This window comes from Pogona vitticeps, chromosome 2, assembly GCF_051106095.1.
Source record: "Pogona vitticeps strain Pit_001003342236 chromosome 2, PviZW2.1, whole genome shotgun sequence".
Lineage (NCBI taxonomy): Eukaryota > Metazoa > Chordata > Lepidosauria > Squamata > Agamidae > Pogona > Pogona vitticeps.
In genome coordinates this window covers 213117696-213261874 of record NC_135784.1, presented here as the reverse complement: position 1 = coordinate 213261874, position 144179 = coordinate 213117696, and the positions used below count along the sequence as shown (strand labels likewise).

At 42.0% G+C, this 144179-nt stretch overlaps 1 long non-coding RNA gene across 1 annotated transcript; it reads left to right on the top strand.

Moving 5' to 3' along the window:
- Window positions 1-33721: 33721 nt before the first annotated feature.
- LOC144586544 (uncharacterized) lies at window positions 33722-100885 on the top strand. Its single transcript, XR_013541420.1, has 2 exons — window positions 33722-33839; window positions 100407-100885. It is a non-coding gene; the product is annotated as an uncharacterized LOC144586544 (long non-coding RNA).
- Window positions 100886-144179: the final 43294 nt, after the last annotated feature.

Below are 144179 nucleotides of genomic sequence, written 5' to 3'. Positions count from 1 at the left end.
AGAACATGTACGTAAAAGCTCAGCTACTTGGGGACATTACATAATGGAACATAGATCCCTTCTACATATTGCTTAATTTTAATTTTGACTTACTTGTTAAATTGTCATTCTGTATATGCCTAATAAAGGTTTCTGAATACTGAATACTGTTATAAGATTATTATATCTATAGTCCTAACATAATTGCTATATAGGATTGTTCTGACTCCCCTTCATGGATTGCTGCCTTGTTGTGGTGAAGGGGCTTGAATAATTCAGAGAAGTTATGGGCTATGCCATGCAGGGACACCCAAGACAGACAGGTCATAGTGGAGAGTTCTGACTAAATGTGATCCACCTGGAGCAGGAACTGGCAAGCCACTCCAGTATCTGTACCAAGAAAACTCCATGGACAGAAACAAAAGGCTGAAAGATATGATGCTGGAAGATGAGCCCCTCAGGTCGGAAGGCATCCATCATGCTACTGAGGAAGAGCAGAGGACAAGTATAAGTAGCTCCAGAGATAATGAAGTGGTTGGGCCAAAGCCGAAAGGATGCTCACCTGTGGATGTGCCTGGAAATGAAATGAAAATTTGATGTTGCAAAAAAAAAAAAAAAAATACTGCATAGGAACCTGGAATGTAAGACCTATGAACCTTGGTAAGCTGGATGTGGTCAAACAGGAGATGGCAAGAATAAACATCAACATCCTGGTCGTCAGTGAACTAAAATGGAAGGGAATGGGCGTCTTCAATTCAGACGATTATCATATCTACTATTGTGGGCAAGAATCCTGTAAAAGAAATGGAGTAGCCCTCATAGCCAACAAAAGAGTGGGAAAAGCTGTAATGGGATATAATCTCAAAAATGATAGAATGATTTCAATACAAATCCAAGACAGACCTTTCAACATCACAGTAAGCCAAGTTTATGCATCAACCACCAATGCTGAAGAGGCTGAAATCCACCAGTTCTATGAAGACTTACAACACCTTCTCGAATTGACATCAAAGAAAGATGTTCTTCTCATTCTAGGGGATTGGAATGCTAAAGTAGGAAGTCAAGAGATAAAAGGAACAACTGGTAAGCTTTGCCTTGGGGTTCAAAATGAAGCAGGGCGAAGGCTAATAGAGTTTTGTCAAGAGAACAAGCTGGTCATCACAAACACTCTTTTCCAACAACACAAGAGGCAACTTTACACATGGAAATCACCAGATGGGCAATACCGTAATCAGATTGACTATATTCTCTGCAGCCAAAGATGGAGAAGCTCTATACAGTCAGCAAAAACAAGACCTGGAGCTGATTGTGGCTCTGATACTCAGCTTCTCGTAGCAAAACTCGAGCTTAAACTGAAGAGAGTAGGAAAAACCACTGGGCTGGTCAGGTGTAGTAATCTAAACCAAATCCCTCATGAATACACAGTGGAAGTGAAGAACAGATTTAAGGAACTAGATTTGGTGGACAGAGTGCCTGAAGAACTTTGGATAGAGGCTCGTAACATTGTACAAGAGGCAGCAACAAAAACCATCCCAAAGAAAGGCAAATGCAAGAAAGCAAAGTGGCTGTCCAACAAAGCCTTACAAATAACAGAGAAGAGAAATTCAAGGGAGATAGTGAAAGCTACAGAAAATTAAATGCAGGCTTCCAAAGAATAGCAAGGAGAGACAAGAGGGCCTTCTTAAATGAAGAGTGCAAAGAAATAGAGGAAAATAATAGAAAAGGAAAAACCAGAGATCTGTTCAAGAAAACTGGAGATAAGAAGGGAACCTTTTGTGCAAAGATGGACATGAAAAAAAAATGCGTGGGACCTAACAGAAGCAGAAGACATCAAGAAGAGGTGGAAATAATACACAAATTATACCAGAGAGATCTGGATGTCCCGGACAACCCAGATAGTGTGGTTGCTGACCTCGAGCCAGACATCCTGGAGAGTGGGCCTTAGAAAGCATGGCTAACAAGGCCAATGGAGGTGATGACATTCCAGTTGAGCTATTTAAAATCTTAAAAGATGATGCTGTTAAGGTGCTACATTCAATATGCCAGCAAGTTTGGAAAACTCAGCAGTGGCCTGAGGATTGGAAAAGATCAGTCTACATTCCAATCCCAAAGAAGGGCAGCACCAGAGAATGCACCACCTACTGTACAATTGCACTCATTTCACATGCTAGCAAGGTTATGCTCAAAATCCTAAAAGGCAGGCTTCAGCAGTATATGGACCAAGAACTCCCATAAGTACATGCTGGATTTCGAAGAGGCAGAGGAACTAGAGAGCAAATTGCTCACATGCACTGGATTATGGAGAAAGCCAGAGAGTTCTAGAAAAACATCTACTTCTGCTTCATTGACTATGCAAAAGCCTTTGACTGTGTGGACCACAATAAACTATAGCAAGTTCTTAAAGAAATGTGAGTGCCTGACCACCTTATCTATCTCCTGAGAAACCCATACGTGGGACAGGAAGCAACAGTTAGAACTGGATATGGAACAACTGATTGGTTCAAAATTGGGAAAGGAGTACGACAAGGCTGTATATTGTCCCCCTGCTTATTTAACTTATATGCAGAATACATCATGCAAAAGGCCAGACTGGAGGAATCCCAAACTGAAATTAAGATTTCCAGAAGAAATATCAACCTCTGATATGCAGATGATACCACTCTGATGGCAGAAAGTGATGAGGAATTAAAGAACCTCTTAATGAGGGTGAAAGAGAGTGCAAAAAATGATCTGAAGCTCAACATCCAAAAAAACTAAGATTATGGCCACTGGTCCCATCACCTCCTGGCAAATAGAAGGGGAAGATATGGAGGCAGTGACAGATTTTACTTTCTTGGGCTCCATGATCACTGCAGAGGGGACAGCAGCCATGAAATTAAAAGACACCTGCTTCTTGGGAGGAAAGCAATGAGAAACCTAGACAGCATCTTAAAAAGCAGAGACCTCACCTTGCCGACAAAGGTCTGCACAGTCAAAGCTATGGTTTTTCCAATAGCGATGTATGGAAGTGAGAGCTGGACCATAAAGAAAGCTGACCACCAAATAATTGATGCTTTTGAATTGTGGTGCTGGAGGAGGCTCTTGAGAGTCCCCTGGACTGCAAAGAGAACAAACCTATCAATTTTGAAGAAAATCAACCCTGAGTGCTCACTGGAAGGACAGATCCTGAAGCTAAGGCTGCAATACTTTGGCCATCTCATGAGAAAAGAAGACTCCCTGGAAAAGACCCTGATTTTGGGAAAGTGTGAAGGCAAGAGGAGAAGGAGACAACAGAGGACAAGATGGCTGGACAGTGTCACTGAAGCTACCAACATGAATTTGACCCAACTCTGGGAGGCAGTGGAAGACAGGAGGGCTGGCGTGTTCTGGTCCATGGGGTCACGAAGAGTCAGACACAACTTAACGACTAAACAGCAACAACATTGTTCTGCCTAACCTAATAGGAGTCATTCCTACACAACCCTTTCCTTATATTTCCTCCTTAATGAAGGACATATAAGTTCTGACTCCCCTATGTTACTCTTGAACCTGGATTATAGTTTTATTTTGCTATCTGTAACATTTTACACATTCATTCTATGAGCACTTCAAGACAAGGGTAAAAATAGTCACCCTCTGTTGAGGACACAGCATGACATGAATATCAAGGCTTATGAGCATTCTCTTAGTGTGCTCTATAGAGATCTAATCAGCACATAGTTGGTATGGTAACAATGATTAGTTTATTGACTTCGCAGGCGAGTTCTGACTTGCTTAATATGTATAAGCAAATCATGATATTTCTTTTCAAATGGAAAAGACAAAATAGAGGGGAAAATGTTTCTGAAAGCCTAAAGTGGATGTTCCATTGTAATATGTTCCACTCATGCCACATATATTTACTGGAGATAGCAATTTATTACACTGGATGAAGTAAATAATTTTTAAACAATGGTTGTTCAAGCGATTTTTCTTTTTGAAGGCAAATTATGTACAGCAAATGCTGTTTGTGTTTAAGTAGTAGGGAGTTGAAAGAATATCTGAATATCATGCTTAAATAAGACTGAAACTATTTTTAATTTAGGTGGTTCACCAGGGCTGGATGAATGCCAAGTTTAATTGGCCTGATTCAGATTAATCCTGTGGCAAAGTGAAGGAGATTTACAAATCATTGTGTGCCCAGCTCACAAATCAAACTGGGCACAAATCATTTTAGCATTTTTTTTAAAGTGCAAAATGGAAAGGTTCTTAGTTGGCAAACCACTGACACTAATTGAATGTAGATTTGCCAGATTTTACCCTCCACTTTAGGATCTATTATGCATCACTGCAAAACCAATGTCATTATAGTTGTTCAGATTTTTCAGTGCAAGTCAATGGCTGAAATCCTGTCACTTGGCATAGTAAATTGCACTATAGTAAGTCAATTGAATCAGTGGAGGTTTGATGAGTCATCTCCTTCATAAGTTCCATTGATTCTATTGGGCATATTCTAGTTGCACCTTACTGCACTCAAGTAAGTAACAACTAGAGTAGGCCCATTTAAATCAATGGGACTTATGTTATCTTTTAATGATGTAAGCTGCATTTTTAAGGAGAAAGGTGGGGTAAAAATATTTTAAATAAATAAATAATACTAAACAAACCCATTCTGAGTTTTAGTCTGAACTTTATAGAAGCTGTCAAAAATGCTGAACCCATTCTCCAATCAATTCAGTACCTTTGAGATCTTCTATACAGTTTAGACTGAAACCCAGAACAAATTCAAAGTCCAGGGAGCACATTGACTTGGTCTGTCTGCAAGGTAAGTTGGATACCCTGTCATTCTGTTTTACAATCCTTTCTAGGGAAGAGTTGGAGTATGAAAAAAAGGCAGAGGTTCCATCCAAGGTAGCATTGAGGAAGACTTCTGCATGACTGAAACAACACATGCTTTGACCTATAGTTTCCATCAGCCTCAACATTACTTCAGATGTATTGGGCTACAACTCCTACCTCCCTGGCTGGAGATGATGGGAATTCTAATCCAACAGATCTGGAGGGACATCAAGTTAGTTAAGGGAGACTGTTGTTGACATCACTCAGCTAGGCCTCCAGATATCTCTAAAGAATTCTCCTTCAAAGAACCCAGGTCCACATATGGTGTCCTGACGTGGAAAGTGTGGCAAGGAAGAGGTGTACAGATAGCAGTGAAACTTCCTGGAAATATTTCAGTGTAGGGATGAACTTCTAAAGCTGGCCTGCTTGGGCAGGGCAGGGAATAGACAGATATCCCACCTCCTGTTTTAATATTTAGTGCTCACACCTATTTTTTTTTCCCCAGAGAGACGGGAACATTGGTGCTGAGGGATTCATAAAAGAAATATTTCCAGTGGCTGTTGTGAGTAAAAGAGAAAGAAACTCATTGCATCTTGCTATAACCATATTTATAGCAAATATTTGCCATGATTTATATGTCATATTCTGTCTCCTTTTTTTACAAGCAGAGCAATTAAGCAGGCGTAATTCCTAATTTTTTACAATAAATTTAACAGAGCATGTCCAACTCTTTTATGACTGATGGGCAAATGATAACTGCCAACAGATAACAATTTTCAAATGAGGTAAGTGTTGCATTGTAACTACAGAAATGAAATGAATGTAAAACTGATTCCCAATGAAACTGAAGCTACTAACCTTTTATATATGTTTTATATAGAGAGAGTCATATTTTCATAAGTAGAAATCCAGAACAGAATGTTCAGCTTTTGACGCAAAGATGCTATGATGTGCTTCCATGATTATGGGCCCATTTCAAGACATCTGGGGATTTAGCAAGAAACAAACAAGGTATGAGAGCATGCTCAGAAATGGATCTAAAAGCACAGAAGAAAAGGTCAAATCATTCCATGTCAGACAAAAACTGCTTGCGATTAGTGAAGGAAACTATGAAATATTTAGTGTTTTTTGAAAGAAAAAGAAAAGAATTAATTTTATTCCATAATCACTGAAATGTGTATACATTGCGAAAGAGGTTTTGACATTAGGTGATTCACACAGTTTTGCAATTGTTCTAAGGGGATTTGGACTCTACTTGGATTTATGAGTTGAGCTGGAGGTGTTTCATGCAAATGCAATACAGGGGATGCAGGGTGGAATTACAGCAGGGCTACAAATATTCGCAGAATTATATAGTCAAGAGGTGGGCAGATTTCATGCAAGAATAAAGTGCATTAAATGATAAATTGCAAAGTGATCCAATATCTTCTCCACTCCGACTAACTTAAGGAATCCAAATGCCTGCTTACCAAAAAGATGTACATATATCTACCACAATTAAGATTAGGGTGTGGCGAAATGCCAACAGATGATGTCATTCCTGCCTGTCCATCACAGAAACTCAAAAGGAAGGAGCCAAGGAAAGGGCAGGAGGGGCAGAGTCAGAGAGACAGTTGGGGATGTGAAATAGTAGTTAGGGTTTAGGAGAGAGAAGAAGAGGGTTAGTGAATTGAACTGAAGAGAGTTAAGAGAGTGAATTGAGAAAGTTAAAATATATTGAACAAGCAGGAATGAAATTATAAGTACTATAAGACAGATATTGATTAAAAGTATATAGTAATTCGGAATAAATGTACTTGCAACCCCATGCATAATCAAATCCTTGGTAATACCTGATACAGTTCATACGTGATTTACCTTTGTGATTTAGTTGACAATAAATGAATATTTGCTACTCAAACCTCTGATTCCTAAGTTCAATAAACCTTAGCTTTGGCAGCACACATGTATCACCTACATAATCGGTATTAGGAGGATAATACCTGGTGGCAGCTAGAAGAGAAAAGGGCTTGAGCCTTTGTGAGGGCCAAAATAAACAGGGGCAACAACGTCAAATGCCACATAGGGTTAGAATTAGAGTTAGAGTTAGGGTGGGAGATAGAGTTGGGTTGAGCCAGAGATGTTCAAGGTTAGGGTTGCTGGCTTCTGGATGGAAATGATTGTAAACAAAAACAAGAGGACTTGTTTTTGCTAATGACACCCATCAATCACAGTAACAAATAATCTCCCCCTCCTTATCACAACAAAAAACATGTTGATCACCCTATCTCCTGAAAAAAGACAAAGCTGTTCCCACAGCTATAAATACTCAGCTATCTAACAAACAGCAACAGAGCATGGACAGAGTTCCTACTCCAGTCCTCTGAAGATGCTGGTCACAGAGATTGGCGAAACATCAGGAAGAACAACCTTCAGAACATGGCCAAAGAACCCGAAAAACCCACAACAACCAAATGCAAGGTAGAGTTTACTTGAATCTACACTGTCCAGTTCACTTGAATTCTAGTCATGCTGCCTGGTGATTGCGCACACTCTATTAGATGACAGTGATTCCCAGATTTCATCTCTTTTTTTTTTTTGAAGAGCATTTAAGCTTTGTAGAATCTCAAATATGAGCAAAAGCATGTGGCCACTGTTCTTTCCAATTGTTTTTCAAGAAGCGGACCTCATACAGCCTTTCAGTGTGTTTAGCCAGTCTGCTCCTTGTCTTTTCTTCCTTGGAAGGGTAGCAGCTTTTGTGTTTTGTAGCTGCCTTCTGCATCCTACCTGGACTGGGAAGAGGGAACCTAAAGTGAGTATAGGATGCTGGGAAGCCAGAATGGAGGAAGAAGGGTCACTTTGAGCTTCCATGTTGTTAAAGGAGAAAAAATAACATAATAACTGTAGCATTTTAAATACCAACAATTTTACTGTGAGCTTTTGTGGATCAGAATCTACTTCTTCAAATATATGGTGCAGAAATACAAGTCCTCTGTATTTATACATAGGCCCATGACCAGGTAAGAATACACATAACGGACAAAATGGCAATGGTTTCCTAAAACAGGAATAAGATTTGTTTATCATAACACAGGAATGACACACAACAGGCAACAGAGTATGGAAATCGGAACAAACCTAGAGGACAGTTGTGCCCCTAAATATACAACCTCAAAGGCTCATTTGCTTGTTCATTCCTTATGTCATCTTCTGCCAGCATTGCTTTCTGCATGGCAATCTCTGTGTAAAAGAATAAATGGACACATCTAACATTAGGAACAGCAACACAGAGAATTCAGTTGCAGAATACTTTGACCTCCCAGGATACAGTGGTGTCTCGCATTACAATGTTAATTCGTTCCAGCGAAATTGCTGTAGAACGAAAACATCGTAAAACGAAATTAAAAACCCCATAGAAATGCATTAAAACCCGATTAATGCATTCCTATGGCCTTGAAACTCACCATCCAGCGAAGATCCTCCATAGCGCAGCCATTTTCACTGCCCATGCAGTGAGGAATCTGTCCCAGAAAAGAGCGGGGAGCCATTTTTTATTTACCCAGTGGCCATTTTGAAACTGCTGATCAGCTGTAGGAAAATCGTCATTTTGTAAGAATTGGTTCCTGAAGCAGGGAACCGATCATTGAAAGCGAAATTCCCCCATAGGAAACATCGTTTTGCAATCGCTTTTGCAATTGCAAAAACTTTGTCGTAATGCAATTTCGTCATAAAACAGAGCTCTCGTCTTGCGAGGCACCACTGTACTTTGTTATAGATCTCCAAGTCACTGTTGTAGAAAAGAGGAATTACCAAAGGAATTTTGAGAGGAAGACAACAGAGACTGGCTACATAAACAAGTTCTAGAGCATCTCTGAAGGCCTAAATAGAGATCAAGGGTTCTTAGTGCACTATATGTGTTAGTAATCCAGCTTTCTGTAATACCTTATGCATATAAAATACTTGTCTTCCTTGACAAATTCTATCACTTGTCCCAGAAACAACTCTTGTGGCACCCAAGTCTATTTGTTGTACAGCTCATCACCCAGACACCTGCTTCTGAGTAGATATTTGTAGTACTGCACTGTTAACTGACTTTTTTAAAAGAAAGTAACTTATGCCAAGGGAAGGGGAGCCTTCTGCACATATTCTAAGATGATTGATTTTTAGGTCCATTCTGAAAATGGAAGCCAATTTTGAAAATGAAGCCACTTCTCAGAAAATAAATACTCTAGAGAAACATTATTTAATTTTGGCATTGGTATTATTATACAGGAGTGTCATTTATTGAAGTTACTGATTTAATGAAATAAGACTAGGTGGGAAATAATGACATTCACGTAGTATAAGAAATCTGATTCTATGAGGGATCATTTTGTCTATTAGCAGACTTATATACTCTGTGTGTATATGTTCGTCTAATGAATCACATAGCACTTCCATTAATGTGAAGTTCAAGTTGAACTAACATGTATCTTATTTTGTATAGAATCTTCTTTAGATTTCATTAAAAAAATAAAGTCATATGATCTGCATACAATACGATAATGAGAACTATGGAAATAAATAATGACTCTAAGGTAGTAAGAAAAGTACACAGCTAGAATGTATCAGAATGAGACTTGCATCTTAACATTAACATGAGCACATTGAGCTTGTTAAAATGAGTACTTTGGGTGTTTTAAATGGCTGATTACCAATTGGATGGAAGCAGACCAATTATTCACTTTGCTTAATACAGGCATTCCCTTTATTAACTCATCCATCAAAATGAAGGATCAGATTTATGACATCCACTCATGCAAATAATAATTAATGGAAGGTGAAAAGGAGACCGTGCAGATCATACTGAGTTCTGAATCCCATACACCTGATGGTTTTCAACAAATATTTTTTCCCAACATGTGAATGACTGAGGAAGAGGTTGATGCAACCCACTACAACTAGCCACACTCTCTTCTTTTTGATAATATTAGTGGAAATAGGGTTTATATAATTGGGCTAAACTCAAAGTTAGCCTCTGCTAAAGTTGACACATTGACATGAATGGGACTTCTAAGTCACAATTTAATGCATGTGGCATTTATTTCAGTGTGTTTGCGCTAGCTGGGACTAACCCTGGATTTTGCCAACTATTCTTTTGTACAATCCAGTCTCCTCCCAGTATGCTATTTTAATCTCCTTATATGGCCCAATATAGAAACTGTATAAAGAAATATACTGGAAAACAAAAAAAGAGAATCTCTGCACCAATGGGATAGAAAAGCAAAGCAGTGAAATAGCTTTTCAGCATCATGAAGAATGTTATGAAACTTAAAAGACTGTGTATATCTCAGTCAACAAAAAGCCAATGAATTGATTCAAATTCGATGAAAGGTGATTCTTTACTAAACATTAGGAAGATGTTCTCAATTAGCTTGGGATAGAGTTTCCTTATTACTGGCTTTAAACAAAGATGGGATGGCCATCTTTCAAGGATGCTTTCACTGAGAATTTCCTGCATTGGAAGGGATTGGAGTAGATGACTGTTGGGGTCCCTTTAAGCTCTATAATCCTATGATTCTGTATCTGAAATCCTGTTGCTCAATTTTATGCTACATAGGGATGACAACATCATCTTAATAGGCATCCGTCAGTCTCGAGGGACTATGGTAATGTGCTATGAATAAAGGTCCTGGAACAGCATCTAGTGTGGCTGAGAAGGCCAATTCGAGAGTGACAATCCCTCCCTGTCCAGCTCCCTGATTTTGCTGGTTTCGGGACTGCCTCTTTGCCTCGTTCTGATGAACAAGTGTCTCTTCAGATTGGGAAAGGCCATGCTGCACCGTGTGCCTTCAGGCTGAACGCTCAGATGTCAAGGTTTCACATCTGTTGAGGTCCATTCCTAAGACCTTCAGATCCCACTTGCAGATATCCTTGTATTGCAGCTGTGGTCCCCTTCTGGGGCGCTTTCCCTGCACTAGTTCTCCATACAGGAGATCTTTTGGAATCTAAACTGACAGCTATTCTCAGGACATGCCCAAGCCAATGTAGATGTCGCTGTTTCAGTAATGTATACATGCTAAAAATTCCAGCTTGTTCTAGGACTACTCTGTTTGGAACTTTATCCTGCCAGGTGATACTAAAAATGCGTTGGAGACAATGCATATGGAAGGTGTTCAGCTTCCTGTCCTGCTGTGCCCAAAGGGTCCAGGACTTACTGCAGTACAGGAGTGTGCTCAGGACACAGGCTCACAGATGCTTTGCCAATGCTTTTATCCAGCTTGACATATATAGAGAGAGTGTCAGAGATGGTTGAGCCAAGGTACACACAACAACCTTGTGTGGAGATGGTAATAGAGGGAGGTGAGTCCACACCCTGGCCCATGACTTGTGTTTTCTTCAGGCTGATTGCTAATCCAAAGTCTTGGCAGGCCTTACTAAAATGATTCATAAATTGTTGGAGGTCTTCAGCAGAATGGGCAACAACAGCTGCATCATTGGCAAACAGGAAGTCCCGCATGCATTTCAGCTGGACTTTGTTTTTTGCTCTCAATCTAGAGAGATTAAGGAGCTTTCCATCTGAATAGACAACTTCAATTGCAGTTCCAAAGGTGTGCTTCAGCATGACAGCAAAACAGATCCCAAACAGGGTCGGAGTGAGGACACAGCCCTGTTTCAATCCACTTCAGATGTCAAAGGGATCTGATGTTGAGCCATCAAAAACTACAGTGTCCTTCATTTCCTCATGAAAGGACCTGGTGATGTTAAGGAGTTGAGGTAGACATCTAATCTTGGGAAGTATTTTAAAAAAGCCATCCCTGCTAGCCAAAGCAAAGGCCTTTGTGAGATCTATGAAGGCCACAAAGAGTTGCTGTTGTTGTTCCCCACATTTCTCCTGCAACTGTCTGAGGTAAATTACCATGTCAGTTGTGGATCTATTAGCTCGAAATCCACACTGTGATTCTGGATAGACTCTGTCTGCAAGCACCTGGAGTCTCTTCAGCACAACACGGGCAAGCAACTTCCCTACAATGCTGAGAAGAGAGGTGCCATGCTAGTTATAGCAGTTGCCTCTGTCTCCTTTGTTCTTATACAATGTGACAAATTTTGCATACTTCATATCCTGTGGTACCCCACTTTCTCTCCAGCAAAGACAAAACATTTCATACAGCTCAGTGGTGATAATCTCTTTACAACACTTCAGCACTTCAACAGGAATGCTATCCTTCCCCGGTGCCTTGCTGGAGGAGAGGGAATCCAAGGCCGCTTTTATTTCTGCTAAGGTTGGTTCACTGTCCAACTCTTCCAAGACAGGCAGGCACTCAATGTTATTTAATGCCTTCAGTTACTACATTCTCTAGAATATAGCTCAGAGTAGTGCTGCACCCAGTGTTCCATCTGCTGTGCTTGGTCCTGGATGATCACGCCTGTAGCAGTCTTCAAGGGAGCAGATTTCTTCTGTATTGGACCTAAAGCCTGCTTGATACCATCATACAGCCCCTTGATATTACCTGGGTCCGCTGCTATCTGTACCTGAGTGCAGAGCTGAAGCCAATAATCCTTAGAACATCTCCTAGCAGCCTGTTGGACTTTGCTATGAGAAACTCAAAGAGCCTGCAAGTTGTACTCACTAGGACAGGCTTGATATGCTGATAGACCTCTCCTCTTTTCCTCGATGGCTGGCATCAACTCCTCTGAATGGGCTTCGAACCAGTCTGCCATCTTTTTGGTCTTCTTGCCAAATGTGGCCAAGCTGATGTTATAAACAATGTTCCTGAAATGTTGAAGGATGAGTGCAGAAGCAGAGGAATTAGGATGCCTGAAGACCAGTTTAATACTACTTAAACTGTGAAGTGCAGAAGTGTGGTCATCTCCTGATCCAGCTTCTGCTTGCACCTTGTCACATCTGGAAGGAGACTGAACAATAGAATACAGACTCCTTGTGTGTGTGTTTAGTCGTTTAGTCGTGTCCGACTCTTCGTGACCCCATGGACCAGAGCACGCCAGGCCCTCCTGTCTTCTACTGCCTTCCGGAGTTGTGTCAGGTTCATGTTGGTTGCTTCACAGACACTGTCCAGCCATCTCATCCTCGGTCGTCCCCTTCTCCTCTTGCCATCACACTTTCCCAACATCAGGGTCTTTTCCAGGGAGTCTTTTCTTCTCATTAGATGGCCAAAGTACTGGAGCCTCAGCTTCAGGATCTGTCCCTCCAGTGAGCACTCAGGGCTGATTTCCTTTAGAACTGATAGGTTTGTTCTCCTTGCAGTCCAGGGGATTCTCAAGAGCCTCCTCCAGCACCACAATTCAAAGGCATCAATTCTTCGGCGGTCTGCTTTCTTTATGGTCCAGCTCTCACTTCCATACATCACGACAGGAAAAACCATAGCTTTGACTATTCGGACTTTTGTTGGCAAGGTGATGTCTCTGCTTTTCAAGATGCTGTGCAGATTTGTCATCGCTTTCCTCCCAAGAAGAAGGCGCCTTTTAATTTCAGGGCTGCTGTCTCCATCTGCAGTGATCATGGAGCCCAGGAAGATAAAATTTGACACTGCCTCCATATCTTCCCCTTCTATTTCCCAGGAGGTGATGGGACCAGTGGCCATGATCTTAGTTTTTTTGATGTTGAGTTTCAGACCGTTTTTTGCACTCTCCTCTTTCACTCTCATTACAAGGTTCTTTAATTCCTCCTCACTTTCTGCCATCAGAGTGGTATCATCTGCATATCGGAGGTTGTTGATATTTCTTCCGGCAATCTTAATTCTGGCTTGGGTTTCTTCCAGTCCAGCCTTCCGCATGATGTATTCTGCATATAAGTTAAATAAGCTGGGGGACAATATACAGCCTTGCCGTACTCCTTTCCCAATTTTGAACCACTCAGTTGTTCCATGACCAGTTCTAACTGTTGCTTCCTGTCCCACATATAGGTTTCTCAGGAGACAGATAAAGTGGTCAGGCACTCCCATTTCTTTAAGAACTTGCCATAGTTTGCTGTGGTCCACACAGTCAAAGGCTTTCGCATAGTCAATGAAGCAGAAGTAGATATTTTTCTGGAACTCTCTGGCTTTCTCCATAATCCAGCGCAGGTTAGCAATTTGGTCTCGAGTTCCTCTGCCTCTTCGGAATCCAGCTTGTACTTCTGGGAGTTCTCGGTCCACATACTGCTGAAGCCTACCTTGGAGGATTTTGAGCATAACCTTGCTAGCGTGCGAAATGAGTGCAATTGTACGGTAGTTGGAGCATTCTTTGGCACTGCCTTTCTTTGGGATTGGGATGTAGACTGATCTTTTCCAATCCTCTGGCCACTGTTGAGTTTTCCAAAGTTGCTGGCATATTGAATGTAGCACCTTAACAGCATCATCTTTCAAGATTTTAAATAGTTCAACTGGAATGCCATCACCTCCACTGGCCTTGTTGTTAGCCAGGCTTTCTAAGGCCCACTTGACTTCGCTCTCCAGGATGTCTGGCTCAAGGTCAGCAACTACATTGTCTGGGTTGTCCGGGATATCCAAATCTTTCTGATATAATTCCTCTGTGTATTCTTGCCACCTCTTCTTGACGTCTTCTGCTTCTGTTAGGTCCCTCCCATTTTTGTCTTTTATCATGTTCATCTTTGCGCAAAATGTTCCTCTAATATCTCCAATTTTCCTGAACAGATCTCTGGTCTTTCCTTTTCTGTTATCTTCCTCTATTTCTTTGCATTGTTCATTTAAGAAGGCCCTCTTGTCTCTCCTTGCTATTCTTTGGAAGTCTGAATTCAAGTTTCTGTAACTTTCCCTATCTCCCTTGCATTTTGCTTCCCTTCTCCTCTCTGCTATTTCTAAGGCCTCGTTGGACAGCCACTTTGCTTTCTTGCATTTCCTTTTCTTTGGGATGGTTTTCGTTGCTGCCTCCTGGACAATGTTACGAGCCTCTATCCAAAGTTCTTCAGGCACTCTGTCCACCAAATCTAGTTCCTTAAATCTGTTCTTTACTTCCACTGTGTATTCATAAGGGATTTGGTTTAGATTATACCTGAGTGGCCCAGTGGTTTTTCCTAATCTCTTCAGTCTAAGCTTGAATTTTGCTATGAGAAGCTGATGATCAGAACCGCAGTCAGCTCCAGGTCTTGTTTTTGCTGACTGTATAGAGCTTCTCCATCTTTGGCTGCAGAGAATATAATCAATCTGATTTCGATATTGCCCATCTGGTGATTTCCATGTATAGAGTCGCCTCTTGTGTTGTTGGAAAAGAGTGTTTGTGATGACCAGCTTATTCTCTTGACAAAACTCTATTAGCCTTTGTCCTGCTTCGTTCTGAACTCCAAGGCCAAACTTCCCTGTTGTTCCTTTTATCTCTTGGCTCCCTACTTTAGCATTCCAGTCCCCTAGAATGAGAAGAACATCTTTCTTTGGTGTCAGTTCTAGAAGGTGTTGTAAATCTTCATAGAATTGTTCAATTTCAGTCTCCTCAGCAATGCTGGTTGGTGCATAAACTTGGATTATTGTGATGTTGAATGGTCTGCCTTGGATTCGTATTGACATCATTCTATCATTTTTGAGATTGTATCCCATTACAGCTTTTCCCACTCTTTTGTTGACTATGAGGGCTACTCCATTCCTTCTACGGGATTCTTGTCCACAATAGTAGATATGATAATCATCTGAGCTGAATTCGCCCATTCCTGTCCATTTTAGTTCACTGATACTCAGGATGTCGATGTTTATTCTTGCCATCTCCTGTTTGACCACCTCCAGCTTCCCAATGTTCAGAGATCTTACATTCCAGGTTCCTATGCAGTATTTTTCTTTGCAGCATTGGATTTTCCTTTCACTTCCAGGCACGTCCACAGCTGAGCGTCCTTTCGGCTTTGGCCCAACCACTTCATTAGCTCTGGAGCTACTTGTACTTGTCCTCCGCTCTTCCTCAGTAGCATGTTGGACGCCTTCCGACCTGAGGGGCCCATCTTCCAGCGTCATATCTTTTAGCCTTTTGTTTCTGATCATGGGGCGTTCTTGGCAAAGATACTGGAGTGGCTTGCCTTTTCCTACTCCAGGTGGATTGCGTTTAGTCGGAACTCTCCACTATGTCCTGTCCGTCTTGGGTGTCCCTGCACAGCATAGCCCATAGTTTCTCTGAGTTACTCAAGCCCCTTCGCCACGACAAGGCAGCAATCCATGAAGAAGACTCCTTAGTCCCCTGCATTTTCTTCAAACTTCTCTTTCTCCCTTCCCAACAAAGAGGAAAGGGAAATGTATTAACAGGCTTGCTGTTGAGATTTAGGTCACATGAAATTTAACAATCATTTTGTTCCAAAGAGTTGAGTTTGAAATTGGGGAAACTCCAGATAGAAGTGTTCTTGAAGGAAAGTCTAGCAGCTTAGCTGCAACCATGTACTCTGGGATAAGCAATACCATCCTTCCTCCTATGGCTCTAAAGGTCTGATTAGAAACATTCATTATTTCCCCAGAAGGGACATTAGAAAAAGGATGAAAGTGTTTGCAGATGCTATCAGCATGAAGTCCAATATATGGACCATAAATTAATGCCCCATTCTGACATCACCCTTGGAGTACAGTGAGAGTGTGTCTCCTCATAAGCACATTCATATTCTCTCTCAATTTCTTACACTCTCCTATCTTATTTTTCCTAGCACATACCTGGAGGTTGGATTTAATTAAAAAGGTTAATTAGGCTGACTTTTGGCAAGGGTTTTCTTCGTATTGTTTTCGGAAGTCAATTTGGTTGATTGATGAAATATGCAGGTATACTTCTTTATGTGTAAAAAAGGAGTCAAATTGAGAATGAAAGCATGAGGTGGGACCCTTTTTTCCCCTTCATGCCAGAGACTTCTGATGTTGTTATGAAGCTAATCTTCATATATTACAGGCTTCATCAGGAAAATGGAAAGCCTCACCAACTTTAATGTCATGAAGGAGTGGCTTGCAAAAAAGAAAAAGAAAAAACCAAGACAATATTGGATACCCCTCATGGTTCCAACCAGTCATGCCATTTTCCAAGATAAACCATTCTACCACCCTGTCTTCTGATTATCTCCCACAGTTTTCCACCATTCCATGTTCAAGGAGCTTCCACTGTCTATGCTGAGATTGTGCCTCCCTTAGGGCTTTATTCTCTTCACCCTCTACCTGCAACTGGTTGCACATCTTGAATTTCTCACAAACGTGTAGTTACTTTCATGTAATAGTGCTGTTTGGGGTATACAAGGAATGACACTCAGAGAATGGGTTTGCTGTTAGCAAGAAATGCTGTAAGCCGCCCAGAGACCTTTGGGTAGTGTGGGCGGCATATAAATTAAATAAATAAATAAATAAATAAGAATGTGCTCCAGCTTTAGGAAAAAAGTATCAAAATGAGGCAAAGCAGGGATATTTGTACAATATGGGGTGGACCAAGAGGTCTCCAGTAGCACTCAGGTTGCTTAGAATGTCCCTACAGATCACTAAGATTTGCTCTGGAGTTTTGAAGGCTAAAAAAAGGAGAGATTTGAACAAAACTACTTGGCACCAGTTGCAGCAGCAAAAAGGAGGATATGCCAAAGCAGAAAGAGATTGATAACAGAAGTTCTGATGAAAGATAAAACCTCTCCTGGAAACACCTGTCACTGAGCCCTGGGAAGGGCTTAGATTGACATAATTGAGCTTTATTTATATTTCAGGCACCTGACTCTGAAAATATTACACATGCAGGCATGGCAATGAGACAATAGGGCTTTTCTTCTTGGACTGCCCACATTCTAGAATGTCTTTGCTTTTTCTTTTAGGCTGTTGCAAGGCTGCTCCATGAGGTGCGGAGCTCCCAAAGCGGGGACTCTTTGCCTGCCCACTTGGAAATGATGAGCACAGGCTGATGACATCAGTGCCGAGGGAGTGGGCGAGCAAGCCAGCCTTTATAAGGCTGAGCCTCCCTGCCTCAGCCTCTTGTTTGCCATCCACCGCATGGGGAGAGGCTATATGATCCAAGATAGTGGTTTGGGATGTGGCCACATGGAAGGCTGAAGTGGGATGGTGCAGTGGCTCACCCCTGTGGTTTGGAGAAGCAATTGGGGGGTTCACAATCGAGGGACTAGAGTAGTTTAAAAAAAGAAAAATATTTTTAAAAAGGAGGAAAGGCAAGAAAGGGAGGTTTGCAGTAGTAGAAGGAAAATAGATATCTGGTGAAGGGGCTGCTCCATAGGGTGGGTTGGGGCCCCAACCACTCACACTCAGAGTTTTAAAGAAGAAGAAGAAGAAGAAGAAGAAGAAGAAGAAGAAGAAGAAGAAGAAGAAGAAGAAGAAGAAGAAGAAGAAGAAGAAGAAGAAGAAGAAATTACAGTTCCAAAAAAAGAGGGAATTAACAAAAAAGAAGAGAAGGGGAGGGGGAGAGACAATGTGTGGCTGGCTCTATAAAAATGTAATTAAGTCAAGGGCGGACTGCAAGTATAAAGTATAAAGTATAGGGGGAGTCATGGGGCCTAAAAAGGGTCAGGGCAATTAAAAAAGGCAAGCAGCCTGTGAAATGGAAGGCCCCAGCCAGATTGCCTTCAGCAGTCTCTTCCTAGGAGGATGAGCAATGGCCTGATTATGGGGCTATTCTTGTGAAGCTGAGTGGGAATGGTCACTTGCTAAGGAGACCGATGGAATGACCACACCTAGAAGGTCTCAGAGGGACCCCAAAGCACATAAGATGGCTGAATTGAAGCAGCTAGCAGACATAATGCTGGCCCGCATTGCCATTTTAGAGAGTGAGCATCTGGGCCCCTCCGGAGCATCCTCAGCAGTTGCCTTGCCCTGTTCTCAAAGAGATATATGTTTCCAGGTTATCAATGAATGACCACCAGGGCATGTGGCAGTGGAGACACAGATGGAGGAAGGTGGCAGTGGGGACAGCTGTCCCAGCAGCAGCGGTGCAGGATCGGTGTGCAGGAATGTTGTGGCAGACAGCAGGCATGCAATGGTGGTTGTAGCACCTAATCCAAGTAAGTCAGCACTCACACAGCACACTGCCACCATGCATAATTAGGCTGCAGCAGTCTCCTCATATGGGGGGTATAACACATGTGGTGGAAACTGGACCAGCTTTGAAGCCTTGGATGGCACGTTATCTGCAATGGCTCCTTCCAAGTCAGAATCCAGGCTTTTTGGAAGGGTCAAGGGCTACAGCTTTTCCTTCCATTCCAAATACAGAGTACAACTTTGTACCTATCAATGTTCTCCCTTACGGGGATCAGTCCCTTCCACTGGGTGACAACCAGTGTTGGCTATAGTAGAGAAGATATGTGGGTAGAATATGTGGATGTCTTTCAGCTCCTGAACAGAGAGCTTGAAGAAAAGAAGGGAGACAAAGAAGAAGATAGGTGAAAGGAGAGGTTTAAGAGGAAGAAGCCAGAATGGTGTTGGGCCAATTGGCTCCCAGGGTTTTTTAATTTATGCAGGACCATGGTGAAGGCACAGCATTATTGAGCATTGTCACTGATACAGTACATGGACTTGATTTACCAGGCATATGTAGATTTCCTGGGACATGCCTAGCTTCTTATGAATGAAGGGATGAGTGTGACAATTCACTCCAACATGCTCTGGGATGTGCATCATCATGGCCTACGGCTGCAATTGATTATGCCTTCATGTTCCAACCTTGGAGACCGATTTGATAGTGGCCATCTGATCCAGCAGCAGACTACAGCTAACTTTCCCCATGCATTAGCATGCCAGGTGGTTCAACCCCGCTTGGTCTGCTGGGAGTTTAATGCTAAGGGGTTGTGTAGCAGGAAACTGTGCAAATTTAGGCATCAGTGTTCCATTTGTGGGGTACCACATGAATCAGCCAACTGCTCTAGGGGACGGCCAAGTGCCATTGGAGGTAAGAATATCGGAGGGGAAGGGAAGCTGCCCCAGGACTGGCAATCACTACAAAAGAGCCCCAGTCCAATTAGAACTGGAGGTACTGAGTAAATGGTTTGAGTCATATCTTGACAAGGTAACCGCTAGTTATTTGAGTGAGGGTTTCCATTTTGGCTTTAGATCACAGTGCAGGGAAAAAGGCAACCAACCATGACAGGAAAATTGGAATCTGTGTAGGGAATGGAAGTTGTAGTGTGTGAAAAAATTAGGAAGGAGGTGGTAGCAGGGCAATTAGTGGGTCTGTTCCGTGACCTGCCAGTGCAAAAGTTGAGGGTTTCACCATTGGGAATAGTGCCCAAAAAGGCACCAGGTGAATTTAGATTGAGTCACCACCTATCCTACCCAGCAGGTGAATCAGTCAATGATAGGATTCCATAAGAGCTTTGTACTGTGCAGTACACGTCATTTCACATAGGGGCAGTGTCTACAGTGGTGGCATAGGGATATGGTGAGGAGCCAATTGAGAAGGTGATCTTCCCAAAGGTTGCGGACTTATGTTCATTCTCTTCTGCAGTAGGGGCTGTCGTTTGTCTCTTATCTTGCAGGTTCTGAGTTCCTGTTGACCTGGATGCAAATTCTACTGGTTGGACATAGTTTAATATTGTGGGCAGCCAGGTTTGCCTCCAGGACTGGCTGGGGTTGCAACTTGGGCCTGGGTGCTCATGCTATGCTAAAGTGGAGGGGATGGAGAGGTATGCTCTGGCATGGGTTCAATGAACTGGCACCCCAGGGTACTCTGGATGTGCCCCTTGACATTTTGGTTGTTCACCTGAGAGGAAATGACTTGACCCTAAGGTTAGGAAATTCACTGATTATACAGGTGATTAACAAGTTGAGAGCCATTGCAGTGATGGTTCCAACGACATAGATTGTTTAGTCAAACATAATACCCAGAAGGGTATGGCGGGCTGAGTGTGATCCCAGATTTATTAACCATGAGAGGCACGGAGTGGAATGGGAAGTGGGCAGAGCCATAAAGGCTGGCCTGGAGTCAGTGGTCAAACATCCTGATATACAAGTGAGCCAACCTGAGTTATTCAGACCAGTTGGAGTACATTTTTTCAAATGGGGGGTTGACATATTTTTGCAGGACTTACAAGGAGGCCTTAGGGCCAAAGTTTTCTGTTGTGGTGGTGGGCATGGGGCATACGAGTAGCCCTATGCCAAGACGGGTAGTGTGAAGGTAAGAGAGGGGAGCAAGTTACAGGGACGGTGCCAGACAGACCACCTCCCTAAATTTAGAGCCACAAGTTCATGTAAAGGGAGGTGGGATTTAAAATATTCTCCCAGGGAACAATGCACCTAGGGTCAGGAGGCTTGGTTGGGCTTCAGCTTCGGGAGTATTCCTACAGTTGGGTAGCCAAAGACGTGCTGTTCAGAGGGCAGCACGCTTCAGGGCCAGAAAACTCGCCCCTGGGTGGTCTGGTCTGGATAAAAGGTACACTGGATTCAATTTTGCACTATGGTAGGCCCCTTTGTGAAAGGGGAATTGAAAGTTAAATAATTAATAAAGTTGTGGCCCTAGTTTAACCCAGCCTCTGTTCTCACCTCTTGATTCCAAGCTGGGTGGACAATGAGTCTTCTTTATTCTTAGAATAAGTGTAAATGTGGGGTGGATGACTGGCTGTCCTGCATCAGCTTTGATTGAGTAGGTCAAAATAGAGTTAGGGACTATTTTTCCTCCCTCCCCTGGGTTTTCTGCTTTCTCTTATCTTTTGTTTTAAACACCTGCTGCTGCACTTTATTTCCTGAATCCTTCCCTCCTTCCGCTTATGGGTGCCACTCTAAGATCTAGACCAGCCATTCTCAACCTTTTTTTGGCCATGGCCATAAAAAACAATACGAAAGAAACGTAACAATACGAAAGAAACATAGGCCAAATCAGGTTTGCATAGGTTGCATAATGAATCTTTTAAGGTGGTATGTGAAGAAATATTTTCAGTCTGTGATACCCTTCAAATGTACCAGGAACCCCCAGGGGCCTATATGACCCCCTCCCTTAAGAATGGCTGATCTAGAGTTGGTGAATACCAAAGCATCTTCCATATCCCCAGTACCTTTTTTCCCCCAGAACACAGGTCTTGTGAGAACAGAAGAAAGGCAGCTGGTTGGAACTTTGCCTATACACTGAAGGTCAGCCACATTCCCAAAGTGAATGATGTCATGTAGCACTCCACAGCCCAGACCATGGCCCTTTTCCCCCACGTTTTCAGTTTTTTCCCCCTTCTTGATCTGGAAATATCCAAATACCAACAAGTATGCTGAGAAACTCAAACCATCTAAAGATGGATTAGTCCCCATTTCTGTGGTAAATATGTGGATATAAATTAGAATCGTCATTATTTGCACACCCAACTCTTATAGAATACGCCAAACTAACATCATGGCATGGGCATAACAGCTTCTGCTAACATGTTAATAGAAAGTTGATTTTAGCAGTGGTAGATCTAGCCAGAATCTGTCATCTATGTAGTTTTGGCATCTACAGATGATTCACCCCACACAAACACAATTTTTACAAGGTATATTATATATGTATTCTCAAAGGCTTTACATTACATATGTAATATATATGTATTATATATGTATTCTCGAAGGCTACTTTATATATATTTGATGAGGGCCTGGGCAACTCCTAGAGAGGAAAATTAAAATTAAAAGTCAATGGTTCTCAATGAGCTGGCCATTCAGATGCTTTCTGCAATGCCTAGAAGTTGGACAGAAATGGGGTCTGTATTCACCAGGCTGGTTGGATACCCCTTTGGAGACCTCACCTTCAGAGGAGATGTGAAAGCTGGATTCATTACAACCATACACATACATTTGCTAAAGAACAGTGCTTGCAAATGTTACTGTTTATGCTAATGTGTTAATTATAAACTGTTGAAGTGAATTAACTTGCCAACAATAAAATGTTAAAAAGTTAATAACATTAGTTGATTTGTTAATTCATTAAGTTTAAAAGAAAAAAAAACTAATATAAGCAGGAATGAGTTAAAGTAATCAGTAGTCATTACTCAAAATATCATTGTTGGCATTAACAATTTACAGAACAGATTATGAAATGCTTGAGAATGTTCATGGGTTAGTAGTAATGACTACATCTTTATCAAGTTCCTTTTAAGCTTTGCCAATATGCAGATGATACCACGCTGATGGCAGAAAGTGAGGAGAAATTAAGGAACCTTGTAATGAGGGTGAAAAAGGAGAGTGCAAAAAACGGTCTGAAGCTCAACATCAAAAAAACTAAGATTATGGCCACTGGTCCCATCACCTCCTGGGAAATAGAAGGGGAAGATATGGAGGCAGTGACAGATTTCACTTTCTTGAGCTCCATGACCACTGCAGATGGGGACAGCAGCCATAAAATTAAAAGACACCTGCTTCTTGGGAGGAATACAATGAAAAACCTCAACAGCATCTTAAAAAGCAGAGACATCACCTTGCCAACAAAAGTCCGAATAGTCAAAGCTATGGTTTTTCTTGTAGTGATGTACGGAAGTAAGAGCCGGACCGTAAAGAAAGCTGACTGCCGAAGAACTGATGGTTTTGAATTGTGGTGCTGGAGGAGGAGAGTCCCCTGGACTGCAAAGAGAACAAACCTATCCATTCTAAAGGAAATCAACTCTGAGTGCTCAATGGAAAGAAAGATCCTGAAGCTGAGGCTCCAATACTTTGGCCATTTCATGAGAAGAGAAGACTCCCTGGAAAAGACCCTGATGTTGTAGAAGTGTGAAGGCAGGAGGAGAAGGGGGTGACAGAGGATGAGATAGTTGGACAGTTTCACTGAAGCGACCAACATGAATTTGACCCAACTCCAGTAGGCAGTGGAAGACAGGAGGGCCTGGCGTGCTCTGGTCCATGGGGTCATGAAGAATCGGACACGACTAAATGACTAAACAACAACAACAAAAGAGCAGGATTTGGATACAATTCTCTGTGGAGTGAATCCAGACTTTTAGCTATGTAATGTATGGAATATGCCTAAATATTTGCATATATATGAATACTGATAGGCATGTGCAGAGGCAACAGGCCAGGCTCTTGGAAGGGAAGCCAAGCTACTGTCTCTGAAGTTTTTGGTGGTGGAGAAGGAAGAGGAGGAGGAGAAGGAGACAGGGCCAGTGGTAAAGGGGCGGGGCACCGATTTTGCCAAAGCAAAATGTAGCACCAGGTGGAAAAGAGTGGTCCGGTGGGCCAGATAGGCGGGGTATAAATTAAATAAATAAATAAATAAATAAAAGAGTTTAGTACTTCATTCATTTTGGCAAAATGGAATGAACAAATGGAACCATGATCAAACCCTGTTGGTGGCTTTTTTCTATTCATAGTTCAGTTTGTGCCCATCTCGAACAGCTATGTGGTTTGCAAATTATCTAATTTCTAGAAATCTTGTGCTGTGCAGTGCCAGTCCATAGAGGCAGCAAATGGTTGTTCAAATGCATCTAATGTCTTGGCATCACTCTGGACTATTTGGCATTGAACACCTGAAGGCAGACTACTAATACCTATCTCAGGTTTCTTTTATGCTACCCTTCCCAAAACAAAACAAAACAAAACAAAAAAACCCCACAACTTATTTTCAGTGATTCTCCACTCAGGAAATGCGTGTCTCAGGTTTTACATCAAATTTTCAATCCATGTCTAATATTAACATATTATTATACTCATTTCCTCCTCTAGTCATAAGCTAATAGATACTAGATATGTTTACAGACAAATCTGACAAAGTTGTTCTTCATTGTTGACATGTGCAGCAATGCCAAGCTGGATATTGATTCCTCTGCAGCCATTGATTAAAACAATATTAATTATGTCTTAATGCATTCCTCATTGTTTATTAAAGCAATGTTAACAGAAGTTTGCTCAGTAGGATATGAGAGAAAGTAATAGAGCCTTCAGTGAGTCTTGATAAGGAATGGCACATAGTATAATAATGTAAGGATTGCACCTGAAGAAGCAATGGGTATTCTAGGGTTCTATGTCAAGATCATAAGTAATTGTCACGTTCCCGCCTGCCCCTTGGTTGTTTCACCAAGCAAAGACACAAGCTATGTGTTGTTCAGCTGCCACTGGTTGATTACATCAACTTTATTCACTATTAATGACAGGGATCCAGGCAATGTGTCACTTAAGACGTAGGTAGAAATTGTTTATTATTACAAATGATAAAAGTTCAGTCAATGTCGTTAACTTTGAACTAAACAATCTTCTTTCTCCACTCTCAACCGCTTCTTCTAACCGTCTCTCTTCCTCCTTTCCTTCATCCCACTTAACTCCGCCCCTCATCAACTCCTATTGGTGCATGCAAATCTCAACATAAATATTAAGGAGCAGGGTGAATGCTACAGAAATGTACAAAGAGGTAGCTGCAAATGAAGTCCAAAAATCAATACTTTTATTAGGTCAACCAATCAAGCAAAAAGCAAAAGCAAAGTGTGCTGCTTATATACCGCCCCATAGTGCTTCAAGCACTCTCTGGGCGGTTTACAAGTTAATTATTGCCTCCCCAGCAAACTGGGTACTCATTTTGCTGACCTCGGAAGGATAGAAGGCTGAGTTAACCTTGAGCCGGCTACCTGGGATTGAACCCCAGGTCATGAGCACAGTTTTGGCTGCAGTACAGCAGTTTAACCACTGCACCACGAGGCTCAATAATAATGCAAGGCACAAATTAAGGTCAAGGAAGCACTTGAACCCAGCTTCCACTGGCAAAGATATGCCATTAGATGCTGCCCTAAATGTTTAGTTTAATGAAACTAAACATTAAATGCCATAGCAAATAATTAATATTTAGTATATAAAAACACTAAAGCATGTCAGTGTGCAGGGAGCATCAAATGACTATTTAAAATCAAAATTTGTTTTCAAGAATTTTGTACAGGGTATTCGTTACACCTCATTTTGACCAAAGTCCAGAAGTTTGAAGGGTACATCACCGCTGGGTTCATGTTGGTATGTTCTTAAGAGGCTTGAGAACTAAATTTCAGAGTGATGGGGAAAACATCTGAGATCAAAACTACTGTGAGTTTTCTAATAGCTTTTGAAGAGGAAAGTAATTTTTACTGTCACCAAAAGCAAATTAGTTTGTGAGAGCTTTACCTCACAAGCATCTCTTTCTCCTTCCTTTGAATGTAAGTTTTTTTTTTCACTTGCCGCTCTCAAAACAACAAAATAATGGAGTAAGTGAGGTGGAAAAAAGAATATGTGTGGAGATTTAAAAAACTAGGTTCTTGGCAGAAAATTATAGTAGAGGTGTTTTTCATAGGAAACCTGCCTCCTCCATAAGCTGAAAAATACATACCAACAGAATGCCATTTCTGGAGCCACTCTCTCTGACCCCCTTCTCTCACTGTGGCATGTTTCTGATATAATGGTACTTGGTTTTGACAGGGAATTTGAGCAGATAATATTCACCAGTATATGCATTTGTTTAATCCTGTGTTTGTTCTACTGTTCCATCTTTGCTGTATACTGCATGGAATGTTTCCATCTTTTATTGTATGTTTGATTAAATTTGACTGGAGGGGAAAGCCTTAACCTCCTGGAGTTTTTTCTCCCCCCACCCTTAGGGGAAAAAGATAAGCCAGACACCTTGCATGAGCAAAACCTCTGTTGTATGTTTCTGTTTGGCATCTGAACTGTTTAAGAACATTTCTTCTCTCTGAGTGGTTTTGGAAGTGGCCTGAACTGATTTCTAGTTGCGTTCATGCAGGTATCAGTACATTTCAAGATCAGCATTGAAAAAGAAATTAAACTGCAAAGGGAGACAACAGAAGCAGTCACCTAGGATAGAGAGCACTGTGCAGTGCCATAAATTTTGGGAATACGATGGACCTTAAATAGCAAGTTTGGCGTGCTTATTCTTCAGAGGGTTACATTTTTAAATAAGGGGGAAGAATCACCTCTACAGTGCTGCCTCGCATAGCAATCGCTCTGTTTGGCAATGAAATCACTTTTCGACACATTTTTTTGCGATCGCAAAAGCGATCACTTTGCGATGTTCCCTATGGGGGAATTTCCCTTTGCGATGCTCAGTTCCCTGCTTTGGGAACCAAGCATTGCAAAGCGACGATTTTAAAACAGCTGATCGGCGATTTCAAAATGGCCGCCAGGTAAACTGGGCGCCCGCTGTGTTTAGGGACAGATTCCTTGCTTAAGAGGCAGTGAAAATGGAGGATCTTCACTGAATGGTGAATTTTAAGCCCATAGGAACGCATTGAAGGGGTTTCAATGTGTTTCTATGGGCTTTTTAATATCGCATAGCGACGTTTTCGTTCTGCAGCGATTTTTGCGGAACGAATTAATGTTGCAATGCGAGGCACCACTGTAATGTTTTATAGCAGGGAAGGAATATCATGTCAGACCACTCTAAATAGCAATTTGGCAAAAATGCTTGGCAGAAAATCCAGAGAAGTACATGCTGTATGGGCATTTTTTCCAATCCATAACCTACTTCCAGAAATATGCCTAGGCAAGGCACCAAAGGATTTTGTTCTTGGTAAAGACACAAAGCACCAAAGATCTAATATGAACAGAAATCCGGATCTGTTTTTTTTTAAAGAGGGTTCTTCTTATTTATGCCAAGAGGGTACACAAACAATAGGTACTGGCATTTCTCTGAGGTATGCCAACAAGGAGGAAAAGAAGAAGAAAAAGTAGAAAAGGAAGGGGAGAGATAGACCCTTAACACAGCTGTGGTCTATCAAATCAGAGCCCACACGAGAAAGAACATGCTGATCCCTCCATATCCCCACCCCAGGTCCTGAAAGTGTAATACAAATTGTCTTCAGGAAGCAATAGCTAGCCTAGATGTGACTATGTACCCTCCCTCCACCCTGTATACATGTGAAATAGCTGCCCAAGGCGCTTCAGGGGAATATATATAATGCATATACTCAGGTAATCTCACTCAAAACTGGCCTGAGGGTCTCTCCTGGTAGTTCACTGATGGTGGACTTGTCAGTCTATGTCTCCCATGACACGTCCTTGTGCTTCTGTTTTAACCCCAATCCTGCCAGAATTTGTACACAGACTTGCTCACTCTGCCCTTGGGCCTAAAGTTTTTCCCCTGATTATGTGTGCATCTCACCTTCCCTCCAAAGGCAGTCACATCTCTATTTGTTGTCATCACTACAGTATGCATAAAACAGTTGCCCACTACAATTAGAACAACAGGAGTATCTTCCATGGGGAGAAGTATGCAGAGCCTAGTGAACTAAACAATACAGGACATGGACATGAACTTGTCATGTTAATACCCTTAAATTACCCGGGAGCTCCATTTTCAAGGGTTTCAGCTTACTCCAGTCTCATCACATTGACACACAGAGTTAGGATAGTGGTGTTAATGGAACAGAACTTGAGCTACATGAAGACCCTGTCACCAGGGTAACTGGTCATGTCAGTAAGTTATTTAGAGCACATTCACTCGCTCATCCTTTGCATGAATATCTTATAATTTCATTAAAATCAAGTCAAGTTAGAAGCTGTGCATGAACATGGAAGCCAAAAGAACAGCTAAGGTTTGTTGGCACAGTAGTTCTTGGTAAATGTTATGCTTAATAAGGTTGTATTTGAAAGGTTAACGGCTGTGTCATTCTTCACTCTATTGCAAGCTGAGAGTCTGATTTTCATGTTTGTAATGCATTTATTCCAGGATCTGAAATGCTCTTCCCTTTAAATCTTGATCTTGGCTTTGTTCCACAGCACCAGAGGGCTAAAAATCATGTATGAGAGGCAATTTCTGTGGTGAGTGTCTGCACATAAATGGACCCCCTGTAGGGAAGTCCTGTTTGATCCCTTCCAGAATATGCAAGAGATGAAATGTAGAGGAGCGTTGCCAGCTGAAATAAGTGATTAGAAGCCTCCTATAATGAATATACTTCTCTGTGAATGCCTGTAACTGGTTTCATTCAAGGTTCTCCTTTGGAAAGAAGGATGGTCAAAAGAATTAGAAACTGCCTAACCAATTATTCCAGAAATTTATACGTTTGCAGTCCTGAGATGATTCAGCCCTTATTATTCCTGCCACAGAACTAAAAATTTAAGACATACTCCACTCCTTCCATTCAATAGGACACCTGAAAAATAAGTATGGTTTGCAGCCAATCATCATCATCTTAGAACTGCAGACTTGGAAGGCATCCTTTGAACCATGAAGTTCAGCCTCTGTCAGGGAGGAACTGTGGGGAATCAAACTCCCCACCTCTAGCTCCACTGTCAGAAACCTAAACCACTGAGCTATGTTGTCACCTGGATCAAAAGTAAGCATAAACAGTCAGTGGGCTTGATCAATCTTGATACTGAAATTTGGCTGGCACCCTCGCTGGGTGCTTTCAAAAGCCAGTTAAAAACTTGGTTATTTAAACAGGCCTTCCTTCCAGTCAATTAAGTGATTTCCCCCCCCCCCTCTTCTTGAGTCTTGCCATCTTGGAAATGTGTTGTTTAGAATTAATTGTAAGAATTGCATTTTTATGTATGTTATTTTGATGTGTTTTAACCTATGTAAGCTGCCCCAAGTAGACACTGTCTAGAGGGGCTCGGTAAAAATCGAATAAATAAATAAATAAATGAAATATATGCAATATTTTAAGTTTAACAGAACTCTTCATGAAGCTGGAAAGGTATCCTATGACTTTTCTTTTACACCATTTCCTGAGCACACCCTTACTTTTCCTTCTTTTCCAAATATATTAATTTACTGGCAGATGTATCTGGCTTTACCCTATTTTAAAATGCGTGATTCCTTCCGCCTCCTGGGCCATGTCTTTTCTCCTGCCCACCCCATTTTTTTATTTTTTTATAATGCTCCCTCCCTGGCCCAGTGAAAATGCAGCTGAAGGTGAGATGAACAAAGTACATCAAGTAGATTAACCATCCCAGTTACTTTTGCATCCGTGGTGAGAGTAATAGAATACAGAAGATGAAGTATTCCATATTACTAGGAAATTAAGTTCTAAAATTAGTAGCATCAGTCTCCAGCTCACTGTTTGGTTAACAGTTTTCCTTGCTTGGTGAGTTGGCTGCAACTCCACAACTGGCTGCAACTCCATTATCTGTTTGAAAATATGTGTTTTAAGTTCTTAACATTCTAGAGAGCTATCAGGATAAGATACAGGACTGCATCTCCCAGAATCCTCCAACACACATGGCCATTTGATATATAGGCTGCTCAGTAATTTCAACAAAAGAGTGACAGAAAACTCTTGTGTCACAAGATCCTTCACGCTGTACGTGAAGCTGGAGTGTCCTCTCCAGGGCACGAAGCCTGCAGTTACAGCATCATCTTCCTTATGAAAGCAAAATCAATCCTTGCAACTAACCAAAGGAGTGTCTTGGTTGTTTTGAGTACCTCAGAAAGGATTTGAAAATCGAGGTTGCATGTCAGCAAATGCTAAGCATATCTGAAGCAAGTGTGGAGGAGTACAAGGCCAGAGCGATGTGAGTACAGAATAATCATGGTAACACCAGTATGATGGACATACTTGTACATTATTACTAGCTTGGAACTGAGACTTGTGGGAAAGTGTTTTTATTTTGTATAGATTTTTTGGGACCTTTTAATAATAGCTGAATTTTTAAATTTTTTTTTAAAAGACTGGCTTCTTCTCTGTCATTCATAACAACAGGCCACAGTTTGTTCCCAATCAACTTGATAGTTCTTCTCACATGTGAAGAGGGGCAAGGAGTGTGGCAATCCAAGATTCCTGATAGCATAGGTGGGTGACAAAAAATCAGGTTAGCTGTTATGTTTGAACCAAGAAAGCAACCAGAAGTAGTGTTAATCCCAACAAAGTTGTGCACTGAAGGCAGGTTCAAAGTTAAAAATAATGTAACATTAATGGTTATTTTTTTAAAAAAAATCATTATCTTAAATGCAGGCTTACTGAACTTCTGCCAATGGTAAATCAACACTTAAAATGAGTCTACAACTTCCAAGTCCTAAACACATCAGTAAATAAATGGTGATTTGTAATCAGCATCATCTGGAAGTTAATGAACACGAACACAATTACCACAACAAATGAGGGATTGGCAAAGGCATTAAAATAACAGGTAGGTTTCACCTATTGATTGCCTAGTCATTAATCATTCATCATGGCTAAGAACTTCGAAATTAATCATATTAACTAATTGTTATGAAGCAGAACCGGGCCTCTGTGCATCCAGAGTTATTATTACAAAGAGCGAACAAGAAAAAAAAAAGACTATTCTAGAGACTTTGTTAACAGAAATCGACTGGCCAAACTAGATTGTGGAAGGAATAGGCAGAGAAGCACTGGAATTCCAGTCTGACAACAACTGGAGGACAATTTGCTGCTCATCACTGTTTGAGGGTAAAATATTAGATTTCTTTTTTTAAAAAATGAATATAAATGAGGAGGGGGTCAATTTAGTACAATCCAGAGTAAATTAAATATCTGCTTGTTTACCTTCTGAACAGAGAAACAGGGAAGAACTGGCAATTCAGTCAGTGGTTTCATGCTTTCCAATGAGGTGGACTTTCTGATCAATTGAAGAGAGGGCATCTATACAAAACATGTTGTCTCGTAATGGTCGACACTCGCTAGCAATGGCCTCTTAGAGTACAGCAAGACCACCACTAGTATAAAACATGTTTTGTATTATATGGTCTACCATACAATCTGTGTCATTTCACTGAGTTATTCAGTGATCTGTCAATCTTCCCAGATACCTTGTAATGTTCCTCAGAAGGTAATGTGCTTCAGTCTCCTACACATGCACTGATGGGGCTTGAGAATCTCCTCCATGATGGTGTATGCATTATTCAGGACACTGGAAAATCAAAATTTCCACTCATGCAGAGATCTGTGACTCCTATGCTTAGGAGAAAAGTGAAACCAAAAAGAGAGGGGGAAGGACTGTACTACTTCCCTCTGCCCTGTAGTAAGCATACAGGACTTCTTCTCTGCCCATGTAAGTGTACAATGACTGAAGAGTTATGTGTAAGACGAACTAAATTAAGCATTAGGAAGAACTCCAGATCACAAAACAGTAGAATGGACAACCTTAGTAGCTGATAGACTCTCTGTCTTTGGTGGTTTTCACACAAAGTTTAGATGGCCTTCTGTCAGGGACATTTTAGCTGTGGACTTCCTGCATTTGCAGGAAGTTGGCAGAAAAAGTTAGACTAGATTTTTTTGGGGGGGGATTTATGTGATCCAGTTTGTTCTCATCACTGTAAAGAGAGGAAAGGGAAGCAGCAACAGCCATAGCTTGCTATGTTCATTCTCATTGCTGGTAATGTGTATCTGCACCCTAATAGAGCAAGAGACAATGGTAAGAGCAGCAACAACATGATCGGGATGCTTAGGTGATGTGCAGTGGTGGTGGTGGTGGTTGTGGTGCTGAATCACTGGCTCAGCAGGAGACTGATGACATGAACCTTTGTTACTAGCCCTGAGTGGAAAGCTCCCCTCAGAATATTGATCCCACTCTTCTGTGTTCAAATAAGGGTCTTCCATATGGAGCATGTGTGCTGGCTTGTTCCAGCTACTTTTGTCCTCCTTAGAGCAAAACATCATGGGATTTGCAGAAATCATGTTCTTGGAGTCTGTTGTCAGATGAAAATGCAAAAGAAAATGTCCCAGTCCTTGTGAGATGCAAGCCATCTCTTCCTAGCTGTCCATTTTCCAGGAAGCCTAGCCCGTGGTCCCAAAAACCAAATCCCTTACATCGACACTACCTTTGTAGCCAGTCATTCACCTGGAGTATGTTCCTTTCCTTTTCTAGTCCTCTTCCAAGTACTGGTGGGATGGATGAGAAAACTATCTGGGCTCCAAAGTCCTTAAGCTTCTTTCCCATAGCTTCAAAGTCCAGTGTTTAAACCAGGTAGTGCATTTACATGCACTGAATAGAAAGAAATTTGTTTATTTCTGGTGATTTAAACTGTTTTTGATGCCTACACTGCTGAAATCAACTCATTTCGTTTTTGTTTTAGGAGGACACTGTTTGTAAAAGCTTTGATTTTTTTTCCAGAAAAAAAGTAAGTGATACATTGATAAATCAAGTGTCTAGGAAATGTCATCTAGTGTCATAATAGTCACTAGAAACCACATGGGAAACATTGGAGATGTGATCTCAGCTGATTAATGATGAAAAAAATGAGAATGAGGGGGAAGGCTTCCAGTTCCCTTACAGAGCAATGTCATTGGCACGTGGACTGTCCTCCATGTCCAGCCATACCTATTCTGTGCTGGCTCTGCATCCATTGGTCTTCTGCTGCTCCACCAGCTCCTTTATGGGCCAAATGAGAGAATGGGATAGGGGATTGTAATGTCAAATGTAGATAAAGTGGTGCAGTGATAAACATTTTAAGAAAGAATTTTGCAAAATTTAGAAGTCAAACAACGGTGCCTCTGCCACCTAAAATCCATATAGGAATAAACAGCAGAGTTCACATCCACAAAACCACATTGAATTGGATTGATTTTAAAAGCAAGGAAATTTAAAAAGCCCCTGCCAGAAGTTGGGGGGAAAAAAACTGTCTTTGCAGCCCATATAAATCAGCTTCATCCTTGCATCACGTGAATGATAAAATCCAAATCAATTTAGGTAAAGGTAAAGGTTCCCCTTGACAATTTTTGTCCAGTCGTGTTCGACTCTAGGGGGCGGTGCTCATCCCCGTTTCCAAGCCATAGAGCCAGCGGGTTTTTTTGTCCAAAGACAATCTTTCCGTGGTCACATGGCCAGTGCGACTTAGACATGGAACACTGCTACCTTCCCACCGAGGTGGTCCCTATTGACCTACTTGCATTTTACATGCTTTCGAACTGCTAGGTTGGCGGGAGCTGGGACAAGTGACGGGCACTCACTCCGTTGCGTGGATTCGATCTTACGACTGCTTGGTCTTCTGACCCTGCAGCACAGGCTTCTGCGGTTTAGCCCGCAGGGCCACCACGTCCCCTAAATCAATTTAAATTACTCTTAAATGCAGTTCTTTTTGCCAATGTGACCACAGCCAATGCCAACTATATGTCAGTCACCTCCTTGGGGAAGTTTCATTGCTTTCTTTTTCCCCACCACATCTATTTAATCACAAGGTAATGTGTAGTGTCACAATGCTTTCTGTTCAACAGGGGAAATGGCCCAAGAACCGGCCCCGAGAAGTTCACTACATTTCAGCTGTATCAGAGGCCTGGTGCCAAGGCTATCTACGATAAGCTCTTTTCATCCAGGGAGGAGTCAGATTTAAGCAAGGGGGTGAGTAAAAATAAATATGATAAAGGTGCAAAGCAGTACATTGGGGGTATAAAGTTGTATTTATTGTAAGGCTTGTAATATTACAGTCTCATTTAGAAAGGATATATTTATTCAACTTTCCTGACTGGTACATTAGTCTGTTTACTAGCTGTCATGTTTCTGGGGAAAATGTAGAACCATAAAAGAGGGAAGAACTACAAGCCAAGCCTCCAAATTTTGCAACATCTCACAAAAACAAACATAAACACAAACCTTAATAATCTTTCAGAATGCCCTTTTATTGGAGAGGCTGTGTACATGTCTTTTAAAGAAACATTTTGCAAAGCAATCTTACAAGTGGCTGTGTCTGCGGAGAGGTCAAGACAGGTCAGTATTGACAACCCCATCAAGCTGCAGCCGCAAGTAAAACCGAGCAAATAAGTTGCCTTATTGTCATGCAGAGTTTAATTAAAAGATTATAGACTTAGCGAAAGGCATCCAAAGGTGCAGGCATTAAAAGGGCAGCCCGGTGTGAAATTGCCTTTCTGAGCACTGAAGACTCACAAAGCATGGAACCTGTGGAGGTCTGAATGTCAGCAGACAGCTGTGGTGGGATCTTTCCAGCAGTGGAACCAAAGAAGAGTTCTTTGCCAGAAGTTTATTTGTAAGGTAATATTACAGTCTCATTTAGAAAGGATATATTTATTCAATTCTTCAAAAAAAAATATCCCTGGTTTATGAATGTGGCATATTGCTTCGGTACCCATGATTCAAAAAGTCAGGAACTGGTTCGATATTTCTGCACAATATTGTGCCCATGAAAAAAAGGATGCCAAGCTTTACACAGCAAAGGGCAGCCTGAATGTTGACAACACCAACGGCAACAGTCAAGATGGTCTACAAGAAACCCTGTTCTGCTCACTACCATTCACACTCATTGAAAACCAGTCCTGACAATTGCTTTGTGTTTGGGTGAGAATTGGTGAACTGATGAAATAAGGCAGCAGCTTCTGGGACTTTCCCTTCATGTGGTGTCACTTTGTGAATGATAGTGGTGCTGGGGGACTCGTGTTCAACACCTTGACCATTAGCCTATGGAGTGTCCAAGGTTCTATGATTCCCCATACTATTCCATATATACATAAAAAACCTGAAAGAGGCTCTCCAAAATTTTGTGGTCTGGTACCACCAGCGTGCTGATGACACCCAACTTTATCTGCTTTTTAAGATCTTCCAGGTGACCCTTCTCTCAGTCTCTCAGGTTCCACTATGTGATTTATTTGAAATAGGAAGTAAACAAAGTGGTTGCTAGCTGCCCATGTGAAACCCTAACAGAGCTCTGGGCAAGTGTGTGTGTGTGTGTGTGTGTGTGTGTGTGTGTGTGTGTGTGTGTGTGTGTGTGTGCGCGCGCGTGTGCGTGTGTGTGCGCGTGTGCGTGTGTGTGTGTGTGTGTGCGTGTGTGTGTGTGTGTGCGTGTGTGTGTGTGTGTGCAGCTTAGAGGGAACATTGACCACTAGCATTCCCAAAGTTACACCACACAAGGGAAAATCCCAGAAGCTGACTCCTTTTTTCATCAGTTCACCACTTCTCACCCAAACACAAAGCAATCATCAGGGCTGTTTTTCAACAAGTTTGAATGGTAGTGAGCAGAACAGGGTATCTTGTAGACCATCTTGACTGTAGACCTTAGTGTTGTCAACATTCAGGCAGCTCTTTGATATCTAAAGCTTGGCATCCTTTTGCCTGATGGCAATATGGGCACAATATTGTGCAGCAATATTGGACCATTTTCTGACTTTTTGAATCATGGGTACAGAAGCACATATACGACATTCATAAACTGGAGGTCTTTTGAAGAACTGAATTTCCTGGCTTTTTAAAATGGGAGTTTAAATATACATATGCTAGGCACAAATTCAATCAGAAATTTCCCTCATATAGAATCATCCAGTGGTAGAGGATTCCCGAAGATGAGCATATAATCTGTACTATGGTTATTGAGAGAAGACAAAAGTGAGAATTGCTTGTATGTGGCTATATTCCCTCTGTGCCAAAATATTTTGAAGGGCTGTTTTGGACCTAAGAAAATAGTGAAGCAAAGATGTGAGTAGGTATAACACATACAGTGGAGAAACTCACACACCCTTAACCTCTCGGTTAAAGTAATATTGCCACACCCACTCCATCACATGCATACTGGAAAGCTATGTTCTAATTTGAGATCCCTGTATTTGAATTAGGCAAGGTGAGGAAGAAAAGTTGCGTTGGACCAAAAACTCTACAGACATGTTGTGTGCATGTTTTCCAAAATATGTCCTTTTGCTTTTTGAAATTTAAAAAAGGGAAGAGGTTGGGGTTATCAAAGAATGCCACTGGAAACCAAGGTCAAAATCATGCATACTAGATGAAAGGAAAATAGTGAAGAAAGACAGGGGCAAAAAATCAAGTCATTTGAAATATTGTGAGCCGCCCTGAGTAGACATAGTCTAGAAGGGCGGGATAAAAATCTAATAAATAAATAAATAAATAAATAATAAAAATTGTGTTGGTACAGATACAAAAGATAGCCACAAGCAGGCAAAGACATTCCTCTTCAGACATGCTTTCTCTTTGTGATTAACTGTCTGGGAGGATTTTTTAAATGGAGTGTTGTGCCTTGTTGCTTTGAATGTGTTTTTTGTGTTGATTTTATTTAGCATTTGTGGGGCAGTATTTATTTGATTCTTTTAAATCATTGGAAACTTACTATTTTTAGTTTTTAAATATTGTCTTTTAATAATGTAAGCCAGCTTGGGTCCTTTTAAGGAAGAAAGGTGAAGTAAAAATATGTTAAATTAATTAATTAAAGAGTGGTTTTACCAATTCCACCCCTCAGTGAGTTTCCATAACTGAGCGGGCAATCAAACCCAGGTCTCCTGTATCTTAGTCCATTATTCTGTCCACTACAATACATTGGGTTCCTAACAATTCCGTACCATTAGGGTTGATGAGCTCTGCAAGCCAAAACATCCAGAGGATTCTATGTTCAGCCTTTCTGGTTTAAATAGCAGTCACTTCACAACCTGTCAAGATTCACTGGAATCATATTCCTGAATGCAATATACTTCAGTACGGTTAAGGGGAAAGAAAACATGGACAAACATGGGCCATGTTTTTTTTAAATAGCTCGCATGGAATTCTAGGAAAGAAAATCAATAGGCTACAATCAATGCAGGACACCATGAAATCCAGCCACAGTGCTGTTTCTGTGTACAGATCCTTTGGTTATTTAAGGAAACAGCAACTGTTCATTCCAAGTAAATGAAACAGTTAAACACTAGCATTGCAAAAAGGGCAACATTCAGCTTTCAACGATGAGTTGCTTGGCCCCCATATTCAGAAAATCTCTACCGGATTAGTGCCACAGTTCATTCCAACTGTTGTTCCTACTTCCTACTTCCTACTTCCAATAATGTTTATGTTCACAGAGGATTTGTTCATAATGGGGGGAAAAACTTAACCTTTGTCGCTCTGTGATTGCTTTATCCTTATAAAGCATGAAGGATTTTTGTTTTGGCTAGCCACGTGGCTTTTGATGTTCTCATCCATATAAATGTTGCATTTTTCTTCTTTTTATATAATCCTATTAAGCCCTTGGCTACAGTAATCTCATGTGGTAGTGAATTAGTTCCACAGGTTAATTATACATTATGCAAAAGACAGTATTTCATCCTTTTTAGTCGCAATGTGCTTACTGTTGTCAATTTTGAAACATGAACCTGTTGTAAACTTTCCATTTGGGGAAAATTGGGATAGAGAGACACACCTGTTTTGCCTGTGTTTACCTGACAAACCTTTCCCCTTGCCCCTCTCTCACACATGTTTATTTTCTCTTACAAATACAAATACTGCACATGTTCTTGGTAGCACAATTTTTCTCTACTTTCCTGGTACAGATAAACAAATGTGTTTCTTTTTCCTTCCACACTCATATTTGGTAAACTTGGCAAAAATCAATCAATCAATCAATCAATCAATCAATCAATCAATCAATCAATCAATCAATCAATCAATCAATCAATCAATCTATCTATCTATCTATCTATCTATCTATCTATCTATCTATCTATCTATCTATCTAAATTGTTGTGAGTTGCCTGAAGTCTTTCTTAGAAAAAGGAAATCTAGGAATTTTAATAAAACAGAATCCTCAATCTGTTCTATGTATATTAAATCTCAGTTCAGGTTAAACCCTGAAGGAATACATGATTGAAAGTCTTTCTCTGATTTTTGGGTCTGTGAGAGTCTCTCTCCTCCACACATGATTGCTAAGAAGAGTTCGCAAGGCAGGAAAGTGGTTGAAGTATTGTTGGCAAACAAACAAACAAACAAACAAACAAACAAACAAACAAACAAACCAACAAACCAATCAATCAATCAATCAATCAATCAATCAATCTTATTCAGCTCAGACAGAAATACAGTTACCTTTTAAATTGACTTAGGATGGGGGGTGAGAAACTTTGGGTGGGTGTAATCAATAATAATCATGTGCTGTAGAGTCAGTTCTAACATACTGTATTGCAACCCTTTTCATGGTTTTCCAGGTAGATGATATTCAGAAGTGGTTTATCATTCCCTTCTTCTGGGGCTGTGCAGCTTTCCCAAAGCCACACAGAGTGGCTGTACTCACAGGAGGTAGAGTGGGGAATCAAACTCCAACCTCTGACTCTGCAACTAGATACCTGAGCTATCAATAGTAGGAACCAAATTTTCACCTCTAGCACTTGTTGCAGACCTCATGGGGCCTGGAAATGTCCCTCCTCTCTCTTAAAACAAACAAACAAACAAAAAAAACAAACTATTAAAAATCTCATGAAAAAAACCTGAAAGTGTTCAGACACTCTCTTCTGGTTTTGATTTTTGGAACCTGGAAAACACTAATCTCAGAGACATTAATTTATATATATATATATACTGTATATATATATATACTAATCTGAGATTAGTGTTTTCCAGGTTCCAAAAATCAAAACCAGTTCTGGTTTTGATTTTTTTTATATCAGTTCTGTGGAAACATTGGTAGAGGTTTCTCCATGGACCTGGAGACTGACGAAAGAGTCTTGAGGGACTGCATGTTGTGCACAAGCTAATTTTGCACCTCTCAAATTTAGAGGCAGTTTTATCCCCCATCAGAAGCCTGTGAGTTAGGAGACTTTGTTTTAAGTTTTTGCTTAGCTTCAAAACTCAGTGGATGACTGTGATCTATTGATTCTCATGCAGCTGGTCGACCTCACAGGATGATTGTGAGATTAAATGAGGTGGTCTTGGGCTCACAGGAGGAAAGGCAGGCTTCAAGTGCAGCCAATAAATTATTAAATAAATGCCACTGAGTCAATTCACTATGTTTCCTTATATAAATGGGGATGGACTTGCCATTATCTGCTTTACTGTTGGGGGAGGGGGGAAGAAAAGAATTGGCTTCAGGACAGCCATGGCTTTTCAGTTTCAAAAATGCTCTTCAGAGATCTCTGGCCTAATTTCCACAAGTATGAAGTCAATAGGAGCTCCTAGGTGTTCAACACTTTTGAAAGTTACTTCTGGGAATGAGGTTTGTCTCCACTGCTGTTGACTCTAAGAATTCTATTGATTTCTCTAGCACTGCATTGGCTTTATTGGACCTCCAAATGTGTTTTGAAAACTGCCATGTCTATATATGTGTATATACAAAGAAAAAGAATGCTAAGGGATGGATGGGTTGGGTCTTTTGACAAGGTAGAAAGGCTTTTTTTAAAGGGAGCTGCTGGACAGCAGAAATACAGGTGAAATTCAAGACAATTAAATGCCTGGATAAACAGCAACATTACCTTCCATGCACCCAGGCCTTGTTGAGGCAGAGGGGCTTGCATACTTCAGTGAGGTTGAGAGCTATGGTGGCGGTAGTGTAGCTACCATAAGGGTCTCCCAAGCCAAAGAAGTCTCAGCTGAGAAGCCAGATCAGCTGTGTCCTCCAACTACCCATTATGATGAGAGGAAATAAACACAAATCCATATCAGCTCGGTTGTCACCCAGGTCAACAAGGAACATGCCAGATGCTATTGCCCCTGGACATCTAGTGACAAATGGGCTGAAGGGCTCAGCAGACCCTGTTGAAGAACCAGGACAGGCTGTTGCAAAGCTACCAGAACAATGTAGGTGCAAAACTTGGACACATGTTGAAAATCGAGAAATCATGAAATGCTGTTAACAAGGAAAACCCAACCCAAGTTTCCAAAAAAGAAAGATGGAAATTTGGAAAAGAAAACACCCAAATAGTGACATAACCCAAATAGTGACATAACAACAATTACAGTGGTGCCCCGCTTGACGACGACCCCATTAGACAATGAAATCGCTTTACGATGACTTTTTTTGCGATCGCAAAATGACATTTCTATGTGTTTTTTTTCACTTTACGTTGTTTCATAAACCATTTTTTCGAGGAATGATGATTAAAAGTAGCTGATTGGCGGTTCACAAAATGGCTCCCCGCTGTTTTCCAGACCTATTTTCGCAACACAGGGATCATAAAATGGCCATCCTATGGAGGATCTTCGCTGGATGATCAGGTATTTCCCCCATTGGAACACATTAACTGGATTTCAATGCATGCCAATTTTTTTTTGCTTGATGACGATTTCGCTTAACAGCGACTTTCCTGGAACAGATTATCATCATCAAGTGTGGCACCACTGTAATGGACCAGATAAGGTTTAACTGGGGAAGTAAGCATCAAAGAGGAATATTTCAAGGGGATTCTTTGTCACCACTGTTGTTTAACATCTCACTAATCCCTATGTCAGTAATTTTAACTGGATTGGGCTACTATATTTCAGAACAAGCAGAAAAAATAATCATCTGTTATAAATGGATGACTTAAGCTATATGCAAAAGATCCCACAGAGACAGAACCACTGCTAAACACAGTGAGGATATTTAGTGAAGATATTCAAATGAAATTTGGAATTGACAAATGTGCAGTTCTGTCTACACACTGTCCAAAACCTAGATGGAATAGAGTTTTAAAAAATGGCTATAATATAAAAATCACTATCAAGTGGTGAAAATTATAAATGCCTTGGAATACTAGCATCCTGCACACAAAAGTTAAAGAATTTACAGAAAGGGGATACATCAAAGGACTGCGGAAAATTTAAAAATCAAAATTAAATGCTGGAAATACAATTAAAGCCATAAATACATGGGCAGTTCCAGTAATTAGATACCCAGCTGGAATAATAGACTGGACCCAGAATGAATTAGAAGAACTGGATCAAAAAAACACAGAAACTAATGAATATGCATCATGTACTATATATCAAGTGATGTGGACAGATTATATTTACCATGAAAAATTAGAGGTTGTGGATTACTGCAAATACAGCACATAGCAGAGGAGGAAACAAGAAGCCTAAATTATTATATCAGAACAAGTAGAGAAAAATTACTTAAGGCAGTAAAAATGGAGAATATTTTGAAAACAACAGAATCAACAGCTCAGTATAAGAAACAACAATTTGAAAATAAATTAAACAGCTGGAAAAATAAGGCAGTACTTGGAAAATATCTGAGAAATATTGATGGAATGGGACCATTAAGAATGAAACCAAAGGCTTGATTTCTACTGTACAAGAACAAGAACTCCAAAGCAATTTGATGAAAGCTAAGTGTCAAGGAATTAGTGCTAACAGTAAATGTCAACTCTGTCAAGAAAAAGATGAAACTGTGTCACACCTCATCTGTGAATCTACAAATATTGCACAAATAGATTACAAAATTAGCTATGATCAAGTGACAAAATTAGTACACCGTTCATTATGCAAAAAATATAACTTGCCAATCTGCAAAAACCCATGGGAACATCAGATACAGAAGGGGTCAGAAAATGACAAAGTAAAGATATTGTGGGATTTCTGGATCTAAAGAGATAGACACCTTGAACATAGCACACCAGACATAGTAGCAATAGAATAAAGAACTGTCTGGATATGCCAGAGCTGAAAATAAAGAATCAGAAAAACTAACAAAGTGCAGAGATCTGGCAATTTAAACATCTTGTTTGTAGATGAAACACACTCAAGTGGTCCCCATAGTCATTGGGGCTTTGGGAACAATATCAAGAAATTTCACACAGTATTAGAAGCAGTTGCAGATCTCAGAAACAACAGCATTAGAGCTACAAAAATGGCAATATTAGCAACAGCATACATATTGCACTGATATTTAACAGATGCTTAGGTTTTAGGTTAAAACTTGTATCTGTTATATAATACCAGTCAATGTTTTAATGATTTTGACCAACGTGCCTGGTATTTTTAAATCATCATCATCATCTTAGAACTGTAGAGCTGGGAGGGATTCTATGGGTCAAGTCCTGCCCCTGTCAAGGAGAATCAAACTCCCCATCTCTGGCTCCAAAACCAGATGCCTAGATAGCTGAGTAATTCATAATTCACATGTTTAAGGAAGGACACAAAGCCTTCCTGCTCTTAATATATTCCAGATATTTTACTGTTATTAATTATAGTGGGGTCTCGACTTACGAACTTAATCCGTATTGGAAGGCAGTTCTCAGGTCGAAAAGTTCTTAAGTCGAATCTGCATTTCCCATAGGAATGCATTGAAAACCATTTAATCCGTATCTGCTCTTTTCGTCCATAGAAACTAATGGGAAGCTGCTATTCCGCCTTCTGCCACTAGAGGGGGATATTTTTCTTTTTTCCTTTTAACCTAAGATGACTTAGCTTTTAAGACATAAGACATAAGACATAAGAAATTTATTTGTCATTGCGCTCACAAGTGGGTGCAACGAAATGAGGTGCTCTTCCCCAAGGTAAAACTGGACAACACTACAAAAAAAAGTTAAAATATACACAACACTCACCATACAAATATAGATACCCCCGAGTCCATATATTCCTATGAGAGCGGTTCGTAAGTCGAAACGTTCGTATGTCGAGCCGTTCGTAAGTCGAGACCCCACTGTATTTCTTAGGTGATTCTACAGCTCTAAGTACCTTAAAAATAAAATGTACTAGTTGTCAGGGTTTGGTAGAAGAGGCACTAGGACCCAGTCCAGAGCAAGACCACAGGAACAAGGTAGAAACAACCCCACAGTCCAATCAGAGATCAATCAGCTGGGGTTTTGAGTCCAAACATCAGTCGGGTGGAAGGATGATACAAATTGTGGTCAGACAGTCCAGGGGTCAAAGCCATATCAAGGCAGCAAGGTCTAGGGATGCAGGAGAGGCAAGGCAGAAACAACCAGGCAGGGCATGAATCACCAAGCAGTTCTCCCCAGAGAGCTGGGGCTGATCCTGCCTGCACTAAGGTTGCTGGGTTCCGGCAAGGCACCAGTCCTGACACTAGTTAAGCAGAACATATATATTTTCTATACTAGAAGTTTTTATTAATTTTCCATAGGAATAAGGGTTGAGGTACAGATAGGGGGACTGGGAAAAAAAGGGGGTGAGTATGGGAAAGGGTAAAATTCCAGAGAGTGAAGGAGTATTCTTACATCTGCTTATACAGTTATGTTAAAAAGGGAAATCATACCAAGAGAAAACAATATAGCAATTTTCCAGAATATCTATAGTTACTAATATTTCACTTTCTTGGACCTTCTCTTTCTTTCTTTTTTTTCCCTTAAAGCTTACTAATTTTGTAAGTTTAATATTATTCTGCCAAGTTTGTGTCCATTGCTCTGAATCAATATTATAACCAATATTTTGTGCCCATTTTATCAGGTAATCTTTTATAACGTCATCTTCCATTTTATCAACCATTTATATATAATTAAATCTGCCCCTCCAAACTTCATCAACTCCACATATTATCTCCTCCTCTGTCCCACCTGCCACAGCATATGTCCAATCATCTCCATTCCCCTCCCTTCCATAGTAAAGTCTTCATCCTATGTGGTCCTATCAATTCCTCTTGCCGTATCCACAGTTGGATTCACTTCCCCTGATGTCTCCATAAGTAGGCTTAACAAATTAGCTATCAGTTGCACTGTATCTTCAACTTTTTCTTCTAAAAACTTCTGGGTTCTAGAAGCAAAATTGTTTCCCTCTATTTGTAAGTTGATTCCATCTTGTTTTTTTCTTGTTGTAATTCTTCCATTCTGTCTTGGTGCCCTCTGTTTTTTTCTCCCTCTTCGTTGCAGATTTCATTTGCGTCCCTAAATCTTTAAATTGTTCAGACAGCTGCTCCATCCCTCCTTGTATCTGTTGTAGTCTAATAAATAACATGTATTGAATATTCTTTTGCCAGTCCTTGAGGGTCTCTTATCCCAGTATTCAGTCAGGATTTTGCCCCTGTACTGGATCCCATGATTCAAATCCAAGTTCTGATCAGAAATATTTTCCAAAATCTTTCTGTACTTTTCCACTCTCTGTGTGAGGGGCATTCCCAGCTTGTTGCCTACTTAGATGAGACTTGAAAGAGAAGAAAAACAGGCTTTCACCAGCTCTTCTCCCCTCTCAGTCAATTCTGCTACTTCAGATTTTCACTCCTCCTAGTGAAAGTCCTTGTCCTCCCAGGTTTTTCGGGGGGGGGACAGTACCGAGTGGTCTTGGTCAGTTTCAGGAGCCCTCCTGAAACCCGACTAGTCTCACCGTGATGAAGCCCCACCTCCCAATGTATCTATTTTATTATGTATAATGCTTGAGTTGTGAAGTAACAATATTAAGATCATTGGCCTTTGCCCACCTTTGATATAAAAAGCAACATCTCCCCTCAAAAGCAAGATATAGGGGGAATCAGTCAGCCTATAGTGATGTTTTGAAATTGGCCAACCATGTTTTATCAAATGCTTGGGGGTATGGACTCGATGATCCATAGGGTCCCTTCCAACTCTGCAGTTATAAGAATGATAAAGATGATTTAGTTGAGGGTAACTATCTCAAGGTTACTCTTGAAGCATCATTGGTCAGTGGCGGTTTAAACCTAGACCTTCCCAATCCATGCATAACACTCTAACCACTAAACACCACTGCCAGCTGACAGCAAAGGGTTTCAGGTTTCACTGTGCTCTTTGCCTTTTGGCTAAGATCAAGTGTACTATTAGTATTGCTTGGTTTCTACAATTTGAAATGTTGGAAAAAGCTGTTCAGGAGTGTAAAGCTTTGAAGAAATGCTTCAAGCCTGTTGTTCAAAACTCCTCCATTTGATAATGATAATTCACTTCCTAAAAGCCAACAGGGCATTCTTCTTAAATGTCTGGCTTGCCCGCCTTTAAAGGGCTAATAGCCTGAAATACTCATTCAGGGGAAGCGTCTTCATGATAAACATTGTCAAGAGAGAGAGAGAGAGAAACATGAATGTAGAAACACACAGCATAAAACTGTCTTAACCTTCCTTCAGAATTTTTTCCAGATTGAAGATGCAAGTTTTCCCCTTTGGGTGAAAAAGTAGAATAAGGAATGAAGAATTGGTTGGCACTCATTTTATACTGTGGAGTATAATGCGTCTGTAGAGTAAGCATGATAAATTTTGCATCATAATGGCAGGTATACATGAAAAATGCAAGAGAAAAGTTAGTCTTGGCACTTTGTCCATCAAGCATTGATTGATCATCATCATCAGAGCCATTCCTTCTGGGCTGGGTACAATTTAAACACTGTGTGACACATTGCCAGCTCTTTGACTACTTTCTGCCCCTGTGCCTTAACAATAGCTGGAACTGCAGACACAAAGAATTAGCAGCACTTAGGTCCCTGAGCACAAAAGTTTCAACTTGCTCCAATCCCTTCCAACCTGCAGTGGAAGGGACTGGAGCAAGGGAAGCCTTTGTTCTGGATGTTTGGCAATTTACTGCTTAACTATACATTTTCTGAAGCTCTTTCATCCTGGGGAAATGTGAATGAACTCACTTGCCATTTTGAGGAAGATATACCTCGACTGTATTTATCTGAATCATCTCCAGCCCTTCTTAAAATAATCCTAATATTCAAGGGAAATGAATAGCATAATCTTCATTTTACAGATGAGCAGTATTTCTTGGTAAAGATTTCATTCTGTTTTCTATAAAAGCTTTAGTGGGTAAGAGGCAATGATGACTTTGGGCTTCATAGCTAGCCTCTTTTGAAGCACAGGTTTTAAATGTATAAACTCTACAACGTTTCCTGGAATTTGAAGATGCATTCCCTGAAACATCTCCATACTTCCTGAATGTTTTGCTATTTTTATCATTCATATTGCTTTATTGTTATAGTACTATGGCTGAGGAACTGTATTCACGTTATTCTCAAGTTTTACTTTCTGAAACTCCTTGGGTTGGCTTTGTGTTAAAAGGCAGTACTAAACAAACAAAAATAAATAAATAAATAAATAAAGTCTTTTAAAGATCTGATCCCTGAAGGAAACGTGGAAATTAGTGGAAGAAATATCAATAAGAAGATATGCAGGTAACATATCTTATTGGCACAAGGCAGCAATGACTTGAAATGATTTCTGATGAAGTAGGTGCAAAAGCAGGACTGTAGTTGACCATTAAGAAGACAAAAATCATGACTAACAAAGAACTAGACAATTTTAGTATTTACAGTGAAGAAACTGAAATTGGTAAAGATTCCTTGGTTCAATCATCAGTCCAAATGGGGACTGTAGCCAGAAATTATTTAGTCAGATGAAGACTGGAAAGGGCAGCTATAAAGGAAATAGGAAAGATTTAAAAAACTGTAAGAAGGTATTCCTGGAGACCAAGACCTTCCACATTATTGTATTCCTGATGTGAATGCTGGACAGTGAAGAAAGCTGACAGGAAAAACTTGATTCATTTGAAATATGGTGCTGGAGGAGAGTTTTGCGGATACCCTGGACCACTAGAAAGATGAATGAAGGGGTTCTAGATCAATTCAAGCCTGAACTTTCTGTGGAAGCAAAAATGATGAAATTGAGTCTGTCATACTTTAGGCAAACCATGAGAAAATACATTGAAACTAGGAAGAAGGCAGCAGGAAAAAAGGAAGACCCAATACAGTGGTGCCTCGCTGGACAGTTACCCCGCATGACAGTTTTTTCACTAGACATCGACTTTTTTGCAATAACTATAGTGATTCGCAAAACAGTGATTCCTATGGGGGAATTTCGTTGGACAATGTTTGGTCCCTGCTTCGCAAACTGATTTTTGCTAGACAACGATTTTGATAGCTCCCTCTGCGCTCACAAAACGGGTGTTTTCGGGACCTAAGCTTCGCAAGACAGCTATTTAAACAGCTGATTGGTGGTTTGCAAAGCGGCTTTCCTATGGCCGATCTTCACTAGACAACAACAATTCTTCCCCATTGGAATGCATTAAACAGGTTTCAATGCATTCCAATAGGGAAATGCTTTTCGCTAGACAATTATTTCGCTAAACAGCGATTTCAGTGGAAGGATTATCATCATCTAGTGTATGAGATGGATTGACTTCATAAAGAAAGTTGCAGACCTGAGTTTACAAGAGCTTGGCAGGGCTCTGCTGAGGACAGCACATCTTGGAGGTCAGCAATTCTTAAAGTTGCCTTAAGTCAAAGGCAGCTTGATGAAACAACGAAGGAGCAGAAGCTATGCATAGTTGAAATAACTTTATTTATTTATTTAAAATATTTTCACCTTGCCTTTCTCCTTAAAAGGACCCTAGTTGGCTTTTTTAAAATGATCTATATATAGTGTGTTATGGCTGAGTTTCTTCATATTGCCTTATGGCATGCTCTATGAAAGTACCATTCCATCTGGTCCTACAGAGCAGCATTTCATAGCAGAGATATGGCTTCCATAGCATCCATTACCACCACCATCCCACTCCTTTTCAGTTAAAGTGATCTGGGTTGCTTCACTGACCAGAGAACAGATGTATTCCAGCTAAAAATTAAAACACTCTCTCAAACACACAAGCAGCGATGTATCAGTGTATTAGTCTAGAGGCTAACTCGAGATACTCGTGTGCAACCAAGCCCAACAACAACCTAATGCAGAAACATCAGGTTTTATGAAGCAAGGGGGGGGGGGAGGAGGTTCATGGGAGGTAGGTAGATTACACTGTCACTGGTAATGGATTAACTTGCTGTTATAGTGACCCAAATCATATTACCTTTGCGAAAATCAATGCATTGACCCTCATCGTCCAAATCCTAGCATCTCCAGCACAAACCCATTTTCTCTTATTGAAAATTTACCACAGAAGATTTAGTCTTTATATACAAGATACAGGTCTAATAGAAGCAGCAGAGCTCACGGCTTATTTTCTCTATTTACACACAATGCATTCTGAAGGGAAATAGAGATAAGTTTAGATAGTGTTGGGCATGGCTGACGTACAAGGAACAAATCTGGATTAGGTTGGGGTTTTTGTTTTTAAAGCCCTTCTCTATCAGCCGCCAACTCTCTTCAGTGTATCTGTCTTGCAGTTTCATTACACTGCAAACAGCAAATGTCCACCAGGAAAAGTTGAACCACGAAAATGAGATTCTTGTACAACTTGTTATAAATCTCTTTTCCCACTATAACACTGCTATATTTAAACATATGAATTCTGCTGTTTCATCTGAGTTAATACATTTCATATGATGTATAAGGAAATTAGGATGATTAACTAAGCTGAGTTTCCACAGGTAAGAGTCTGTCTCTGGGTCCTAAAAAGAAGTGATTCCATCCAATGAAGTGCCCTGTATATGAAACAGGGGCTGTGACACATGAGGGTTGATAAGGAAAAAAAGATCCATCTCAAAGAAGCAATGCAAATAGACTTCACTATATGTAGCAATTACGTGCTGCCAACTTGATTCTGACTCAGGCTGACCTTTTCCAAGATTTTCTAGAGTGCTCAGAAGCGGTTTTACCATTTCCTTCTCCTGCGGGTGCCTTGAGACCATACAGCTTGTTCAAGGCAATACAGGCTGGGTCTTCTCCTAGGAGGCACAGTGGGGAAATCAAACTACTGACCCCAGGTACCCAACTCGCTGAGCTATCCAGCCAGTGACTTTATTAGAGGATCCCTATGTTATGTCATGTCATGTTACATGATAGGGAAACGTTGGAAGAGGTTGGAGAAGTGACAGCAGTGTAAGCATCCATAACAGTATCAGCCTACATAAAACATGGGAAGAAAACAGATTGACAAGAGAGGCAGCATGCTAACCTGGATACAGCACAGCAGCAAAAGAGAGTATCTAAAGGCGTGTGACTTAATCAGCTGGTAGTGTGGCTGCACCACCACAAGATTTCAAGTTCCAAGGTGAGGAAGGGTGTACCGACTGTGAGTGGGCCTTGGCAAGCTTACTGGAGATTATGGTAATCTTTTATTTATTTGTGGTTTATTTAGGCCAGGGATCTGGTAAATCTTTTTCTTTGGGGGTAGAGTTTCCAACCCTCACAAAAGTCTGAGATTTATTGTTATGTTCAGGAGTAGTTTATTGTGATTGCTTTTAGCCTGGCCTGGCTTAAGAGAGAATCTGGGGCTGCAAGACCAGGCAATGACTGGCATGGTTACAGTGCCATCTGAATTTGGAAGCTAGGCAGGTTCAGGCCTGGTTGCGCCAAGTGGTAAATCTCTCTCACTATTATAGGCTACACTGAAGGTTAGGCTAGTAGTTGCAGGGCTTGAGGTTGGAATGAAACCCCTGGCTGGAACTATTGTCTCTCTTTGGGCACCTTCAGCTCCAAGTGGGGTGCTATTGCCGATTTTAGGGTGACATAGCACCTAAGGCCAACACAAGCAAGAAACAAATGGGAATGTCACAATCCCAAAGCACAACAATAACAAAGATTGTTGAACAGCATGTCCAAGGACTAGAAGGAGTCTGGTCATCACTGATTCCCTCCTCCCTCCATGAGAGTTTTCCACAGAAAAAACATTACGGTAGCAGCAGACTGTCTGCCATTTCAAAATCTGAAGCCTAAACCAAGCTTCAACTGGGTCAGTTCCTCTAACTTCCTTTGGGATTTTGTTTCACCTTGGAAAATGCTGAAAGTGGCCTGAAGTGGCCTACCTCTGCTCCAATGTTGGCCAAATCTGATGCATATCACTGATGTTCCTTAGACATCCTATTGTATTAAATTTGAACAAAGTCATGGCCCAAGTTAACCTAATGGCATACATCTTGTCTTGCTGTTCTGGTTGTGGTCATAAACTGTAGCACTATGCCTTTCAAATAGCACTTCTTCTAAGCAGGTGAATGATTGATTCATTTGGGTATTAATATGTGTTAAATGATTCTCCATTTCTGAGGACTTCAGCAGCAAACCCCACCAGGGTACCATATTTGCCGGCATACAAGATGACTTTTTTGCCCTGAAAAACATGCCTCCAAGTGTGTGGGGGGGTTCGTCTTGTACGCCGGGTGCATGTCCAGCAAACCCTCCCTCTCTCCCAGCGAAGTCACTTACCTGGTAGTAAGACCGAGTAGAGCCCCGCTCCTAGCCTAGGAACAGCCTGGCTCTAGCACCGAACAGCTGACTGTCGGAATAGTAGAGAAGTGGCAGCCATTTTGAGATGTGACCATATGGCTGCTGCCTCTCAAAATGGCTGCGGCCTCTCCAAAATGGCTGCCGCCTCTCTGCTGTTCCTTCTTCCAGCAAACCCTGGCTCTCTCCAAAAAGGAACCAAAAGGAGCAAAAGGAACTCTCCCCATGATGCAGCCAAAGCAGAATCACGCATGCGGAAGAGGGGGTATCTTATACAGCAAGTATATAACAAACTCTACATTCTGAGTGGGAATGTTGGGGGGTGGTCTTATACGCCCAGTCCCCTTATACACCGGCAAATACGGTAAGCTGACTGGTTCAGATAGGGTGATTTTCTTAAGATCTCTTTTCATGGAACTTAAAACGAGTCTGAATGTTTCTCCTTTGCATGTTTTCTGGTCACATAACAGAAGCAACAACTTTCAAAGTGACAACACAAACTGCAATTATGATAGTGTTTTCCCCCTATCTTTTAAATGTAACATTATTTATTTATTTTTTATTTAATTTCGATACCACCCATCTGGCAACCCAGGCCATTCTGGGCAGTTTAGATAGTACCATAAAACAAAGACTAAAGACAAATAATACAAAAGCGGACAATAAAATAAAATAACCAATACAATATCAACACATGAAAACAATATCAATAGAACATTACAATAAAATAAAGAAAAAGCATAATGATTGAGTTTCACATTTTAATAAAACCAAGAGCAAATAATTGCTTTCAAAACAAGGCAGACCCCATTTAAAATCCAGCTATCCACTCTAGTGTCTTAATTGGGTGTGCCATACCTCTAGATACAGGTTTAAAGCTTATATCTGGTATCTGCTGGCATGATGGAATTTCTTTTTTTCTTTCCTCTGCAATTTTCCAGAAACCTACTCAAGAAAGTTGTAAAGAGATCATCACCACTGAGCTGTATGAACTCTTTTCTCTTTGCTGGAGAGAAGGTGGAGTACCACAGGACATGAAGGACGCAAACATCGTCACATTGTATAAGAACAAAGGTGACAGGGGCGACTGCAATAACTACCGTGGTATCTCTCTTCTCAGCGTTGTAGGGAAGCTGCTGGCCCGTGTTGTGCTGAAGAGACTTCAGGTGCTTGCAGACAGTGTATCCAGAATCACAGTGTGGTTTTCGAGCTAACAGATCCACCACTGACATGGTATTCTCCCTCCGACAGCTGCAGGAGAAATGCAGGGAACAACAACAGCCACTCTTTGTGGCCTTCATAGATCTCACAAAGGCCTTTGACTTGGTTAGCAGGGACGGACTTTTTAAAATACTTCCCAAGATTGGATGTCCACCTCAACTCCTTAATATCATCAGGTCCTTTCATGAGGAAATGAAGGGCACTGTAGTTTTTGATGGCTCAACATCAGATCCCTTTGACATCCGAAGCGGAGTAAAACAAGGCTGTGTCCTTGCGCCAACCCTGTTTGGGATCTTCTTTGCTGTCATGCTGAAGCAGGCCTTTGGAACTACAACAGAAGGTGTCTATCTCCGGACTAGATCAGATGGAAAGCTCTTTAATCTCACTAGATTGAGAGCGAAGACCAAAGTCCAAATGAAATGCATGCGGGACTTCCTCTTTGCTGATGATGCAGCCATTGTTGCCCACTCTGCTGAAGACCTCCAACAACTCATAAATCATTTTAGCAAGGCCTGCCAAGACTTTGGACTAACTATCAGCCTGAAGAAAACACAAGTCATGTGCCAGGGCGTGGACTCACCTCCCTCTATTACTATCTCCATGCAAGAACTGGAGGTTGTTCATGAATTTGTGTACCTTGGCTCAACAATCTCTGACAATCTCTCCCTAGATGTCGAGCTGGATAAACGCATTGGGAAAGCAGCTACCATGTTCTCTAGACTCACAAAGAGAGTATGGCTTAATAAGAAGTTGACGGCATACACCAAAATCCAGGTCTATAGAGCCTGTGTCCTGAGCACACTCCTATACTGCAGCGAGTCCTGGACCCTTTGTGCACGGCAGGAGAGGAAGCTGAACACCTTCCATATGCGTTGTCTCCGACGCATTTTTGGTATCACCTGGCAGGACAAAGTTCCAAATAGAGTAGTCCTAGAACGAGCTGGAATTTTCAGCATGTACACAATATTGAAACAGCGCCGTCTACGTTGGCTTGGGCACGTCGTGAGAATGGCTGATGGTCGGATTCCAAAAGATCTCCTGTATGGAGAATTAGTGCAGGGAAGCCGCCCCCGAGGGAGACCACAGCTGCGTTACAAGGACATCTGCAAGCGGGATCTGAAGGCCTTAGGAATGGACCTCAACAGATGGGAAACCTTGACGTCTGAGCGTTCAGCCTGGAGGCAGGCGGTGCATCATGGCCTCTCCCAATTTGAAGAGACACTTGTACAGCAGACCGAGGCAAAGAGGCAGTCCCGAAACAAGCAAAACCAGGGAGCTGGACAGGGGACAGATTGGATTTGTCTCCAGTGTGGAAGGGATTGTCACTCTCGAATTGGCCTTCTCAGCCACACAAGACACTGTTCCAAGACCTCCATACAGAGCACAATACCATAGTCTCTTGAGACTGAAGGATGCCTACTACTCAAGAAAGTTGCACAGCACCTTAAAGCTGGTTCTGGGATTCAAAGATAGCTGCTCTCCTCTTTAGAAACCCTATTCCAGTGGAAAGCCTGCGTCTCTACAAGGGGAAACCACATATGGCAATACAAAGTCTGTCCCAATTCTATGTATTGTCAAATGTGGAAAGAGGCAAATATCTCTTGGGGGATGGAAAAGGGAGGCCTCGCGTCTGGCTGCAGAGCAAGCAGAGTGTAACGTCTGCTCTGTGAGAATTTCAGGGACACATATGGAATTGCAAAGCCAACAGCTGGAGAGCTGTCAGGCTCATCCATTCTCCTCCTAGGTGGTAGTGAGATGGATAAAGCCCAGACATGCCGCCAGCATTTCATAGCCAAAACTGCCCAGACAAAAGAGAACAAGTCACAGAAGGAGAGCGAGTGTTTGTTTGTTTTCTCTCGTATCAAAAATGACAGTCCTGGATCGCTGCTTTCAGGGCTAGCCCGACTGTGGAAGCAAATGTTCAGAGTATCAAAATCCCAGAGTTGCCTGATTTAGCTCTGCAAATATCTGTCAGGGAAAATGGCACAGCCAACACTTTGAAAGGATATATGCAGAAGCAGCCTGCCAGCGTCAAATCTGGCAAACACACTCCATGTTCCAGTCAAGGCAGAGATTTCTCTTCTTTTCAAGAGGCCGATGAATAGTACTAAATGGGAGAAAAGGAAGTTAAATCAAGTTAAAACTATTAAAGGTGAATAGAAATGGCAATAAAATATTATATTATATCCTCCCCTCTAACAGGCGTTCCATTCAATGTCTCTGCTAACCAGTGTCTAGGATTTTATAGCCCAATTCAGACATCCAAAAGGATGTACATGTTTCCAGGACGTTTGGGAGAAAAGAAGTGTACACAAAACAATGCTTGTATTTTAAAATCTGATGTACTAAACAACACACAATTAAATTATACATTATATATGCAAACATAAGGCTATAGAATACTAGAAGCTGGCTAGCTGAGACTATGCATACATATACAACTGAACCCACTTTGATCATTCGGTAAAATGCATAAATAAATGTGAGTATCAGGAAGAATGTACAAAAATATGCATGAATTTCTATGTGATCCTCCCTCAGCTCTCACAATCGAATGTAGATTTAATCTATCTTGACTTCAGCAAAGTCTTTTACAAAGAGCCCCATGATATTCTGAGTGGCAAGCTAACTAGGTGTCAATTGAATATGACAACTCTCAGGTGGATATACAGCTGGTTACAAAATTGTACTCAGAGAGTGTTTATCAATTGCTCTTTCTCAAACTGGGAGAAGGTAACAAGTGGGGTACCACAAAGCTCAGTCCTGGGCCTAGTGCTCTTCAATGTAATGACTTGGATGAAGGAATGCATGGAATACTAATCAAATTTGTGGATGACACACAAGTGGGTGGATTAGCCAACAACTTAGAAGACAGAAACAAAACTGGAAAAGATTCTGATGGATTTGAGCATTGGGCTGAAAACAATAGAATGAAATTTAACAGGGATTAAGTGCAAGGTTCTGCACCTGGGGGAAGAAAAATCAAGTGCACAGTTGTAAGATGGGGATACCTGGCTCAGTAATATTAGGAGTGAGAAGGGTCTTGGAAATGTAAATCAAAAGCTGAATATGAGCCAAGAATGCAATGTGGCTGCAAAGAAAAAAAAAAGCAAATGTGATTTTAGGATGCATTAACAGAAGCATAGTCTCTAAATCCAATTAAGTACTGGTCCCCCTGTATTCAGGACTGGTTAGGCCTCATTTAGAGTACGGGGTCCAGTTCTGAATGCCACACTTTAAGAAGTGTGCCCACAAACTGGTGCAAATTCAGAGAAGGACAATAAGACGGATCTGGAAACTAAGTTTTATGAGGGAAGACTGAAAGAACCAGACATTAGCCTTGAGAAAAGAAGACTGGGGGGAGGCATGGCAGCACTATTTAAATACAGTGGTGCCTCGCTTAACGATGTTAATTGGTTCCATTAAAAAAATCGTTATGTGAAAACATTTTTAAGTGAAACACCATTTCCCATAGGAATGCATTCCCAATTGGAACAGATTAATGCTTGCAATCATTAGCCCACCTCCTGAAACCTATGCAAACTTAATTTGGTGTTGTTCTGAGTCGTCGTTAATTTTTGGTGATTTTTTTTCTCTCTCATTGAAAAGCATTGGACCATCCGTCCAATGCTTTTCAATGAGAGAAAAAATCACCAAAAATTAACGAAGACTCAGAACAACACCAAATTAAGTTTGCATAGGTTTCAGGAGGTGGGATAACGATTGCAAGCATTTAAAACAGGCTTCAAACAGTTTAAGACACTTTTACAGGAGCGAAAAGGGAGATCGGAAAGAGCTTTAAAAGGGAAACGGAGATCAAAGAGCCCTTTCCGATCTCCCTTTTCGCTCCTGTAAAAGTGTCTTAAACTGTTAGAAACCTGTTTTAAATGCTTGCAATCGTTAGCCCACCTCCTGAAACCTATGCAAACTTAATTTGGTGTTGTTCTGAGTCTTCGTTAATTTTTGGTGATTTTTTAAATTCTCCATTGAAAGCCTTTGAATGGTCCGTTCAAAGGCTTTCAATGGAGAATTTTAAAAATCACCAAAAATTAACGACGACTCAGAACAACACCAAATTAAGTTTGCCTAGGTTTCAGGAGGTAGGCTAACGATTGCAAACATTTAAAACAGGTTTCTAACAGTTTAAGACACTTTTACAGGAGCAAAAAAGAGACATCGTTGTGAAATTCCCCCATAGAGAACATCGTTAAATGATGGGGGAAATTCCTCAAAGAAACCCATCACTGTGTGAATTCATCGTTGTATGAAGCAATCGTTGTGCGAGGCACCACTGTACTTGAACAATAGTCATAGAGAGGAGGGATAGGATTTCTTCTTGACTAGGACACATAATAAGGGCTCAAGCTTCAGGAATCCAGATTTAGGCTGCGTATCAGGAAAAGCTTCTTAACCATTAGACCAGTGTGGCAATAGAATTAATTACCTCGGAAGGTGGTGAGCTCTCTAATATTGGAGGCATTCAAGAGAAAATTGGACAACCATCTGTCAGAGCTGCTTCGATTTGGATTCCTGCACAGAGCAGTGTGTTGGACTCAATGGTCTTATAGGCCCCTTCTAATTCAATTATAGTGGTGCCCCGCTTGAGGATGATAACCCATTCCAGCAAAATCACTATAGAGCGAAATGTTGTCAAGTGAAATAAAAACCCCATTGAAATCCATTGAAAACCAGTCATTTATTTTATTTATTTATTTTTTATTTATTTGATTTATATCCCGCCCATCTGGTAAGTCGGTACCACTCTGAGCGGCTAACACAAAAAGTATAAAATTATAATAACATAAGTACAAAATATCAATAACAGAACATAATAATCTTAAATAATAAATAGGAAAAGAAGAAAGAAATAATTTAAATTAGCTTAGAAGCTAATTTAAATTGTGTTCCAATGGGGGAAATACCTCACTGTCCAGCGAAGATCCTCCATAGGGTGGCCATTTTATGGCGCCTGTCTTGCGAAGAATCCATCCTGAACAGAGTGGGGACCCATTTTGCACAGCGGGCGGCCATTTTGAAAACCTGATTATCAGCTGTTTTTGATCATCGTTAAGCAAAAAAAATCGGTTCCCGAAGTAGGGAACCGATCGTCGTCAAACGAAAATCACCCATAGATAACATCATCATCAAGCAATTTCATCGTATAACGAGGTAATCGTCAAGCGGGGCACCACTGTATTGTATGATTCTGTGATTTTATAAAGCCAACCCAGCTATTATGGGGCCCAAGAAAGGGCAAGGGGAGAAAAAAAGGTAAGTAGCCTGAAAAATGCAAGGCTCCAGCTAGGGCAGCACCTGTCTTTCCTCTTCAGACGAAGATGAATAGCCTGACTGTAGTGCGATTCTGGCTAAGTTGAGTGAGCTTGAGAGGAAAAGGGTCCTTGCCAAGGAGGCTTCCAGAGCTGCTACTCCCAGGAAAGCAAGCAGGGAGTCTAAAGCCCGTAATGTGGCTGAGCTCAAGAAATTAGGTGAGGTGATGATGTCTTGAATTGCTTTCTTGGAAAAGGAATGTTCTGCAGCTCCAAGGTCGATTGAGGTGGTTTTGGTAGAGGGAGACACCTCATACTTGGCCATTGGAACACTGGAGGAAAGTGCACAGGACACCATGGTGATGACACTGGATCAGTTCCAGGACCGACCAGCAAATGAGACTACTAACATAGGAATGGGCATTCTGATTGACACACAGTAGAGGCCTGCTGATGTTGTTCCAGGTACCAGCCAGCAAGTTTTTGTGTTGCCTTCGGCCACCTCAGTGGTTCAGGCAGCTATTACACAAGGTGAGTGTGCACTTATACAACACACACATCATGTAGGAGGGGTTTGGTCTTACCCCACTGGTGAATCTGTAAATAACATGATTCCCGCGGAGATGTGTACAGTTAGGTACACATATTTTGATGCTGCAGTCCAGATGGTAAGATCCTGTGGCACTGGGGCAGAGCTGGTGAAGGCTGACATTAAGTCAGCTTTCTGTTTGCTGCCAGTTTATCCAGATGATTTCAAATTGCTAGGTTTTCAATTTGAAAGTTCTTTCTACATGGACAAGGTGATGCCCATAGGGTGCTCGGTGTCCTGTGCAGCTTTTGAGTGCTTTAGCTCATTTTTGGAGTGGGCACTAAAGTGCAGGCCAAGGCTTTCCCGTGTTGTCCATTATTTGGATAATTTTTTTATTTTGTGGGAAACCAGGATCTGGTCAATGCAAGTTCTTCATTATAACGTTTTAATTCCTCACGAGGGACCTTGGGTGTTCCTTTGGGGGAGGAAAAATCTGAGGGCCCATCCATTTATCTCACTTTTCTGGGGATTGAACTGGATACCATCCATCAATCCAGTAGTCAATCAATAGTTTATTTACAGTCCTTAGACCAGTCACATAAGTATAAAACCTTATAAAACCTTAAAATTTCTAACTTTCAGTATATCCATTAGAACATGTTGGCATACATACAACTGGGAACGGCAATCTAATTGGTATTTAACTTCCGCAATCGAAGAATTGCTACACAGAACCTCGCAACCCGACAGGTGATCTGGACATCAACATCTGAGAGAAGGAACTCTAGCCTATTTCCCTCTGAACGTCCTGGCAATCTATCTATTAAGGGGGTTATAGTCTCTTTTCGCACTGCTTCATACAATGGGCAGGTGAAGAACATGTGCTGTATGGTCTCGATCTCCCTCAGGTGGCAGGAGCATAACCTTTCCGCAAAAGGGGTATTTTTATACTTCCCTTCTAGTACAGCAGAGGGGAGGGCCAAACACCTTGCCAGAGTAAAGGCTCTTCTAATTCCTTTAATTTCCAAAGATGTTAAGTATTTGGCCGGTACCATACAATTTTTGATGTAAGTCCGTGCTGCCATATTTTGGATGCTAGAAAGGTCTGTTTGGTATTCATTGTCCTCTATTCTTTGTTTAACTATTTGTTTTGCCTGCTCTATTCCAGAGGATATAAGTGCCTGAGGTGAGAGGCCAATTTTCCCCAAGTAGCCCTGGACCGATTTAACCCACTTAGATTGATAGTTATCTTTAAATAATAAGGAAAATAGGCCTTCTGGATTTAACTGTCCCTTTAGCCACATATATATAGATTGAATTCTGATCCAGGCTTCTACTTTAAGGCATCCTGTTTCTAGCCTTATCCTTGCATTTGACACGCATCTTGGGACCTGGAGTATAGTTCTTAAGAATTTGGATTGGACTATTTCTTGTGGTGCGAAGTGAGAACTGGGTGGCCCCATGAATGAGCCGTACAGCAGCTGGGCTAATGCCTTTGCTCTATACAATTTGAGGGCTGCCGGTATGAAGGACCCTCCTTGGGAGAGATGGAATTTTACTATACTATTTGCCGATCTTTCTCCCTGATCAGCCACAAATTTACTATGCTGAAGCCTAGATCCTGAGGCCTGTAATACTACCCCCAGATATTTGAAGCTGTTCACCTGCTCGATACTGTGTCCAGTTATTTGCCATGACCTACTCTTGGGTCTCTGTCCAAAGGCGACTATCTTGGTCTTCTGATAGTTAATCGTTAATGATTTATATTCACAGTATGAGGCAAGCTTCTTAAGTGCCCTCCTCAGCCCTATGGGGGTTCTGGATAGAATTACTGTATCATCAGCATAGAGTAAGGCTGGCACTGTTCTATCTGTAAGTTTAGGTGAATGGAGATCGGCGGTGTTAAGCCAGCTTGATAAGTCGTTTATGTAAAATATGAATAATGCTGGTGCCAGCAGGCAGCCTTGCCTAACACCTCTGTGCGTTTGCACAGATTCCGTGAGGTGTCCCTGTCTGCTGCACCTGACTCTCAGGTATGTTTCTTCATGTAGGGCCCTGATTAGATATAGAAGTCTTTTGTCTATAGATGAGTTTGATAGATTGTCCCAGAGGTGTGTTCTCGGTATAGAATCGAATGCTGATTTAAAGTCCACAAAGGCAGCATAGAGTGATGTTACTCCTTTGGCTGAGTATTTCTCTATAAGATGCTGTATAATTAGGCATTGTTCTATTGTGGATCTCCCTGGCTGAAAGCCTGCTTGTTCTGCCCCAATGATATTTTCTACTTCGAGCCACTCCAGGAGTTTGTCTAGGAGGTGCCTTGCATATAGTTTGCTTATAATATTCAGCAAACTTATTGGCCTGTAGTTGGCTGGATCCTCCCTTTTCCCTTTCTTATAAAACGGGACCACTGTGGCCGTTTTCCATGATATTGGGATTTGGCCTGTGTCATTAATATGGGTGAAGAGAGGTGCTAGAAAGGAGCCCCACCATGTCTTGTTTTCTTTTAGCAGTTCTGGTGGGATGCCATCAAGGCCTGGGGCTTTTCCATTTTTTAACTGATCTATATGAGCTATTATTTCACCTGGGGTCACCGGGGGCCATTTGGGAGTGCTTCCGAGCATTAGTGGAGAAGGGGGTACAATGACCTCCTCATACATACTTGTAAAGTGGGATACCCATTTATCTGGTGGAATACAAGAGGATAATGGGTGTTTGGGCTCTGATAGTCTGCCTGAGATTAGTTTCCAGAAAAGGGATGGATTTTTGGCTTTTGCTGCTTCAATCACCTTCCTCCATAGTTCTCTCGTGTGTTCTCTTTTACTGTGATGTATCTGCTGTTTGTATTCTTTCTTATGTACCAGTAGTTTTAGGAGGACCTCTTTTTTTACCTGGTCTTCTGCTCTCAGGTATTCCTGGTATGTCTGATTAACTAATTGTTTTGCTGCCTTACAGCTTTGGTTGAACCAAGGTTTGGATCGGTTATATGAATTCTGAAGGTTTCTGCTATATGAGTGGACGAGATGTGGCTGTAATTGTTGTAGGAGAGTTTCATATTTATCTATGGGATTCCAGTGGACTGTCTGGCTTCCTACTGGATTAAGGGCATCAATCAAATTTTTTTTGAAGTTAAAAGTTGTTTTAAATTTTGTGCCAGTTTAGGTGACCATCTTACTCGGCAACCCACTCTTTCTAGTGCTGTAATTTCAGTATGATATCTTGGTTCTGTGTCTAAATCTCTGACGTTTAGGTGAAAACTTAGATGTAGGGGGAAATGATCCCCCTCCATGTAAGGAAGTACTTGGAGAGTTTTGACCATGGAAAGGAGCCCCCTGCACACCAGGATGTAGTCAATTGTACTAGCTTTAGTTGCTGCCATAAATGTATATTTTCCTGGAGTATCACCTGTGATTGTGCCATTTAAAACTGAGAGGCCCAGTCTGTAGGCAAATTTGTACAGACAGGCCCCGGCATAATTTGCATGTTGGTCCTTAGATGCCCTCTCCTGATTCAGGGTCCCCACATTATCATTTCTTATGTTGGCTATCATCTTAAATTTGGTTCCCAGATAGTCATCATCTGGTCCCATACGGGCGTTTAGATCCCCACCAGTCAGGACCAGAGCATCCGGATGTTCCATGATAAGCTCTCTTACATAGTTTTCAAGGTCTGTCCAGTTTCCTTCTGTTTCAGCTTTTCTGGATGTGGGAGGTAAGTATATGTTAATAATCAATAGGGTTTTCATACTTCCTGTAAGTACTACTGCCATGGCCAGCTGTCTCAGGGGGGGTTTCATCGTAGATTTCACTTTCAGAGCCGTTGATACCAGGATGCTCAGTCCCCCCTTCAGTCTCCCTGGTCCGCGCCCTGGGATTGCCTTTACCATGAAAGAGTTGAAACCATCTAGAGTTATATCTTTGTCAGACCAAGTTTCTTGCAAAAGAATGATGTCAAATTTGCTACGAAAGAAAGGAGTATCATGGGTTTGGGAGATACATCTGGTCCAACCTGCCACATTCCATGATAAAAGTTCAATTTTAGATGCAGATGTTTGGTTGCTTTCTGGGGCACACCGTGATTCTTGAGTGTCTGGTGCCTCATTTCGCTCCTGGATGTTCAGTTGTTCTGCCTTTGGAGTCATTTCCCCTCTTGTGACAGAGAGCATTTTAATGGGGTTCCCTTCCTTGTATAACGTTAGCTTCTCCAGAGCAGGCAGGGATACATCTGATGACTGACATCCTCTGTAGGTGAGGGGAGCAACTGGTGTGGGAAAAGGATAATCTTTACGGGCCCAGTCTTTGTTGTTTTGATTTCTTTGTGTCTCTCTGCTAAAGGGATATCTTTCAGCTCTACCCAGGTAGGTAGTCGTTGTTGTGTTTGGAACTGTGGTATCTTTGTGGAGTTGGACTTTTTGTTTGTTTTCCCCCCATGCAATATTCCTGGACAAAGGCTTCTTAAGATGTTTATATTTTTTGCCTTCCAATAGTCAGTTCTGGGGATAAGCTACTAAAGGGGCATATCTATTGCCCATATGCCACTCAGAGGTGGAGTCGGAAATAGTTCCCATTGAGCAGGCTGGATGTAACTTCTCTTTGTATGGATGGTATATTCTATTTTTCCTGGAGGATGTAATACCTTTTGAAAGATGCCTTGGCCTTGAGAGCATTTTCACCTGATAACTCTGGTTTTTGATTTTGCTTGTAAGATCACGAGGCTTGTTAATTGGGATATTGTTTGGGAAGGTTGCAACATTGATCTGCGTTTCCTTTCCTCTGCCATCTGATTTGGTTTTGGAAGGTGATCTGTTGTAAATGGTGGAAGCTTCAGCCCTATCTCTGTACAGGTCATAGCTAGGTTTTTCGGCTGTTATCTTCCTTATGGAAGCGGCTGTGGGGCCATCTCTTTGTTCTGGAACCTGAATTTCTCTGGATGTATTTGTTAGTTTGTAGGTGTCCAATTTTGTGATCGGTCTTAGGTTGATATTTGAGTAAGTTGTATGTATTCCCCATTTGAAAGATACTGCTATTTTTTCAAACTTGTACAACAGGCTCCAAAAATGATGGGCCTGTTCACTATTGGCGAAGATCAAGTGCACCCTGCCTCTTAGTTGCCCGGGCTTGCTGGGATAGATGCAGTAACATTTTGTGTTCATTTGAGCATCCCAATCCTTGCCCAGAATTTCTGTTATTGTCCGCAATACTTCTGAGTTGGAGGCCCAGGTGCCATTTGGTTTTCTTAGTGGCCAGTTGTAGATGGTGATGTGGTTCACAGGCTTGAGTGATGGGCTTTCAGCAGGGGTGGACCCTTCACTGTCTGAGGTTGCTGACCATTGGGGTTTTTTAATCTGTATATTTTCCTTGCATGTTGTCACAGCAAGTGGATGCTGGGGATAGGGTTCTTCTGGGGTGTTTCCCCACCATTCGTCTATGGTTATTAGCTCTAGATTAGAGGATGTTAGGTCAGGTCCCTCTGTGTCCTCTGTGTCCTCATTTTGCTCATATGGATCAGCCCAGGCCTTTGGGGTCTTCCCAGAGATGGGCATTCGGTCCTGAGTTGCTTTTTCTGATAACTGTGGGTAACTCTGACCTTTAAAGGCTAGGGAGTTATCTTTGTGTGTTTGATCTTTTGTACCCAGCTCCTTTTTTGCCTGAAGTCCTCTCTGTTCAGTATTCTGAGGGTTTGAGGGGGGTGCTGCTTTTAAAATCCCCAACTTTATCATGTCAGCAATGCATTGTAGTATTGCTTTAGTATCAGCGATTTCTTTCTTTAGATCATGCAGATTATTGAAAATTGTCTGGTTGGATTTAGCTGAGAGGAGACACTGATCACGTAGTTGGGTGTAAATAATCCTAGTTTGTTCACTCTCGGGCCCTTGAGCATCTTGGGGGCCTACTGTTCCTTCCATATGGTTCTCCTTAGGCCCAGGTGTTGATAGATTTAAGTATTTATAGAATGATTCCATAGAGGCAGAGAGAGCCTTCTCTAGGAGTTCTGGGTCCAGAGACCAATTGCCAATTTCTCCTCTGGAGTGCGGAGTTCCAACTGCAGCCCCCTGGTATGTCTCTCCATTACTTATGCCTACATTGTCCGTAGTAAGTGGGGTACTTGATGTAAATTCCCTCAGCGGCCTTTGATTATAGGAGGGTACATGTTCACGTTGATCTGAGACCACACAGAAGTCTGCTATAGATTTCTGATTTCGCTTTTTGGGAGCCTTTTTTAACTTGCCATAGGTTTTTTTGGTCCTAGTGGTGACCATAGTTATACTCCACAAATTAAGCTTATTTAGTGTCCCCTTCTACTTCTGCAGGTGCAGACTACCACTCAAAGGGAGAAGAATGTGGGTTTCACAGTTACGGTCAGTAGTAGCTGTATAAAAACACTTCTTAGCTCCGGTAAACACTCAAACATAAACCATTAAAGGGGCAGGTTGTTCCACCCGTTCCTTGGAGGACTTTTACTCACTGTGAGTCAATTGTAGATTGACGGAGTCAGCGGATCCGCCCCTGCTGTATGCCAAACAACCCCCGAAGGCAGATGGCTTTTCTTAAACAAAGTAAATGTTTTTCTTGCAGACTTGATTCAAGCAGGTGCTTATTGTCCGCAGTAGCGGTGTTATTTTCTTCTATTTTCTTCCCAAGGCTGCAGTTGTGTAATTCTGTCGTACAGAGGTATTTCTAATATCTCTCGGCAGCTCCAGTGGTCATTATCTCTGTGTTTACTTTTACCAAGGTTAAAATCATGCCTTCAGCCAAGAAGTAGAATAGGAACTTCGACTAAACAAAAGCTATAAAAACCATATAAAATTACATAAAATAAAGATAAAATCACCGCTGTGTAGCCATGAGCGTCTTGCCTGGCTGAGCCCGCATCACAGATTCCATCAATCCAGTAGGTTACCAGACAGCAAACTTTCTAATCTGCAGATCTGAATCTGGAGCCTGTTGCAGCAGCAATGCGCTACATTGAGAGAATTCCAGGAGGTGGTGGGCACCTCAACTTTGTGTGTAAAGTCATTGCCCCAGGCAGGGCTTTTCTGAGAATGCTTTGTGGAGCCATGAGTGGTTTAAAGAAGCCACATCATAGAAGAAAAATTTCAGCGGACATGAAAGATGATCTGCCTATCTGGTTGCAGTTCCTGGACAAATTCAATGGCATTTCATTTTTGGAGAGACAAGCAGCAGCTTGGAGCTGAATTCCAGGTACACTCTGATGGGACAGGTACACTCTGATGGGGTCATCTGGATATGATATATATTTCAGAGGCCGATGGTGTGCTGGACTATGGATGGTGGCTTGGAGATACCAGAGATATCACGTTTTGGGAATTCTTTTCGGTTCTTGGGGCAGTATGGTTTTGGGCAGACATTTGGGCCAACTCAGCGGTTACTTTTTGGTGTGACAACATGGCTGTCGTCCATGTAGTGAATAACCTCACATCTAAATCCGTGCGGGTTATGAGACAAGTGAGATCCTTTATACTACGTTGTGTGGAATACAATATTGTGTTCCTGGCTTGTCATGTTCCTGGTGTAGAGAACGAGCTGGCTGACGCCCTGTCCTGTCAACAGATTGACAAGTTCAGGGAGTTGGCCCTGGAAGTTCAAGTTCGTCCAGACATATTGCCTTAGGACATATGGAGCATTGGAGGATTGAAGCCAACAGAGCGATAAGTTTGGCAATTGCTCGAAGCAGCTATGCAGCAGCATATGAAGAATTTTTTACACTTTGCAAATGCGAACGCATGGGTAGGCCATGCGCCACAACGGTGGACCATTTGCAACAATTTGTGGTTTACCTTTATTTTAAAGGTTTGAGCCCCCTGCACTATTCAAGGTAGAATGTCTGCATTGGCATTTTATGCTAAGGCCCATGAAGGCCTGGATTTGGACGGTGACTTCCGACTTAAGAAAATGATAGAGGGGTGGAGCAAAGAAAGTGGTAAGCAATTGGATATCCATACTCCTATTTCCCCCAGGTTTCTGGCTCAGTTGGGTCAAGTCTGGGAAGCTGTTTGCATTGATCAGTATGAGGTAAATTTATTTAAGGCAGCTACCCTATGTACATTTTGGGGGCATTTCGGATTAATGGATTGGTGAAAGCATCCAAAACTGATAATTCTTGGACAGCGTTGCAGATGGACAACCTATTTATCTCCAAAGACAGTGTTTTGATTCATCTCCACAGTTCTAAAATAGATCAGTTCGGGAGGAGGCAGGTTATAAGTTTAAGGACTTGTTATGAATTTGTTCAGTTGAGGGGGGATGTTGGAGATTTATTTTGTCATAAGGATGGCTTACCCCTTATTCAGCACCAATTTTGGACTGTAGCTTCCCAGGTACTTGAAAAAGCAGGGATTGTGGGATGGAAATTCAGCACACGTTCCTTTTGTATAGGTGCAGCATCCACAGCAATGGTTTTGGGATATGGTGAGGATCAAATAAAGGAATTGGGGAGGTGGTTGTCTTATAGGTTTAAGACGTATGTTCATTCCCTCCCTCAACAGAAGTTATGGTGTTTGGTTTTTTTTCAGAACCCAGGGTTGTTTCTTCATGGCTGTGAGTGGCTGTGTACAGTCACAGTTTTATTCACTGTTCATGAATGGAAGGGGGAAAGGGGCATGCTGTGGCATGAACTCTTGGAGCTTGCATTCCCGAGCATCGAGGTTGCACCCCTTGATATTTTTGTTGTTCATTTGGGTGGTAATGACCTGACGATGAGAACAGGCAAGTCTTTGATTCTACAGGTCATCCAGGACCTCCAGCTACTGAAGGATGTGTTTCCTTCAATGAAGCTGATGTGGTCCAAAATGATCCCATGTCGGGCTTGGCGAGCTGACCGCAAGCCTGGTAGGATCAATAGGTCATGGTGTGGTGTGAAATGCAAAATTTACTGAGCCATGAGAGCTGGGTTGGGGTCTGTGATTCCACATCCCAAGATTGTGAGTCACCAGCGTGAACTCTATAGGAGCGATGGTGTTCACTTATCAGAGTTGGGCATGGGCCTCTTTCTTAAGGACATACAAGGGGGGCTTAGAGCCTACATTTTCAGCTTGGGTGGCAGGCTTGGGGCATATAAAAAGCCCTTAGCTGTGGCAGATAGTGTGATGGAAAAAGTAGGAGTGAGTTCATGTTGGCACAGGGTATCAAAATTTAGAACATCTCACTGGCAGGTTGAGCCCATCAGCTATCAGGTGAGAGGTGTGTTATATGGAAGGACCTCCCTGCCAGCTGCCTATTTAGGGTCACGAGGCTCAATGGGATGAGGTGATGGGGGGGTACCATTTCACAGAGCAAATGAAGGTGTGCTGTTCAATGGATAGCATGATTCAGTAATAGGAGCTTGCCCTGCTCTAGGAAGCATCCGGAAATCTAGGATTATCCAGACATTAAAGAATATCGCACTATGGTAGGCCTCCTTGTATTTTGGGGGGATACAATTTAAATAGTTAATAAAGTTGTGGCCCAAGTTATAACCCAACAATATGTGTCTCACCTCTTTATTTCCGGGCTGGGATGGCAAAGGAAATCTGTTTGTACACTGCATAGAAAATTGCCTCTTTCTCAAATAGCTCTTAGCTCTTTTTAATAGGATATTGTCCGTTTCTCGTCTTAAGAATCTTGAATATTTTTTACCTGATAAATTACAAATGGAAGATGTTTGTGTCCTATTTGGAGCCACCTAAGATGGTGCCTCTAGATTTAAAAAGTACTTTTAGATCCTTACCAGTACAGTTTTCAAAACTGCTTGACACGTATAACTGGGACATGCATTTCAGTGCAATGCAATTCAAGGGGACTATGCTCATTGGCCAGGAAGCTTTGTATCTGTTTCAACCTTCTGAGCCGCTTTTTTGTTTCCCAATCCACTTGGCCACAGATTCTGGATGAGACTCAAAGAGACTACCATCTGGACTCAGCCAGAATTCATGCAAGAGGAACTAGCTTAGCCTGCTTTTTCGCTGCACATTGTGATCTCAAGAGGCACATAATAAAGGTTTTTCTTTTAATGTGGCTGAAGAGTATCCTGTCTAATGTTTGAAGGTCAGCATATGACACCTGGCCTCTCCTGACACAGGAGTTGTCCTCTGGCTATGGAATCCAGACTTTCTATGGACTAAACAAAAACAAACTTGTCAAAAATCTGCCTGCAGGGAATGGCTGAATGTTATTCACATTTGAAATACTCAGCCATATGTTACAGGAGCTCAGCTATGCACTAGTGAACTGTCTTAGCCTCAAGTGAGGCTCTTCTACATTAGCAGATCTTGTCATCCTTTCCTTGTAATCATTTAGTTGCTCTGTGGCTCATGTCATATAACATCTCTAAGTAGGTTTGGATGCTGCTCATCTAGCCAAATAAGTTCTCCTGCAGGGAAACTGATGAGACTTTCAATTCAATTCATTCCTGTTTGTTTTGTTTGTATTAGAATTTGCCATAATTTGCAAAAATCTTCATATCTGGGATGAAATTAACTTGATGTGTTTAAGAAATCAAATGTAGGGGAAAGAGAAACTGAAAGATGCAGGCCCAAGACTTAAAGTGGCTTACTCTCTGGTTTGTAATCCCTTTGTAATGAGCGATGTTACTGCTGGTGTTGTCATGTATTTTTCTCTGAGAAGCTCATCATCTTTAACATCAGGGGTGTCTGAATACCATCTGCTTCAATTGGGTTTGAATTATATGCCTTACAAATTACAACCAATTTGCTTCAAGTTAATTTATAGCTCAACCACTTCAAATATTCCAAAATATGTATACACATTTGTATGTGTCCAAATGAAAATGGGGGGAATGTCACATATTTCACACTCATACACAGGCACTCAGTGAACTAGGTTTATTTATTTACTTATTGGACTTAGAGAGAGAAAGAGAGAGAGAGAGAAGGGGGAGTAAATAAATAAATAAATAAATAAATAAATAAATAAATAAATTTTTTAAACCTATGAAACAATATTTGGGGCATTGGAAAGTCCTGCTTTCAGTCATGTACTGCTTCTGGTTCCCTTGCTTCATTATGGATCACTTCAGAAGTATACAATTACCCCAAATTCACTTAGGAATCCAAATAATTCTGAGCCCAAACCATATGCTTATTGACCACCTGTTTGACAGGTATTCCAACATATTTCTCTCCATGCTAAGAACAGATGCACCTAAAGGATTCAAACTGGCCAGTACAAATAAGGAACAATTTTTATTTTTATCCATTGTTAAAGAACTTAACAGGAAAAATTTATTTTTTTCTCATACGGGATAGGAAGAACTTCAGTTTTTTTTAAAACGGAATACATGAGGAAGAAAAACTGACAGATTCTTCCCTCCCTGTATCTTATAACAGCACCATCCTAAAAGTGACCAGTTCTCACTTTTCAATATGGTATCAAAATGCAGCAACCACCATAGTTGTTTTTGTTTTTTACTCATTAAGTCATGTCCAGCTCTTAATGACCCCATGGACCAGGGCACGCCAGGCCCTCCTGTCTTCCACTGCCTCCCAGAGTTTGATCAAATTCATGTTGTCAGCTTCGATGACACTGTCCAACCATCTCGTTCTCTGCCATCCCCTTCTCCTCTTCACTCTTTCCCAACATCAGGGTCTTTTCCAGGGAGATTTCTCTTCGCATGAGATGGCAAAGTATTGAAGCCTCAGCTTCAGGATCTATCCTTCCAGTGAGCACTCAGGGTTGATTTCCTTGAGAATGGATAGGTTTGTTCTCCTTGCAGTCCAGTGGACTCTCAAGAGTCTCCTCAAGCACCACAGTTCAAAAGCATCAATTCTTCAACAGTTACCCTTCTTTGTGGTCCAAGCTCTCACTTCCATACATCGCTACTGGAAAAACCATAGCTTTGACTATGCGGACCTTTGTCGGCAAGGTGATGTCTCTGCTTTTTAAGATGCTGTCTCGGTATGTCATTGCTTTCTTCCCAAGAAGCAGGTGCATTTTAATTTCGTGGCTGCTGTCACCATCTGCAGTGATCGTGGAGCCTAAGAAAGTAAAATCTGTCACTGCCTCTATATCTTCCCCTTCTATTTGCCAGGAGGTGATGGGACCAGTGGCCATGATCTTAGTTTTTTTGATGTTGAGTTTCAGATCGTTTTTTGCACTCTCCTCTTTCACCCTCATTATAAGGTTCTTTAATTCTTCCTCACTTTCTGCCACCAGAGTGGTATCATCTGCATATTGCAGGTTGTTGATATTTCTTACGGCAATCTTAATTCCGGCTTGGGATTCCTCCAGTCCATCCTTCTGCATGATGTATTCTGCATATAAGTTAAATAAGCAGAGAGACAATATACAGCCTTGTCGTACTCCTTTCCCAATTTTGAACCAATCAGTGTTTCCGTATCCAGTTCTAACTGTTGCTTCTTGTCCCATGTATAGGTTTCTCAGGAGACAGATAAGGTGGTCCGGCACTCCCTTTTCTTTAAGAACTTGCCATAGTTTGCTGTGGTCCACACAGTCAAAGGCTTTTGTATAGTCAATGAAGCAGAAGTAGATATTTTTCTGGAATTCTGGAACCACCATGGTTATTCAACGACAATTCTGAGTTTTGCAATGAAATATTTGTCTGATCCTTTCATGGCCCCATGTGACCATCAGCTACTGTCAGTCCAGAGCTTTCTGGTCAATGAGCCATACTCTTCTTTTTTTATTGCTGTACTTCTTCATAGTGCATTCTTTATTTTCCATCTGAGTGTCTCTTTCCTTCAGTAGTTCCCAATCTTAGGTCCCCATATGTTCTTGTACTGTAGTTCCCAGGAGCCTTCACCACTAGCTGTGCTGGCCAGGATTTCTGAAAGCTGTAGTCCAAGAACATCTGGGGAGCCAAGGTTGGGAACCACTGCTCTAGATTAGTGGTCCTCAAACTTTTGTCCCCAAATGTTCTTGAACTGCAACTCCCAGAAATCCTAGAGAGCACAGCAAGTGCTCCTGCTGTCATCTGCTTGGCACAACACAGCTCCCAGTCCCATGTTCAATGAATCCATGAAAATGATGACCTCATGGTCAAAGTCCGGTACAATCAGGACAGGTTTTGAAGACAGTGTTCTTTTCACACGATCGAAGGCTACCTGGCATTCTGATGTCCACTGGATGTTTTCAGCTTGCTTTTTTCAAATTAAGTTTATTAACAGAGCAGCTACTTCTCTAAACTTTGAGTCAAAACATCTATAATACTCCTTTCTCTCTCCCTACTTCTTTTGACCCCCAATTAACTCTGCCTCTCACCAACTCCTATTGGTGCATGGAAAAAAGGTAAAGGTAAAGGTTCCCCTTGAGAATTTTTTTTTCCAGTCCTGTCCGACTCTAAGGGGCGGCGCTCATCCCGCTCTTCAAGCCATAGAGCCAGCATTTGTCCGAAGACAGTCTTTCCGTGGTCACATGGTCAGTGTGATTTAGACATGGAACGCTGTTTACCTTCCCACCGAGATGGTACCTATTTATCTACTCGCATTTGCATGCTTTCGAACCGCTAGGTTGGCAGGAGCTGGGACAAGCGACAGACGCTCACTCCGTCGCGTGGATTCGATCTTACAACTGCTTGGTCTTCTGACCCTGCAGCACAGGCTTCTGCATGGAAATCACAACATAAATATTAATGACCAGGGTGAACGCTACAGACATGAACCTGAAAAATGGTGGTACATGATAGTTTATGAACCATTGCAAAACCACAGGAAAACTGAACTCTTGGGTGGGCTATCTGCTTCTGCCATGCCACTGCCATCACCACCCTAATCAGCTGGTGGCAAGCGAATTCACAGACGGTTCCCTGCAAGGAGCCCAAGTGCTGCCTCTCTACATGTGGTTGACTCCCAACTGATGACCCTGCACATGCAGCAGGCCTAGGTCCTGGAAGGGAAGCCAGCCTCCTGTCTCTGACAATGGCAGCAACAACTGAGGTGGTAGCCCGAGTCATTGCTTTTTTTGATTCATAGTTTGGTCCATGCCTATCTCTACTCAATGAGACTTCTCTCCATGCATTCCTCACCCCACTCCCATGATAAGCAACACCTTCTCTCTCCTCCACATATGAGGCAGCAGAAATGCCCATACTCATTTTCTTCCTACATATCTGGGATGTGTTAAGAACACTTGCTAAGCTCCTCATTCTCATTATATTTTTGTCTCAACAAGAGAAAACAGCTTTGCAAGGATTTTCCAAGCTCTACATGCCTCCTTATCTCTAGTATAAGGGTGAGATAATGATCTTGCTTTCTTTTTTCATCAAATCCTCCACTATTTGTTCAAGAACAACAAAAACGTCTTATGTACCCGATCTAATATATCTAATTCGTAAAAGTTCATGAAGAAAAACTAGCTGTCATATTTCTGACAAGGACTATGCACTGCCTAAGACCAAACACACCATTAAGAACAGAAGTAATGAGTAACAAATTTATCAAATCAAAACTTTGAAAGCTGTGAATTTTACATGCATCACATTAAACCCATAAGAGAGCTTGAAAACGTGCAAAGCAAGAAAATGACAAGAATACTAATAAATAATTGTGTGCTGTCAAGTCAGTTTTGACTCACAGTGACCCTTTCCAAGGTTTTCTATGCACAAAACAGGAAAATGACAAGAATATTAGTGTGATCTAAACAGAAGCTCCTAAACTTTCTTATGGACATTTGTATCTTGAAAGCTTTTGGTCATTCTCCAAAGATACCAGAATTTTTTGTCATGAAAGGCATTGATCACAGAGATGAAGACAGCAGACGTCTTTTGTTGTGGCGGTCTTTTTATTATAATAATATAACCATGGTAGTATATTCGGGTGGAACACCATTTACCAGGAGTGTATTTCAATTTGTATGTAAGTGCTAAAAATCTAGGGGGCAATGTTTCATATAATAAATGAAGGCATTACAACAACATAATGCTCAGAAGCACAAACTAACCATACAAAGCAAACTGCTTCATATGTTCAACATAATATTAAGGGAGGAAACACAATAATATTCACACAGTAGTTATTACAAGTCAGATCTGTAATTTCGTTTGCAGACCCATGGAGATACCTGCAACCTAGTCTACACTCCAAATTCCTTTTATTCATGTTGGAGCGACTGGTTCAGCAGCACAAGCTCTTTGCAGTTGTTTAATATCTATGGCAAATTTACAAAATGAATTGGGGGGTATTTTTTGTTTTTCTAGGATGACTACAGGGCAGAGCAAAGTGCCCAGAGGTTATGCATGTGGTGGAGCAGTACCCCCCCCATCTCTTGCAGTAAATCTGTTTCATGCATCACAATTAGAAATGGGGAGGAGAAATGTACAGCTAAAGAAGATGCCAAGTTGATAGCTCTCTACCTTAGAAATGGACCTTCCTTGCCTTTCCTATGCAAAGTCATTGATTGAATCACCAAAGTTTTGTGACCATAGCACTACCAATTTTGGATCCTGAGAAGAGGAAGAGTGAAAGGGTGCAAATGGTGTGGAGAACAGCAGGTTCTCTGCATTGCCCATTTAAGAAGGAATCAAAGAGCACTGTTGCCTTTTTAAAGTCAGTTCATTACTTGTTCCCTTTCTGTTAGCTGCAGTCTTCTCCATAACAGCTGGAAAAAAAAGAGTTAAAATTAAAATGAAACAGAAGACCCACCTTTATAGACTGTTGCTCATCAGAGATATGCCATTTCCTCTTCCTCCTCCTCCTCCTCTTTTGATCTGCAAATCCCAGGACGCTCCATTCTGGAAGACCTACCTAGCAGAAAGACACCTAATATGGCTCACCTAGAAGAAAGGCCTAAGTTATAAACCTTTGTGGCCTAACTCCACATTGCTTCTCATTGAAAAAAGGAAGCAGCCCTGGTACTTGCTGGGAGCTTCCTTTTTTGAACAGGAAGCTTGGCTGCAAAGCTTAGGTCTTTCTCCCAGGTGGACCACTGTTACATGTCAGTCTAACAAGTGGGACTCCCAGAATGAAGAATTCTGAAAGATGAAGACCAAAACACACACATAATGGTACATTTCTGCTGCTCATGTCATTGTATTCTGTCTTGCACGTCATTTTGCAGAGCGAGTGTGTCTATGCACGCACAAGGCTGACTTCTTTTCTTCCTGAGCTGCTCTCTCTCTCTCTGTAGCATAAATTCACTCTGTCTGCAGCCAGTTAAACAAGAGAATTCCAGCCTGAAAATTGAGCTTTTTAAAAGGCAAGTGAAGCAAGATTTTAAAAAACTTTTCAAACTTCTTTTTAAAAAGTTGCCATTGCTTAATTCGCTGGGCTAGGCTACTGCAGACAGTGGCAGTGCTGGGGGCAAATTGTACCATATTGTACAGAAAAAAATGTTTATCTGATATGCAGTTTCGATATAGTTGAGTAAGAGCACAGGTTTGTGTTGGTATATGACTTGAATTTAGCTACTAATATGATTTTCAGCAAAATTTGTGGTGACAATCAGATGTTCACGAGAAGGACAAAGGGGAGCAAAAGTGGGCGGTTCACAAGTCTCAGACCTCCCCACACAAATCCCCCACACACCCTCCCCTTTTTTCTGAAAAAAATATTCTTTTTAATTGGGAGACTCAGACTCAGGACTTGGTACCAAATACTCAGATTCAGACTTGGGACATGGAACCAAAGACTTGCCAACATTCCTAGTTTACACATGCAAATATGGTATTTTTACCCAGAGCCATATTTAGAATAAGCTCCAGTCTTTTTAGTACAGAGACTGCCTTGTGACTGCTTTTTGCCCTCAACTCTGGAAGGAATCTGCCCACTTCTAATAAGATAGGGACAGCCATGGGACAGTTTCCCATTGGATGTGATTCACACAGTGACAGAGGATCAATTTTTCCTTGCCTCTTGGTACTCAACAAATATAGTGTTTCCTCTGTTTCCAGTTGAACCCTGGCATATAAGCTAATGAAATCACACTTGATTGAAATCACACTATCTGCTAGCTCTTTCCTTCAATCACGATTTGGGACAGGATGCAAACAGAAGGAGCTCTGATGAAAAGATTCAGGGATCAAGTTTCTGCCTCTCCTCTCTCCCACACCACCACCTCCTCCTTTTGTATTTACTAGTCCCATCAAGGGATCTGGTGATCCAGAACTCTTGCACATACAATTATAATATACAGCTTGGATTATGTTTCAACACAACCATGTCTTCATTCTATAATCCACACATTGTTCCTGTGAAGTTTTTTGGCAGGAACTGAATGGTACCATGTCCTCTTGCCAGCCACCTCAGGTCTGCAAAACACAAGGAACAGTGAGGCAAAACCTTTCTGGTTGCAGACACTGTTGCAAAGTTTTGAATCCCTGGCAAAATTCTTTTTGCTACGTGGCAGAAGTACAGAGACTCACAGAGGAGAATAGGAATGAATTCCCAAGAGTCCACCCCTTTCTCTTTAACTGGCATTTAAAGTCTAAATAACTCACGTGGAGACATTTGTAGGAGAAAGAATAACAAATATTTTTTCACTTACAGTTGCTTGAAATTACACACTTATGTATATTGCTTTCCTTAGTTAGCAAACAACTGAACTGATTGATTAGATGAAATGACTGGTTAGCACTGAACAGACAATCATCCAAGCCCAGAGCAAAGTTCTTCCTAGTCACACAAACTACAGACAGTAAGCAAACTTGAAAATAAAACTCCAGCAGATGCTGGGGATGGACTAGCTATGGTAGTACTGCAGCCATTCATCCTGAGGCCCCTCGCCATCTTCTGCTCTTGGAGGACAGAGCTACATGTGCCACACAGCCTGTCCTTATCCATTAGAATATTGCCCACAGTTATTGTGAAATAGTAGTTGAGTCAGGTTCAGCACACAGAATGGAGAAGGCAACTTTTGTCCTTGGCTTTTTGGCCCTTCCTGGTCGTTTGTGGAAGAAGAGCTTCAGGTTCCATTATGTCAGAAGAACTGGACAAATTGTTTAGAAATGCATATTTCCCTGAAGTTTTTTTGTGATGAAACATTAGCTACAGATGGATAAAAAATCCTGCAGCAACAGCCTGCAGAGTAAGCTGTCATTTTGGGAAAGATGAGACCTGCTGGGCCTGCATAATGCTTTGAATATGGAATCAGGTGGGAAGAACATCCTTTTTGGGACGCGTCACTTTCTGTTTTTATCTGTGGTGCTCAGGTTTCATCAATGGCACAGGTAAAATATGAGAAGACACTTGAACAGGAGGTAAACATCCCAGCAGAGTTATTTTGGAAGCAATTGTAACAGATGAATGGGCTGTTTGCTGGATGACCTCCAAAACAGGCTGAGGTGTGTAAGTGTGTTTTTGTGGAATTATACTATTTCCCCAGGCTAGCTTTGATTAAAGGTATGAATGAGAAATTTTATGCCCTCCTCAGAGAGATTTAATAACACAATTTGGTGGCAGCAGCAGTCTAGTAACGGCAAATATGAGTCTTGGTGACAGAGCCATAAGTGCCCTTTGAGAGAGCCGAATGAGGGCTGAATCCACATACAACTCAAGGAACAGTTTGCCTTTATGGATGGAAATTCTCCAAAAATACCACACTTGCTCTGCTTCTTCATAACTCATATTCATTGGCAACTGCTAATCCTTTCTTGCAGAGAAGGGGGATCAAAAGGGTAGATCTGGAAGGAGTATAAATATCACATCTATATGAGAGATGGAGGAAGTCTAATTAAAAGAATCCAAGAGCCGCTCAGAATGAAAGGAGGGGATGAAGCAGCAAACCCATTTCGCTAGCCCACAGTGAGGAACAAAGCCTCACATATGATTTAGTTAATGTTATATCTAATTAAGGGGATCTGTAGAGTCATACTCAACTGATCCAAGGCTGTCGTAGCCACCCCACTCTTATTATCGTTAAAGGACAGTATAAAAATGTGGTTTGTAAAAAATAAATCAAAATGGAACTGAGTTGGTATTTATAGGCTTCACTCCCAATAGGTAAAGGTAAAGGTTTCCCTTGACAATTTTTGTCCAGTTGTGTTCGACTCTAGGGGGTGGTGCTCATCCCTGTTTCCAAGCCATAGAGCCAGTGTTTTGTCCAAGGACAATCTTCCGTGGTCACATGGCTAGTGCGACTTAGACACGGAACGCTGTTACCGTCCCACTGAGGTGGTCCCTATTGATCTAGTTGCATTTGCATGCTTTCAAACCGCTAGGTTGGTGGGAGCTGGGACAAGTGATGGGAGCATAACTGCTGTGCAAAACACCTTGCTGACTACTACTTCCAAAGGCTGATGGTGCATTCTCAGGTACAAAGCCTCTCAGCTGCCTTTAATAAGTTCTGAACAACCTATTAGCTTTGTTTTATCAGCTATCTTCTGAAATATGCTTTGTCATACCAAATAGTTGAAAAGAATTATGATTAAATATAATTTTAAATTCTCTCTGTATAGATAGACAGATAGCTAGTTAGATAGATGATTGTGGGTGTCTTTTTTGTGATGATGAACAAGGGGCCCTCAGAGTGAAGATCCTATCCTCTTACCTTGCCAATTTAGTTAAAACCTTCTTTTAAAACCATTCTGATATTCCACATAGCTCTAATTCCAAATACTGCATTTCAGCCTGTGAACATAGAAACCTGCCTTACACTGAGTATGGAAACTGCTCCATTTAGCTTAACCCTTTTCAACTCTGGCAGACACCAACTAATGTAAGGTTTCAAGCAAAAGCCTTTCTCATCATCTCTCATCAGTCTCTTTTAAGCACAGATTCAGGAAATTGAAAATGGCACCCTCCACACCCAAAGTGTAATTTTGCCACTGAGCTATCCCTCCCCCCAGGAAAGCCATCCTTGGTTGTCAAATAATTTCAAATGTAATGGGGAAATACTCATAATGCTGAACTCTATTTTTCGTGACATGCTATAATAAGGACTGTTATGAAACCAAACCCATGCTAAAATATATAAAGGCATATAATATTTGATAGTGCTGCATTCTTTTTTCCTGGATTGTCTGGAGAACATCCAGATCAGCAGAAAAAACTGGGGCTGATTTAACTAGTTTTCTATATCAAAACTAGAGTTTGCAATATCTACCCGTACATAGAAAACAACTAAGGTTTCACACTAACATTTCTTGAGTTCATGAAGAAAAACATGCAATTATGTTATCATTATTGTTAAATTGTAGGGAACTGGAAAATCTTCCAATAAATTTCAAACCTCCTGGAGATCTGCTCATAGTCTTCAGTTGACCTCAGTTCTTGGAAGTATTCTGTTAACAAATAACACATCAATGACTTGTAATTCATTCCTTTTTCCAGTGATGAAGTGATGACCACATTAGGTTGTGTGATTGTAATACAATGTGGAAGAACATAACTCATTTTGTGAGGTAACTGGAACTTTTTTCCTTGCTTCTTTTACAGAAGGGTAACATAACACAACCTTGGGCTCCTACTGTGCCACTACAGGGAGGCGGTTTGACCTCTTCACACACACACCACACTCTCAATGCAAAGAAAATAACTTTGATTTTGCCAGCATTGGGAGTAGAGAGTTCAGCTCTCCTGTCGGAGTGAGTTTTATCGTTCAGTCTGTCTGTCTGTAGTCTATCCTATATCCAGGCGTAAGCCCTTTTGAAGTCAGTGGCACTTATATCTGAGCAAAATTGTAAGATTTTGCACGTGTTCAGATACTCAGTGGAGTTGGGCTAAAACTCTACTTTCACTTGATGGAAGTCATATTGATGACAGGAACAACGGAAATATTCAGTGAGAGAATAATGATGGGCCTTCAGAGGAAAAACAAGAAAGAAAGAACTTGATAAAGTTTCTTCAACAGGTGAACTGTGGAGCTTGCTCATGAGAACATATCAAAGTAGCTGACATCTACTAATAAGTGTCATCATTCCATTCCTTTCTACCTTGTTTTGTGAAGTTGATGAACTCACCTTCATGTAACAGAGCAAATAAATTTACCTCAGCATCAATTCTATTTTTCCTTAATTAACCTGCAGCTTCTGCTCAGTCAGGATAATGATTTTGAACATTTGGCTCCTTTGCCCCCCTTGCTACCTCCATATTTTCAGTGTTATACCTGTTTACTGAGAAAAAAATTCACCAATTCAGAATTAACAATGAGAAGTGCTCAAATGAGTGCAGCATCACTTGCTTCAAGGAAGGAAGGAAGGAACCTGCAATCTTTTATGTCAGTGAAGCAACATAAGAGGTGGCTCATTCTTTATCAATTTTCAGAAAGGTAGCCTTGTAATGGGTGTTTCAGCATTACCAAAAACAAAAGAAATACAAAAATATTGTGGCATCTCTGGAACTAACAGATTTATTTTGTGGATACAACCAACATCTTCAGACATCACTTGGTGAACTCAGCCATACCGCTTGTCAGGATCTGGCCCGCACTACCCTGGGAGCTGCAGGATCAGGGCCAACACCAGAAGTGGTCTGGTGTTTGCAGGCTCAGGCCCTGGCCTCTGTAGCAGCTGCTGGGCCATTCATGAGGCTCACCTGGAGGCCTGGAGGGAAGGCCTATTTAAGGAGTGGTTCTCTCTCCCAGAACGTGTCTCAGCAATAAAGGTCTTTTGCCTGTCTTGTGGTTACTGCTCTTGCCACCAGTGTTCTTGCCTTGATCCCTGCTCTTGCTGCTGCTTGCCCACTGCATATTGGCACATGGTTCCTGCTCTGTGTTCTCAGCATTGTGCTCCTGCCTCTGCTTACTCATGATCAACTGCACAGTGAGTGCTGTGGGACTTCATACTCTGCATGGTGGACTGGGTCCTGGTGTCCTTCCCCCTGGTGCTGGACTGCCTGGGATATCTTGGACCATGATACCCCTTTCATCTCACTTTTCTGACTGAAGGCAGGGAAACAATTCTTTATTCATAAACCTCTTCAGTTGTGCACTCAGATACAGGTGTTGGCAGCTTTGGTTGAGAAGAAAAATCAGAACTATCAATGCCCAATGTCAAGATGGTATGGGATATGTTGTCAGAGAAATGGAAAATGGAGTCAGACAGGCTCTGTTTGAAGATGATTTGAGAGACATTGGTATGTGTTTTTCTAAGTGCCATGAGAGTGTTCTTATGAAGACTGTTACACCATGGTTTGAGATAACAATGAAGACCAAATTGAGAGCCTGTGGAAGACTCAACATTCTAAGCTCGTTGAAGAAGAGATAAACAACACCTGGACTCTCATGAGAACACGGGAAGGAGAGAGGTGGTACAGCCTCTTAAGGTTAATTGGTTAACAGCCAGAAAGGCCAAGAAGAAGGGAGGAGTTTGAGAAGGTAGAAAATGGATGATGGGTTATGTGGAAATTGATTCAAATCAATGAAGCAGAATGTTGTTTAAAGATTTGTTGTTCTGATCTGGATTCAATTCCATGAAGGAGAGAGGATGAAAGTAAAGGAGAAAGAAGGAAGTGGGGCTAGCCCACCTTACTTAGCTTACTAGTGTTTATTATTTTAAATGGGAAATAGTTATTTTATTTAACTGCAATGATCTTTGAATATGTTCTTGATGCTAATGCCTGTGCAATATAACTTTAGAACTCACATTACAGAGGCCCTGCCTCCAAACCAATTTTGCCAAGTCCCTTTAATTATTTATTATTCTAGAAGGTTATGTGTGGTGCAACTAATCTCAGAACTTGCAATACATTTTTTATGGGGGGAGGGAAAAGTAATGAGTTAATATGCAGTATTTTAAAGAGTAATGATATCTGTGACTCAGTACTCACTGTTTCAATACTGATGTGTTAGTAATGTTACTAATAGAGATGCAAAGTGCAGTGGCGAAAATGACAATAATGTATTGTCCCCAGTTGCAGCTGTCATGTGCTTTGCAAGCTGCAAAGAATACAAGCAGTGACTCAAGGTAATGGCACTTTGCCCCTAAGATTTACACTACTGCATTTGTGCTAGTGCAACCAACTAGTAGGAATCTGGTTGTTATTTCTAACTGGCTACATCTGAACTCTTGTCTCTGGCACCACCTGGAATATTAGCATACCTACATATCTCATGGCTTCCTGACACGTGAAATGAAAACTTAGCTAATCAGAACTATAGAATGTTGTAAATATGCATTTCTATATCTATCTGTGTGTGTGTGTGTGTGTGTATATATATACGTATATATATATATATATATATATATATATATATATATATATATATATATATATATATATATATATATATATAATATAAATATCTAAACACACATTTGCAACTGGAAAACCAGGTCATTTACTGAATCACCACACTTGTTCAATGAGCGTTATTCAAATACTAGGTCCCAGACTTACAATCACATCTTTTCCAGTCAATTTCAATGCACCTCAATAAGAGGGATAGATGCAAGAATAAGTTTTTTAAAAATTCCAGTTGTATTTCAAATGCAGTCCTTCAGCAATTTCTTTATGCAGCTTTTGGACTCAATTAAAGAGATCTCTTTTTCCGGGCATGCTGCCCATCGCATTATGGCACATGCTGGAAAAAAAAGACATGAGTGTGATGGTGGGGGAATGGCTTGAAAATTAACTTTCTGAAATATGGATCAAATACAGAAAGTCTGTTGAGACAGCTGACCCTTTGGAGAGGTGGAACATGGTCAAGGAGGCTAATTTGTACCATGTGAGGCAACTGGTGAGGAGTGGTGAAGCAGTTGACCCAAGGAGGGCAAACATCTCTTTCTTCTATTGTGAGAATAACAGCTCCCATGTTTTCAATAAATTAATTATATCCTTGTTAGGTTGATGGGGTGGGGGATAATTGAACAGTGTTTCTGAAATGGTTCACTGTTGAACTGCTTCTGTTCTTTCTCCTACAATAGCAAAGTCCTGTACCTATTTACTTAAAAGCAAGTTCCACTGAAATTATTGGGCTATATTCCCAAGCAAGTGGGTACAGAATTATAGACAAAGGCTGCAATCCTCTACACACCCACCTGAGAAAAAGTCTTATTGAGTTGAAAGAGGCTTACCTATGTGTTGATGTACACTGGATTGTTCTGCTTCTGACATTAAGGGGCAGGGATGCAACCATAAATGCCAGAAGCTATAGATGTGATTCTTTCCTTCTTCCTGCTTGCTTAATTGTTCAGGAGGGGCTCCAGCTTTGTGGTGGAGCATGTGGTTTAAATGCAGAAAGGTCTCAATTTGAATTCCTAGTATTTCCAAGATGAGTTGGGAAGGAGCCCTCTGGGGAATGGCTGGAGACTGGGTGTGTGCTTTTTTCATCTAGATTTACTTGTGAGAAACTTTCTGAGACTTTGTGCTCATGATGGAGGTGGCCAAAGCCAAAACTGAACAGGGCCAAAGTCACACATCCTGTTTGTGCAAGTTTACCCATTCATACTTACACAGCCGATTTATTAATTCTTGCCCAACCATTCATCCATGAATGCCCATTTCCCACTCAGGATTAGGCATCCATCAGTCTCGAGAGACTATGGTAACATGATCTGTATGGAGGACTTGGAACAATGTTTAGTGTGGCTGAGAAGGCCAATTGGAAAGTGGCAATCCCTTCCACACGGAGGAGAAATACAATCTGTCCCCTGTCCACCTCCCTGATTTTGTTGCTTTCGGGACTGCCTCTTTGCCTCGGCCTGCTGGACAAGGGACTCTTCAAATTGGGAGAGGCTGTGATGCACCGCCTGTCTCCAGGTTGAATGCTCAGATGTCAAGGTTTCCCATTTGTTGAGGTCCATTCTTAAAGCTTTCAGATCCTGCTTGCAGATCTCCTTGTATCGCAGATGTGGTCACCCTCTGTGGGGATTTCCCTGCACCAATTCTCCATACAGGAGATCTTTTGGAATCTGACCATCAGCCATTCTCATGACATGCCCAAGCCAATGTAGACATCGCTGTTACAGTAATGTATACAATTTAAAATGTCCAGCTTGTTCTAGGACTACTCTGTTTTGGACTTTGTCCTGCCAGGTGATACCAAAAATGTGTTGGAGGCAATGCATATGGAACGTGTTCAGCTTCCTCTTCTGCCATGCACAAAGGATTCAGGACTCACTGCAGTACAGGCGTGTGCTCAGGACACAGGCTCTATAGACCTGGATCTTCGTATATGCTGACAGCTTCTTATTGAGCCATGCTGTCTTTGTGAGTCTAGAGAACACGGTAGCTGCTTTGCCAATGCGTTTATCCAGCTCGACATCTAGGGAGAGAGTGTCAGAGATTGTTGACCCAAGGTACACAAAGTCATGGACAACCTCCAATTCTTGTGTTGAGATGGTAATAGAGGGAGGTGAGTCCATGCCCTGGCCCATGACTTTTGTCTTCTTCAGGCTGATTGTTAGTCCAAAGTCTTGGCAGGCCTCTCTAAAACAATTCATCAGTTGTTGGATGTCTTCAGCAGAGTGGGCAACAATGGCTACATCATTGGTTAAGAGGAAGTCCCACATGCATTTTGTTCTTTGCTCTAAATCTCCAGAGATTAAAGAGCTTTCCATCTGATCTAGTCTGGAGATAAACACCTTCTGTTGCAGTTGAAAAGGCGTGCTTCAACATGACAGCAAAGAAGATCCCAAAAAGGGTTGGTACGAGGACACAGCCCTGTTTCACTCTGCTTTGGATGTCAAAGGGATCTGATGTTGAGCCATCAAAAATGACAGTGCCCTTCATTTCCTCATGAAAGGACCTGATAATGTTAAGGAGTCGAGGTGGACATTGAGATCTATGAAGGCCACAAAGAGTGACTGTCGTTGCTCCTTCCATTTCTCCTTCAATTGTCTGAGGGAGAATACCATGTCAGTCATGGGTCTATTAGCTCAAAATCCACACTGTGATTCTGGATAGATTCTGTCTCCAAGCACCTGGAGTCTCTTCAGCACAACATGGGCAAGCAGCTTCCCTACAACGCTGAGAAGAGAGATGCCATGGTAGTTATTGCAGTCGCCCCATCTCCTTTGTTCTTGTACAAGGTGACAATGTTTGCATCCTTCATGTCCTGTGGTACTCCACCTTCCAGCAAAGACAAAATATTTCATACAGCTCAGTGGTGATGATATCTTTACAGCACTTCAACAGGGATGTTATCCTTCCCCGGTGCCTTGCCAGAGGCAAGGGGATCCAAGGCAGTTTTTATTTCTGCTAAAGTTGGTTCACTGTCCAACTCTTCCAAGACAGGTAGGCACTTGATGTTATTCAGTGCTTCTTCGGTTACTACATTCTCTTAAAATAGCTCGGAGAACTGCTGCACCCAGTGTTCCATCTGCTGTGCTTGGTCCTGGATAATCATGCCTGTAGCAGACTTCAAAGGAGCAGATTTCTTCTGTATTGGACCTAAAGCCTGCTTGATACGATCATACATTCCCTTGATGTTACCTGTGTCCGCTGCTATCTATATCTGAGAGCAGAGCTGAAGCTAATAATCGTTGGAACATCTCCTGGCAATCTGTTGGACTTTGCTGCGAGTAGCTCGAAGAGCCTGCAAATTGTACTCACTAGGACAGGCTTTGTATGCTGCTAGAGCTCTCCTCTTATCAAGATCCGGGTCTATAGAGCCTGTGTCCTGAGCACACTCCATTTCCCACTCACACTTGTCTGTACATAGCTTTCTTCACTGATGCCTACTGCTTCCCCCTATCCTCCCATATCTGTCCTTCTAGTCCTTCCTTACTCTTCTTTCAGGTTGCTCTTTTGTCTGAATTTTCTCTTTCTTAACTTCCTGTGTGTGATTCCCTAAACATTAGCCAACCCCACTTTTTATCCATCTCCTACTTCATCCTTTACATTTAGTTCTACTTCCCCCCCCCCCTTCATAGGTAGTTGCTTTCTTTACTCACTGTCACATACAGCACTGATGGTACCTGTCTGTCATGGGTTTGGAGGGAAAGTTCCATCCTATGGGGAGTGGAAGGCGGGACATCAGGGGGAGGAGCTGTACTGTATATATATTTGGAGCTTGTGTGAAGAGTGAGTTGTGGGAGTTGGAGTCTGTGTGTCAGACTGAGTACAACTGTGTGTCAGTTAGTACATACCTGATAGGTTCAGGTTTCTTTATGGGTAGCCAGAACTGATAGGTTCAGGGTCTGTGCTTTACTTTAAAGTGTTCTGTGTGAACCAAACTGTTGTATGTGTGTGATTGAGACTAAGCCACGTTACAGTATTTTATTTACCTGATCTTTTTATTTACCCTGTTTGTTGTTTAAATAAACCTTGTTCATTTATTTATTCGAATCCATTCCTGGTCTGTGTGACTCCTTATAGGGAATGGTTGGTGGCAGCTTAAGTAAAGTGTGGTATACTCCAGTAGGTCTGGGGTTGTCACACTCACCCTACCACTTTACCACAGAAATGCTGTCCTCTTCTCTTGCACTGTTGACTCATTTGGTTTCGGTGCTGAGAACAGAGAAAGGACATCCCCTTTCCCAACACTTGGAACGGAGACAGTGAGGGCTGGCAATGCTGGTGACAGATTGCTCTAGTCTTGCATCCTCATCTTACTTGGCTTCCAAGATGAATACTGAGAGAAGTGGAAGGTCCTTTCTGAGCACTTAGTAAGGAAGCCAAGCAAACTGCCAAAGGAGTGAGAAGAAAAGGGGGAAACATCTTCTACTGATAGCTCAACTTGCCACTTCCTGTAAACCCCCCCCCCCCATCTTAGCTGCTTCTCATTTCTCAGTTCTGTAGTGTTAAGAGCATTACTGGGGAGGGAGAGGATTAAGGCTTGAACCTCTACTTTCCCGCAGTCTCCTCCTTCATTCTGCTGCTTCTCTGACCTGCAGGAAATGGGGACTATAGAAAGTGAAGGATCATTACAAGGGTCACTGTGGCGTTCACCCTTGTGCCCCTTGCCTGGCCATACAGACACAGAGCGCACGAAGGCAAACTACTACTCCTTTTTACCCCATTGCCACCAGTTGATCACTAAATCAGCATTAATTATGTAAGGATGAAGATGCAGGTCCAAACTTCACTGTCAATTAAAATGTTTTATTGATTACAGATGTTATTATTATTAATCATAGGTAACTTCTATTATCATCAATCTCAACCTTCTATTTGTCATTGCAGATCTTATTCACTTTTCACTCTAATCACACCTCAGATCTCCCAAATACCACACTCAATCTCCTTCTCCACTCTCTCACTCTAACTCTGACTGACTCTTTCTGACTGCTTTCACTCTCTGACTCCACCTCTTTATTACATTTCTCTCCACTCTGCCTCTTAGCAACATTCACCTGAAACATGAATATTCATAACTACTTAACATAATAAGGGTGAATGCTACAGTCACCTTGAGGAGGGTGCTGCAGGGTGGCTATAGAGGCCAAGGACGGAGCAGACAGCCAAAGAACCTGACTAACTCTGGTGTTTTCCAGTGATGATGCAGACAGCCAACTCTTGATGTAGACAAAACTGTGTGAGATAAACCTCTGATTTTGTAGATAGCAGTGTTTATCTCTCCATCTTGAATTTTTGAGGCAAAGTTTACCAACTAGCAACATATAATACTTAAATATCAATTTGGCTCTATTAGAGCCTGGGTAAATTAGCCACCAATGTAAAATGAATCTACTTATAATCTAAGGACATTTCTAAATAAACATAACTTCTCTTGGTTTTGCTTAGTACTCAGGCTTTGGCATTTTAATTTCCCATTCCAAAACTGGACAGAAGACACTAAGACTACTTTGCCAGAGCTCTCACATTTGAGGCATAGACAGTAAAAATAAGACAGCTAATTGTGTTACTACCATGTTAGAAAAAACTGTTGTGGTCAGTGAAAATTCCTTACAGCTCTACAGTGGACTCTTGACTTACAGTCGGCTTGACTTACAGACTTTTTGAGTTACAGACTTCTCCGGCCGCAAAATTTAGGTTTGACTGAGATTTGACTTACAGACCAGAAAAAAACCAAAATGGAACAAAAATGGCCTGTTACGGGATTAATCGGTTTTCAATGCACTGTAGGTCAATGGAGACTTGACTTACAGACTTTTTGACTTGAGAACCGCCTTCCAATACGGATTAAGTTCTCAAGTCAAGACCCCACTGTATTCAAATCAATCTTTCTGAGGAGCTTAATGAAATCTGGGTGATTTCTTCAATGTCCCAAGTAGTCTTCAACCAAGAAGACTTGGTGGGAACAAAGCCAACTTTTAAGTTAATTTTGTTTTACATTGACTTTTACACTTTCTACCATGTAAAAAGGCATATTGATAATCTTGGCATTTTAATATAATTAGATTTTAGTGTTGTGTCCATGAGATCTCATTTAAAATTGCTTAGACTAATCCATTACTGCTCAGCTGTCTAAAGGCTGACTATACAAGGACATTTCTGATATGGCACATTAAATTGTTGATATGCTTTCTGGCTACAGGCAAATATAGAAAAGAGTTAATGCTGTTAAAGAATGTTCCTGCAATGCTATATTTTTGGTGAAAATTTCCCCCCCCCCTAAATGTATCTACTTGCCATATGCTTAAAAAAATTACACCCATTCCGCATCAAATAAGGGTTGTTGTTTTTAAACTAACTAGCAAGATATCCATCAAATATGTGGAATTTGTATACAGATGGTGTTGGAATGATGGAATGATTTACCCGTGGCCCTTGCTTGTTTCACCAAACACAGAGCTGACACAAATATCCCAACACATCCTTTAACACGCTGCCACCAGTTGATCTCTTTATCAACCTATGTTTCCTATGAAAGACTGAGGCCCATTCAGTACTGAACTTTGTTTCAGGAATAGTTCTTAAGCACATTTTTTAAATTACACAAAGCTTCAGTATTTTATCTTAACCTCTTCTGTTTTAATACAGGTCACACTCTGACTAATCACTCTTTAAACACTCTCTGCCTCAATCCTCTAAACTCTCTTCTTTCTTCTCTGTCTCTGAATGAACTGACTAGATTGTGACTCACCCCTCCCTTCTAGTTTCTCTGGCTCTGCCTCCCAACAGCTCTCATTGGTACATGTCAATCTTCTACCTGAGCCAAAGCAGGGTGATTGCTACATACCCCCTCCCAACAAGTTTGTTTTATGAGGGGAAACCCAGCAGTTTGCCCTCATAAACAAACAGCTAAGTACATGCAAATAGAACAATAACATACCAATATTTATACATACCTTACAATACAATTTTTCTGTCTATTACTATGTTCACCAAAACCAAATTACTACTTTAAACATCCAAGACAATTAATACAGTTAAAACATTTTCATTAATCACATTACCTTTACATTAATAAGGCTACTCACAATTATTTCCACCATCATTATACACTTCTCAGTTCATCAACATCCAAATAAACATTGCTTTTGTATCGTATTTCATAACTAGTACACAAACAGAACATTTAATACAACATTACAAACTCTGTTATCCACCCATTAGTCATTTGGTCTTTGAGACAATGTCTCTGCAACCACATTTAAAGATCCTTTGATGTTTTTAATTTCAAAGTCATAATCTTGGGGAATCAAGGACCACCTGGTGGGTTTGCTAATGTTCATTTGCAAAGTCCTCAACCATTTCAAAGGTGAGTGGTCAGTGTAAAGGGTAAATTTTCTTCTCCACCTGTATGGCTTATGTTTCTTCCAGGCCCATATGATACAGGTATGCCATCTCGATGGCAGACAAATGTCTCTCACCAGGTCAGAGTTTCTTGCTGATCAGAGTCACTGGGTGTAGATTCCTTCTGTTATCCACTTGGCACAGCATGGCTCCCAGACCCACACTTGACACATCAATGGACATGATGAACTCTCAGTTGAAGTCCAGTGCAACAAAGACAGGTCTTGAAGTCCATCCTCTCTTCCGACAATCAACAGTCACCTGGTGCTCTGACATCCACTGGATGTCTTCGGCTCACCTTTTCCGAATGACGCTGGCTTTCTTTTTGACTTGTGCCTGTGGTTTAACTGGGGATAGGGTAGGCAGTTTCTTCCCCTTCTCCAGAACATCTATTGCTTCCTTTGTCTTTGTGATCTGATTGCTCTTGTTTCATTCTCACCCACAAATGTGCCCACAGGTACTTTAGTTGCGATAGGTGGTGAACCACTATCATGGGTCACCCCCAGATTCCTATGCAAATTTCTTTTACGTGAAATCTCAAGCACTTAGTTTATGTCAGAGGTGTCAAGACTTTCATAATCTCGTTCTATCCTTTTACTTGCAAGTTTCTCTAGCAGGTTACTTTCAGAAGTTAGGGATTCCATTTTTCCCTCAGGGATTGTTAACTGATCTCCCTGGGAACATGTTACTACAAAACCACTCTGCACATGCTTATTGAGATCTAATCCAATCAAGGTATGGGTATTTGATCAGAAATTGCTACATCCCAAATTCCAACCCAGTCTCTATAGTTTATCTTTACTTTAGCCATAGGTAAAATCACTAGCATAGAACTTATGCCCTTGATGGTAACAATTTGATTTGGAAGTATTTGTTCTTTAGGAACCACATCAGGATGACATCGGGTTAAATGGGAACAGGTATCTACAATTCCAACATAAGATCTCTCATTAATACAAATTTTCTCTCCAGATTTCTGTAGTAAAATATTATCTGCCTTTATAAGAAAGCACTGAATGACGCTGGCTTGTGGCAGATCAGAATTTTCTGTCGTGCTAGTTGCCATGGAGACAGAACCATTGTTACAGCCTCCTTCAGTGGTTTCCACTGGTTTTATGTAGTAAACCTTTTTGGTCTATCTTTTCCATTTTATTGTTATTGCTCTTCATACAATTTGATTTAATATGTCCAAACCTGTCACAGTTATAACACTGTCTATAAGTCCTTTGATCATACTGAGGAGATTTGTCAAACTTTTCCTCAGGGTTCATTCGCTTCTCCAGACTAGGACCTGGCAACTTAGGTGAGGTACCAAGTAAAATGGCCATCTTTCCCTGACATTTCACTGTTGTAATTTTTATTGAAAGGTTTTTTACTGTTGTCCCAGTTCTGCCTGTAAAAGTTTACCTCAGAAAACTTAGAATCTCTAATCTCACTAATGGAATCAGCATATTCAAACGCCTGTAATAATTTTTAATGTATTTTTTTCCTTCGGATTTTTGTCTTTGTCCAAATAACGCAGTTCCCCAGGCAAAATGGAATAACATTGTTCGAAACCAACCACATTTTTTTCATTTGGTCTAGAGAAGTGACATTTTCACATTCCATCCATTTGTCCAAACATTGAATCAATTTAGACCCCACTTAGGCATAAGATTCTTCAGGCTTTTTGGTAAGGGAATGAAATTTTCTTCTAAGGTGTTTTGCATTTATGCCAAATCCAGAATATACAATTTTTCTATATGCCTCAAAATCTCTAGCTTGCTCCTGAGGCATCTGAGAATAAAGCTCAGCTAAATCTCCACTAATTTGTGATCTCAAAACTATCATCCTTTCATCATCCTTAATTTCAAAGTCCCAGCACACCCTCTCAAATGAAATCAGGAAAGATTCAGGGCAATCTCCTTTCCTATATTGAGGAAATTTCTTTAGATCGATTTTTGAGAGATTTACCTCACTAGAATTGCTATTATTATTGCTTAGAGCAGCTAATTCCAATTCTATTTGAAATTCCCTTTCCCTTTGTCTTAATTCCATTTGTCTGTCCTCTTGCTCAGCATTGGCTCTAATCTCTAGTTCCATGGCTTTTTCTCTGAGACTGTACTCCTGTTCTAATTTCCATTTTTCAAAATCTTGAAAGCTTAGAACAGCTTGTATTTTTCTAAAACAATTATTTTAACTATAATATAAAGTTTATAAACATAAAATACACAAACCAAAATACAAATTAACTGTGTTCCTCACCACTATAGACCTGCAATAATCCTCTTCTTCCTCCATCTATATTCTTTTTATTGTCCTCTTCTCCAGAACTGCATTGATTCTTGATTTGGAGCTTTCCCTTTCCCTCTTGTTAACACATATTCCAAAAATCTGCCCCATATATCATAAAATTATTCTTATTTTAATCTCTCCTTTCTTAACTTTTAAATTACAAGTTAGCTTACCATTTATAGCTATTTTCCATATTTCATTATACCATTCTTCCATTCGAAATTCAGATGTTGATTTTCATTGCCTAGCTAGTATTAAATTTAGCTGTTGTTAATAAATTAGTAATCAATTCTTTAGTCATATTATCATATTACACATTTTCAAATATCGATAACAGCAATCTCAGGATTAAATTCTATATCTTTTTAACATATATCATTTAGTTCTTTAAAAAATTAGTTTCCAAAATCTTTGTATTTTTCACATTCCCACCACATATGAAAGTATGTACCAGTTTCCTTCTCACATTTCCAACAGACATTCAGATAACTAGCATTAATTTTATTCAATTTTATTGGTGTCAAACACCATCTTAAACCCAATTTGAAATTTTTTTTCTCACTGACATAAATCTTAAAACCCTCATTTCCCACATCTTCCTCCATTCTTCATCATTTATTCTTTTTCCTAAGTCTTGTTCCCACACTAACTTCAATTCTTCTTTCTCTCTTCTTCTAAGTCAAGCAGGAATCTATAAATTTTACTCACTGCTCCCTTTACTCAATCAGTCATCTGAATATCTTCATATGATAGTAGAAATTGTTCATATTTTGTATATTCTCTACCTTTATTATATTTCTTTACAATTGCAAATAGTTCAACCATGCAATATTCTTATTCTGAAGGATTTGTTTCATTTGATCTTTCAATTTCATTTTATACAACCAGTCTTTTAATCGAATCACTTTTTTCTTTAAACAATTCCACATAAACTTTCATATTGACAGGAAAATTCTCTATTTCAGTGACTAGTCCTAATAGAGAATTAAATAGACATAAATTATTTCTATACTCATACCATATGTTTAACATTGTCTTTAAAACGAGTTATTAATTTCACTTGTTTTATATTTCTTGATCCTACCAAATAAATATTTTTTTTGATATCTACCTGTAATTCTGATGATTCCATTTCTCACCAAATTAAATTTTCTGGATTATATATAATTTCCCCAATAAACCTCAACTGATTAGCCATATAATAATTTTTAATGTTTGGTATGCTTATATCATTTTTTTGCTGTTTTATACCAATATTTTTATTTATTCTGGCTCTCTTCCCTTCATTACAGTTTTAATTAATCATTCCTTGCCAAAATTATAATCATCCTCTGTTGGTATTGGTAACATTCTAAATTTAAAAAAATTTGGCAAAATTTTCATTTTTATCAGTGCAATCCTTCCAAACCAAGAAAGTTTTAAATTAGTATATGTTTCTAAGTCTTTTATTGATTCTTCTTTTATATGTTTTCTTCTCTCAGTTTTTTTATTCTACCAGCTTTTCTTATGGTAATTCCCCTCATAGCTGCTTTCATCGTGTCCCATAACACTCCTATTTTACTCCCACCTGCTTCATTAATTAACCATATTCCCATCCATTCTTTGTTGTATATTCTGTCTTTTATTTGGTCCCGTTGTGCATCCCAAAATGCAAAAATAAAAACAAAACACCCCCCAAAAACCAAATTCACAGGGAAGCCATTGAAATCCACAAGCATCAGCAGAAGTTCAACAACAACAAAAAAAAGAAAGTTTGAAACTCAACAAAACTTGGCTCCCAGCACTGAAAAATACAGTGTGCAAAAGGTCATTGAACTCTACCCAGCCACAAGGACTGGTGATCACCACACACAAAAGACCAGCTAATGACACCCATCAATCACAGTGACAATACACCCACAACAAAAACACATTGATCACCATAATCACCCATCTCCTAAAAAAGGACAAAAGCTGATTTCACAGCCATAAATACTCAACTCCCAAACAAACTGCACCAGAGCACAGAGAGCTACCCCTGTCCTCTGAAGATGCCGGCCAGAGAGACTGGCAAAACATTAGGAAGAACCTTCAGAACATGGCCAAAGAGCCCGAAAAACCCACAACAACGTTTTTTTGGCTTCTGTAGAACTTTCCCCAATTTCTCTTTTCTCTTGGCATCTTGTGCTCACTTCATGTGTGCTCTTACTTTAAAGCTCCTCTCTCTTTAGCTTTTAGTCCCATTCTGCTGTAGCTCACCCCTGTGGCAGCTTTATATAAGGAGAGAAGGCCTTTGTGACATCAGCAGTCATTGTTCCCTAGGTATGTTGGTTGCTAGGAAAGCAAAGAAGATAGAGATATAATTTGGGGTTTCATATAACTGCTGCTGATCTCTCAAAAGTGTTGCACTTGTCATCATGAAAACCATCCTATTTCGCAGTGATGTTTCAGGACCAAATGAGTAAACGGAGAGCAGCAGGTTTTCCACCACACATTCTACTGCTTTTCCTGCTCACGAGGCACTGGAAATCTGGAAATAAAGATGAACTATAGCTGTGAATAAAGGACTTTTAGGGATGGTGTAAGGTCACAAATACAGATTCTTCTTCTCTTTATTATTTGGTTTTTTCCCTGCCTCATTTCCACAACAGTTTGTGCCTTTCAAAAAAAGTTTTCACAGTTTTTATGCATTTTCATACCCATTTTCCCTATAGTTGACAGAAACTCTTACTGATTGTTTAGACCAATGTTACCAGACCATTGAGTCAAACCTTCTGTTTTATTTGAAGTAGCTGTATTAACCTGTGCTAGCATATCAGGCCAAAAACAAACAAACAAAAGATAAAAAATCTTGTGGCACCTTAAAAAGACTAGCTGCTGTATTTAAACATGAACTTTCATGGACAGGCCCACTTCCTCAGACATGAGAGTGGGATCACATAGCAAATATTTATACATGCATACATGGCCCCATGTATGTATTATGCATGCCCCCTCTTTGTTTTGGGGTGAAGTATAAATGTACATATATTTTCCATGTAGTCCCATTCTTATATCTGAGGAAGCGGACTTGTCCACAAAAGCTCACATTAAAATACAGCAGCTAGTCTTTAAGGTGCCATAAGTTTTTTGTCTTCTTAATTCACCCCCCAACCTTCTGTTAGAGCAGTGGTTCTTAACGTGGAGCAAGCCAAACCTGTGAAGGTGGCTGCAGCTGCGGTGCTGGCAGTGGATCCAGACAATCCAGCTCTTTCTGCCTGCCACATCTCGCCTTCCTCCCTTAGGGGAGCACTGAGTATGGATTGCGTGGAAGGAAAGGGTCTGTCGGGTCCCGTCCTTGCCCGGTGAAGCGCTGCCTTGCACCTGGGTGGGGAGGGAGAGACAAGCCCCATTTGTCCATCCTGCCTTCCCGCCCACCTTTCTGCCTGTTGCAAGGGAAGTGCGGAGAGAAACGGTCGGTTTGGGGTGGCATGGCAGGATTTCTAGAGATGGGGCTGGCTCGGGTCATCCTGGGTGGGTGGGAATTTGGCAGCTTTTCCAGCTTTTCTTGTTGTCCTGTTGTGGCTGGCTGGCTGTCGTGGGAGAGGGGGAAGAAAGTTCACCTGGTCAACTTTAAATGGCTTTGAGGGACGTCGAACTTGGGATCTTCCCGTCTTCCGTGTAGATGGGTGTGATGTGCCTCTATGTGTAAATCCTCTGGGAGAGAAAGCTCTCAAATTGAACTGAGAGCGCTGAGGGCAGAATCCACAAGGCTGCCATAGAGAGACAAGCAAACGCACTACAGAAAGTCAGCTGCTCCTCTTTCTCCCTGAACCCTGAGGATCCGTTCAGTGAAGGCGAAAAGGGCAGCATGTCAGTGGCTTGAGTATAACAGTTTGCTTCAAGAAGGGGGTGACAGGGGTGCTCCAAAAAGTTAGACTACAACTCCCACAATCCTTGGCCCACCTTCCCGCCCATATGCCAGCTGACATATTATTGGTCAGTATGAAGACTAAGCTATGTTTTCATCAGGTGGCCAGAAGCCATAGAGACATACTGTTTTTAATTGCCACACTTTAGTATCAGAGGTAGTTTGTGGAAGATAAAGTGAAGCTTTTATCAAGCTGCATTTTTCAAGCTTTGGGATACATAAGATGGTCCAGTAAGGATCATCTTCCTGGTGGAAGGAGAAATTAGGCTGCTTCCCTACCTTAATTTTCTTTTTCCTGTGCTGTCCTCATTCTCCATTGCCACCACACTAAGCTCAGTTACCCAATTCACACTTATCAGCAGATCTGAAGTGGTCTGCAAGAGGGAGAGGCATCACTGAAAACTGTCTCCTTCCCTCTTCTGAAAGGGGACAGTGCCTTCTATCAGTGGAGTGACTTCCACTGGATAAAACCTCAGCACCCTTTTTTTCATTTTCATGTCTTGTTTTGTGTTTTGCCCATGGGTGATTGATTAATTAGGAATCCTTCAGTCTCAAGAGACTATGGTAATGTGCTCTGTATGGAGGACTTGGAACAGCATATAGTGTGCTTGAGAAGGCCAATTTGAGAGTGACCATCCCTTCCACACTGAAGACAAATACAGTCTGTCCCCTGTCCAGCTCCCTGATTTTGCTGCTTTCGGGACTGCCTCTTTGCCTCAGCCTACTGGACAAGGGTAACTTCAAATTGGGAGAGGCTGTGACGCAATGCCTGCCTCCAGGCTGAACACTGAGATGTCAAGGTTTCCCATCTGTTGAGGTCCATTCCTAAGGCCTTCAGATCCCGCTTGCAGATATCCTTGTATCACAGCTGTAGTCTCCCTCTGGGGCGATTTCACTGCACTAATTCTCCATACAGGAGATATTTTGGAATCCGATGTCAAAGGGATCTGATGTTGAGCCATCAAAAACTACAGTGCCCTTCATTCCCCCATGAAAGGACCAGATGATGTTAAGGAGTCGAGGTGGACATCCAATCTTGGGAAGTATTTTAAAAAGACCCTCCCTTCTAACCAAATCAAAGGCCTTTGGGAGATCTATGAAGGCCACAAAGAGTGGCTGTCGTTGTTCCCTATATTTCTCCTGCAGCTGTCTGAGGGAGAATACCATGTCAGTGGTGGATCTATTAGCTTGAAATCCACACTGTGATTCTGGAAAGACTCTGTCTGCAAGGGCCTGGAGTCTCTTCAGCACAACACAGGCAAGCAACGCTGAGAAGAGAGATGCCAGGGTAGTTATTGCAGTCGCCCCTGTCTCCTTTGGTCTTATACAGTGTGATGATGTTTGCTTCATTTTTGAATTCTTGTTGTGCTCTGTAAAACATTTTGTGTGTCTCTTTGTATTGTACTTTTTAAATGTGCACTCCAGTTCGATATTATATTTTGGTTTCTCAGTTTTATGGTTTCAATTTTGTTTGTGCTCTTTGTGTAAACTTTTTGTGTAGATATATATTGTAGATATATATATATATATATATATAATATGTTGCTCTGATTTTTGTTGCTTTCCTTCTGTAAAATTTTCTTTGTGTCTATTTAACCCTTTTTATAGTGTGCATGAATTTGTATTTTCCTTGAATCTTAATTTAATTTCAGAGTTATCATCTTGAAATTTTTAGTTCCTGCATTGCGGTTTGTTTTTATGCCCTTTTTATATTTCTATTTGCATCTTAAAATTCACTTGTAACTAAATCATTAAATGTTACTGTTTTTTTTCACGCATTTCATTTTCTTGCAATTGAATTTTATTTTCAGGGGTCATTGGATTTAAGTGTCTTGAATGAATGAATGAATGAATGAATGAATGAATGAATGAATGAATGAATGAATGAATGAATGAATAAGATATCGCCGTGGGGAGGGGGGCAATGATAACTTCCTCAATGGCTCAAGGGGGCGTTTCTTTCAAAAAGGTTAAGAACCACTGTGTTAGAGTATCTTTTTTGTTTGGATCATTTGAAATTCCTGATCTCCTGGAAGGTAGTTGGACTCAGGGCTCCTGAGATTCTTGGCAGGATAGCAGATGTATATTACCCTCTTGCAATCTGTACACTGATATAAGTGGGGTGAGAAGATACATGTCCCCCACACCATGTCTTTGCACTCTTTTACAATTCTGTCACCTCCTCGCCTCCCTATATTTAGTGCAAGCTTAACCAGTTGCTTTGGAGCTGAATACAATGTCTTTCTGTTGATCTTCCACTCTTTGAGGGCCATTTTGTCTATGCCATCCTGAGCCGGATAGGATGAAATGGGGATGCACTTTTAATGGTTTTTTAGCAGTTTAGGGTAGCTTTGCCACACCACTGAAAGATTTTAACTTCTTGGTCTCCATGATCACTGCAAATGATGATAGCAGGCAAAAGATTAAAAGACACCTGCTTCTTGGGAGAAAAGCGATAACAAACCTAGATAGCATCTTAAAAAGCAGAAACATCACCTTGCCGACAAAGGTCCACATAGTCAAAGCTATGGTTTTTCCAGCAGTGTTGTATGGAAGTGAGAGCTGGACCATAAAGAAGGCCGAAGAACTGATGCTTCTGGTGCTGGAGGAGACTCTTGAGAGACCTCTGGACTGCAAAGAGATGTAATTCCATGTACATGCTTGTTAGAATGTAGTGCATCTGACTGCCAAAGAATTAATGCTTTTGAATTGTGGTGCTGGAAGAGACTCTTGAGAGTCCCCTGGACTGTAAGGAGAACAAACCCATCCATTCTGAAGGAAATCAACCCTGAGTGCTCACTGGAAAGACAGATCCAGAAACTGAGGCTCCAATACTTTGGCCATCTCATGAGAAGAGAAGACTCCCTGGAAAAGACCCTGATGTTGGGAAAGTGTGAGGGCAGGAGGAGAAGGGGACGACAGAGGACGAGATGGCTAAATTGTGTCACCGAAGCTACCAACAAGAATTTGACCCAACTCCAGGAGGCAGTGGAAGACAGAAGGGCATGCTCTGGTCCATGTGGTCACAAAGAGTCAACACCACTTAATGACTAAACAAGAGCAAGGGTTTTAAATCTTGAGTGAGGTCTTTGGTGGTATGCAGCAACAAGATATATTTAAAGGGGGTCTGTGGTAAAGAAAAGGTTAAGAACTGCTGCCCTAGAGATTACCATAAAATGGCATACACCATAAATATTTCTCAGCATTATGAACTGTGGCAGAAGTAAGCATAGAAATAAAAATGGACTCATTTTGCTCCTCCACCATGCCAAACGGAATGGCACAATCTAGCTGTTTTTTATATTGACATGTTTTTTGCCTATAATTCCTTTCCATTATATTCTCACATTATTCTTTAGATTAGCACCTATTTTATTAAATACACAGTTTTCCCCCTTAAAAATTACAGTACATTCAAATGCTTCATTTTATAGATTGAGGTGCTGAGAACAGCATCACAACAATGGGGGAATGGTGAGCATCTAAATTATGATTCACACATTGATATGACAAGTGAATCTTGTGTTTTTGCATAGAAAGCCAGAAAGCTCCAGTTCTACTAGCAATCCACACTTGCTTAACAAAAAAAGGAGTTCATATAATGGGAGTCTGCCTGAAATTCCCTTTAAAACAGCAGCTGTGCAATTCTTTATTTTTCCATGGAAAAAAAAGACTGTTTTAATATTTCAACAGTAGTACAAATGCTTCCTTTGCCTTTTTAGCAGCATTACATCCAGCCTTGATTGCTGACTGCATCAGCAGACTAGCATCTGCTTGATGAGGCACAATCACATTAGCTAAACTCACATACAGAGATGGGAGATTTAGTTACATATTCAGCATAAATATCTCTGTGGAGGATTTTAAAAAATGAATGTGTAAAGAGAAAATCTCAGATATTTGGCACAGAGACGGAAGCAAGGATTTGCTTTCTTTTAGTTCTTAAGCAGGCAAAGATTGGTGTCATGCGTGACTCAGAAGTAGGTGATTTTGCTTTGGGTGGTGCTTTAAAGTCAATTCATCCAGGTGATTTTAAAAAGGTTGTCATGAGCAAAGATTTATTTATACTTCTGTAGTATAAATACAAATACCTTTATACTTAGAGATAGACGCCACTCTCCCAGCCTTTTGCTCTCAGTGAGAAACTGAGAAAATGATCCTTTCCCCCTCCTTGAAGTGAGATTTGTCTATGCAAGAGTTTTTCTTCTTCTGATAAATCTCACAGAATCTCTCAGTTTCTCAGACATTTCATGGTATTTTTTTCCCTGAAGAACCTACAATCTGAGTAGAATTGTTACAATTCCCGAACAATGACATCTTCCTTGTGCAAAATATTTCTGTTTGTTACTTACTCTTAGAAGTGTGTATATATGAATCATTGTATATTTAATTTAATTTAAGTACTCTTTAACTGTGACCAGAGCAACTGACAAAACTGGAAGCCAACGTTTTGCTTGCATATTTGTGCGCGGGTATGGGTGTTCATATGCTGAATGCTGGAATGACTGGCAGATGAGTGCCTGCATGTTGAATAGGGGGCTTCAATGTTGATTGGTTGAAGTGTTTAGAGAGAGCAGTCTGTTTTAGTTAGTCTATTGGAAAAAGTCTATTTTGGAATGCCCAAGAGAGAGAGTTGGTTTAAAAAATCTGTGTTGAGTAAGGAGAAAACAGTTGAATAAATAGTGTTGTATTGAGACTATAAAAACAGTTATTCTTAAAAGTTAAAAGATAGAATGTTAAGGAAATATGTGAAAATATTATAAAATATTATAGATCTTCATAGTTTTTCTATTTCAGGTTTCAGCCTTCTGCTACATGACCCCTTATTATTTATTCCTAAGTAACATTTTAAATAGAGATGGGGAAGACTCACCATTTTGGCGAGTCATCCTGCTTTGTGAGTTGTCAAAAGTTGATGACTCACAAAGCATGAAGTTGCCCCCATGAACTGATGAATAATGAATTTATTTGGTGATTTGTGGGGGTTACTAAAAAAAACCACACGCTTGTCCCTGCCCCTGATGCCACCGCCACCCCCACCCCCGTTGCCACCCCCCACTGCCATTGCAGCTGGCATCTTTGCAAAGGGCAGCCTGATCCAGTCTGCCTTCCCTACCCTAAATGAAGCTGCAGCTGCCATATTTGCAAAGGGCAGCCAGGTTCCTTTTCGGCAGGACATGGCTGCAGAGGCCTGATGGAGACCTTGGCAGCGGCAGCAACAATTACGGTAAGGGGGTGTCAGTGGAGGTGGGAACGGGGAAGCTAAGGTAGGGAGAGGAAGGGGTTGGGGTGGGTGGCTGCCCATCGGCTCGCCAATCAGCTGATTGGCAGGCCGGTAGGCAGAATAGAAAAGCCATAGGACAGCTTTTTTCTTCTTTGTATGGGGAGATGAATAAAAATGGGAAAATATTCATCCCTTCATATTTGTGGGGGTCTCTGGAACCCACAAATATGAAGGGATGAATATTTAATGAAACAGCGATTTTAGACAAATATCACAATCTGTATTTTTATTCTGCCCCATGTCTAATTTTAAATACATTAGCTACTAGAGAGAACAGAGAGTGTAACACCCATGTCAGCTCAGGCAATGTAATACCTAGTCTTCAAAAAAAAAAAAAAAAAAAAAAAGGAAAAAATTACATGAGAAACCTCTTTCATTTAACATCTAAATAGCGTTAATAAAAAGCAAAGCAAAAGCAAAGTGTGCTGCTTATATATCGCCCCATAGTGCTTCAAGCACTCTCTAGGCAGTTTAATTATGCAGGCTACATATTGCCCCCCCAGCGAGCTGGGTACTCATTTTACCGACCTCAGAAAGATAGAAGGCTGAGTCAGCCTTGAGCTGCTACCTGGGATTGAACCCCAGGTCGTGAGCACAGTCATAGTAGTTGATACTGTAAAGGGACAACCTCAGACATTTTAGACAGGTTAGGGAGGGGAGCTATCATTTGGGCTAATGCCTAACTTAGTGGCAGTAGAAAGAGGTGGCTAGGTTTAAAATGAAGGTGTCAGAGAGTTGCCGTATATGTTGATCTTATTTCCCTTGAAGGCAATGCCTTTTCCACTAATTTCCACACAAACAGACCATACACTCTACAGGTAGTTACAAGCACCTCCTTGACACCTTTTAGCACCTTAAACCTAGCCACTACTCCTTAGTGCCACTAGTAAAGATGTTAGCCTAAACAAACAAGCACAGCCCAAAATCTCAGCTAAGTATTTTGAGGTTACTCTTTCTGTTCTATCCCAGGCAGAGCCTGCTTGCCACAGGCTGGTGTCCATTTTATATTCAAGAGCTTAGTGAAACTTTTTTTCTATTTTAATTAAGCACTTTGATCCTAATGATAAGGCATAGCTTCCTGAGTATATTGTTGCCTGTAGTCTGCTTAAGTCCTTCTTGTGATGATCTGAAGGAGAGTGGGATTTGTAGTCAGAGAAAATGGACACTGTTAGGTTCAAAGTGAAATGATTCTAAGCCATTGGAATATGATAGGCCGTGAAACTGTTTTCCAGTTTGCCTGGTACAGGGAGAACTGCGATAACAAGGCAAGGATGAAGGAGACCCAGCATGAAGACTCAACACATACCATCCTAATTTGGAGCAAGATAATGCACCTGGATATCATGAGAATTATGGGTGGAGGGTTGTGTTACGCGTCTTTGAAGTTAATTGGTTTTACAGCTATTAAGTGTAAAAAGTGGGAAGACCAAGTGATGTAAGAAAATATGGATGATAGGATGTGTTAGAGAGCTTCTTCTAGCTTCTAAGGTTTTTTTTTTTGGAGTTTCTCAAATGGTTTGTGCTATGTGAAGGAATGCTTACAGAATGTAGCATGGTAAAGAGGAGGAGGAGGTGGGAATAGCCCACCATAGCTTAGATTTTAGTATTTCTCATTTTAATAAGGAATAGCAGCTTTATTTAAATATTGGAATATTTGGACATGTTTTATGCTAATGCTTTGCAGACAAACAGTTTCTATGGATCTATATGTTATTAATAAAAATAATTATAAAAACTCAGCTGAGTACTAGTCTCTTGAACAGCAGGGTTATATTTAAATCCAGTGGATTGGAATAGGTCACTGACTTGCGACCATTGAGAAGTCCTAGCTTACTGAGCTGTTGTGTGTTCTCAGGAAACACAAAGCCCATGTTTAAGTTCTTGAAAAGTAAAGTTTTCTTTTAAGATCAGGCTTGTCCATGGAACAGATTCTATGCACTTCTGAGGATTAAAGGACTTGCCTCAGAGAAAAGGTGGTAGATTTGTGTCCACAGTGACTCCCTGTCCAAACCTCATACTCTTCTTAAGGAGAGCTGAGCGTTACATGGTGGCAGCAGTGGGATCCAAAGTGATCTGAGCTGTTGGGAGACAGTCTGCTTAGAAACATTTTTGCATGTCCAAAGGTGCAATGGAATAAGACTGCTTTTCTAAGTTGTTATTTTGCTAGGCAAGATGAGAGGCAGGGGGTATGGAAAACCCCCACAAGACCTTTTACCATAGGAGATGGTGGAGGATGGCATTGCTGAAACTGAAGCTGTGGCTACTGTAACATCTGGAAGTGTCAGGAGCAGGAATCCAGTGCAACATGTTGCCAAGGCTGGAGCTGTGGCTACTTCAGTGTTTAAAGGAGCCAGGACAGGAGATCCGGGGCAACAAGTTGCTGAGGCTGGAGCTGTGGCTTCTTCAACATTTGGAGGTGTCAGGAGCAGTAAACCAGTGCAACAGGTATATCCAGAGTCAAGGGAGCCATCTGGGGAGAGGGCAGTCCAAGTCCTGGAGACCAGAAATTGGGCACGATGTGCAGCAAGGGTAATGGCAGCTCAGGAGAGCTGGAGCCTAACTGCTCAACCTGATGATTTGGATATACAGGATGGTATAACCAGCTAGTGGGCTGGAGAAGAAGACTCAAAGGAGCTTACTCAAACATCCCAATAGAAATTACAGTTCAGAACAATGGACTTGCAATGCTTAATCTCAGAACAATTGATTTGGATTTCCCAAAGCATGGGTAAGTCCCCCGATTTCTTATCATTTTGACTTAACCAAAGATCCTAGTTTGCTAGCTATAACTCACTCTCAAACGCGCAGGCTTGAGACTCCTGATTGGGACAGTAGGGCAAGAGCAAGGCATGCTCTTAATTTGCCTTGCATAAATGGAGGTGAGGAAGCAGTAATTCAGCAGGCTAATTCTGTTGTCTCAGAGACTGTAAAAGTCTCACTGCTAGAGTTTCCCAGGCAACCAGAGGCTCAAACTAAATGGCAGCTAAAGAAACCTCAGAGTCTGCCCCATCTAGCCCAGGATGAACAACCCACAGATTTAGCAATTGCCTTTGGGCCCCTACAGGCAGGATAAGTTTTGGCAGCCAGAGAGAGGCTTCCGTTGGGGGCTGTGTTGTTGCAGAAAGGGGATGACGGGATCGTGAATTCTATTTCCTTTTTTAGGAAGAAGCTCCTCTCCCATGAAAGTGCAGCTCCTGGTCATTTCATTGGTATTACAACAATTTTTTTTAAAGGAGAGTGGAAACAAGACCGAAAGTTGGTGCTGCGCCACCTAATGGTCACTCAGTAGGCACCACAACCTAAATAAACAAATTTTTAAAAAGAAAAGAAGAAAAGAAGGATAGGCTGGTGCTGCACCTCTTGATGGCCTGCAGTTGGGCTACACATTTAATTATATATATATATTTTAAAAAGCAAAAAAGTGCAGAAGGATAAATTGGTTAGAATAGAATTCATTTTGAGACCAAATTAAAAATAAGAAAAGAAAAAGAAGGGGATTATTTTCATTAGGCTTATCCATTTGAAGTTTATTTTTTTACAGTTCAGCAGCCGACCTGGCTATTATGGGGCCCAAAAGGACAAGTCACAAAGAAAGGCAAACAGCCTAGAAAATGCAAGGCTCCAGCCAGAGCAGCACTCTTAGAAAAGGAATGTTCTGCAGCTCCAGGGTTGATGGAGGTGATTTCTGTAGTGGGCAGCTCCTCAGACATGGTCATTGGAACACAGGAGGAAGGCGCACAGGAGGCTAGGGTGATGACAATGGACCTGTCCCAGGACCAACTGATGAGTGAGGCTACTGGCACGGGATTCGGTGTTCTGATCAACACATTGCTCTAAGAGAGCAATGTGGGACATCATTACATCACCTAATTGCTTTTGCTCAGCCATCTTACACATTTTAGACTCCTTGCTTGATTTCCAAGGGGTAGCAGCTCTGTAAACCTCCCTGGCAAGGGCCCCTTTCCTCTTCAGCTTGGTCAACTTGGCCAAAATGGCGCCATAGACAGGCCAGTCTTCTTCACCCCCTTGATGAGGTTGTTCTGGGTACCAGCCAGCAGGTACTTGTGTTGCCTTCTGCCAACTCGGTGTTTCAGGCAGCTGTTGTGCAAGGTGAGTGTGCACCTACACAACATACACATGGTTGTGTGTTTGTTGGGGTTTCTTTAAATTTAATTGGAAGCGGTGCGCTTACAGAATGCCCATGCACATTCAAAGAAAATTTAAAAATTATTATTATTATTATTATTATTAGTAGTAGTAGTAGTAGTAGTAGTAGTAATAATATATATACAGTTCAAATTAAAATTAAATAAGATTGTAATAACAGGAATAGTTGCATTGAAGCAACTACCAGTTGTTGGTTAGCTAGTCCTGAGGGCTTGGAACAGGTGTGGCCCATACCAGTTGATCACCTACAATAATTCTGCGTTTTTCTTTTTTGAAATGGGATGGCACTTAGCTCTATTCAGGGCAAGATGTCGCTGTTGGCATTCCAGGCTAAGGCCCCTGGAGTAGCTGAATCCACAGGGGAATTTAGAATCTGTAAGATGATTGAAGGATGGAGTAAGAAAAGAATTAGAAGCCCCTATGATAGGTCTCTTTTTTCTATTTATACCCATCTTCTACCCCTCACCTCCGTCTCGCCTCATTATTCCAGAGTGGGAAGGCAGAGGGGTTTAAGACCCTTCTGTACAAAACAGAAAAGATTTGTTTTGTCATGTGGGAGTTGTTTTGCGGTCCAGAAAGAGTCCCAAACATTGTCCAGATTTTCTGCTGAAAATTAGACTAGCATTTAGAGCAAAAAGACCCTTTGATCTGTCTTTTACATTTAAAAAGCCTGACAAAAAATGAAAGTATATGACAGTATCATCCTGTCAAGTAATCAAACCCACACAATCAAGCAACACCAGAATGCATAAGCCTGATCCACAGCTTTTCAATGTATTATTATTTAGCGAGGCTTTTTTAATTGGAAATATAAATGCAATGTTGAGAAGTACTCAGTTCGTCACCTGCTTAAATCCTGGTATAAAAACAACATCCTGAAACCATATTTTCAGATATTCTGTTTCTGTCAGATTCTATGTTCATTACAGCTGAAGGACTTTTTAAAGCAATGCTGTGTCAATTTAGCCTCAATTAAGCACTTTCAGATCAAGATGATAAGGCAATACAGATATTTTTAAACCAAGAATGCTCCCCAAACAACAATAACAACAATTATTATTATTATTAATCAGAAACCCCAGGGACAGTCAAAATTATTAAAACATTGACTGGTTTTATATAATAGATGCAAGTTTTAACCAAAAACCTAAGTATCTGTTAAATACCGGCGCAGTATGTATGCTGTTCCTAACATTGCCATTTTTTTGTAGCTCTGATGGTGTGATGTCTGAGATTTGCAACCGCTTATACTACTGTGTGAAGTTTCATGGTAGTTATTATTAGGCATTATTATTCAAAAATGCCAGGCATAGTCAATCAAAATTACAAAAATATTGACTGGTATTATATAAAAGATAGAAGTTTTAACCAAAGACTTGAGTATCCATTAAATATCAGCACAGTATGTATGTTGTTCCTAATACTACTGGTATTTGTAGATCTGATTGTTTGATTTCTGAGATCTGCAACTGCTTATACTACTGTGTGAAAATTCTTGATGTTGTTCCCAAAGCCCTGATGACTACTGAAGACCACTGAAGTGTGTTTCATCATTACCACCACCACCATCATTGAACTGCAGAGCTGGAAGGACCCTTTGGACCCCCTGTCAAGGTTTCCCTGCACTAGCCATCTGGCAACAACCAGAGGGTGTGTGTGTGGCAGCTCTAGAGGCTCCATGTTCATCACATGTCAAGCAGATTGGGATCTTGCTGCCCTGACCTTGACACTGTCAACAGCCAGGAGACCTCCCAGCACTGGTTGGATAGCAACAGAAAGTCTAACTTTGGTTTCAACAAGTGCAGATGGGAACGATTTTTAAACTGTGGTTGTGCTTGTGTCCTGTGCAGCAACAGGAGTCCCTGCAAATTCAGCGCAAAAGTAAGACAGCATGTAGTCTCAGCCTAAGGAAAGAAGGAATTGAGGAGGGAGAAGGGAAAGGTGGGGCAAAATCAGTCAGAAAAAGAGCTATTTTATCCATACCCGTGCCACCATTTGCCAAGCCAATCTCTCCCAGTGCAATTTTGGCCATTTGTTTTTAATGCAATTATAAACACACATTTAAGCAGAAGAGGAACATTTAGACCCTTGTTCTTATAATTGACTGTCCCCAGAACAAGGCAGAAAACTTGATTTGGAGGGTGAAAAGCAAACTGCATAGCATGATAATGCTGCACAACTTATCACCACCGTAATTAGTTTTTATATTGGCTATCCTGTTTTTAATTTCTGGTATCAAGGTGCAGTGAAGCATGCTATCAACCATTAAAGCATACACAGAGAGAGGACATGGAGAAATAATAATTGGAAGGAAATACATCAGGTTGAAATCTATCAAGGTACCCTTTGCTGTGTTTTCGCTTCACATGTTTTAAGGTAGGGGTGGGAAATGCTTTTATTTCCAAGGAAGGTCACCAGTCATTAGAAATTCAAAGTCACAGGTTGCACCCAATGGTGGACAGACACAAAGACAAATGAGTGCAGAGCCCTCACTCCCTCTTTCGGCCAGCACTTTCTCTATCCAGAAGCTACAGAAGCTTGAGCGAAGAATGGGCCATTAATATCCAAAGAACCCAGAGCACACTTAGATTCTTATATGGGATGATGCCATGGTTCACCACAATGGGGCATGACCCTATCCTAAATATATTTGTGAGGGGGTCAGCACTGGTGCCCGAGCAGGCCACCTGCCTTTGCTGCACACACCCCAATAGCTTGGTTGGAGCAGCTGAGAAGGCTGGGAGGAGGGAAGTTCAGGTGTCTCCAGGGAACTGGGGATTGCATAACAGCTGACAGGTTTGAAGGTGGGCCTCTGGAGAGGGTTAAAGAAGGGGGGGGAATGAAGGTCTGTTGTGTTTCTTGGAGCTTGCGACACCCAGTGAGGGTTCAGCTAAGGAAAAGGAGACCTGGGGGGTCTGCAGCAAAGGACCTGGAACACATACTATGCACTGCTAGAGACTTGACTTGGGAAGAGGACAATGACCCCTGGCAAGAACTGCCCAGCAGTGTTCCTGTGACTAGGAGCCAAGGCCAGAGAAGAGAGACATCCATCAGTCCCACCCACTCTGTGGCACCTGAGAGACCCAATAGGTCCTGACGTGCCCCCCTCATAAGGCACTGGTGGTGCACAGGCCAATGCAAGTCAAGGAGGAGGAGGAGGAGGCTTGCCAAAGAGCATTTGTCAGCCACCTCTACCAGCCTTCATTGAAAGGCACCAAGCCCAGTCCAAGACTGAGGCCAGTGAAGTCCTTATTAGAAGGGCTTCACTGGCCTCAGTAACGGGAACTGAGGACAGCACTGAACTGACTGTATCCAGAGGACTAGTGGAGACAAATCAGTCCTCTGAGGTGTGGGAAAGCAGTGATGGGGAAGTGCTGTGAAAGACACCCAGTCCAATATACAGCAATCTCACCATCAACCTGGAGCCAATGGAATTACTGGTGGGAGACCTCAAGGCCACCAGCTTTGCTAGGGGTGGGAGAAGCAGGCCTCATAATAGCATTGTTTTTCTCCTCTCACTTGATTTGATTTTTATTTATTGCAGTCTAAATGCCTTAATACGCCTATATTTTTATTCAAAAGAGTGGTCCTAAGGCAGCGATGGTGAACCTTTGGCACGTGTGCCACAGCTGGCACTTAGAGCCCTCTCTGTGGGCACATGAGCCGTAAGTCGCCAGATTGATACCCCCAGCAGCCAAACCTGAGAAGGTGGCTACAGCTGCAGGGCTAGCACCCTGACAGGCGGTGGGCCAGGATCTGGAGCAGCTGGCACTGGCAAGCCAGCTGACCTATAGGTGGTGGCAGGGTTGGACATGACTGGAGGTGGATCTAGAGTGGGGTCCAGAAGCACCTCCATGCCTGTGATTCCCCCTTCTGCTTCTGCCGCCACTTCAGCTTCTACTGCTGCCTGCTGTGTTGGTTGTTGTTGTTTGTAGTTTGGGCACTCAGTCTCAAAAAGGTTCTCCATCACTGGCCTAAGGCATCCTTTGAAGGCTCTACAGTTGTCCTCCCCAGACACTCAGCACCTACTACATACTCAAAGGCTAATACAACTCACACCATGTTTGGGAATCAAATACCATCTCATGGGGAGAAGCTATCTCGTGTAGGGGCAATGTTGCTGTGCTTTGTGGGGTGTGTGTGTGTGTGTGTGTGTGTATAAAGAACTCCACTAAAAAATTCAGGAGAGAGCGCCTTTCAAGCATATTCCATTGGCATAATGATTCAAAAAGTGGGAAATTAGGTCATAAAAATGCAAGTTGCACAAATTTGTTCCCCATATATTTCTCCTCCTTGGCACCCTAAAACCAGAAGAGATAGCTACAAGACCCCAGCTTGTCTTTCAATTTGGATGATACCATCCCGAAGGAGGGGGGATATTCCAATTTTTTTCCTAAAGATTTTTTTTCTAGTCTATGCAAAATTCCTCCAAATATGCTAGCACATCCTCCTCATTTCTCAGTTACCCAGTTTTGGTCAGGCTCCTATCAGCACTCACCAGCTGAGTCTGCTATTGGATGGAGTACTAATGATTATGAACTTACTTTGGTGGCAGAGAATGCATATTGTAGTAAGATGGGTACTCCTCCAATGCTTTGAATATACAGAATGTTTACAATCCAAGTGAACTGAAGTAATTTCATTGAACAGGGCAGATCTAAAATAAATGCCATTCTTCTGCTTCTTTACTAGCCCTTGCCAGAAAAAGGTTACCAGTTCAGCTTCATAGTGTTGGAAGCTGGAGCACAGAAATAACATAACTGGAACAAAATTGGCCACAAGTGTACTGGTTTCAGATGCCATAGCCCTGGTACAAGCGTAGAGGACAGATCCCACACTAGTTGCCCCAATTGGCAGCTGATGGTAACCATGGTGAAAGAATTAGAATTAACCACATGGGCATAAGCCACTTTGTGGCCTCGTCTGTGACTGGGAAGCAGAAAATGTGCAACAGCCCTTGAGCTGGGCATGCATATGGCTTCTGCTACAAGAAGAGGCCACCTGGGGGTCCCGCACTTGGGGAAGGTCCCTGTCCCTTCTATTTGGTTCCATCCTTATGTCTCAAAGCACTCTTAACAAAGCTGTGGCAATACTAATAGAGCAAAGCAACTGTGGTCGGCCCCTTACAATCATATCTGAAGAAAGTGAGGATGAATGGGAGAAGGCCCAAGGTAGAGTTCATCTGTCACTGAACAGAGCACTTTATTGCTTCTCCAGGAAAAAGGAAAACAAAAATCTCCTCACTGGAGTCTGGCTGGAGAGTAGGCATGTCCCCTGGCCAATTCAATTGGCCAAGCACACAAAGATTGCATGGGACGAGGACTGCACAAACCTTGGAGGCCTCTGGGAAAGAGAAGGTAGCTGATGGTAACCATCTAAAGATGGTAATTGCCATGACTCCCATGCATCTTATCACTACCAGCAACAAAACATGACTCCCCCATGAGAGAGTCTGGGACTGCTGCTTCTTATTAACAAAACATCATTCCCATGACACTTCTAATTAAGTTTATGCCAAGCAGTTATGAGAGCAATCATAGCTTCACATTTTCATAATCTATAATGGCAATAACTTCTAGGTCAGGTATTTCTTATTAATAATGAAGTCAACGTAGAGTAAATAAGTTAAAGTTACTAATCTGCTCAATGCACTGAAGTACTCCCCTCAGTCATGAAATATTTGCAACTGTTTGGTGCATCTGTGGATTACTTTAAAACAGCCTATGGAAATCTGCTGATCAGAGAAGAGGCTGAAACAGGCAATTACCCACTGCAGGAAGTGACCATCTTCTGATTTGACTTAGAGCACAAGCACAGAGAAACATGACAGTCTTTGCATCTGCTGTCTTTCAGAATTCATTTAGGAATTTTCTTTTTGAGGATTGTCCCACAAGAGCAGGAGTAGGGGAAAATAAGCAGTTCAGCAATAGTTTATTGAAGTCATCAAAGAGAGTTCAGAAGTCACTATGCATTTGTGTAGGAACACCAGTTCTCGGAAATCAGTTCAAGGACTGGAATTGAGAAGCATAATTAAGGAGTAAGATGCTGTTTAAAAATATTTTCTCAATAAAAATAAAATTGCCAAATAGAGTGGTGCCTCGACTTATGAATGCCCCTACTGACGACCATTTTGGGTTACGACCAGCTCCGGCCACAAAATTTTGCTTCTATTTGCCACCAGAGCTTCCACTTACGAACAGAAAATGGCAGGGAAAAAAGGTGGGAAATTCAAATTTCTAACTGTAGGTAGCAACAAGGCTGCTTCTTTGTAGCTCTTTTGCCCCAGCAGTTAGAAGTGTGTGTCATAATCGGAGGCTTGGAACTGCGTCCTTTTACCTCTGAGAGAGAGAGAGAGAGAGAAAGAGAGTGTGTGTGTGTGTGTGTGTGTTTGTTTGTTTGCAGGGAGGCTTCAGGTTGCCTGGTAAGGTAAGGTGCTGTTTTTTGCTTTTTAAAAACTGTTCTGGGTGTTTTTGCAGTGTGGTTTTGAGCTGGGGGGTTATATTTCTGTGCTGTGATGGGTCTTGGGGGGTTGTTTGTTTGTTTCTGGTTTCTCCCCCAATTTCCAATGGGTCTTGGGGGTTTGGTTGCTTTTTGGATTTTTCCCCATTTCTGATGGGTATTGGGGGGGTTGGTTGCTTTTTGGATTCCCCCCCCCCTATTTACCATGGGTCTGGGGTGTTCCTTCCTTTTTGGATTTTTTTCCCATTTCCTATGGGTCTTGGGGAGTTTGCTTGCTTTTTAGTCCCCCCATTTCCAATCTTGCACGATCTGCTTGATTGCTTTTTTTCATTTGCAATGGGTCTTGCACGGTTGATTGGTTTTTGGTTTGTTTTCTTTGCATTAGGTCTTGCACACTTGATTGCTTTTTGCTTTGTCTTGTTTGCATTTGCAATCGGTCTTGCATGGTTGATTGCTTCTCTCTCTCCCCCCCCCCTTTTGGCTGGAAGGGATTAATTGCGTTTCTGACCGGTCTTGCGGTGATTTTTTTCTTGATTTTTTTCTTCAGCTGGAATGGATTAATTGCGTTTCAATGCATTCCAATGGGAAAGGGTGCTTCGACATGACCATTTCGAGTTTTGATCTTCCTGAGCCAATTAAGTTCATAAATCGAGGCACCACTGTAAAGCCAAAAAAAAAAAATCTGCTTATATACCACCCCATAAAGCACTCTTTGGGTGGTTTACAATTCAATTATACAGGCTACACATTGCCCCCCCCCCAGCAAGCTGGGTACTTATTTTACTAACCTCAGAAGGATGAAAGGCTGAGCGATCCTCGAGCTGGCTACATGGGATTGAACCCAGGCCGTGAGCAGAGTTTTGGCTGCAGCACCATCTGTGTTTTCTTCCCCCCTTTTTTTCCCAATGATCCTCGGCTTTACTGTCCACGAGGTGCTTACAAAATTGACTTTTCCATCTTTCTTCTGACATAGCTTGGTGACAACTAGGCATCAAAAGGTTTCTTCTCCCCCTTGCCAGTGGAAATAAAATGAATTGCTTGCAAAGCAGTCTGCCTTTTCCCAATAACATTTACTCTCAACAGGGCTTGTTATCTTCCTCAACTCTTTGGTCTGATAAGGCTAGATATTCCCAATGGGCCTTTTATTTTATTTTTTAAAAGCATACAGAAATGTACTTTGCATGGTTCACATGTCAGATGAAGCAATTTACAGCATGGGAAGGAACAGAGAAGATATTTTCCCTGGAGGTGTTTGTAGCGTTTGATGAAACTGGCACAATATGGTTCAGAGATGAAAGACCAGACAGTTTTCTGTATTTTGAAGGATAGCTCTTGTGTCAGGAATGAATCACAGCCAGGAGGAAGGTCCTCTGTAGGTTTCAGAGGAAAAATTCAGAACCTTGTACTAGAAATCATTTCTGGACCACTTCAAAAACTATAGTCAAAGGCTGTGACCCAATCCCACTGAAGGCACAGCACCACACTTATATGTTGGTTTCCATAAGAATGGATGGAGACATGTGAGGCACAGTTCAGTCTCCCATAATAATCCATCCTGCTCATTATCTATATTGCAGTGAAAAGGAAAGGGCTGGAATGGAAAAGAAATTCATAAGATTCAAATGTTCATTTCACCTCTCCCAGCAATGACAATGGAACATATTTTCAAGCCTTGCAAAGTGTTTCAGGCAAAGAAAACATGGACTCCAAGTCATGTACCGTATTTTTTGCACCATAAGATGCACTTTTTCCCCTCCAAAATGTGAGTGGGGAAGTCAGTGCGTCTAATGGTGTGAATGCAGCAATTTCATTGCTGCTGGCCCCGTGGGGGGGAGCGTCTCAAGGGTCCGGGTGAGCCTTCCAGGACCCTTGCGAGGCTCCCCCACCCCCCCACGGGGCTAGCACCGGCGAAATCGCCAGCTTCCAGGTGGGGGGAATGTCGCAAGGGTCCTGGAAGCTCACTCAGATCCTTGCGACGCTCCTCCCACCCATGCACGGGCCAGCACTGGCAAAATCGCCAGGTTCTGGGAGTGTTTGGAGGCTTCCCAAGCCTCAAAACACTCCCAGAAGCTGGCGAATTTACCCCCCCTGGCCCCATGGGGGGGTGGGGGAGCGTGGCAAGGGTCCAAGGCACCCTTGCCACCCTCCCCCCACCCCCCCACGGGGCCAGCCCTGGTGAAATCGCCAGGTTCTGGGAGTGTTTGGAAGCTTGATAAGCCTCCAAACACTCTCAGAAGCTGGCGATTTTAACCCCCTGGCTCCGTGGGGGGTGGGGGGAGGGTGGCAAGGGTCCTGGGAGCCTCCCTTGGGCCCTTGCCACCCTCCCCCCACCCCCCCACAGGGCCAGCCTTGGCGAAATCGCCAGGTTCTGGGAGTGTTTGGAAGCTTGATAAGCCTCCAAACACTCTCAGAAGCTGGCGATTTTAACCCCCCGGCTCCGTGGGGGGTGGGGGGAGGGTGGCAAGGGTCCTGGGAGCCTCCCTTGGACCCTTGCCACCCTCCCCCACCCCCCCACAGGGCCAGGGGGTAAAATCGCCAGCTTCTGGGAGTGTTTGGAGGCTTGGGGAGCCTCCAAACACTCCCAGAAGCTGGCGATTTTACCCCCCCTGGCCCCATGGGGGGGTGGGGGAGCGTGGCAAGGGTCCAAGGGAGCCTCCCAGGACCCTTGCCAGGCTCCCCCCACCCCCCCACAGGGAGAGCGGGGGCAAAATCGGGAGCTTCCAGGACCTTTTCTGAGCCTGGAAAGGCTCAGAAAAGGTACTGGAAGCTGCCTATTTTGCCCCCTCTGTTACCCCGGGGAGGCAGGGAGAGTCTCCAAAGGGTCCTAGGGTGTGTTCTAGGACCCTTTGGAGACTCACCCTGCCTCCCCCGGGTGCCAGAAGGGGCAAAATCGCCACCTTCTGGGCCTCAAAAGAGCCCCAGAAGGTGGCGATTTTGCCCCTTCTGGCACCCGGGGGAGGCAGGGTGAGTCTCCAAAGGGTCCTAGAACACACCCTAGGACCCTTTGGAGACTGACCCTGCCTCCCCTGGGGGCCAGAGGGGATGAAATCACAACCTTTGGGGGCTCTTCTGAGGCTTGGGAAACTTAGAAGAGCCCCAGAAGGTGGTGATTTCACCCCCTCTGGCCCCCGAGGGAGGCAGGGGGAGGCTCCAAAGGGTCCTGGAACACACCCTAGGACCCTTTGGAGACTCACCCTGCCTCCCTGGGGTGACAGAGGGGGCAAAATAGGCAGCTTCCAGTACCTTTTCTGGAGCGAAAAATACGGGTATATGTTTTTAAAATATCCACTGAACATGCACATATTTGGAAATTGAACACAGATACGCTTTATTTTCAGTGGGTCAAATGCATATACATTGGGCAGAGGAATATGCATAATATGCATAAATTGTGTTGTTAGAAGTGGGAACTGCTTTGCAATCCAAAATGGCAGTGGGATGAGATGAGCATGCTGATGGGATATGGAGGAAGGACATAAAAAACAAGAGTGACAATTTTTTACATCCTCAGGAAATTGGGGAAGGGTTCCTGGAAGAAACTGCACACCAGTGTTGTGCCTATGGAAGAAATTGGAAACATAATGTTTCAGAACAGAACAAGAATCCAGAGGGAAACAGCTGAGATAAAACATATCAACATGCTGGGTATGCATCTCAACTGATTAAATATTATCCAAAGTTTCTTAAGCCATTACCAAATGTGATAACTATACTGTTATCTATGGTTATTTTCCTTCCCTGCTAACCAGACCCACCTTTTCAAAACAAGGCTGAACTATAACGTCTATCATTTTGTACATTACCACATGTTTCTGCTGTTGTTTCTTTTAATAATTGTTGCTGCTTGTAGAACCAAACTTGAAAAAGAAGTGAATACCAAACAGGGTCTTAAATCTTTACTAGGTGTGAAATGCAACCAAACATCACTATATTTTTATCTTAGAGCTTTGCATGAATGTTTTACATATAATGTTTATATGTATATTTTGACTCTTATGTCTGATGAAGTGGACATATTCCATGAAAGCTTACATTAAAGTATAACGCTTAGTCTTTAAGGTGCTGCAATTTTTTTCTTTTGTTTTGTGTTTCTTATTATAAATGTTTTCAGGTGATGACACTCAGAATTCTTTGTGTTTCTGGCCTTTGGCAGTACTTGACTTGGGTAAGCACTGTATCTCAATGGGATAGAACATAACATACAGCCGCAGGTTCAAACCCTTTCATTTCTGAAATCTTGAAACACTGTCAGACACTGCAAAACATTTGGAAAACTCACAGACTTCCTCAAGAGAAACTAGCTTGCTACATTTTTGTGTTGTTCATGTTCATTTTTAATATATTAATATTGAAATCTGATAACTAGATAAACAAGCATTATAGGTAAAAGCAAAATAGAAGAAAAAGTTAAGGTGGCACTTTAAAGACCAATTTTTATATTGTTATGTGAGCTTTCATAGACAAGTCTACTTCATCTTAACAAATGAGTGAGATTTAACATGGCGAATATTTGTACATGGCATCAAAATATGGACATCAAATGCAGAGACTGTGGTTGGTTGGTAAGAAAGTCAGTGAGTGTATAACATTGTGGTGATAGTGTCTTTATTATGCAGGTCTTTCATTGAACCTTATGCTGTAAAGAATGTGAGAATCTCTGTCATAAAATAAAAATGGAAGAGTAAATGAATGTCAATTAGATTGGTTATACACAGTCCTTGATGAACTTTCCCCCTATAAGTGTTCCTTGGTAATCAGTTGTAATAGCGTGTGTATTACTCCAGGCAAACGGTGACCACAAGACCAGAGCAAAGAATCTGTTTTATCTATTAATTTTCTAAGGTGGATCTTTTAAGGGTAGAGAAATATATCTGGGAGCTTCAGTGCAGTACAGTATTTGTACTGTGTATATCTGGTAGTGCCCTAAAAAGCTTTGGCTTATATTAAAAGTCCATTGATGTGCGTGTCTAGAATGCATATATATTTTATCATAGCTGTTTCTCTCTAGATAAATGAAGGAATAACTGGTGCAAAACATGGCTATGGGTTTGTAAATGTTTATTTGCTTGGTGTAAATTTCCACAAGGAGAGTTGTGCTAGTGTGTTGCAGCAAACACAACACCAGAAAATGATGGCACTTTAGAGATTAACATATCTTTTTAGCATAAGTTTTCACTGACCACATTTTGCATCCTGACATACTGATATCTATTAACCAAAATAAAATATAATGGTGGTGCCAGCTGAGACTTTCTGTGTGGGTCCAAAGGAGGTGCTTCAAGAGATATGCCCCCCCAATGATATTCAGTTTCATAGTAATAAACCCCTTGTTCAAGAACCTGGGATCTTTGATTTTCATCTGATGTGTCAGTGTCTGATTCAGTGTCTGAGACTTCACCATCTTCAATGAAAATGTTCCGCTCACTCCAAGATATGTACTGAAGCCTCCTTAGAACTTGTACTTATGTTTGGAGACCTCTCTCAAAATCCTCTCTACTGTTTTGCCTGTGGAAGAGCATCCAGTATTTGTTTCAAATTTTGTTTTCAATGACATTTCAAATCTAGTATTTGCTTTAGCACTCAGTCCATATAAATCTGAATTCATTCTCAAGACCATATGGTTATTTATATGGACTGAGTGCTAAAGCAAATACTAAGATGGAAACCCATAGGGTTCACCATGGAAACCAGCTCTGGGCAACATGTAGCCTACCAGGGGTTTGTGGATGCAGCCCTCACAACCTCAGACCATCAGCTTCTTCTTCATTCGTGTCAGCAGTGATACAATAGTGCTTCCAGAGTGGAAGGATCAGCTGACAGTATGCTGTCATTGTGCAGGGAATGCCCAGATATGTTTATAGTTCTCACATTCTTCAGGGGAAATCCTTCAATTGACTGGGTGTGCTACCTAGGGACTGTAATCTTTTACAATGTTCCTACTCACCACAGTCCTTCAGTGAGATTTTGTTATGCACAAGCACCATACACTCCCCTTGGGCTCCTCTGTGCTCCCTGAATTAAAAACAAAAGGTCAGAACATGTTCTTTTTCCAGTGGAGTTTTCTGGAAGCATAACTTCCACATGAAACAGGTGAAGAGGACTCTCACAATGGAACCCTTCCTCAAACAACCACACATCAAACACAGAAATGGATGCCTGTCTTTTTCTTGTTTTTAGATATTTCTTATTTTAGGGGGACATTGTGGCTGCCAGAACTGCCCAAGTTGTCCACACCTGGCGAATGTGATTTCCTTCAATGTCAATGTTCGTTCAGTCAATGAACATGAAGCTAAATATTATACTAAACATGTGGGTTTATCCCAAAATGGCCGCTACATGTCTACCTTCACCTTTATCCTCCATAAGAGTTAGTATATACCTGCATGAAACATGAATCAGCTATTTGTATTTAAAAACCTATGAGAGACTCAGTAACTGTTTTGGTTCTATTGCTCATCTGAATCTGCATAAAACACGTCCTGCAGAATGCTCTCCCTCAGGAGATCAGGCTGATTCTCTCCCTCTTGTCCTTTTGGCATCTACTTAAAGAGCTGCCTTTTTAGGCAAGCTTTTAATTGTTAAATAGTACAAGATTAAGTCTCCTCTGTTAAGCTTTTAAGTATTTAGATAACCATTCTAATTACTATTATGTGTGCAATTGCTTTGTAACTTTGTAAGTTTTTTTCCCCAGTCCGACTTATTTTAATCATTGTGAGCCACCTTGAATCACCTCCCTGGGAGAAAGGCAACGTATAAATCAAATGAACAAGCAAAGAAGCAAGCCAACAAACAAAGCCAGGAAGCATGCATACACCGTCCATGCCATCATATACAGGTGGGTTCAAGAATCACGATTTGTGAAGGCCTGATATGGGTAGATCTCTTGATGTGACATTGCTTCCTGTCCCATTCCCCCCTGCCACAAGAGCAATCAGTGATAAGTATAAAGGTTGAGGACCTGCAGAACTTATTAATAGCAAAGGAGGGGCAAGTTCTGTCAGAGTGGGGAAGGAACTAAAGAGACAACTAGAATTTTCATAGGTATACCCACATAACATTTAATTACTCAAAGAACACCTGCAAGCAGGATCATCTCTCTCCTGCCCTCCTCCCTGATGACTACCTCCTGCATACCACATTCCTGAACTTTCCAAATTTCCAAAAGCAACTCGTCAGCAACACATCCACAGACCTCCTCCATAACTTGTCCTTATCCTCCATCTGCCGAAAGGTTGTATCAATGCTCATGGCACCAGAACAAATTGCAGTTCTTTTGCTGCAAGTGATCTTAGTGCTGGGCTGTGGAGAAAAAAAAGGTGAAAAATCCAGTCACTTTCTTACAGTCTCTCTGTTTATATGGTTGTCCATCTGTCATGTCTCTTCTGGCTCATTCGGAAGATGGTGTAAAACAAGGAGGAAACTACCAGTGGTGGGAGGGGGAAAAGAGTGTTGGATAACATTTATTGTGTTCCCTGATTTTATAGTAACTTTACTAGACTAACTTTGATTGTCTCAGCACTAAGCTGCTGTTCTTAAAACTTTTATGCAAATTTCCCATTGAGGTAGGCATGACAGATGGTGCTTGCACCTGCTCTCTCTTCTGCAAGTAATGTTAACAACATTACAGAGTTCTATAAAACTACTTAAACTAGCAGATCAATGGGATTGGTTATTCAGCATTCACGGAACAAGAAGAATAAAGGTAAAGACTTAGGACGCAGACATTCCAAAAAACTCATTTGAAGTTTCCTCTGTTTCAAAAAAAGTAAATTCTTCATTTAAAAAGATATCATTTCATGAGAGTATCAGTTGAGCCAGTAAAAGAGGGGTCTGTTGCAAGTTTGAAAAATGGTGATCCATTCTAAAGAGGCTTATCTGAAAGTAGTAATTTAAAATACTTTATCTAATAGAAGTGAGTATGTTGAGGACTAATGCTGCAGCCGCTGCCGAGCCAGAAAGGCTTTGGGCAGCACGGCCTGCTCTTTGCCTCTCACCCCCAGATAATGCGAGACCTTTAGGGTCTCTCGAGAGGTCTAAAGAGCGAGGGGCAACGGCAGGTTACTTAAGGGGCATTCCTCCTCAAGCTACCGTCTTCTTTTTCTGGCATTGCAAGAGAAAGAGGACTCCACTTGGTCAGCTAATTTTACTGTGTCATAAAGAGGATCGGTGTTCCTGAAAGATGGAAGGGTAGCATAGGCTCCTTGCCACAGTTGTGTTCTCGTCTATATTTTAATTACTTGGGGGACGGTTTCCATTTATTATATTAATTTATAGGGGATACAGGGCTCCAAGGGGAAGCAGGCGGCAGCGGTGGCATGGCTGCGCCAACTGTGCTTAGGTGCAAGCAGTTCAAGTTTGTTGTTTAGTACATAATAAACAAGCATTTGAACTACTATATAATGGTTTTTAAAAGGGCAATTGAAAGAATAAGGACATCGGGGTAAGAGGGTAGGGTCAGGTTGACAGTGCTGGGCATTTTGTTTAGGCATTCTACGGCCTTAGTTCGGCGCCCCCCTGTTGGTTCTCCCATTCAGACTTGGCACAATTTGGATAGGTGCGGCAACAAGGCCACTGTTAGTGTTCGAAGCCACACACACCCCTTATTGGGTTTCACACACATCCTGCCGATAGCTATCCATCAGTAGCGAGGTAGGCTTTGCCGGGAATGGGGCATTGGCTCAGCGTTGTAAATTAGGTTTTGAATCAATATTTTTTAATAATTAATTAATTACATCAATTAAAATAAATAAAATAGAATAACATTTTATAAAAACAACATTAAAAATAAACAATTGATAGTTAGATAAATTGCACAAAATAAATTAATTATAATAGTCTAGGTACTTGGCCGATAAATATTAATATTAAATCTATTATTAATTTAATTTATTAATAAATAAATTTTAATATTTATAGGAATTAATTAAATAAGCAAGTTGCTTGTTTAGCTGTGAGTTAAAGTAAGACTGATTAATTGATTAACAGGCAATAAATTGAATGGAGTGATTGGTAATTAATTAATAATTAAAAGTTGCAGAGGATAAGTAAGATAAGTAATCAATTGCAAAATAATATTAGAAGATAATCCAAAAAATGGGGGGAAGACTCTAAGGTATTAAAAGAAAACCCACATACTTATTGGTGTCACAATTCCTTTTAGGCATTGGGGGAGCTAAACTTAAACTACGTGCATTTCTTCAAATGGGCTGGCAATTGCATTTACTAGTACTGTACTGTAATTTATTAAGTGATAAGGAGACTTCATACATAATGACATTGAGGAAGGGCCAAGGTAACAAGGAGAAATAGCTAGCCGAGAAGAGACCAGCCCCACAGGTGTCTCCTCAGTTGTCTTCAGACAAGGAATCCTGGGCCATATGGCAGGAACTTCAAGATAAGATTTCAGTCCTAGAGGCTGAGAGGCTGAAGACAAACTCTGCATGCAGCTGAGGTTCAACCTTGCAGATTGACTAGGGATGCCAAGAGCCACCGTAGGGCAAAACTCAAGGCTCTGGCATATGATTTAATGAATTGGTTTGCTGTTCTTGAGGCAAAGCAGCTATCCGAGGGGAAAATCACAAGTGAGACCAAGGGCGCTTTGTCAACTCCTAAACCATGGCATTCTGAGAGAGGTACTAGATCCTCAAAACAAGCGATGACTGTGATGGCAACCAAGTGGCAGGAAGTCCAAGAAGATGTAATTAAAGTCTGCCCCAACAGTCAACATAATGGGGAGGATCCAAGCACGGCTTCTATGTAATCAGAGCAGCTACCTGAAGCGACCACCAGATGTAGCACAGTTGGGGCTTATTCAACTCCAAGGTCACGGCACACGGAGAAGGGTTGAATGCCTTCAACTCCTGTAAAGGCCGAAACAGCACCTGAGTGCCAGGAGGTGCAAGAGGAAGTGGATGAAGTCGGCCCTGACAGACTATACTGGAGACAGACCAAGTACGGCAATGGCTTCATCAGGTGAAGTAGCCGCTGCAATGGGCACATACATACTGATCCCTGCATGGCCTTGGGCCAGAGGTGGTCAATTCACTCATGCACTTTAGGCACAATACAAGTCACTTCCCAGCAATGCATGGCCATGCGCTGGTCCACAATTCAGTGGTTGAGGCATGCCACACCCTTCTTTCATATTCCCAGCCCACACCAAACACCATGGCTAGCGTAGGGGTCTGGCCTTACTTGTCTGTGGCTGCAGCGTCTGAACCTGCTAGGCCAAAATTCTGGAGACACAATTGACAATGGTTATTTAACAGGAAGGTCACCTTTGGTCAGAATCCCCACCTTGGAGCTGGCAAGTGGTTCATTAGAAGGTGTAGATTCATCTTGAATAGCTTTCAAGCACTATCTGAAGGGCTGGGACTACTCCTAGCCAAAGAGAAAACTGAAAGACCAATCACATCCCTCACTTTCCTAGGGATATAGCTAGACACGATGCAGCAAACATTATGGTGGCCTGACAATTACTCAACAGATCTTAGGACCAGGATATCGACACTGCTGTAGAGGTGAAAGGTGTCACTAAGGAAGTTCTTAGAGATACTAAGGAACCTGAACTTCGCCAATAGAGTGGTAGCACATGGGCGCGCATTTCTGCTGTGACTGCGCAATGCCACATAGGATCTACATTGACTCCTGCCAGGACCAAGGTCACACGGGGAATGAGAAATATCTCTTAGCAGGGAGTCAATTTTAGCAGAATTTAAGGGGATCTCCTTTTGGTGAGGCAAATTGGACTGGAAACAGATTTCCAGTTTCATTTGGATGCGGCAGGATCCGTAGGAGATGGAGCTTACTCCAGAAGAAGGTGGTGTGCTGGCACTTGGCCCAAAGAGTGGCAACAGAACGGTATTACCAGTGATCTGCATTCCTGGAATTTCTTCCTAGTAATGGGTGCACTTTGGCTATGGGCTGAAGAGTGGTCATATTTGGTAGTACAATTTTGGCATAACGATTAAGCAGTCGCTTACATTATAAACAACCTTACGTCACATTCAGAATGGGTTATGATGTTGGTTAGGGCATTCACACTTGAGCATTGCAGTTTAACATACTTTACTTTATTTAGACATATACCCCACCCCTCTAGACAAAGTCTACTTGGGGTGGCTTACATAAATGATAAAATATAATAGAATAACATGGTTAATAATACCTAATAATAAAACCAACTAACTAATGGATATATACATTATTAAGATGGGGTAATTGAAGAAACAAAGTAATTAATGCACACCTGACATGCACGAGGTCTAGAAAATGGATAGCCAATGCATTGTTGCGCCAACAGATTGAGCCATTCAGGGAGCTAGACCCTGGAGACAAGGAGTTCCCGGAGGTCTAGCAAATTGGCATGAAGATGTATCAAGAGTGATAGGTTTGGCCCGGGCACCGAGGACAAGGAAGGGTTATTTAGCCGTGAGTATAGAGCACTGGTTCTTAACCTTGGGTTACTCAGGAGTTTTGGACTGCAACTCCCAGAAGCCTTCACCACCAGCTGTCCTGACTGGGGTTTCTGGGAGTTGCAGTTCAAAAGCATCCGAGTAACAAAGGTTAAGAACCACTGGTATAGAGTTCCAGGAATTTAGGAAAATGTCAATGTGGAGCCAGCTTGGCTGTCACCGGTTGAAAATTTACAACAATTTATACATTTAAATAGAAAGGGGCTGGCACCTGGAACTGCTCAGGGAAGACTGTCAGCACTGGCCTTTTATGCAAAAAATTAATGGCTATAGTGATCACTCAGGGAATTACCATATAAGAAAAATGATAGAAGGATGGTCCAAAGAGAGGGGTAGAGTACAAGATAACAGGGCTCCTACATCACCTCCATTATTAGAGCGCATTTGCAAACAGTAGGTGCTCCCATGCAAGGTCAAATATGAAAGTGTCGTATTTGATATTTGAAATTAATGACATTCACAGGGGCTCTTAGAATTAGCAAAGCATTTGCATTAAAAAAAACCCACATAAGTATAGGCTAGCCCTGCAATGATGAATGCTAAGTTAATGAAGGGAAGGTGCAAATTCTTATTTGGTGATCTAAGGCTGATTAGCTTGGCAAGGGTTCACAAATCACCTTAGGGCAGTGTAGCATAAGCAGCATCTGCACCATGACAGCCTCGCAGCCATATTTAAGGGCTAGAGGACAGGCCCCGGTTATTTCTGTCAACATACTGATAAGTCACCTTCGATGAAATTATGCTGGAAATTAACTGACCTAGCATTAGACAGAGTGGAAATCCAAGGTATGAGTTTTGTCACACATTCATTCAGAATCGGTGCAGCCTCCTCTGTGGCAGCCCTGGATTTTAGCCCAGAAGGGTTGTACAGTGGTGCCTCACTTGACGACGTTAATCCGTTCCAGCAAAATCGCTGTTAAATGAAATTGCCATCAAGCAAATTTTAAAAAAAACTTAAAACACATTGAAAACCCTTCAATGCGTTCCAATGGGCTAAATACCTCATCGTAAAGTGACGATCCTTCATAGGGCGGCCATTTTCTGGTGCCTATATAGCAAGGAATCCGTCCTAAAGCACAGCGGGGAGCCATTTTGCACAGTGGGTGGCCATTTTAGAGCCACTGATCAGCTGTTTGAAAATCGTCGTCTAGCGAAAAATCGGTTCCCAAAGCAGGGAACCGATCATCATAAAACACATTTTTCTTATTAGAACATTGTTTTGCGATTGCAAAAGCGATCGCAAAAAACTCATTGACAAGCGGTTTCGTCGTTTAACAAGGTAATTGTTAAACGAGGCACCACTGTAGCTCTGAGGAGATCAAGCATCTAGGCTGGTGGCCATCATTATCATCATGTACAGTGGTGCCTCGCTTAAGGAGTGCCCCGTTTAACGAAAAAATCGCATAACGATGGCTTCGTTGCCATCGCTTTTGCGATCGCACAACGATCTTGCCTATGGGGAAAAATCGCTTTGCGATTTTTCCCCATAGGCACCATTTTCCCCCAGCTGAGTGGCGGGAGCTTTGAAGCCCCGCTGCTCAGCTGGGGGAAAATGTCGGCAGTGGGCTGCGGCCTCGGAAGGACCCCGAAGCCACCGTCCCCTGTCGACAATTCCCTTCCGAGCTCCGGGGACAGGCTGGGGGGTGGACCGGGAAGCTTGAAGCCTCTCCGCGCCGCCTACCCCGGCCGTTCCCGGACTTCTGGAAGTCCGGGAACAGCCTGGGTAAGCAGCGCAGGAAGGCTTCAAGCTTCCCGATTCACCCCCCAGCCTGTCCCCGCCGCTTAAAGCCTCCTTGCGCCGCCTACCTAGCCCGTTCTCGGACACCTAGGTCTCCGAGAAAGGGCTGGGTAGGCGGCGCAAGGAGGCTTTAAGCGGCGGGGACAGGCTGGGGGGTGGATCGGGAAGCTTGAAGCCTCTCCGCGCCGCCTACCCAGGTCGTTCCCGGACTTCCAGAAGTCCGGGAACGACCTGGGTAGGCGGCGCGGAGAGGCTTCAAGCTCCCCGGTCCACCCCCCAGCCTGTTCTCCGATGCCGGTAGTCTCCCCCGCCGCCTACCCAGCCCGTTCTCGGAGACCTAGGTGTCCGAGAAAGGGCTGGGTAGGCGGCGCAAGGAGGCTTTAAGCGGCGGGGACAGGCTGGGGGGTGGATCGGGAAGCTTGAAGCCTCTCCGCGCCGCCTACCCAGGTCGTTCCTGGACTTCCAGAAGTCCGGGAATGACCTGGGTAGGCGGCGCGGAGAGGCTTCAAGCTCCCCGATCCACCCCCCAGCCTGTCTCCGCCGCTTAAAGGGTAACCGCAGCGGCTACCCCAGCCATGGCCGGACTCTAGGGAGTCCAGCCATGGCTGAGGTAGCCGCCATGGGTCAGATCCAAGCCGCGGGGGGGGAGGGAAAATACCGGATAATCCGTTCCAGTTGGAACGGATTAACCAGTTTTCAATGCATTTCTATGGGAAATGGTGCTTCCCATAACGATGTTTTCACATAACGTTGTTTTTTTCTGGAACCAATTAACATCGTTATGCGAGGCACCACTGTATTTTAATTGTATTTTAATCATTTTACTTTTATTGTATTGAATTTTAATTATTGTAAGCCACCCAGAGACCTCTGGGTAGAGTGGGTGGCATATTAAATAAATAAATAAATAAATAAATAAATAAATAAATAAATAAATAAATAAATAAATCCAGTTACCGCAGATATATAAGAATACTACGTAACATGTAGGCAGGGGCCTAGTCTCGTTATGTCTTCACAGGTCCCACAGGGTTGGTGAGACGGAGGCATATGGTCATTATCGGCCACAGCTATGTATACTGAGCAGAGCGTTATGCGGCTGCGTCCCCATGGGGGAGCAACCAGGGTCTTGGAGCCAGAGCATAGTTCGCAAGGAAAGGGTTGCTTGGCATGCTGTGGAGCCAGTTTTGCAGGGTGGAAGCCCTAGGCCAGTTTCCACCAGATGTATTGGTGGTGCACCAGCAATTTGGACAGGCATACTGGAATGGTGCCAATACTGAACGTCATACATGAACTGAAATGGTAGAAGGCCACAAACATGGACATGCATATCCTATTGTCCACAATCATACTTTGGCACGGAGATACAGTAAATTTTGTTAGCACGGCACACAGGGATGTTAATCGCGAGGTCTGCAGTGTGGTCTTCACTGGCCTTGGATTGGTGATTGGACACCAGAGGATCCGATTGGATGGGCCTGAATTTTACATCTTTCCGATTTGGGTTTGGATGTCTTCTTAGAAGACATCAAGGGGGGGGTCTGTTCGTTGAGCTCGAGTGGCTCAATGGCGGGCATGGGACTTAGCTATGCTAGTCCCTATGTTGTGGCGGTCAGTGCAGAAAAAACAGGTATTTTCCAGTGAGTCCCAATGTAAGATTAGGTAAGTTAACAGAACATCAGACCTCCTGGCACTGCAGATCATGCAATTACAGTAATTGGGGGGAAATATGCACTGGGCCACTTCCAGACCAACAGTCATCAACTAAAGATGGCTTGAGGTCTGGGGGTGTTTATTAGTGGCTGGCTAGATTCCTTCTGTCTTTAAGACCACAAGAACCTGAGGCCGGGGACACGGCCATCTGTTGATTAAGGGTTATTTGGATACCTCTGCAATTTACCTGTTTCCGCCCTACAGCAGGCCTCCCCTTTGCCAAAGGATGGCTAATTTGAATTTTCAATCAATAAAGTGTGGCCCGTGTTTTAACCCATATTATCTGTCTTGTGTCTTTATTCCGAGGTCGGGGGAGGGAATAGATATTAGTTTAAAACTAAGATATTAAAGTAGACTTTTCTACATGATTTATAAAAGAAAAATATGTATTTGAAAAGGGTATTCAATATATTTGTCTTCATAATTGCAAGGCCAGTTTATAGCACAGTTTATTCCACCCTAGAAATAAACCAAAAAAAGATGATTCCCAGGACCCCATGTTATAGGATTTGTGTCAGTTTTCATCAAGTAATTCTGATGCAGAGATTCATGAGATGTAGTAAGACAGTGTCCAGCGTCTTTCCATCCACACAAATAGGTACATATGGAAATTTAAATTCAAACTTCTCCATAAAGGGAGGGAAAACCTGGCAAAATATTGCATACATATACTTGTACATGACTGCCACATGACATTGGTCATGAAAAATTAATTTGCATTAACCAGGAATATGGATCTTGCAAGTTATATGTCTGAAGCATGGTAAGTTAGGTTGGAATCGGATTCTTCTCAGAAAACATAATCAGCTGTGCACTGTCTGCCAGGAGATATCTATGCTGGGTGGAAGGGCAAATGCAGTCCATTGAAATCAATGCCTATCCTTGTTCCTGTTCTGCGAGGGGAGGCCAGAAAACTATTTTGGATGGGTGAGCATCTTGATGTGTACTGTGGCTACAGTCCACCTACTGATCCTGTAAGTCTTTTCGCCAGTTTACAAGTGCAATCTTGCTGAACTCTCCAGAAAATAAATAATCTGAAATGCTCCCAAAGTGCAATATGAATCTAACCCAAAGTGATATCCTCAATACATCACTGTGGAGTTAGGGGCCCTTTCTGATATACATTTGTCAGAAAGCTTTTGTTTAAAAAGATATGGTCCTATTTACGTGCAAAATACCGTAACATCACCTCTTTGCTCAGGTGTACCTGATACTGATATAAAATATGGCAACAATAAAAAGCAGGGAGATTGATGGGTATGGCTACGTAGAAAAGACAGACTATTTTATAGCACGGGGGGGAAAAAACGCTCTTCAGCAACTTTGAAAGCATAGAATTGATTGCTATGCATCCTGGCATTTTTGTTTCATTACCTTTTGCAACGTGCCTTTTGCAATTCTGATGGAAACAGATGAATCGATATTTGGTGGAGCTCTGGCAGGATAAGAACTGTGCCATGAACTGTATTTGCAGCTGCAAATTGAAGCCATAAAAATGAAATACGAAAGCTATGAAGACATGTGTATATGACATAAACCCACAGCAACGTGGGTTCCAGGAAAATTCTGTAAAAGATTTACATCCTGATCATATATACTTTACTCAGAAATAAATCCCAGCCATTTCTGATCAGAAAGTAACTGATCCATCAAGGCTGCCACCCCAAGATCCTGTAGGCACATACCAGAAAGAAGAAACATGTGGTCAGGAGGTTCTCGGAAGCTTTTACAAAAGCTATCCCAAGTGTAGAAGAACCAATCCTGTGTTTCAATAGCAGCTTTTCCTGTTGAATGATTGCTGAAATTACGCTGAAGAAAAAAATCCATATTGCATATGGGTCTTTGCATCAGAAGCAAGATTGTTTGATTGATTGATTGATTGATTGATTTATACCCTGTCTTTCTCCTTAAAAAGGACAAAAGGCAGGTTACATTATTAAAAGCCAATTACTTAAAGCTAAAAAATAAAGTATAAAAATATTCAAAAAGATTAAACAAATGCCACTCTAAAGACATCAAAAATACATTTAAAACAGTAAGGTACAACAATCTGTTTGAAACCCCGTTCAGGTAGCCAGTCACTAAAGAAAAGCTTGCCTGAAGAGAAAGACTTCACCTGCTTGCAGACAGATAGCAGAGATGGGGCCAGCTTGGCCTCCTGTGGGTTGGAGTTCCAAAGTCTGGGAGCAGCGACATAGAATGCACCCTCCCATGTTTCCACCAAAAGTAACTATCTAGTTCTAGAGGTTATGCAGATTTGACCCTTCCTCAACCTGATGCCCTCCAGACATTTGGACTGTATTTTCCATCATTCTTGACCAGTGGCCACTGGTGCTTCTGGGACCTAAAGTCCATGACATATGGAAGGCACAACATTGGGGAAAGCTGGCTGATGCCTAGATCTTTTCAGAGTAGTAGATGCTAGAAGGCAGAGGAGAGAGGCAAATCAGATGCTTAGAGAAGGGCTGTGGAACATGTGGCTCCTTCTAGTGTCCAGCAACTTGGCCAAAAGAGAGGGACAGATAATAGTGGTTAATCAAGAAAGAGAGGGTCACAAATTGTCCAGCCTTGACTGATGGATTCCAGATAGCAATATCACCTTACTCCGATTCCATACCAGCTCATTACAATTTGGATCCACATTGCCTTAAAAACATTTTCTGACCTTCTAGCCATCAGCTTGCCTCTGAGAATAGCAGGGGTGATGGGCACGAGAGGCTGAAGAATCCTGTTTGTGTTTACATACATTTGGCCTAACTTGTCACAGCTAACTGTGGCTAATTAATGAGGTGCTGGGGGTGTATGGTTGCATGGCAGGTTATGCACCTGACTGCATGCCTGAGATGCACATCAGAACCTCATCAACTAGTTACAATTAGCTGCAGGACGTTACAGAAAACTTATGTAAAGACTAATAGGATTCCAGCCTTTGTGTTCTGGAGCAGTCTGCCACTAAAATAAAATAACACTCTATCATTGCCTGTGCAAGAAATCAAATGAAATCTGAATAAAGTTCATCTCAGGGGAAGGAGGCAGCATTTCATCAAAAATTCTAAATTCCTTTTCAACCCAATTATTTAGAGACAAACATTACTATTGGGACACAATGTCTCCTCTCCTTGGAGCTTCTGGCAATGAGTAGATAAGTTACCATGCAACAGAAGGAAAGGGATAAACAGAATAAACTTTGGCTCTCATGGCCAGACTGTTTAGATTCTGAACAGACGCGTGGCATACAGAAAATGTAAGATAGAACACCTTAAGGTTTTTTGGGGAGAGGACTGGACAAAATCCTAGAAGACTCAATTCTTTTTAAAAAAACTCCATTTTACAAAATGTGGAATATTGTGCTTCTGTATCCATTGTGACAAACCCAGACCTACTGGGATATGTCACACAGTTACACTAAGCTGCCACCAACCATTCCCTGTAAGAAGTCACACAGACCAGGGATGGATTTTTAAACAATAAAAAGAATAAGGTTTATTTAAATACACACACAGGAAAATAAAACAATCAGGTGAATAAGATAAAGTAACGTGGCTTATTCTCACTCATACAAGCATACAGTTTGGTTCACCCAGAACCCTTAACTTGAAGCACAGACCCTGAACCTATCAGTTCTGGCTAACCAACAGACACCTGAACCTATCAGGTTGGTACTCTGACACACAGTAGTACCCTGTCTGACACACAGACTCCCACAACAGCTTCTTCTTCCCAGCTGCTGCTTCGTCACATCCCAGTGTCTCTCAGCGTCTCTCTCTCACCACACAGGCATCACATATATATACAGTACAGCCCCTCCTCCTGATGTCCCGCCTTCCACTCCCCATAGGATGGAACTTTCCCTCCAAACCCATGACAGACAGGTAACATCAGTGCTGTATGTAACACCTCCCCTCTTTATAAGTTGTTTTGTAGGGGGAAAGCTAACGTGCTTTTCACCAAAAAAACAACCTGTATAAAACACACAACAACAGTTATATATACAATACCATACTTACTTATACTTACACTCTAAGTTAACCATAGCAATTATGCATTTAAACATTTACCATATACATTACATCAATTTACCTTTATTCATACAAACCAAATTCAAAAACAACACAGGTACATTTTAACTTTTGTCATCATTATATACACATAGTCCATGTTTCTTTCGCCGTCTTCATTCTTCAGGTCTTCTTGACAAGGCGTCAGCAACACAGTTCACTGACCCTCTGACCACCTTCACTTCAAAGTCATAGTCCTGTAGGTTTAAAGCCCACCTCATAAGTTTGCTATTGTGGGTTTTCATTGTCTTTAACCATTGCAATGGTGAATGGTCAGTGCACAGAATAAAATGTCTTCCCCAGATGTAAGGCTTGGCCTTCTGGATCGCGTAGACTATGGCCAAACACTCCTTCTCCACGGTTGCCAAATGTCTCTCACCTTTTTGAAGTTTCCTACTCAGGTAGGACACTGGATGCTGGTCACCATTCTCATCCTCCTGGCACAGAACTGCTCCTACCCCGCTGTTAGACGCATCGGTGTAGATGATGAACTCCCGGTCGAAGTCTGGAGCACGCAGCACAGGATAGTTGATTAACGCCTCCTTCAACCTCTGGAACGCCGCCTCACAGTCGCTGGTCCACGGGATGCGGTCATCAGCCTTCTTCCTCGTCAGATCGGTCAGCGGAGCCGCAATCTCGCTAAACCTCGGGATGAACTTTCTGTAGTAGCCCACCAACCCAAGAAATGATTTGACTTTTTTCTTGGTGTTGGGTCTAGGCCAATCACGAACAGCTTCTATTTTGGCCTCCAGGGGTTTTATCATTCCTCCCCCTACCATGTGACCCAAGTATTTTATTTCTGGGCTACCCAGCTGACACTTGCTGGCCTTTACTGTTAGCCCTGCTGCACTTAACCTCTGCAGCACTAACTCCAGGTGTATCAGGTGATCTTCCCAGGTATTACTGAAGATCCCTATGTCGTCAATGTAGGCCACTGTAAAGTCACTGAGCCCTGCCAAGGTCTGGTCCATCAGCCTTTGGAATGTGGCTGGTGCATTTCTGAGACCAAAGCTCAGGACTCGAAACTCATAGAGACCAAAAGGGCTGCAAAAGGCAGTCTTTTCTTGATCCCTGGGATCAATTCTTAATTGCCAATATCCCTTTACCAGGTCCAATGATGAGATGAATCGACAACCCCCTATGGTTTCAATCAGGTTGTCTAGCCTGGGCATTGGGTAGGCATCAGGAGTGGTTACACGGTTTAATTTCCTGTAATCAACACAAAACCTAATGCTCCCATCAGGCTTGTCCACAAGGACTATCGGAGAGGACCAAGGACTAGAAGAGGGGACGATTATGTTCTCCCTCAGCATCTCGTCCAGCTCCTTCCGCACCTTGTCCCTATAGGGTCCCGTTACTCGGTATGGGGATACTGCCTGCGGGGGTGCATCCCCTGTGTGGATCCGATGCATCACTCCCTTCACTATCCCCGGCTTGTTGGAAAACACCTGTTGATATTTACTAAGCAGCATTTTTAGTTCTTGCTGCTGGTCTTGGGTGAGTGCAGGACTGATCTTTACCTCCTCTGGGTTGTATTTTACTTCCCCTCTACCCTCCCAGAAGGGTAATTCAGCTTCCTCACTCTCAGCTGCTTTTATCGCAAATAAAACCCTCTGTTCCCCTCTGTAGTAGGGTTTTAGGGCATTCACATGAACCACCCTCCTTGCTTGGTTCTCCTCCTGCTCTATTAGGTAGTTCAGGTCTGACATCTTGGAAATGACCCTATATGGTCCTGCCCATTTGAGCTGCAGTTTATTCTCTCTGCAGGGCCTAAGCCAAAGCACTTCCTCCCCTGGGTCAAAGTGCCTCTCTCTAGCTTTGTGGTCATACCATGTTTTCTGTCTGACCTTCTGAGCTTGCAGGTTTTCTGCTGCCAGCTCTAGATTTCTCCTTAGGTCATTCATCAAGGTGTCTATGTAAGTCACAACGTCTTGTGGGTCATCCTGGGTGATCTGCTCCCAATCTTGCTTGATCAAATCAAGGGGCCCTTTCACCCCTAAGTGTGCAGCAGACATGTCAGAGTGACCCCTTTGTAAGATCATGGGGTGATACTTTTCAGGTACCACCAGCTGACTTCTGATCCCATCTCCCCCTTTTGAGATATTCCTCAGGGTTTCTCTATATAAAATCCCCTTTTTCTCCAGAAATCTCACTGGGGTTTCAGGTGTTAGCTGGGCGTCAGTCACCTGTTCAAAACACTTTTGGAGAGTGGCGTCTGCCTTTTGCTCCTGTCCAAATCTGCTGTCTGTGGTTAAGGTTTCCACCACAGCTTCTGAACTCCCCTCTGCTTCCGTCTCTGGCTCATCATTACCCCCCTGAACTGTCCCCGTGGTGGCTTGTGAGCGTGTAATCACTAGCACCCGTTTCACATGTTCAGCCAGGTCATTTCCCACGAGCACGGCTGCTGGCAGAGTCGATGAAATCGCTAGCCGCCAAGCTCCCCTCCAGCCTTGAAAGTTGACAGGTACCTCTGCTACTGGCAGAGAGATTACCTGCCCCTCAATCCCTGCCACCTTCATGCTCTCATTTGGGATTATAAACTCCCTAGGAATAATATCTGGATGGCATAGGGTTACCTGGGAACAAGTGTCCCGCAGCCCCCTATACTGACGGTCAAGTATTCCTACGTCCACCCCTGCTGTCTCAAACAACTGAGAATCTGTTTTTATCAGCAAGCAGCGCTTTACCTCTATAAGAGGACCATTTTCCTCAGCCTGATCAGCAGAGGTAGCTGTTTCAGACTGAGTAGCCATGGCAACAGGCTCCCTCAGTGACACTGAGCCTTGCTCTTTCTGGACACAGAACACAGCTTTTGGCTTGGTCCCACTAGACTCCTGAGGCATCATTCCTTTTAGCTGCTTCAATTTCTCACACTCTGAGATTAGATGACCCTTTCCCTGACAGAAATAACATTTTCTGGTGTATTTTGATTCTCTCTCATCTTGTTTTGGTTTTCCCTCCAAAATCTGAGGTCTTAGTTTCATGTCTGAGGGCTTCCCTTCACCATGGGCCCCTCCCCCTTGCTGGCTTTTCCCTGGTCCCTGAGAGTACTTGCTGTAGGTTTCTTTGGGTTTACCTACAGATTTCCCCTCACCCAAGGGCTTTCTTATTTGGGAAATAAAATCTGCGATCTCTGCGGCTGCTGCCACAGATTTCGGTTTCCTTTCCCTCACCTGGAATTTCAATTCCCCATGCAGGACTGAATAGAACTGTTCCAGTGCTATCAAGTCTTTAAGCTGCTCATAGGTCTCTGTCCCCTCCTGAGACAGCCATTTCCCAAGCAGCCTCACCAATTGGGCCCCCACTTGGGTAAAAGTCTGTTCTGGTTTCTTGGTGAGGGACCTGAATCTTTGTCTCAGCTGTTCCGCATTTATCCCATGTCTTGCAAACACCAGTTTTTTAAACTCTGCAAAATCTTTCATCAGTTCCTCAGGCATCTCGGCATAAACCTCAGCCAGGCTACCACTGATTAAAGATCGCATGATGGTCATCTTCTCAGTTTCCCTCACTGAGAAGTCCACAAACGCTCTTTCCACTAAGGAAAAGAACACCTCAGGACAATCTCCCTTGTGGTACACAGGGAATTTCTTCAGGTCAGCTTTAGACAGTTGGCCTCCCTCAGAATCCCTATTATTATTATTGTTCTGGTTCATCAGTTCCAGTTTTCTTAATTCAAACGCCATTTTCTCTCTCTGCAATTCCAATTCAAATTGTCTCTGTTTCTCTCTTTCCCTTTGCTCCATTTCAAATTGCCTTTCCCTTTCCTCCCTTCTTTCTCTCTCTAATCTTTCCTCCATTTCCCTCACCCTCAGTTCATGCTGTTGGGCTATGAGTATTTTTCTGAGTTCTGGGTCCTGCTCTCCTGTGCTGTCACCCTGCACTGAGCCAAATTCATCCTCAGAACCTTGGTCAATCTGGGGGTCTTTCACTTCACTCATTTCGGCCATCTGGCTTCGAGTCAAGGGCATAATCCCCCCTCAGAACAGGCTGCTTTGAAAGTCAAGCCTCAAAATAAAACGACCACTTTTTTCCCTTCTTGCCTCAGAACCAGCTCTCCCTAGAGATTGCTGCTGTTCTTCAGCACTAACTTGCAACAGTATCGAGTCAGAGCCTACCCCCCTCTGCTGGGCCTCTCAGCTGGCAAGCTAGCTCACTGTTACTACGCAGTTTTGCCTCAGCTTTTTTCCCGCCAAAACTAGGCTGCCTCAGAGCACCTTAATCTAAGTCTCCCCAGTTGGCACGTTCTTCTACTAGCGCACCTCCCCGTGAGGTACACCTAGAAGATTACCTACGCGCCTCAGACTGTCCCTGACTAGACCCCCCTTGCTCTGGGCACACTTGCCAAGGCTTTGCTGGACCGCTGGACAACTGGACCAGTCGTATCCCACACGCTGGACACCAATCAATGTGACAAACCCAGACCTACTGGGATATGTCACACAGTTACACTAAGCTGCCACCAACCATTCCCTGTAAGAAGTCACACAGACCAGGGATGGATTTTTAAACAATAAAAAGAATAAGGTTTATTTAAATACACACACAGGAAAATAAAACAATCAGGTGAATAAGATAAAGTAACGTGGCTTATTCTCACTCATACAAGCATACAGTTTGGTTCACCCAGAACCCTTAACTTGAAGCACAGACCCTGAACCTATCAGTTCTGGCTAACCAACAGACACCTGAACCTATCAGGTTGGTACTCTGACACACAGTAGTACCCTGTCTGACACACAGACTCCCACAACAGCTTCTTCTTCCCAGCTGCTGCTTCGTCACATCCCAGTGTCTCTCAGCGTCTCTCTCTCACCACACAGGCATCACATATATATACAGTACAGCCCCTCCTCCTGATGTCCCGCCTTCCACTCCCCATAGGATGGAACTTTCCCTCCAAACCCATGACAGACAGGTAACATCAGTGCTGTATGTAACATCCATGACTCAGAATGCCAAGAAATGGCCCAACGTTGTTGCACATGCCAGCATTCCCAGCAGGAAAAAGGATATCAGGCCTTAAATAGCAAAGGGGAACCTGAAGGTTGACAACACTAATGGCAACAGTCAAAATGGTCTACACAGGACTCTTGTAATGGAGTTGTGCCAGCATGATTTTCAGTTGTATTCAAACCATTAAATCAATGGAAATCACATAATTGTTTACTGACCAAGTTCTCATTCACTCAACAGTTCCACTCAAATTGGGGGGGGGGAATTGGATTTAGATCTCCAAATTTACATTGAAGGCCACTACCCTGGGCTTTCTTTGTTAGTTATCCTTTGTCAAAATGCATTTCATAGTTTAACACCATTTACTGTTTTAAGCTTTTATGTGATTTGTCTGCTGTTGCATTCTTTTTCTGGAGAGATTTTCTTGTCCGTTTTATTAAAGCTTATGAGCACAGAAGCAAACCAGAAAGGAAGTCAGTGCTATAAAAGACTATCAAAACACCACACAAAGTAATGCAGAAGAGATAATAATTTATAACAAAATAAAACTCAGTGAGATATGAACAATGCATTTTCCATCTTAAGGATTTTTATAAGAGTTGCAGAAACTGTGTACTTTGAAAGAGACCTTTTTAAAGCTATCAACACATATGCTAAAATTCAAATGCCCAAGCTGTAAAATCACCAAGTTCAAATATGCTTGATCGGGGAATTTCTTGTCCTTCTAGATAACATGAAAGAGACCACTAATAGCTCAATACAGTGGTGCCTCAACCATAATCCATTCCAGAAGATGGACGTAACTTGAAATGGTCATAAGTCAAAGCACCATTTCCCATATATTACTTGGCTGGCACAGACCTTGTTGCAGAGACCCAGAAGGATGTTCTGCAACATATACTCAGTTCGTGCATTCCTTGGCCAGATCCACTGCACCTCACCTTCACATGATGTGAGCCAAATTAATGACCTAGACCAATGTTTCCCAACTTTGGGCACCCAGATGTTCTTGGACGAAAATTCCCAGAAGCCTTCACCACTACCTGTGTTGGCCAGGATTTCTGGGAACTGTAGTTCAAGAACATCTGGAGATTCGAGGTTAGGATGTGCTAAATTAGATCATGCCTGATAGTCCTCTGCTGGCTTCCAAATGTGGGTTTGAGTAGAGACTCACACTACATTGAAAACTTCAGCTCCACCTTAAAAAAAGATAGCTGATATGGTTGGAATCATATACGTAATATGGCTGGTACTGTCTCAGGAGTGGGAAAGGTTGCTGAATAAGACTCGCAACAACTGGAAAAACATCACAACCTTACACAGTTGCTTGTCATTTCCCCAGGATTAATAGAGAACATTTGGCAGAACATTTAAAAACAATTGATGTATATTTTTTTTAGTCTAATTTTTTCTTTTCTGGCTTCTGTGGCTACTAGCATGATGAAAGCTGCAGCTTCTCCTTGATAGGTTTTGTTTGCTCTGTTTGCATTGTCTTCAGGCTATATGTGTGGTGTTCCATTTAACTGAAAGCGCATGGTGCAAGGAAACTCTTGATCTTTAAGGCCAGGCTTTTGGTGCAACAACAGATGAGGCGGCTCACCTTCTGAACCTGTTCACTCTGGTAGCTTCATTGGAAAGTCACTGAGACAAGACAGAATAGCTAAAACAGGACTGTTCTATAGCCATATGGGCACACACCATGTGTGTCCCATTTGCCTCCCAGGTTTGCAGGGAGAGAGAGAGAGAGAGAGAGAGAGAGAGTCCATAGCTTTCTGTTCCTGGCTGCTCACTGCAGCACTTTGAATGAGATGCAAAGGTTGCCATGATGGCCATAAGAATATTTCCAACATGGACCGGGTAGGTGGGGCTCGTCAGTCATGGAAGGCAGCCCATCTAGGAGAAGCAAAATTCCAATTTCAAACCTCCACTGCCTAGTGGCTATATCCACTGATGGAAAAGGCTTCAGGAATAAACCTCAAGGCAAAATATAGAGCTGGAATCCCAGAGGCAGTTCGTGTCATTCTGCCAACTCCTGCGATGTTGCTGGAACCAGTTGTATTGGCTCTTGCCTTTCCATTGGACTATTTCAGCGATGTGGAGAGGGGGGGATTTGCTGGTTGGGTACCAGCCTATCCTCCATATTACGCTACCCAGGCTTCGTGCTCTGCAGAGGACACTCATACAGAGCACGTTATCATGGTCTTTCAAGACTGAAGGGTGCCTATGAAGAAGATTTCCCATAGGAATGCATTGAAATGCAATTAATCTGTTCCAGCTGAAAAAGAAGAAGAAGAACAACAACAACAGCAATAACCATAACAACAACAACAGCAGCAGCAATAACAACAACAACAACAACAACAATCATAATAATCATAATAATCATAATAATCATAATAATCATCATAATAATACTGAAATCACTGCAAGACTCATTGGAAACACGATTAATCCCTTTTGTCCAAGGGGGGGGGGAAGAAAAGCAATCAAGGGTGCAAGACCCATTGGAAATGTGCAGAAAATAAATGGAACAGATCGGAAATGCACAGAGAACAAAGGAAAAAGTAAGCGAAGCATGCAGGACCCATCGGAAATGGAGGGAAACCCCCCAAAACAACCAAATCCCCCAAGACCCATCGGAAATGGGGGGAAGCAAAAAAACCAAACAACCCCCAAGACCCATCACAGCACAGAAAAATGAACCGCCTAGCTCAAAACCCCACTGCAAAAACACCCAGAACAGTTTTTAAAAAGCAGAAAACAGAACCTTACCTTACCAGGCAGCCCGAAGCCTCCTTGCAAAGACACACACATGCTCACTCAGAAGCAGAAGGAGGCAGTCCCAAGCCTTCTCCAACACACTCTCTCTAACTGCTGGGGTGAAAGAGCTACAAAGAAGCAGCCTCATCGCCACCTACAGTTAGAAATTTGAATTGCCCGCCTTTTTTCTCTGTCATTTGCTGTTCCTAAGTGGAAGCTCCAGTTGCAAGTAGAAGCAATATTTTGTGGCCGGAGCTGGTTGTAACTCTAAATGGTCGTAAGTAGGGATGTTCGTAAGTTGAGGCACCACTGTAGTTTAGAAGAGGTTGGGAGTTCAATTCCCCACTGTGCCTCCTTGACAGGTGGAACTTAATGGTCCCTTCCAGCAACACAGTTCTGATACTGTAATTATTATAATCAAATGAGGCATTAGTCAAACTTCTTCAGATTGCTAACTATGTCTTCTGCTATTTTTCTTTTCTCACTGGCCTCTCTCACTCACCCGTTTTGTCTCCCTCCAGTCCCTCCTCACCCTGGGAGGGATTAAGCCAGGATGAAGCTCTAGTCCATGTCATGACTAAAATTTGACATTTAGTAATTTTTTCCTTGTAAAAAAAAAAAAAATAATTTCAGACCCCCTCATATTCTGAGACACTTCACTGCAGCATAGCTTGCATTTAAACCTGATGCTGCATACACATCTCTCTCTCTTAGACAGCCACATATGGAGGCAAAGTTGCTGTTTGAGCTTCAATTTGTATCCAACTTTTTCACTGTCATAGGTCATGAAGTAGGAATGGGTATCCTGAAACATGTCAGCTATATGTAAATAGCTATTAAACCTTATCTCTGCCAGTACCAGACCTTCTAGCCTCCCCTTTTTTCCTTGGCTCTTTGGTGCTGCTTGCCCCCCCCCCCATTGCCCATTTCATTTCTTCAACATCCCCTTCTCTGACTATGTCCCTCATCAATTATATCAATCGCTTTGGAAGCCAACAGAGAAAATTAAAATGCAACCCATTAAATGAATTAAAGGGGGAAGAGAACAATGCATTAATCGAAGGAATAACCACGAAGGGGGGGGAATCAATTAATTATTATTCATGAACCAATATCACACAGGGTAAAAATCTAATACAACCATTTAAATCCTTTAATTTCCTTGTTGGAAAATAAAGATAAATGTGCTTATTTACAATGAAATCTACTTAACACACCCGAGATCTATCTGCTGCTGTGGACTTGATAGCATTCACCTCACATCCCTGTGTCTGGAAAAGCGCATTAAAGTGGAAGCAGAAATGTGCTTTAGAGAAAATAAATAAATAAATGAGAACCCACCAATAAACAAACTCAATTTTCTGAAAAAAAAAGGGAAAGGAAACACAAAAACTGAACTTTGCCTTGGTTATAAACAGAGGCACCGTGAGTTCTATAACCACACAGATTCATTTTCCACACCTATAACAGGAAGGATTCATTTCCTGTCAGGCGTTCATGGGATTACACAAGCCAAGGTTTTGGCATTCACTGCTATTAACCTTTCCTGTTTGTTTTAATAACACTCCAAATTAAAAAGGCAGAAATTTCTTTTCAGTGGTTCATTTTCTTATTTAATGAAAAAACTTCCTGACAAGTTATTTCATAACTGGCAAGGTTTTTCTTTTTAACCATGATTGCTCTCAGTGGAACTGACTATAAAAATTATGGCTTTCGAGAACACATTGCATTGCCTGTGCAAGTGTACAGAAACATGTCCTTCTGTGAACAATGGGACTTAATTTCTTGTAGATGTGAACAGCAGCTTTCCCCCACCTGTTGTCTTCAGAATGTGTCCGGCTACTATATCGTCCTGCCAGCCAGTAAGGGAATGACAGAAATTTTAGTCTATCACAACTGGAGGCTTAAAAACCAAGTCACTTCTCCCCAGCAGGCACTGCTAGGTGGAAGCTTGATAACTATCTACCTACCAGTGTGTCATCAAGCATTCTTTCGACACCCCGATCCAAAAAAACAAACAAACAAAAAAAACCCTCAAAATTATTTAACTGCACCATAGCTCTATTTAGGTGGTAGTCTAAATGAGTGGTGAAGATATGGAGATTAAGGATGGAATTTTTTTTATTTCTTTTACTACAAGCATCAAAATTCTCCATTCAGAAAGAGAGCTCCCACTGAGCATCAGGGGACGAACATGATGCTTGGGTGGAGCTAAGCTTACTAAGCCTCAAAGCCTGCCAGCTGAGGGGTTTCTTTCAGGTAAGCCATATTTAAGTATCTGTCTGTAAGGTAGAATTCCCAGAATGGACAATTATAGGCAGTATAGTCCAAGAAATAAAATTACAAAATCCCATCCTTTGTGGAGGAATATGTAGCTCCATCTGCTGCATTCCTATCCTGTTCAGAGGCCAGTACTATGGTTGTATGTTTAATTGAAGGTCCACAAAGGAGCCTGACTGCTCCCATGATTAGGGCCTCTGCCTTATCAGGGCTTCTGACTGACATGAATGAGTACTATGCACACATTGAGTTGAACGTAGTTAGAGGCTATTTCTGCAGATGTTCACAGTGAACTCACAAAGGTTGTACTGGCCTCTGGGTAGGGCTAGGGATGTAGTGGGTGGCACTCGTGTGCACCCCCACATCTCCACGACCCATTTACCCTCATGCCTGAATAAGGCTGCGGAGGATAGGTGAGAAGTGCAGGATTGGTCCTCTATCACAGCTTCCCTCCTTCCAGCTCCTTTTTTCATTCTGTTTACCAGCCAGCAGGGGAACATGGAAGGAGCTGCCCCAAGGATTATGAGGACTGTGAGCACGTTCGGACATCCTCTGGGGCAACAACAGCACCCAACTGGCTGATCCTCCCAACCCAGAAGCAACACTAGATTGCTTCTTATATGAATGAAGATGACTAACCAGTAATCTTATGATGCAAGTAACACTGACTCAGATAAAAAGACATGGTAGGAGGGGCTTCAAGATAGGAAGACATAAAAGAGGAAAGGATGTTGTTCTCAACCATCTCGTGTTTAAAATCAGATTGCTGCCTCAGTCCCTCCCCTTCCTTCTGTTTGATTAGGTAGCTCTATTGCCTGTCTCTGGATTTGATTGAGGAATAGACATGAATGTCTCAGGACTCCACAACACAATTGACTATGGTGTGGGATATCCATGTTGCAATCCTCACGAGTCACAAAACCCACTACATAACCATGAGCCAGTCATCTCTCTTTCTCCCTTATCTAGCCCACAGGGTTCTTGTCAGGAATGCAAGTAGAGTGGGTGGCATGTAAGTAAGTAAGTAAGTAAGTAAGTAAGTAAGTAAGTAAGTAAGTAAGTAAGTAAGTAAGTAAGTAAGTAAGTAAGTAAGTAAGTAAGTAAGTAAGTGTATTTTCTGAGCTCGAGTAAGTAAGTGTATTTTCAGAAGCAGCACATCACTGTTCAAACAATAGGTTGCTTATAGTTGGAAGTAGAGGTGGTCATGAACCACTGGTTTGGCATGGTTTGTTTACTGGCTGCACAGCTGATCTGCGGTTCAGTGCCGCACTCCCTCCAGCAGTTGCTCACTTGGAGGCAGCACACAGAGGAGGCAGGGCAGGGAAGACTGGGTGCCCACAGGAGGGGGAGGGGTACTGAACCACAAATCAGTTGTGCAGCCACTAAATGAACTGTACCGAACTGTTGAACTGGCAGTTCATGACCATCTCTAGTTGAAAGAATAAAATGGAGAGGAGGTGAGCCCTTCATTCTACACTGACTTCATTGGAATCAGGCAGCTAACAAAAATTAAAAAATGAACTGCAGCTGAAAACTAAAAGTAATAATGTTAAAGATACAATTTGCCATGATATCACTCTTGAGTTTTTTAAAAAATATATTTAACATTTTTCTTTTAATAAAAACAAAAATTTTATTCTTCACAGTTGTTGAGGCTGTGCACGTGGGAGGTGTTCTCAATAAAATGAGAGTTGAAGATGGAAGGATTTGTCCTCCACTCTTTCTCTGCTAGAGGGAGGGCAAGAAAAAAAATAACAGACCTCTCCTCAGATGGGAAAGGAAAGGAAAAGAAAAGCAAGGAGTCCCCAATGCATGGCATTGAGTGCTCAGCTTTCATGCATCCTCCCATTTGCGGCACATTGCTCTTGATAAGAGAAAATGGTGTGTATTACCGGTGCCAATCTAGGAAGGAGAAAATTTTTTTGAAATCTGTCTTGAATGACAGGCATAAGAAAAAAAATGCTTTTGCCCTGTTGAATGGAAGAGTGCTCACCTCAGAAACGGGTGTACTTAAAACCAGTAATTTTTCTCTCTCCTCCAAATCACTGTAATAGACGCTCAAATACACCACCTTAACCTGCATCTCTACTGTATCGCAGGCAAGTATTGTTCTTTGAACAATCGAATTATTGTGATGTCCAGAGAAATAGGTGAGACAAAAGCTCTGGGGAATGAAGTGATCTCCTGTATCTCAGAATAGTTAGCTTGTAGCTTGAGAAGTGGTGTTCAGACATTTAGAAATGGCTCTCAACTTTGAAAGGGCTCTTTTTCTTCAGAAGCTTAGTGCTTTATTTACTTCTCTTCTCCTCCCCTCATTTTGTATTCCTCACTTTCTCTGCCTCTACTTTTCTTTCTCTGTCTATGTTTGCAGGATATGTAGTATGGATGAGATTTTTTTGGGGGGGGGGGTCCAGGGGAACAGAGTTCTCTCCCCAGAGAGAAAACATAGTTTTGTATGCCTATGCCCGTCATATTAATGGGACTCTGGCTGAGGCACCACCTACAGGCTCTCCAGTCAGTAACAGAGTTAGACATCTATGTTTACATACTTCTTGCCTTTTCTGTATTGGGAGTGAAGATCCAGCTTGCCTTTTGATATTAGGATTCTGCTGGATTTTCCCAGGACTGAATGAGAGTGCCCATTTGTGCTACCTCCCTTGCCTTCTTCCTCACTGTTGCCTTTAGAAGACTCAAGAAGACTCCAGACTTAGACCAGTCTGAAAAGTTGTGAACTTTATTGTACAACAGCTGTGTCACTGCTTAATATTGCCTTGCCCTGCTTTGTCTTGCTAGACCCAGAGAGAAAAGAGGTGTGTGGCTGTGGATGTTGCCATTTATATTTCATATAGGACATTTCTAGCCTGAGCCGAGGAACAGATCTGCTGCAAACATTGCACCCTTTAGCAAAGGGAAGCAGTTAGAAAGGAACTGAGCCAGACCTCAAGGTTGTAGTTCTGTTTTCTGAAAGAGATAGTGCTTTAGGGTGAGAGAGGAGAAGCTGGAGAAGCTGGAGCGGGAAACAGTTCAAAGTTGGATCTCTAGTGGGTTTACAGGATAAGAGCAAGATAATCTGGGAACAATATGTAGTTGAGGAACAAGTAAGCTCCATTTTACAAAAAAAAAAACCCCATGAGTCTATGCAGCTCTCTGCCATGTCCGGTACTGGCTCTCCATAGCTGCAGCTTTTCCAGGGTTTCCCATCAGTAGCTGCAGTTCCTGAACACCAAGGGGTATCACAGTGAATTTGGAAGTGAGTTGCTCCTCTTGACAACCCAGATCGCTACACCTCCATAAGCAGAAACCAAAATAAATAAATAAATAAATAAAAATGCAGGCATCTGTATGGATCCATGTCAACAAATAAGGAACTGGCCTTTTAAAAATAAAATACATTGCATCACAACAAGAATAGCTGGGAACACTATAGGATAAAAGCCCTTTCTTTCCTAGTTACTATGAGGACTGCATTTAAGCTCAGGGGAAACTAATAAACCTGATGAGGTGGCAGCTGATGGCTTAGTCCCTGCTATGCAAAAAGTTCTAGGGCTTCAACCCTATCAGCCCTGATTCCACTACATCCCCGTTGGAGACCGAGGAAAAGCAAATGCTCTGCCTCTGGATATTCCTGCAGGCTTGTTCATTCTATATTCAATTACATACACTACTAGCGGCTTGTATCTGGAGCAGATGGGCTCCCCTGACTCAGCATTCCTTATGAGAGGCTCTTGCTGCTCAGATTATGAATCACCACGGTCATAACACAAATTATACTAAAAATTGATCACCCCCAGTTCCCCCTCCCCTTTTTGTCAGACCACTCTGGGCAGCTACCAACAAACATACGTTCATTAAAATAATACAAAGCCATTGACATATCAGTAATAAAAACAAAAAACAAATATATGTTTATAGATGTTATTTCAAGTGTTCCAAAGCGCAGCTGCAAGTGTAATCCCAAAAGCAGGAGAGGAGCATTCTGTTGTGGAGCCAAAGAAGAAGATGTTGCAGGTCACACCCTGACCCTTGGCTGACTTCCTCTGGAGACACCTGCTACCTGAGAGGCTTTCTAGATATTACAATTGTAGGAGAGGAGCCATGCTTGTGCTGCGTGGGAGCTCCCTGCTATTGGCCAACCCAATCCTGCTAGATGAGATTTCTCTAGTATCCTAAGCCTGTGGGAGGCAGGAGGACATTCTGGTGTGCCTGAACCCCAGACAGTAACATGTCTTCCTCACTCCTTTTCTTCATGACTGCTAGGGCTATTAGAAATGGACAAATATCAAAATCAGTGTTTCACCAGATTTCTTATTTCCACATCTCATCAGAAATATTTTTGGCAATCTCAAATGGAGAACTTGACACACTTTATGCATGTTCCCTATTTGCATAAACATTTTTATGTGAGAGTCTGCACACTGTTCCTATATCCATGGTATCAGTATCAGAGGTTCCCTCTAGTGGTCAGGTCTGGTAATACATGGTGAAAATACTTTTTCCCCCCGGATATTTTCTTTCACTATGCTATGTATTTCTAGGGATGTGGTGGGACTGTGGGTTAAACCGCAGAAGCCTCTGTGCTGCAAGGGCAGAAGACCAGCAGTCATAAAATTGAATCCATGCAACGGAGTGAGCTCCTGTCACTTGTCCCAGCTCCTGCCAACCTAGCAATTCAAAAACATGTAAAAATGTGAGCAGATAAATAGGTACCACCTTGGTGGGAAGGTAAGGGCATTCTGTGTCTAGTCACACTGGCCACATGACCATGGAACCTGTCTTTGGACAAGCACTGGCTCTATGGCTTGGAAACAGGGATGAGCACCGTTCCCTAGAGTCAGACATGACTGGACTAAATGTCAAAGGGAACCTTTACCGTTACCGTTACCGTTACCAGCACATACTACAGATGTATGAGACAGGAAGCTTAACGCATATAAAATTAGCTTAAAACCACCATAGCAAATAAAATTACGGCTGCAGTAAGATTGAAATGGGACTTTTCCCTATCTAAAAAGGTGTCTTATTTTTGTTTCCATTAAAGAGGCTCATCTCCATCTCTTTTCTTTTAGCATTGGAAAGGCACATACCTCCCTTGAGGCGGCAGGAATCACAGAGGATACCCTTGGGTGATCCATCACTAAGCTGGAAACACAGTCAACAAACACATTAGAGACTATTTACAATGCTTCTCCGCCAAAGTACAATAACAGGGAATCAGCCAACAACCAGTGCCCAATAGGGTCGGGTTTGTATACTCTCAGTGACTCATCTCTTATGTCCTGCATCAACTGGCACAGCTGCTGGAGGTGTCTCTGCGGGCAATACTGATTTGGGTTCTGGTCCTCCCAAGCTGATCTCTCCCTACTTTAATGCCCATCAAATGTCCTGCAGTTTTTAAGGCTCCTT